Below are 144,179 nucleotides of genomic sequence, written 5' to 3' on the forward strand. Positions count from 1 at the left end.
TTGTTCTCCTTGGAATAGAACCAACCCCTCTCCAGTGTGTCCGGAGCTGTCAGCAGCTGGAGGGAAGAGGCAGCTGCCGGAGCAGGCGCACATCCCTGCACCGTGCCGTGGATGGGGCTGGACTGGATTGGATGGTGGTGGAGGGATGATGTTTGGTCCTATTTTTAGTCCTGCCTGCAGCAGGCTTGTGAGCGCACAGCCAGGGCTGTGGAACAATGCCACGGTGGACGCTCAAGCTCAGAGCAGGTAAAATCCCATGCTCAGCACCCAGGGCTACCCACGTAAACAGCAGCACCCCAGAACAAACAGACCTTTGGGGATCCTGCCCATGTCTTTGCAGGCAAGCACAAAGGGTGTGAGAGGTTTACAGAGGCTTAGGTTCCTGCCCTTCCCCAGCTTCTCCTCTTGCAAAGCAAGGCAGCAGCACACAAACCCTGCAGCCTCCACCCCTGCTCGCCCTTTGAGCTAACAGACATATCCCTTAAGCCCAGCCTCAGTGTGGCATCAAAGTGATGCAAAAACCAGAGATGGAATCACAGAGACATCACCAGGGCCTGACAACAGCCGGACATGAAACCAGCTGCTCTGCAGCCCTGCCTGGGACTAGGAGCCACAGCTCAGCAGCGTGCCCCAAGCACTGCAGCCAGCCCAGGACCAGCTCCTGCCGCAACACCTCTGTTTGTCCATGCAGGCAGAAACCCAGTACCCTGCTTAGCAGTTGCCATGTGGGTGCAGTTCTACCACAATCTGCCCCTACGGACCCTGGATGCCAGCTTCACCCCAAATCTGTGCTGTGTAGGGACCAAGGCGGCTCCGTCCCACCCCTGCTGGATCTGCAGGCAGCGGGAACCTTTGCCATGCACCACCTCCCTGCAAACCCAGAGGGGCTGGATGGTGCTTAGAGGACAGGAACGTGACCTCCCCTTGCCGTGACTTCCCTCACTGGGTGAAACAGTTCAATTTCAGTGCTTTCCTACTGCATAAAATAAAGACCTGACCACCAACACAACAGCAGAGGAAGTAGGAGGCAACTAGAGGAGCCCCTCAAGAGGACAGAGCAAAGCGAATCTTATGTCCAGTCCATGGAGAATGAAGGTAGCTTGGGGCACTTAGGGTTAATATTGCCCAACCCTGCAGCACTGGACCCTGCTAGGCAGGAAGCAGTTTAGGCAGAGCCTAGGTGAAGTCAACGGCTGCCATACACATGCTGCTCACAGAAGAGACCTCACATTGGATTTAGTTTGTGAGCCAAAGTCAGTGGCCAGGGATGCCTGAGGTCAATGCCTGGCCAGCACATATGTGTGCCAGGAGAGATGCTTTCTCGGTGCCATCTCCCCGTGCTGACACTACCAGCTCCACACAGTGCCCCAAAAAGACATGTGAAAGCCAAGGGTCAAGCTGCTAACGGGAAACTGCTCTCCTGAGGGATCTGCATGGATCTTCTCCCCTTCTCCCACAGCAAACCCCGGAAAGACCCAGGAGATGGTGTGGCATTGGCGAGGACGAGGGAGGGCCCCAGGGACCTGGGCAGTGAGCAGGGGCAGGCTTGGAGGTGGCCAGGGCGCTGCACAAGGGCAGCAACTGCAGTTACCTCTGTCCTCAGCCTCGTGGCACAGGGACTCCCACCATGCACACCTGGGGCACTGTGGAGGTCTCAGCACACCCTCTGCGAAGCTCAGACACTGATGCTGTGCAAAGCATCTGACGCACGTGAACGGTGCAAAACAGAAGCCCTGTTTTCTACAGGATTAAAAACCCTCTCCAGGCAACTGCCAACACCTGCTGATCACTTGGGAGCAGTGACAAACTGGGCAGCATTCCTTGCTGGAGCAAGCTGGGGGTGTATCACCCCTATGGGTGGCTTCTCTAGGCCAGAAATGCACTCTCCAAAGACCTTTACCACCATCAGAGCCCCCTGCATGGGAACTCCCATCAGCTGCAGTGCTGCAGGCCCATTATGGACAGCCGGACCCGGGAGAGGACATCACCCATGGCCTGAAGCCATGGAGAGGAGCTGGCCCACCATCGCTCCCAGGCAAACCAAATCCCAAATGGACCTTTCTAACAATCTCAAGCTGGGAAACGTTGTTCCCTCGTTTTACTGGATCACATTTTCTTTTGTGCTTCTCCATCTTCCAAACTTGTCTCCAGGGTCCCTGGTTTCAGGCCAGGTCTGTCCACGGCTTTCCAAGGCACACACACACACTGAGTGGTGAGCGTGAGCCAAGTGAAAACCAATTCAGCATGTTCTGTCTGGTTCATGTAACGCAAAGGGCCAAACAGTGACATGTCTGGGGCCACTGCATGGAGCTGCTGTCCCGCTCCCAGCATCCCTGTTGAGAGCAGCTCCAGTGGCATCCTATGGCACAGAGGTACCTTGGCCAGCTGGAGAAGGGTGAGTTACATGGGACTGATCTGAAAGCAGCAGCAGCGAGACATTGTGCAGCGCTCTGGTCCGTGGTGCTCTCCAAGAGTATCAAAGGAGATGCTTTTTCTTCAGTATTAGAAGTGGGGATGCTGATCCCACACCAGACAATTAGTGACTGCAGTGATATCACGGGTCGGCCATATAAACCCACACAGAGCAGGATGCACTGATTCACTCCCATGACATTACAAACCGGCCTCATGTACACCCTGGTCTATGTGGCAAGAAGAAGAAGTGGTAAGAAAGCTTCCTGCAGGGTGGTGGTGTCACCTGCCAGACTCTCATCTTCCCACTCTGCTGTGAGCTCCAAACATCCCAACTGCTTATTAAAGTCTGGGCTGATGCAAAGAGCAAGCTGCTGCTTCCTCCCTTGCCCCCTTTTAGACAGGACATTAAGAGCAGCCTGGAGTTTAGTTAATAAATACCACTGTGAAAATCCTCTCAAATAACCCCAAGGGTTAGGTAAGTATGCAATTACACTGCAGGGCATTGCTGGCTGAGGTCTCCCTTTCACATAGAAGCTCCCCAACATTTGAAGATGCTCCTAGAGAAGCATTTCTGAGACAGCAGAGAACCTTTTTGATGAGGCCCGGAAACAAGTAGGGCTGTGTCCAGCCCTTGTGCTACCAGGAATTGTAAGGTTACCATCCTCTGAGATCCACCCATGGCTAACAGGGTTGAATGTTGAACTGGGAAGGTCAGTCCTCCCAGAGCATCATACCCACATGAGCCACATCTGCAGAAGCAGGGCAAACAAAACTATTTTACCACCTAATCCCAATTATCTCTTGGCTCACCTTTTGTTCAGCCTTTCTCCTGTAGTAGGGAATTCTATGTATTCTTTGAATAGCTTTGGTCATTTCTTGCAATGCTGCTTTGCTGGGACCACAGCGATGTGAGCTCTTGGTAAATTATATGACATTTTAAATGTGTAAATAGCAAGAACCTTCAGGTAAACCAGGGATTAATTCAAGATTCCTCTGCCTCAATAGTACATATTTTGACTTAATGAGAGCAAAGGAATGGACTTTCATGAGTTAGCACTTCTACGCTGGGACACAAAGCCTGCATTTGACAGTGACCAGAGAAGAATATTTAAAGACATGAACCTGTCCGCCTGTTCCTCTCACTAATTCAATATGAATGGACTTAAAAAAATAAAAGAAACTGCAATGGCTTAGACCAGAACAGAGATGCACATTAACGGAAAGACCCAAAAGCTTAATTAAAATCAACTCATGAGATACAGTAGATTCTCAAGTGCTTGCAGTCTGGATATTTTTCATTAGGATATTTTGCAGCTTCAGCAGAAGCTGTGAGTTTGGCACGGGAGTTTATTGATAGTGTACTTGGGGCTAAGGATTGAGACAGAGCGAGTCCAGACCACACAACCACCGGCATGGCTGGGCAGCAGCCTGCACACTCCTTTACTGCTGCCAGAGTTCAGGCAGAAAGAACTGAAGGGTGAGTTCATCTCCCATCAAGTTTCACAGAGCTTTGGCATATCACTCCCTTCACTGCTTTGAAGATCCTCAGTGAAAAGGTGCTGTACTACAGCACCAAGGGCAAAAGAGGGATACTGCAGTATTAAACTAGATGTTTAAGCAGTAGGATAAGATTAAAACTAAAGGAAAACTCAGGAAAAGTGAAAATCCAGTGGGTTAGGTCACCCATTGATGGGGACATCTCAGAGTGAGGGTAAAACCAGAAGAACCCAGCCTGCCCCCGGGCAACCTCAAGAGGTGGAAACGGAACCAAGACGTGAAATACCCATGAATGGCCCAGTTTACCAGGTTTCCAGCATCAACCCCATAAAACAGACTGGAAAAGGCTACAGCTTTTGGAAAGAATAAAAACCAAACCACTAACCCCAAACCAATCTAAAATCTATTGGAGCTTCCTGCCCTCCCTGGCACAGTGGGATGTGTCACAGCCTTTGGGACATCAGCACCACCAGAATTTCCACAGGAGCCCCTGTAACAAAACCACTGCAGGCTGCCATGTCCTAGGATATTTATGCAAACCAGGAGGCATGGCAGGATTTCACAGCAGGAGAACAAATTCATTTTGTAAAAGGTATTTATATAGTTCAATAGGTGTGTGCAGTGCTTCAGAGGTATAAAACATGAGATCCCTGCCCTAAGGGGTTTATAATCTAATAACACATACTAGGTAAATTAAAACATACATCACGACTGCGATGAATGCCCACCCCATAGACGGGAGGGCATTTGAGCCATATGACAAGGCAGAACTCAATTTCCATTTGAGATTTGTAGGTTGCCTTTAAACAGCCGCCGCTCCCTAACCCCCAAGCAAGGGAGAGATTTATCAGCATTACATCTGGGGGGAGGGAATGCTCCAACCCAGGATCATTTATTAATTGTTATTTATTATCTGTTAAACAAGGGCAGCGTGTGCAGCAATAGCATTCCTTTCTCTGGATTAATTGTTGCTGTGTGATTCTTAGGTTTTATATTTTTAGCAGCCCTGTTCTAACCTAGCCCGCTGCAAGGGGGGGCAATGGAACAGGCACTCACACAATTAATGTAATGAGAGTAATTAATTTGAAAATAATACCCAGGGGCTGGGAGGGTTACGGCTTTCTTTTTAAAGAAATAAAAGTCGAACCTAAGCTCCCACATCCCTCAGGACCCGGTGCTACACTGACTGCACTCGTTATGTTCGCATTTGAATACTCACTTGAGCGCATTTCTCATGCTGTTATTTCACCACTTCCTCAGCCTTGCATAACAGATGCAGTCATTGCCACTAAAGAGCCAACAGTTACCCACAGAGGTAAGGAAGAATACCATAAAACAGGCAGGAGATGGGAATAAAGCTCTGCACATCAGGTCTTTCCTTGGGGTTTGCTCACTCTCCGCAAAGGAAAAATACATAGAATCAGAAGACCAAAGAGCCAAAACACCGATCAACGAGCCCCTGGTGTCCCCTTTCCCTTAACCAGCCAGGTACAGTGAGCTCACAGAATCCCAGCCTGGTTTGGGCTGGGAAGGACCTTAAGATCAACCAGTTCCAACCCTGCCCCGGGCAGGGACCCCTTCCACTGGAGCAGCTTGCTCCAAGCCCCTGTGTCCAACCTGGCCTTGAGCACTGCCAGGGATGGGGCAGCCACAGCTTCTCTGGGCACCCTGTGCCAGCGCCTCAGCACCCTCATTGTAAAAAGCTTCTTCCTTATATCCAACCTGAACTTCCCTGTTTTAGTTTAAACCCATCACCCCTTATCCTATGGCTACAGTCCCGGATGAAGAGTTCATCCCCGGCATCCTTGCAGGCCCCCTTCAGATATAATTCCCTCCTCGTCCTCCTGCACATGGCCCCACTGCACCCTGCAGCCACCCAGGACCTGGCCTAACTCACTCAGGGAAGTGTTTCATTTCATTTGATGTGCTCTTGCTCTGAGGTCAGGGAAACACACCCCAGAGGTAATTGTGGATGAGGCACTGACGATGCACAAGTAGTGATGGGGGGTTGACTTCCCCAGAACAGCACGGAGCTGGGCAAGAAGGGTGCATCCCCACTGCTAACACAGCTGCTGCTTGGGGGAAGGAGGTGTCTTGTGGTGCAAAACATGGAAAATCCCCACAACACACCTTCCCATCCCTTCCCGTGCCACGTGCTGGTCTCCTGTGCCTGTCCTGAAGCTGAGCCAGTCTTCTGTTTCTTGTGTGTCTGCAACAAGTAGCATCCAGACACGTGGGAGAAGCTGGAAAGCTGTCTGGGTAATGGAGACAAGGAATTGCAAGATGCAATAGCACCATCTCACCACATTCTTGGCTCTGAACTGCAGCCGGCAGCCTGTCAAATTAACCTTCAGCTGGCTGCTGGGAGTAGACAAAGCTATGGCACAAGAAACCTTATGAAAAGCTCTGCCTCGTGGGTTTGCATTGTCATAGGTTTGTGAAGGGCAATGCAGGGCTGAAACCTTTTACCTGGCATCACTGACAGGTCTTCAGGAGGGAACAGGGACAGCTCTGGTGCCTTCCTCTCTCTGAGGTTGCATTTCTCTGCCTACCACTGACAAGGACCAAAAGCAGGAAAGGACAAACCCAGCACCTGAGTCAAACAGCAACTCCCAATTCAAACTTCTCAGAGGTCACCTGAAACTGTTCACGTTTTTGATGAAACTTTACATTTGGCAAAGAGACAGTTCTTGATCCCAGCTGCAGCATAGCACAGTCTCATCCAAACCAAACCTGGCTGTGACAAACACTAGAACGTGCTATTTTGTGAGTGTGCACTGCGTGATGTCAAATCATAAAGCAAAAGTCTCTGAAGGATTTGCTGCATGTGAACACTTCCAACAGCACAGGAATCATAGAACCACAGAATGGTTTGGGTTGGAAGGGACCTTAAGATCATCCAGTTCCAACCCCCTGCCATAGGCAGGGACACCTCACACTAAACCAGGGCACCCAAGGCTCTGTCCAACCTGGCCTTGAACACTGCCAGGGATGGAGCGTTCACAACATCCCTGGGCAACCCATTCCAGTGCCTCACCACCCTCACAGTAAAGAACTTCCTCCTTAGATCCAATCTAAACTTCCCCTGTTTAAGGAAATAAATGTTCACTGAGTCTTCAGTGATTGCACTGGTCACACAGACTTGAGAGAACAGAGAAGGATTTCTATCTTCATTTGCAGCAGCGTGTAGAGGACAACCCAGTGTGTGTGTGTGTGTGTGTGTGTGTGTACCTGGTGGTGTCTTCAAGCAGCCTGAGTCTCCTTTGGTTTGATATCTTGCTGAAGGAGTAAAGAATTACACTAGCATGGAAGATGTTCCACAGTGGGATGGCAGGGAATTTTAGCTCTCTGCCCAGCTCCACCACAGGCATTTCCAAGGAGTTACTGAATCACATTGTTTCTGATTTTCCAATTAGTAGAATATTGGCATTTCTCTAAATGAGAGGGGAAGGGAATGAAGAAACCATGGTGGGAAGTACAAGTTTCCAGACAGAAGCAGAAGGAACACCACAGGAATTTATGAAAGTGGCAGCAAGTCTTAACTCCCACACAGCAACCTGCCCTTGGCACAATGCAGAATCGCGGCGGTTTGGTCAGCTTTGGATGCTTGCTGTTTGTAAACTGAATTCAACAGGGAGCTGTAAGGACTGCCACAGCCCATCTCCCACCGTTACATCAGGGAGCAGTGAAGAGAGACTGTCTACTGTTTAATAACACAGTGCTTCAAGAGCTCCCATCTGGGGGGTCCAGAAAACACCCTGTGCAACTCTCTGCCCTTCCCCACAGCAGTGGGATGGCCCATGGGCACCAGCGCCGCCCGGCCAGGACAACCCCTCACTCCACCCTTTGCAGGGCCAACAACGCAAAGGTGGACCAGATAAAGGATGCTGAGCCCTGCCACTGCATCGGGGTGGGGACGCATCACCTTTGGGTGGGGAGGTGAGATGGGGGCTATGGCAGCCTCCCCCTTTCTCTGCCACACAGGCAGCTCAATGCTGTGTTTTGTTCAGGATTTAACTTCTTTTTTTGCTGTTTTCCCTCCGGTGTTCGTTAGCAGAAGTGACATTTCTGCGGACGGGCAGGCGATGACGGCAGCTAATGGCTCCCGGGCCCTCTCTGCTGTTTCCTTAGCAACTGAGGGAAGGGAAAACAGAACCTGTCAGATGGAAAATGTCAATTATAGCGGATGCGGAGGGAAGAGATGCTGCGAGCAGAGGAGGCGTGCGGTGGCGGGGGGAGCGCGGTGGCCGAGGGCGCAGTAGTGGCTGGTAGGGGGGTGCCTGGCACTGCCATCCCAGCAAACGGCATCAGGATGACAAGATTCAGGTGCTGGATGGAGGCCTGCACTGTCCCATGGGTAATTTTGCCAGAGAAAGCCCAGCCTCATGGCCAAGCAGCTGCCTGACCCCTTGCCCAGGCAGCCCAGCCTGCCCTGCGGTACATGAAAGCAGCTGGAAAAATATAAATCAGATTAACTAATAAATAAATAAGAGGGAGGAATAAATAAAAGGCAGGAGGCGAGCTGTGCCTGCATTTCATCTATTGATCCTCACCCTGCTGGTGGACACAGGGCGGATCAATGCTGGTAGAGAAGTCCTCTGCTGAAACGGTGGGGAAGGAGCTGCTGACGCAGTGTTAATATTAATCAAAGAGAGTCAACCCCATGTACGCTGCCAGCGAGACAAAAGCAGGTGGTGCTGGCAGAGCTGCCCGCTCCTGCATGCCCTGGGTGGGGAAAGCGGCTGCAGGCAGGCAGTGGCTGTAAATGCACCCTGCTGCGGGGGGTCCAGCTGGCACTTAGCACAGGGATGCGACACCGGGATGCACCCACTGCCAGCCAAAAGATCCTCCTTGGAAAGAGGGTGAGGCTGAAATCAGGGATCCCCTCTGCAGGGAACACTGAGGTGGCACAAACTCAGCCCAGTCCCATGCCTGTGGCATCGCCAGTGGCATCTGAGCCATGAGCCACAGTGCGTCCATCTGCCTCAAGCACCTTCTTGCATGGTTTGGGTGCTTTTTCTTTATGCAACATCCCATCTCCACCTTGCTGACAACTCCAGAACACAACTGGTTTTAAAACTAAAAGGGAAAAACCCAAAGTAGCAGCGACAGCAAAGGGATGCCTGGCACTTCCAGCCAGCGATCTGCACACACAAAGCTCTTGCTGTAGCCGCAAGTGCACCCTAAGGACGCCCGGGGTTGTTGTTCAGTCACCTTGCGCTGACACTTACTTGCCCGTTCAAAGTCTTTTTAACACAGACAGTGCTAAATCAGCCTTTACTCTCTTCACTTCAGCACATCCAGGCCTCCTTGTCACGCTGTGACATGGGGGATTCGGACTTTCCTTGTCTTGACTGACATTTACGTCCTGCCGGGAGGGAGTGAGCTGGCTGCTTGTGCACCGTGAATGCTAAAGCAAGTGGAATAAAGGAGAGAACAACTACCTTGGGAAAGCGGTCACCTGCAGTTAGCTGAAAGAATGAGCTTTATTCCATTTTCTTCTATGCCTTTTTGTTGTTTAGTTGCATGGATCAGGAAGCCTGGGGCTCAGGAGTTCAGCTTTCTCTTTCCTGAGCAAACAAATGCCTTACTGGCCACTTAACCTGCTCCATTTGCAGGCTCTCCCTTTATCAGACAGTACTTGCCTGTCTCTGCACAGCCCTGCAATATCCACAGGTGAAAGGAAACACCAGGACTTGCTTCATTTTCCCTGCCCCTTCCCCTAAGTCATCTCTACAAAGGAGAAAAGCAACAGATGCGAGGAACGGACCAGAAGTGCCTCAAGCCAGCGCTTCAGTGAGTTTCATCCTAATGCTGAGACCTAAAACCCTGACTGGATCCTGTTTTACAGAGCTGTCCCTCGAGTCCTCCAGAGTCCCAGCTCCAAGCAAAGCCCATCATCTCCCTTTTCTGCCTTGTCTCCAGGACGCATCACTCAGGTCCACCTCCCCTGCGCTTCCCCTTCTCATGATCATGGGTTATTTTTACATTTCCTCTTATGTAAGGTCAGGCTCTGCTCTGGTTTCCACTTCTCTCTGAAGCCACAGGAAAAAAACCACCATGAATTCAAATAATGGACTTCCAGCTAATCATCTTCCCAAGTGTCATCCCAGGTCTTTGCCATGGCACCCTGACATGCAAAGCTCTAGCTTCCTGGGAGCCCTGGGGATTCCACCCCTGGGGAATAACCTGCATGGCACGAGCAGCAGAGCATGACAGCTCCAAACAACCGGCTTCAGCCAGCCTCTAGTTGCACTATTTCTGTGTACACCGACTTTCTGACCTTTTTCTGTGCCTTACCCAAAAGCATTCATCAACCCAACCTCGCTGGGGTGTTATAACCACAGCACTATCAAACCCCTCCATGAGGCAGAGTGCTGGTTGTGTTCGGTGAGCAGGGATCCCTGTGGATTTTCCCAGCATATCACCCATAGGTCCCAGTGTAGGATGCACAAGTAGGTGCCATCACTGTGCAGTTTAGATAGGACTGGAGCAGAGCACAGAGACCAGGCAAAGGGCATGTTTGCATCCCAGGGAGAAACAACGAGCAGAGCTCTGCTCTTCACCCTGAAAACCCATGCACTCAGCTCAACACACAATGACACTTCCAAAAGACTTTGTCTAAGAAGTAGGTGCTGTCAATAAATCTGAAAGCCGCAATGCTCATCCCAGCCAGCCAACAACTCTCTCCCCCTCATTCCACCTCCCTTCAGGACCTGAGATCAGCCAGCAGCTCAGCCCAGTATCAAACCCCATGTGCTGCCGGCCCTTGTTTTAGCTGCAGAATTTGGACCTGGCCATGGCAGGGCTGTAAATATCAATAGTTCTAACCCTGTTAGAGCCTAATAGGCTCAGAATATTCACTGAGGCAAGGGCCTGACCCCGCTCGTCAGCAGTCATGACATGGACCAGCTCTAGCATGTTCAGGGTATGCAAAAGGCTTAAATGCACATTTAATGGTTGTCAGGCAGCAATTCCTATTAATATAGACAGTCACATCCCAGGGCTATGGAAAAGAGCTGAAAAGCACGGAAGAAAAATGAATTTATATCAATGGACGTTTGCATGATCAAGAAATGAGCTAAAGCTGCTCAGCTCCTGAAAGAGACACTGCGAGAGTGGAACTTGGATAGTTATTTCAGAAGGTTCCCTCCCTGTGTGGCTTATATTCAGTTATTGACATTTGAGTTCATTCTCATTTATGCACTTTCTTTAGCTGTGTTTTGCCCAGGAAAAAGCAGCACATCTCAGGCAGATAATCTGTTGTTGCTTTGCATATCTGTTTTCCATCATTAATTTTTTATACCTTCTCCATCACAAGCAACTGAACTACCAGCACCCTAATACCTCAGTACAAATAACAACCTCCTCCCACAAAAGATTAACCCCTCACTGCGTCCAGAACTCCCTCTCCCACAAATCGAAACCCAAGAACCTGAAAATATTTACCAGCATTTAAAGACTTTGGTGGAAATCTCCTTCATTGCATTGCGCACAACGTAACTTTAAGGCAAAGCCAAAACTGACATGATCATTTTTCAGCACCAGACTGCTTTGTCCAGGGGTGACAGATCGTTCTCTTTCCTGTCGTAGGTTAGGAAAGATCTTTTCTGAAGCTTTGTAACACACCAGTTTGCCTTCCTTGCAGAATGTACAGTTTTACTAATCTCTAAACAGATAAACTATGTAAGTGAACGCAGTCAAACCCTTCACATGGACACAAGAAGTTATTTCATGTCACATTGAGTATCCTGTTCCCCCGCTATTCTTCACTTTCATGTTGTCATCCTCATCTGAACAACCTTTCCAGGAGTTGAAAAGGTCAGTGCCCTCACATTTGGGCCTTAGGATTAGAGGTGATGAGCTGTGTTGAAGGACATAATTGAGCCTGGGCAGCAAGAGAGATCTCAGCCTGCACAGGGTACCTGCAGCCCTGGCCCTTGGAAGGATCTAAAGGGTGTTTGTGTCAGGGATGATGCTGGGATTCTAGAAAGCTGCAGGCTGGCTCAAGAGGTAATTAATAAAGTCTAATTGGTCTCCAGGCCCTGGATAGCAGCTCTGTCTGCAGCCATCAGCCTCTTTGTCCTCCTGAGGATCCTGCTCACAGAGCAGCCCTGTGCATCGCCTGCGTTTGGGTGGCTTGCAGGCAGAGGAACATGCGGTTGCCCTGTTCATTGCAGCCAGTGCTGGAGACAAAAGGCTGCAAATCTGCCTGGCTGCCTGGTGGGGAGCCCTGCTGTAAGAGAAATGCAGTGCGGAGGAGGCAAAACAAGCTCAATCTGAGCAGGAGCATCAAATCCCTCCATTATCGTTGGGATATCCCAGCAGCGGGTGCTGGTGCTGGTGGCCCCAGTGCCTGCCCCAGCCAGCAGAAGGTACCATCTCTCTTCGCTCATCACTGAATGCACAGCAGTTTTGAAAATCAATGTTTAATAAACTTGGAATAAACTTGGCCAATTTCTATGTTAATTGCATATTTCCATTCCTAATGCAAAGTGGACATTTTACATTCCCCACACTAGTATTACCCTTTTCCCTGTATTCCCTCTGCATTAACAGCCCTTCCCCATATGGCGTGAGCAGGCAGGATCCCTGCCTGGAGCAGCATCTCCCATTTGGGGTCTGCAAGACCTCAGAAAGCAACCCAAAAAACAACTGCAAAGAGCAAGCAGGCATCAAAACCCAGGCGTGTGCTTTCTCATACTGGAGGGAGGCTCAGAAGCAAAGAGAATGAAGGAAACCACGGCACTAAACAAGTATTGTGGTTTAGCCGGATACTCATTTCAGCAGAGGAAAATCCTTGTAGCAGCTCAGCAGAAACTGACTGGCAGTGGGGTTTCTGGTGGATGGTCATTAGGTGAAGGAGAAGGGAAGCACCTACCCCCAAAATTCAGTCTGTAAAGTCTCTGAGTGCAAAGCAGCAGCTGTCTTCAACAGAAGATGACCATGGAAGAAGGTCCATAATTTCCTTTGACACCACCACCACAGCCAAATGTGGGAGAAAAGGAGTTTCCCATCTCCTTAAGCTGAAGCTACCTCATCATCCCCTTGCCCAAACCAGCCATGGGTTACAATGCAGAGAAGATCCTGAGATCCTTAACGCAGCCTGAGGAATACAACACCTGGAAAAGCCCATACATTGGGTAGATTTCCTTTAATTTCTTAATGATCCTTTCTCCCATGCCCAGCCCTCCCTCCTTTCTCATCACACTCTTCACTACACACTGTCTACTTAGCAAAATAAATGGCCACACTCTCAGCACAGAGGGATGTAATTTCTCCTTGGCTTGCTAATGGTCTCTCATTGCAATGCAGCAGCCACAGGGTTAAATACATTTTGGCAGCTCCAGAAGCTGTGTCCAAGCAAAAGAGAAGACAGGGTATAGGCAGAGCAGCGAGGATGCCTGCAACCTGGAAAGCTTTCGTGGCAATCATAGAATGGTTTGGGTTGGAAAGGACCTTAAAGATCATCCAGTTCCAACCCCCTGCCTCAAACTAGGCCTCACACTAGACCGTGTCAGCCAAGGCTCTGTCCAACCTGGTCTTGAGCACTGCCAGGGATGGAGCAGCCACAGCTTCTCTGGGCACCCTGTGCCAGTGCCTCAGCACCCTCACAGTAAAGAACTTCTTCCTTATATCCAACCTGATATTGAACCCATCATCCCTTGTCCCATCACTACAGTCCCTGATGAACAGTCCCTGTCCAGCATCCCTGTAGCCCCCTTCAGACACTGGAAGCTGCTCTGAGGTCTCCACGCAGCTTCTCCTCTCCAGGCTGAACAGCCCCAACTGTCTCAGCCTGTCTTTGTATGGGAAGTGCTCCAGCCCCTGATCATGCTCATGACCCTCCTCTGGACTTGCTCCAACATCTTCCAGCCTGGGCAAGGGAGGCTGCAAATGCTGAGCAAATGGGCAAAAGGAGAAGAAAAAAATCTGCGGAGAGTTTTCCTGGCGTATGCCTCTAATGATGACAAGAGGCCCTCCTCAGTTAAACACCAAGTCCCTGTCCTTTCCAAGGCTACCTATCCCTCTATGACCACATTTCCTTCTAAAGAGCAGTTGCTCATAACCCTTCATCTTCTTTTTATTTTTCTATGGCTGCAACCTGCCTCACATAGATTTTCTGGAAGCCAGGCTGTAGTCAAGCAAAGTAGAGTTTGCTGCCTTCATTTGTCTGTTTGAATAGTGGCTTTGGGAAGGGGTGTCTGACGGCAAAGATGTTGTCAGGAGGGCTGAGGGGTGTCCTGGTCCTCCCCGACCGCATCACTGCTCAGCTGGGTGGCCCTGGGGCCTCCTATATCAGCCTGCAGGTAAGGGTGAGAGCTGCTGCCCAGAACACGTGTGTACTAAGACTTAATGAAAGCTGAAAAGCACTTTAAACTCCTCAGTATAACACATTTTAACTAAAACCCACTATAACATCACGTTGGTTACAGCATGAAGGAGCCTTGGAAAGGGACACTGATGCACAACAGTAGCAGGATGGCCAAGAGAGGTCACTGGGACCACCTGCAACTTAGCCTGGCTTTACCACAAACCTAACCTCAGGTGAGACCTGAGCGCCTTGTACTGTTGGGGAAAACTACCCCCAAATGCAGAGCAACCCTTTCATTTCCTAACAGAGACTGCCCTAGCTCACCATGCATCCAGGCAAAAGGCTTTTCAAACAGCTCCATGGGGAAAAAAGAAGACTTGAAAGCAGCTGAAAATGTTTCCTTGTCCCTCCTGCAGTCTGCAAGGCCCCTTGTCCCTTGTTTTGATGACAAAGCCCTCTCTCTGGGGCCTCGGGGTGACTTTGCTCCTGCACAGAGCGGCTGGTGCACTGCCACCTCTCACTTCTGGTGTGATCTGTAGAGACAGCAACAACACAGGGCAAGGGATGCCATCCCATGCCATGCCTCAGTGTGCCTGAGGACTGAGCTCTCTGGTCTCCTTTGTCCCAGATCATGCCTGAGTCTCCTGGCAGTGCTATTATCCCAAGGTCCCTGATTATGGATGCTGCGTATCTGAGTTCTTCCCCTGTATCCTTAAGATAAACATGTCCTTCAGTGTAGTCACCTACTCCATCATCCACTCCTATCAAATGAGCCTTGCTAGCTCGTAAATTACTGTGCAAACCATTCCAAACAATAAAGGCAATTTTACTTACTGAACCATTAAATTTACATACTTAAATTAGACTCAACCAGACGTTGAGAGGGGACGTCTTGCGGCCAGACAAACAATGAATTTAGGGAAAGAGCTGCCGTGTACTTCCCCACCTCTCACATGAAATTAATGAGGTGCTTCAATTTAATCATCATTAAAATTACATCTTTGTTTAGTTACTTAGAGTTTGACTCACTGCACGGTGTGGAACATGGAGTAATGCTGCCAGCATCATCCCTTTCGTAGAGGGGAGGCAAGGAGGAGGTCCAGCTCCCCAAAATGCCCATTGCACCCTTATCCAAGCAGACTTGGTCTGCGTGTCACGATCCCAAACTGCTCTCCAGGGCTTGTTATTAAGGTAAAACAATGAGGGAAGAGAAACAGCAAGACAGAGTAAATTGAGAAACTAAGGTCTGGGATTACTCTAAGACAGGTTGGACACAGACAGACAGAAAGGCACATTACTTCTTTAGACAGTGCCAACAATTGGGAAGTTCTCAAAGCATTATCAGTCTCCAAGTTCAGTGCATGTGACATAGAAAAACAGTTTGAAACAAAAGCATACAGTTGAGATAGAGACAAAGAGCCAGGAGACATGCCTGATCTCATGTGCACGTGCAATTTGTTTTGCATTTGCTCCCACACGCACATAATTTATTCATCTCAAGATGCTCCTGTGCAGGAGGAGGCTGGTGCCAAGGGAGGGCAGTGCTTTCCCAGTTTCACCCATAGGGTCTATCACTCATGCCCATGCTCATGCCATGCACATCCTGTGAGAGCTCACAACCCAGTTGAGCAAGGGCTGCTACAGCAGCAAGCACTCAGTCTGGTCCCAGAAAGTTATCGATAAGCAATAGGGATGTCTGGAGACAACAGCAAAGCCTGCGAGGTCTGTGGGGACAGAAGGAGGGGACAGGCTGCTCATTGGGGAAGGTCCAGCACCGTGTGCTGGGGAACCTGCTGCCTCTCTGTGATACCGAAGTAATGTGATAAAGCAGAATAAAGAGATTATGGAGCCCTGTGGAAGTGGTGTAAAGGAAATCAGTTCTTACCATACTGGGAATAACATGTGCACGTAGGAAGAGATGGAAAGTTTCTGAATCAGAGAGCTCTGCAGGGAAGTAGGAGGGAGGGAGAGAGACTCCTGCCCAGAGACAAAGGTACCTGTGGTCCACCCAAGGTTTCTCAGTATGTCAAAGGCCTAGTGAGGTCTTCCTCAAAATCAGCAATGGGCTACCAAAGCAGAGACCTTTTTTGTAACTCTAAAATGATTTTCATCCTGACCGATTCTCTGCTCCCCCACTTCAGCCACGCTCAGTGATCTCAGTGGCCTCGCTCCTGTTAGATGCTGATGAGAACAAGCAAGATTAGACCTTAATGAGTTCCATTTGGAGACATAAACCACTGAGAATCTCTCTTCCCCCACGGATAACCACGGCTCTGTATGGATGGAGCACATCCACATGATTCCCATCAGAAATTCTTCTCTTCTCCTTGACTCATTTAATGCACTCCCACTCCGGCAGCAGAGGGAGACCAGCTCCCAGCAAGCCTACAGTGACACCATGGTAATGCTGACTCCTTTCTGAGACATGAGATACCTCCAAACCCACATTTACATGGCCAGTAATGCCATTTTCCAGCTGTCAGCAGCGCTACTGGGATGCTGTCCAGTGCACTGGGTGTGCACACCAACACCAGTGCACATCCACTGAGGCTGGCACAAGACTGGGAATGGGATGCTCACTGCTCTGACTTTACTGAAACCAGCCTAGCTCTTGAGTGGGTGCTTTAGTGCCAGCAATAAATGGGAGAATGGCAGAAACTGGGCTGCAAATAAACCCTATTTATTCAGTTGCTACCTGTGAGTTCTGTATTCCCTTTGATCTCTGCACAAGTCCTGCTCTGGCAGGTGCTATGTGTCACCACGCACATAGTGAGCAGTTAGACCTCAGCTCACATCCTGACCCCAAACCTATAGTTCAAACAGGACATAAGAGGGTTTGTTTGGCATCCCATTTGGGTTGCATCTTTCTTCAGACAGGAAGAAGAAAAATGAGTTATGTATAGCAGGAAACAGCACTCACACCTGAAAGCTCACAGCAAGAAAGAGGGAAAAAACCAAGCCCACAAAAGAGTAAACACCAAACTGCCAACTGCTTTTTACCTTCTGTAAATCAAAATACACTTTGGAAGTAATAACTCCCAAATTACAGCAGGCAAGATGAAACATTAACCCACGAAGAGTGGGGATGGCAGTAGCACAGACACACAGACTAGAGGCAAAGCCACAGTTTGTCTGCATTAAAAATGCAACATCAGCAGAGGTGTCTGAAAGAGTCATTTATCAATTCCTGGATTAGAGAGACATCTGAAAGTAAGTGCACCACTTATATACACAGAGGCACAAATTGTCTGCTGAGGAAGGAGAGCAGAGCTGCAGTTTTCGTGCCTCGGAAGTTCCTCTCTCTAGTCCTCTGGGTAAATGTCGGGCCAGAATGACATTAAGCATGGAAAATAGGAACCTTGCTCATGGTAACAGGGGGTACAATTCATGTGAGCAGCCGGGATGGAAACTAATCTAATGCTGCAATTTCAGAGAAACAATATAGAGCCACTCACATACATCATGATTAATGGCTGGATACCATAGTGTGAAAACCATTTAAAAAATGGCATTTTTGTCACTGACAATGTTACACATATAGTAAAGGTCATACATGATAAGAGCATTATCCATATTTCTTCTGCAAACATGCTTAACCTTGTAGAGCACAATTCCCTGGAAGACCGGTGATCCATCTCCGGCTGCAAACTGCGCTCTTCACAACCCGAGAAGGCAAATTTTACATTTCTATCACTCCCATCCACGCTCCCGCAGACTGTGGGCAGCCTGCACGCCTGCTGAGCCTGAAAGGGATGGAAATGTTTTACAGCAGCACCTACTCTGGGCTTTCCTCCCTCCACTGTGTCTCTGGCTGTCGCCTTGCGCTGGAGCCACGCTGGAAACCCACTTACTGCAGATCCCCTCTCTAAAGCCTCCCTGAGGAGCCCCTTTAGCACCCTCTGACCGCAGGCAGATCCCACCAGTGGCTCTGTTCACTCTCGCCTTTGCTACCTGGCAGTGTTTAGCAGCAGGAAGTTGGTAGCTGGTTGACCAGCTGCCATCTGCAGAGAAACCTCACCCCATTCAAGGATGGAGATGGGCACCTTGGAGATGTCCTGCTGGAAAGCTTAGATGAGTCCACAGCCAAGACATTTCCTTGTTTAAGAGCTGCATTTAAAACACACAAGTCCCTGCCGAAGGGTAGATTGGCTCAGCCCATGGAAGAGACCCCTCTGTGCACCAGCAGTGTCATTTCAGCTCAAACCTCAGTCCGACCTTTGCCACATGCCTTGCCATGACTTGTTATAGTTGCATCCACAACTCGCGTAGTCCTCCAGACTTGCTGAAACCCACAAACACCGATGCTATGAGCCAGACTATAAACCTACCTTGCAGCTCGGGAAGCTTGGCTGAAATGTGGAGAAGCAACAAAGGTCTGCAATCTGCAGCCCTCTGGAAACCCCACAGAAAGGGGGAACTTTCTGTGTATTTGCCATTTTCTGCTGACACAAAACACAAGAGGAATTTTTTCACTGTGCTGAAACAGATCTACCCACATTTACATGAGTATTCACTGGCCACACCATGCTCTGTGCATTTGCATCTCAGGGTCTTTTTGCTGCTAGTACTGAACTCTGCTGCTGCTCAGGTTTAGCTGCAATTCAGGGTTACACTCTGCACTAACAAGCCAAGCACAAGATCTTGTTATTGCTTATTATTATCTACAGCAAATAAAACCCCTGCATGAAACAAACATTTGTGTAGTGAGATCCAGTGTAAGGCTCATTGCATCAGGTTAGATTCCACTTTAAGCATCCCTGAACACCTCACCTTGAGCAGGGCTTGGGTACAAGGAAAGGGGCTGTGCTCACTGAAGGATGCTGTTCAGCAGGCCACAAACATGAAGAAAAAAAGCAACCACTAAAACAGGATAAGCAGCAATGCAGTTCACCACCTCTGCCTGATGAATCTCTGCTAACCAATAAGTATCCCTATGAAAAGTGCAGGGATGCCATCACACCTTGGCGAATGGGGTCAGTGGGAATCCAGAGGATGCAGACAGGGTCTCTCCCCCATCACCAGCTCCCAGCTCCACAGCAGATCTGACCTCCCTTGGAGAATAGGACATGATCTCACTCTGGAGGAATTTCATCTGTAGGAGACTCTGGAAAATGCTATGGGAGGAGATGGGAGCTCAGTGCCTTTCAACCACCTCCTGGAGCCGGGAGCTTCCCCCATTGGCTGTGAGACAGGGCCTGGAGCACTCCTGCAGCACAACCCTGGGTTCAGGGGGTAACCACCTCATTGGGAACAATTGCCATGCAGTGATTTCTGCATCACTTGGAAAAGGGTGACCCCAGATGTCCCCGAGGGTCCCACACATCCCCAGCCTGGTAGGGGTCAGCCCTGGTGTGAGGAGGTGGCGTTGGGCAGGGAGGATGGAGGGAATAGAGGGGACATTCCAGGCTGGCATTCACAGCTTGTCAGCTCAGCTTGTGCTTTCTTATGCGAACAGCACAGCCAAAGCTTCCCACTGCTCTCAGGCTGGGAAAGCTTTTCCCCAGAGTGGTTTGCAAAGACTGGCTGGACCAAATTATTCTTCTCATCATGAATGCCTCTCTCTGAGCCACCTTACCCATGCAGATACTCAAACGTTATTAATATGAATGAATGCATCTTGTCTCGGGGTGTCTCATGGTAGGAGCCATTTCAGAAACACCGGGAGGGTGGAGGGAAGGAGGAAACACAATTGAGCAGCCCTGGTTGCATCTGTCCTATTCCTCAGATGACAATTTCTCTCTCCCAGGAGCACCACAGACTAGAGGCACTCACAGACTATACATCATTCAGGCTTTTGCTTTGCAAAATTAGCTTTCTTAGCCAGGAAACAAAGGATTTGCTGTATTGGATCAGGCTGCTGCCATGTCTGCTGCTGTATCCAAGCTCTGGTACTTAAGAAACACGGCAGCTCTCCCCTGTGCTGTGCTGGCCAAGCCCCTGCCTGGGAGCTGCCTGCACAGTCAGAGATTGCTTCCAGATTGCCACCGAAATCCAGCTGATGCTCAGTAGCAGGTAGTTCAACTTCTCTGCTCATTTTGTCATCTTACATCCCACAAATTGCCGGTGTTATTTAGTCCTTTTAAAAACTCAGTCAGGATGTTTATCTCAATAAGAGCCTTCAGCATTGCCCTCCATAAAGCCAACTACACACCACATAAAAGGAGGGGTTCTTTTTATTGCTTCAAAATTTACTGCCCTGGCTGGTTTACTTTATGCCTGTTAATACAGTGAAAGCTTTTGGAAGGAGGGGATGGTGATGGGGGATTGGGCAGGAGGCAGCAGGAGACAAAGGTACAGGATGCGGTTAACACAAGGGCTTCATGCACCCAGCCTGATGGAAAGACCCTAACTTATAACACATTGAATGGCACAGGCAAGGAGAGGGATGTCTGAGAGAGTTCCGCAGAGGTTCATGGCACAGACCATACCACAGCTCTCCTGCAGTGGGTGATGGAGCTGTGGGTACCACTGGGCTGTACCACGGCCATGAAGGCTTCTAATTCTTCCCTTCTTATGCAAAGGGGGCATGAAGGGGGCTTTGTGGCCAGATAGACTCTGCTTTTCCCCATAGACCCAAGTAGAAGGGTTCATACCTAGGGAGAAATACTAAAGGTGACCCAGATCCCTGCGTCTGTAAACACAGGCTAAGCAGACAGGGTTGCAACCTGGGAGATGCCACTGTCTGCCATGCCAGCAACAGCCTCTTTCCTTTTGACCTTTAACTCCTCCTGGCCCAAACCAGAGCACACACAGGTCATGTTGCTGTTGGGTTGAACTTCTAGGCAAAGGCATGGAGAAGAGGTTTCTTTTGGGATGAATGCTGCATACTGCTGCCAGGATGAACAAACATGGGCTGTGCAGCAGCAGCAGCTTTGCTTCTTGTTGTGCAGAGAGTACTGCAGGGTACACATTTCCTCCCTCCTCCACTGACCTGATTCAGTGAGTCCCAGTCTCCAGTATTTTCAATAGGACAGGGAAACTGCCCCAGTCGGATGCAGAAGGGAAAACGTAGCATCTCAAACACAGAGAGATCCAATCTCTAAACCAAAAGCCATGGCCAAGCTCTGCACGACTGCTGCCTCTCTCTATCCAAAAGGCAGGGCAGCCACTGGGTACTTACGCAGAGCTCGTGTGCCCACTCAACACCTCATCATACATCTCCTTATGGACCAGCTCACAGGGAAACCTCCCTGAGCCCTTGGGCTGTGTCTGTGCTCGGTGTGAGCCTGTGTGGCTCTCAGGGCACATGGAGCACACGTAGTTCCCCTCAGCTACCTCCTCCCCGCAAGACCAGAGGTAACAGAGTGCTCTCTGCCATCTCCTGTGAGCCAAGAACCAGGAACTGCTGCAGAGATCATTATTCTTGCTAATTACCAAGCAACATCAAACAAGGCAAGCATTTTACTCCTCATCACCGAATTTTGTTATGCTAATTAGAGTTGTATAAGCTGTTGCTATTAAACCTGGAGAGTCAGAAAAACATTTGCATTAATACCCACAAAGCTGCATCAAAACCTAGTTATTAGTATTTCAATGAGGTTCAGGTTATGGGGAAGCTGCTGCCATTTCAGGGGCTGGTTTGTTGTTTTGAAATCCTGCTGTGAGTGAAAATATAACTAAGTGCAGGGTGAGGCCTCACGCAGACAGTACTTCTTGTACGTGGGGAATTAAAAAACTAAGGAGACTTTGATCAGGAGAAGATCTAAAGGGGAGGGGGAGAGGGGAGGCACAGCAGTGCAGGGATTTAGCTGCTCTGTGTATACTGCTGCACAGCCAAGGGCTCAGGGCCCATAAGTACCAACTGTGGATGCCAGGCTGGACTTTACTACTTGGATTCCTGCATCCCAACTGTTCCCAGACACTGCTTGATCTGCGTGTTACGGGTTTGACTCCAAAATGCAGCTGGGAACAGGAGCTGGCTCCTGCCTTTGCGTGACAATTGCTATCTCCCCTTCACCTTGTGCATCACAGAGAAAACCAGGGTGTTCACCAAAGGGATGGGGGGGCAGAATCTGTGGTTACCAAAACGCACACACCAAGCCACATGTCTAAACCTTCATGGGGAACCAACTCTGTAACAAGAATTGGCAATTCCTTCTTTTTAGTGCCAATCACAGCAGCCAAGTGTTTCATCTGAACCTCTCACAGCATTTCAGACAGGCAAATTATTCCCCCACATGCCTCTTTGATACAACAATTATCACCATTTGATGCATCAAATACACAAGAAATATTTAGGGGAGTCCAAACAGGCAGCTTGTGAGCAAGGGAAGGGCTACTTTAACCCCTTAGCTCCTAGGGCTTGAGTGAGTTATTTGCAAAGACACACATTATTATTTCCTTCATATGGAGGTGCTGGTATTGACCCCACATGAACTGGTATCACGGCAAACCCTGTACACACAGGGGGGCTGTGACAGGTCAGTACGCAACAGACGGAACCCATCAGGGAAAGAGCTGGGGTATAATTTGAGGTAGGAGTAAGCATCCTTACCCCAGGTTGTTAGCACTGCACTTGACCTGTGTGAGAGGGAAGCAGGCTGTCCTAGGCGGATCCTCAGAGCAGGCTCCATCAGGCAGCAGCCTCCCTGACCCCTTGGCTCAAGCCACAGAACTCCCTTTGCCTGGCATTTATTTCTCAGTGAGTAGCAGACCCTATTGGCAGCTGGGTGCAGCTTAAATAATACATCTTGAGCTCTCTCTATAACCCATGGTGTTATTCTATTGATGGGGCCACAAGTTATCTGGTTTTAGCAGACCATTTGTCACCAATTCCTGGAAAGGGGGAATAATTCCTTCTCTCACTGAATGTTTCTATCAAAGAAGAATAAAAAAAGGGAAAGAAAAGCAATTCTTCCATTTTCTCTTTGTGGTGGAAACATGCAGCTGAATTGGTTAGCTGTGTGAAGGAAGTGGTGTTTCAGTAATGATGGATCGTGGTGGCAGTGTTTCGTGCTCCATCACTGAGCTGATGAGGAGGACCCTGGATGCACAGCACACCTGGTACCATGCTGCCATTCAACACCTCCACTGTGCTGAGTGGCCACTTGTACCAATGCACTGACTCATGGGATGCGCTGGGTGAAGCACCCAGCTTGGGGGTACATCCCTCTCCCCCAGCACCAGACCCCATCCTCAGCATCAGCCTTTCTGAGTTTCGGGGGCTTTGTGCGCTCTGCCTCCTCCCCAGCCTCACTTCCCTCCGCATGCATCCGAGAAAATAAACCACAGCAACTTTGCCTCCCGAATCAGCCAGGTTGGAAAAGCACTTTGAGCCCATCAAGTCCAACCATTCCCCAGCACTGCCAAGGCCACCACTAACCCGTAGTGCTGAGGCCTCGTCTCCATGGTGTGTGAACATTTGCAGGGATGGTGCCTGCAGCCCTGCCCTCTGGGGCAGGAATTGTTCCTCAGCTCCACCTAAACCTGCCCTGGTGCAGCTTGAGGCCGGTTCCTCTTGTCCCATCACTTATTACTTGAGACCAGCCACACCAGAAGACGATGTTAACGCTCCCTCTACCTCAATATGAATCAGAATGAGAAGAGACAAACACAGGCTGGGTGCCACCATCCTACAGGCCCTATTCTAATGCTCTGCCCTCCCTAATCACAGGCAGATTAAGAAAGAAAAAATCCCCATCAGCCACACTACGGTTGGGAGAACTCTAAGAAGGATGAGGAAAATGAAGACACTATGAAATGCAATAGATGTCAACTTCTACTTATTTTTTAATTTCATCTCTTACAAGCTTTTTGGAAGCTAACATGATTAAGTTCTTCACACAATTTATTAGCATCGTGTTGGAAATCCAGCAGTATATTACACTGGCTGAGTAATCCAATTAGTAAAATGTATTTATTTAACCAGAATATTAGCTGCACACAATCCCAAATGAAGTAAAGTCCCTGATCCTGGGATTCCTCTCACTTCTTGGAATTCGTTTACCAGCGACAGAAAGGCTTACTCTAATGAAATAAATATCAGCCCTATGTTTCTGGAATGATACAAGAAAGCCAATCTTGCTGCTCAGCTAACTGCTTTTTGTCTCCTTTTTCTCCAGCAGATACCAACAGCATACAGGTTTCACAGTAGCATAAACGTTTTTCTTGCTCTCCCACTTTGCTCTCCACCCATCCTCAAGAACAGTCCCAAATCTCCCCAAGCCCAATTAGATTCCTACTCTTTACAGCCATCAGATCACTCCCAAAATTGGGAATTTGGAGGTTTTTTCATTCAGCAACCCACATGCAACAGTGAAAGAGCTTTGAAATAAAACCACTGTGGGAAGCAAAGGCTCCCGAGCCCTTTTTTCCCCTGCTAATGAATGAGCTGAGTGACAGCCCCTGAGCCTGGAGGTCTGATGCCCCTGCAGCAGCATCCCCACCATGCTCTGATGCTGGCCTGACTCAGTGCTGAGCAAAAGGGGCTGTACCAGGATGTATACAGCTTTTTAGAGCATTTTAGGCACCTTTTTCCTTTACATTTTCCCTTTCCTTTTTATTTCATTATTACCTTAGACCTAGCCAGCTCCTAACACAACACATGCTCACTTAGGGCTCCTGGCTCCCAGTTGACCCTCCAAGGCCATGGCAAGGAAAGGTGGAAAAGGAAAGGCAAGGAAAGGTGGTGGCAGGAGAGCCACTGCCTCTGCAGCCTGCCCCAGGGAACGCTTTGCTGTTGACCGATGGTGTTTTTCCAAAGCTGCTGCTCCAATTTATCTTCATTAATTGGCTTAATTAATTATTTTCCCCTGTGAGCAGCAGTGGGAGGCTCAGGCAGCAGCAGCAGCAAGGCGGTGCAATGCAGTGAGCCAAGTCCTTCGCTCTGCCCTGTCACTGCCAGGTGACCCCAGTGCTGTGGGCAGGTTTTGGCATCTCCCCCCGCTTTTGGATTTGGGCTGGAGGGGAGCTGCAGACACCCAAGTCTTCACCCGTTCAAATGAGGTGTGGGAATAAAAGACTTGCTAATAATGCAGCACTATAGGAACCAAAAATCTGGGATTCTGGAGAGTCTGTACATGTCATATGCCAGCAGGAAAAGGCACAGAGAGGGTGGGTTTGCTTTCTTTCCTCATAACCTGTTTTTCTCCCACCTCATGGTGCAGGTCCTCCCTCTCCCCACGTTGCTGCAGCAACACCTGTGAGGCGGCTCTGAAAGCTGCTATGGCAAAGGCAGAGAGAGAAGGAAGGGACTAACGGCTGGAATTAATAATAGACATCATTTGCAATGTGCATCCGAAAAATGAACGTCCTGAGGCAAAAGATCTAATTCTGTGTTTCCTTTCAGATCCTCCCCTGAACGCAGCCGGCGCTGGAGAAGGGAAGTGTCTGCGCCAGCGATGCGCTCGGGCTCGGTGCAGGAGCCTGTGTGCTGCTCGTTCACAGGCAGGGAATTTGAGAGAGATCCTCCTTTTAATGCAAACAGGAATTACCCATGTAATCTTGGGATTAACAGAGCCCAAGGAATTATTTACACTTCCTAAATGAGGGAAACTGTATCGGCGGGTAAGTCAGAGACAGGGAGACATGGTGGGGCAGAGTGACTGTACCTGCGGACACAGGAGCCCTGGCACTTGGAAATGGATTCAACGGAGGTTGCACAAAATATTTGGTGTCTCTGAACAAAAGCTGCTGCTGAGGTGTAAAGCAGACAGACTGATGCTGCCCTGGGCTTGTTTCCAGGGTGGCAGTCATGCGAACTTCAGACCCTAAACCTGTGCCTGCAGATCTTCCCTGCATCACAGGGTGCAGCTCCTCATTCTCCGCCAATGATTACAGCAGCAGTAGGAATAATTAAGACCAGTTTCTTGTATTTTATTGGATGTCTCTTGCAAAGACTCTCCCACAACAGCCCATGTCTCCTCGGCAACACCCAGTGTGACTGCAGGGTGTGGGACACGGTCCTGGTCCTCCCTGGTCACACAGAGCACCCCGTGGTTGACTCCACCATCACGCTTTGAAATCAGGCTCCAGTCACCCAGAGCATTCACTACACTGTGCTTTTCAGTCTTTACTCCTCAAAAGCTGCAATGACAGGCAGCAGAGCCTCAGAGCCCCATTTTCTCCCAAATGCTGTAGTACTCATAATAATCACAGTAACAACAACAACAATTACAATAACCCTCCATCCTTCACACACCAGAGGATGTCGAGTCAGACTCCATTTCCAAACTAAGACATCTCACATGCTATTCTCCCTCCCCTCCAGACTAATAGCTGACAATGTATGCCTTCCACATTAATGATAAGGGTTCAAGGAGAAAGAGACTGCTCTCCCATTTCGCTGACATTACACTCTCCTATGTACCCACCAACATACCCTAAGGCAACAGAACTAGTAATAGGTTCCTCTAACTGCCTCCTGCATCAAATTTGACATCGGGTGCTTTCTTCTTCTTTCCCATCGCTCACCTTATAACTCTGTCATCATCATTGATTTTGACTTAAGGAGAGAAAAAAAACCCCAGCCCTCTCCCCCTGCCTGTTCAGCATCAGGGTGGTGGAGCACAGCTGCTGCAGGGACTTGGAGCAGGGCAGGCCAAGGGGCTGATTCTATTTCGCTTGAGTCTCAGTGGTGGACGGATGGAGGCATAAAGCCGGGAGCATTTGCTGCACCCACACCCAGCAGACCGGATTTGCAGCCCTGGAACACCATCACGGGCGGAGGGATACTTCCCAGCTTGCAGGCAGCACCACTCAGGGGCTCAGTGGCTTTTTGTGCTGGGCTCATCTTGCCACTGAGATCAGGATTTGTCCATTATTTAGGCAGCATTCTTTTCTCCTCCTTCTGTCTTTCTTCCATAGAAACAACAACTGGAGTGATCTCTATCTACTTGTGGACTACACCGCTCTATATAGTGAAACCCCTTCTGTCACCTCCCTAAATTCTCTGCATCGGCACCTGCAGCAGAAGTGATGTCCAACCCCAGCAAACCACTGGTGTGGCAGTGAGAAGGGGTGAGTGGTGGCTTCCGGATGGAGGGGTGAAGGACCCTTCCTAGAGGCAATCCCAGGGATGGTGACAGTTATCATGAACTCATAGAATGGAAGAGAACCTAAAGCTCATCCAGTTCCACCCCCCTGCCACAGCAGGGGCACCTTCCACTAGACCAGGCTGCTCAAAGCCCTGTCCAACCTGGTCTTGCCCCCATTTTCCATGGGGTGACAGATGACGATTCCCCCTCAATTCAGTTATTGATTCAGATGATCAAGGTTCTCATTCTCTTCACTCTAAGAGGAATTTGGCTGGATTCCTGTGCCAGCACTGGTTGCTTCCTGGAATGGTACTGCCAGGAGACACCTTGGTCCAATTGCCAGCTCTCATCTTTTACAACTGCATCCTAAGGTCTGTCTTACAGGGGCTATGGCAGTGCTGGAAGGGGAAGTGATCCACCAAACCCCCCCAGCATGGGGCAAGTCCTTCCTACTGCAGCCCTGAGACACCCTGCCCGTGTGATGTGGGACAGCAGAGGCTCCTCTTGCCTGGTTTCTCAGCAGATAACACAGAAACGAATCCCCAGAGTGCGGCTGACCTGCAGCTGCTGTTTTCTTTGATCTATGTCAGAGCCTATTTACGTCCTCTGCTTAAAACAATCCAGTCTGTGGCAGCAGTAATGAAACTGTGTACCATCCAGCAGCTGTTTGGCTGCTACCTGAAATGAGTTTCACTCCAGTCCTTATCAAGCAGAAATCCTTTTAATCATCAAAACTGCCCCAGCCTTATTGGAGCTGTGATGGTGCAGTGATTCTAACAGGGGAAGGCACATTGCAAGCCAGGGACACGGCAAGAGTCCTGAACTGCTGGTGATTTTCTTCCAGGGTCACAGCCACTTTGGAGGCAGTGAAACCTGTAAATGAGGTCTTTGGGTGCAGAGACCAATCCACTGCAGACAAGGACACCAGCAAGTTTTAATGGGGTCCCAGATGGTCCCTGGTGTTTTCAACGCAGTTTCACTGGTGGCCCAAGCACTCTCATTAAAGTGAAAACACCAGCAGCCATTTAGACACGCTGATTTTGAAGCCCCTGCTCCTGATATTGGCAACAGAGCAAAGAAGGATCGGTTCAGGAAAAACCCAAAGAGATGGACTCCAAATCCATGTCTCAGCCCAACGAGTCTCCTAGTGAAGGACTTAACTAAGGAGGCAGTGAGTAGGGATGCTGCACAAGGAGCAGGGAATGTTTGCCCAAAGCTATTTTGAATTCATTAAAGAGGATGGAAAGAGCTGGGCTGCTCCACTGAGGGACCCAGCATGAGGCCGCATAACCTGCTTGTCCCACCAAGAACTAATGATCACAGCTCGCCTAGCGAGTCCCAGGCGCTCTCCACTCGCTGCTTGCAAACAAGCTGCAGACCAAAAGCAATTGGAAGGAATTATTTGGGAAATAATTGTAAATAATGAATGAATGGAGCGAACTGCAAGCTGCTTACAGATAACTCACCCACAGAAAAGAGCTGAAGCTGCCGAGTAGATGATTCACTATTGATTATTTCCCCAGATCTAGCTGTAACCTTCTAAAGCATTAATTAAGACAAGTCTTCATAGCTCAGCGTATTCTAATGTGTTCCAGGAGGAAGAGCTCTCAAGAACTCAGCACTGCCCTCCTGGAAGGAAAGAGATCTGGAGTTTCACACCCTGCTCCTGGCTCCTACCTGGATGGGGAGGAAGCTGAGAGTCACAGAGCAGAGCCGAGCACCAGCCCATAACCCAGTGACATCCCCAACAGCTGATGCAAATGTTTCAGCAGGCTCCAAGTCAAGGTTTGTGAGCTCCTGTGTATGGCAGGGGAAGACTGGATCCTACCTGGCTGTTGGCTGGATTTCAACCAGGACAGCTGCCTCTTGGGATAAACCCTTTAAAGACAGCCAAGGCAATCTGGCTAGCCCTGCGAAGGCTGCCCTTAAATGACCTGTTGTCAAGTCTGCCCTGGAAACAGCACGTAAATGGGTGCTCTAAAACATGTCTCAAAAGGACCCTGTCCGTGTAAGTACCCCTTGTGCCACCCAGCCCTTCAGAAAGGTCTGCGCTGCTCTCCAGGTCTTCGGCTCTGACAGCTCCAGCATCAGCTCCTGTACCCAACAGGATGCCCAGAAGCACAAAGCTCCTGGGGTTATAGTAGGGAAAAGCCACTTGGTATAATCTTTCAGTTATATCAAGTGACTACAGCTGCCACTACCACTAAATCTGCCAGGCAATGGCACATACATGTAAATACAAATACATCAGAAACTGCCTGGCACCAGTAGGCACATCCCACTGACAGGAGCACGGCTTCATTGTAACTGAACAAGCCTTCAGCTAATGAAACACAGGATTGAGCACAGGCATGAAAATCCAACGGAATGATCTAATCCAGGACAGCACAATTCCTGACTCAGACCCCAGAGGAACACAGCTCATGATGCTGAGGGAAAGGGACAAGTTGTTGCTCTCTATCTGGGCTCCTGCAGAGCTACTGATCCCCAGCCCATCACCCCAGGACTTCTGGCACAGCACTTGCGGGCAGACCCGTGCTTGCTCTCCCCACACCCTGAAGAAACAAGGATGTGATAACCTGGCACCCAGCTGAAGCTAAAATGCTCTTTCAACCAGCTGTTTAGCTCAGCATTGCCCAAAGCATGTTTGCATCATATATGGATGACTTGAAATATGGGCAGAGCAAGTTAGCATCTGCATTAAGCAAGCATACGATGATTTTTGCTCTCCTAACTTTGTCTCAGAAAGAAAGGCAATGAAGTTGGAACCAGCTGTGAAATGCAGGCAACCTATAACTAGTGCTTTTAGCCCATGTCCATGTTCATTGTGAACTACCATAGCTTCTCCCAAGAGCGGTCCCCAGTTCACATGCGTATGGTTTGCCAGCAGAGCCACCAGACCCCTTCTCACAGCTCAGCACTGTTTGGTGTGGTACTCACTTGGCATCACATCATGGTCAAGCCACAACCAGTTGCATGGCCCACACAGCCTTAATGTGTCCTAATTTACACACAGATTAAAAACAAGATTCCAGTAAAAGCCCCTTTCTCCCCCATCAGATGCAATCAGCCACAAGCTGTGTCTGACAGGGCTGAGCTTCAAAGGTAAAGTTCGACTTGACCACTAACCAAGAAAAGATAGCAGGAGAGGAATTAAAAATTCAAATAAAACTGAGCATAATCAGTTGAATTTCAGCAGTATATCTAGATTTTTAACAATTTCAATGCTTCTACAGACTGTTTGAGGCATGTAGTGAACATTATTTCATACCAGCTTTGCAAGAAAACCTTGTCAAGATTGCAAACATTTGAAATAACCATTTGAAGGGACACGTGGCGCAACAGCTGACTTCTCGTAACACAGGTGCTCAAGCTTAACCCTTCAAGATGACCACATGGAAGCAGATAACACTGCATGCTTCATAGCTGCATTCTTTTTTATACACACAAATGTGGGATTAACCAATTTTCCCTGCCCAGTATGTTCATTAAAAGCATATAAAAAGAGGAAGACAAGAAAATCTCAGTAGCTTACTTCAACAGTAACAGTACTTCCATCTCTCTGCTGCCGATCTAGTGACCAGCACTAGGGGTCACACACTGCCCTTGTCTCAGCACCACCTCATATGCAGGTGGGCAGCATGGTGCTGGTCACAAGTGGTCACTAGGATGTGACCCAAGTCATACAAGCTGCTCTGCTAGCCCTCAGCCAGCCCCATGCATGAGCCCTCATGCCAGCACGAGGGTAGGCCAAGGTGTCTGCTTTGAGCTTGGTTTTGACTGAGCAATGGACCATGTCAGCCCAGCCCATCTCCTCCCAGTCAGGTCCTGCACGGCGGCATAGCTCATCATCAAACATACGAACAAATATTCCTCAGGGAAGTTATCGAAGCGAAATCCCTACCTGCTCTTGACTCCTTCAAAGGCTGTTTTCTGGTAAGGGTTTATCTGATGGTTTATGCTTTGCTGAAAGACAGAAGAAAACAAAGAACAAATCCTGGTCAGACAGCAGTTTGGTTAGAAAGGATGGGATGCTCCTAAATGGGAGCAAAGAAGCATTTCATGTTTACTTTCATTACTGTCTACTGCATGTGATACACACTTAAAAGCTGGCATAATTCTCTCCACCTAATTTATTCTATTTTTCCATCCATCAAGCTAGTCTCTTTTCATTAGCTCTCTAGGACACAGGAACAGATGAAGTTAAAATGAGTAGGTCTCCTTCTTGGTGCTGTTCCTTTCCTCACCTCTCTCCACCTCAAAGTCAATCTAAATCCTCTGCAGAATTCAAGCAGATTTTCATTGCCATGGGTATAATGTGCTCCTTAAAAAAGATCGGAATTACAAACACTGAGTAAGGATGATCAAGATGATGAAAGACACAGAGCAGCTTTGCGAAAGTTATAGGAGGTGGAAAAAGCACACGTGTGTGCCACTTCACTCTGCCATGGACAAACCCTGTGTATTGTAGATGCTATTTTGCTTGACTGAATTTCCTTTAGTTTGAAAAATAAGTGCCTTTGCCCTAGGAGCAGAATGACCTGCATCCATCTCCTCTGTCACCATGAAGTTCCTATGTCTGAATAAGTTTGGTTGTTGAGCTTCTGCATTTCCTGGCCAAAGCTGGTTTGGCTGAGGAAGGGCAGAGATGTCAGGAGCCTGCTTGTGTGTCCTCTCAGCTAGAGACTTCTTGTGAGCTCCTGTGCAGTGCTGACACCCTTAGCAGAGTTCATGGTGATATAAAACAATGCTGCATCCAATTGTCTTTATTTAAACGAGTTTCTAAGGAACCTAGACAATAAACCTTGAAAAAGCTTCCCTGGGCTCCCACTATGCTTTATTTGACCCACTTCTAAAGCCCAGCAGATTTTATCCTATCATTTGGGAGTGATCTGTGGAAAAAAGGCACTGCACACATGTGGTGGAATCACTGTCCCTGCAAGTGTTCACGCACTGTGTAGACGAGGCCCTCAGTGCCATGGCCTTGGCAGTGCTGGGGGAACAGTTGGACTGGATGAGCTTAAAGGCCTTTTCCAGCCAAGTTGATTCTATTACTCTATGTCCCTCTCATGGGAGCAGTCCAGGAAAAGCCACTCCAGCTTCTGGCTGAGGACCCTTTTCAGCATCCCCTCAACATAGAATCATAGAATCATAGAATAGTCAGGGTTGGAAAGGACCTCAAGATCATCCAGTTCCAACCCCCCTGCCATGGACAGGGACACCTCTCACTAAACCATCCCACCCAAGGCTTCATCCAACCTGGCCTTGAACACTGCCAGGGACATGCTGAGAACCATCCCAGTAGTTAGTACAACTGACAGTGCTGCCAGTGGGGAATATCTAGGCCTAAATCCTTCTGTGAAACAAACACCTTGGCATGGGAGTGAGCTTTCTGCACCAGATGGACCCCCTGGTCTCTTGGTAAATCTGATTCTTAGGCTTTGCCACAAAGAGGCTTAAAATTAATTAGCAGATTTTGGTTTTTAAGTTCGATGTACAAGGAGTGTGTGAGAAAGGACATTCATTAGGAGCTTTCCAGTACTTATAGGCCAAGACAAGGATTTATAGTCTGCGAGCGAGTTCCTTTTATAAGAGGTAGTTTCAAACTGTTAATCGTCACAAGCAGGTGCCTTGAAGATGAAAACATTCCCTATTTACCCAGGAAGACAGTCAGGAAGGGGAAGGTTTTCTGATTCTCTAAAGCTGACTACTTTCACCAAAAAGCATCAGTCCCTTTCAGTCCCTGTTTCCAGAGAGCCGTCTGTCACCCAGCAGCACTGGGAGGTAGATAAGTGACAAGAGCTGATACATGGTGTACTACGGAAGAGAACCTTCCAACAAGCAGACCAGCACAGTCTTCAGCTACTGGGAGCTAACTCGTCTGCTGCTGACTGTAGACCACTGCCGATATTGTTCCGCAGCAGCACTCATTGTAACTGCCGTAAAAACTCGGCTAGATGGTAAGAAATCTGTCTAGTTAAACCACTCAAAAATATTCTTCAAACATCTGATCTTGTATTATAGAATCACTGAATGGTTTGGGTTGGAAAGGACCTTAAGATCATCAAGTTCCAACCCCCCTGCCATGCGCAGGGATGATTCACACTAGACCATGCCACCCAAGGCTCTGTCCAACCTGGCATTGAACACTGCCAGGGATGGAACATTCATTACTCCTTGGGCAAGATGCATCTGCAAGTTAAAGCTTTTCATCCACTCCAGAGGACAACAGGAGATCCCTCAGTGTTGGAAGTGAAGCACTAAGATACCATTGAATGGTATTTACCATCTGCAGCATTGTGTTATCTCCACAGGAGCTTACAGTGCCCATCAGCACTTGGAAGAGGAGATAACATTAAAAACCATGTACGAGCAGTATGGTGTGGTGCATGTCAGCACTTCTTGGTCCTCCTTTTCTGTAGGAGCTTACATGAGAATGGTGGTGCTGTCAGGCTGCTGTGTTGCAACAGCAACAATGTTCTGCTGCATTAGCAATACTAATTTGCTGGCTTCTTTAGTCTTTAGTAACTCCTACAAGTGTTAATTGATATATGTGCAAGCCTTTGGAGACCAAACCTTAACCAAATCAAAGAAGTTTTGCTTTGTCATAAATCTACTCTGCACATACACGACATGGAGAAAAATCCCTGATGTTGCTGGAACACATTCGAAACTCATCCTTGCCTTCGTTATGTACCTCTGCTTTCCCCCTTGGTATTTCGGGTGAAATTTCCTTTGGGAAGAGGCTGTTGTCTGTGTTTTGCTGATGTTATTTTGGATCAGCTCTGAGCAACAGCAAGCAGCTCTGTATTTAAAGCTTGCTCCCATCTAGCTGCTCTAGCAGGCCTAAAAATGGGAAATTTAAGGAGTCTTAGGCTAGTTTAGAATTATTTCAAGGACTCAAAGAACCAGAAACATAGAAAATGCTAAGCAAAAAGGACATTATTTATAAAAGGAAAAGACTGGGTTGGTAAACTGGACTGCAAACCTCCTCCTGCCATCCCAGGCTTGGTCTGAGATGACAGAGGAATTTAAATCTTATCCTTTCAATCATGAGAAAAGGAAACCATGTCTTTGCATGACTTGAGATGACCCAGATCTTTGGAAGGAGAAGTTCTCATGAAAAGAGCTGGGTTCTTAGGACAGAAATCATTCCCTAATCGCACTGCCAAGCCCCTAGGGAAAAAAATACGGCATGCCTAGAGCAACCTGCTTCATCAATATTACTCCACTGACCCAGTTCTTACTCTCAGTTTTCTATTCAATCCTAATAAAGGTGGATTTAATGTACAATAATGTGAGGATAGCAGAGGTGAGGGTATTTGCTGTAAGGAAAGCATAAGGAAGATAATATTACCAGGCTACACTACATACAGCTATAACTGTTCAAGTATTAAACCCATTTTTCACCATCAAGAGTGTTATCCAGCAGCAGGAGAAATACAACCAGGGGAAAATATCCTTAAAGTGAAGGAATTGATGGTCGAAGCCTGAAAGTTTGGTAAAAAGCTTTTCCACTTCATGTCCTACAAGCTGTCAGCACTCGGATGGAAAACCACAGATCAGTAATTGCAAAGGACAGCTCTTCTTCCTTCCACTGTCTCTGTCTGTAAGGCAGGAGGATGGCGAGTTCATTAATTATCTCCAGCATCAGTTTACTTGAAGATCTTTTCTTCCAGCAGCGCATCAAAGGAGGCTGATAGAAGCTTTGATTAGAGAGATAATGAAGGAAATCTCTAATAGATTATATCATTTCTTGCCCGTCTGCAGCCATTTGCAAACTGGCTGCTTTTACAGGGCTGGGATTCACGTCTGGAAAGTATCACAAGCATGTAAATCCACCTCAAATGCAAAAATCTATGGAAAAATTCAAGTAATTGCATGTTTACCATATTCCTGTCAAGGGTCTGGAAAAAAGATACCAGCTCATCTGACTTGCTATAGAGCAGAGATTTTCCACATGTCCTGTTTGGGCCTCTGATTCCTTGGAGATAATCCATATTTTGAATTCACATCAGACATGGACAGAGAAAATTTATTAGCTAATACAGAGCAGGGCGAGAGCAGAGGCAGGAGGAGAGCAAATGCTGGGGGGGGTGGTGGTGGTGGTGAGATAGACAGTTTGATGTCTACCATTGGGATCTGTCCTAGGAAGCCTTTTGCTAACGATGACCATTAGGAGGGGTCAGATGAGGGCCTTTTTCTGGTTTTCTTTGTTTCTGGTGGTTGGGTTTTTACCTGTCTAATCTGGCCTGCTTTAACCTGCGACACAACATCTCCCTCAGTGCTTGCTTCAGGCCAACAGGAGCCCTCAAAGGGCAGAGCTGGTTCCCACTGCAGAGGAGGAAACTTCAGTGCTGCAGAATCCCAGCTGTCCATCCTTGTCACCCCAGGGCCCCACTGTTCTCCTCTGCGTTTGAAGTCCCTTGGCGATTTTAATGCCATTTCCCTCCTACCCACACTGCCAAATCTAATTGTGTGGAGAAATGAAGTGTCAGGTTCTAACACACCAATGCACTGTGCTGATTCCTATCTCACACAGATAAACCCTGAGCCATTCCTAAGAAGTCCCAGTGGCACATTTAAGCAATCTATTTCTCTTAAGATGAGACTGAAGATTCTCCCCTGTTGGCGTTTGATGATTAATAAACTATTGGTGGCACCAGTTCTGCTGACCCTTGGATGCTCAGGAACTCCAGCATCTTAAGTGAGAGTCTGAGAAAGACACTGTGCTAATGAAGGAATTGCTAGGAATTGCTAGTCTTATAAGACAAACACCACCATCACCACGTTACACACCGGAGCCATCCTGATCTTTCACAGGCATCCCCATCACCCTGCTCTCATCCTAGCAAACAGGTAACAACAAGAGATGCTACAGCCCTTGCCCTGGGTCCCTCCTGCCTCCCCCATCCACCATGGATAAAAGTAAAGGCAGAGAGGGAGCAGAAAGTGTTTTATGGGGTTAAACGTCCCAGTCTGAAGTAAAGCAATTTCCTTCGGTCTCCTGCCATTTCCTCGTGGAGGCTTATCATCTCCAGCTGGGACAATATAAAGGCCCATTTAATCGAGATCCATTTAACACTGAATCACACTAACAAGATTACTTAGCCAGGGCTAATTCTGCATTTGCTGAAGTGCAGTATCCAGGGTGAGTAATCTTTGTGTGCTGGTGGCAGGTTCAGAGACAGGTTAGCCACTGGCTTAACATCACAGACAAAACATGGGAAGTATACGGCAGACCATGACAGTGAAATTGCAGCCCAGTTCACCTACTGGGCTATTTCCTTCCCCCTGCTCAGTGGTATTTGAGATTGGTGCAAGAGGGTTTCCTCATTACCCCATAGGATCCTAAAAGGGGAATTATTTTCTTTGTCCTCAAAAGCAGCTGAGCAGGCAATACAGCAAAATCCTCTTCAGTCATTATCTGTTAAGTGCATGGCATCCTTTTGTGAGTTAAATGACACAGTATTTCTTGCATGGGACTGAATTCAAAAGGTTTTGCCTTCCATCAGGAGATAACTCAAGATTTGAGTGCTAATTGAATACATTTATATGCACACAAGTGATAGGCATTCATACAATTTCTTAAAGTAGATTCTCACCATTCAGTCATTTAAAAATATAGCACTAAGGGCTCTATTATTTATGATTATTAAATCACAAATCTGAGTAGCAAAATACTTCACTCGGGGAAAGTGTGAAGAGGCTGTTTCAGAGGAAGAAAATCTCTTTTTGAGAACTCGCAGAACACCACATCATCGCAGGAGGATGCTGATAAATAATATTGTTTTACAGCTAAGGCTCTCAAAGTGACTTAGGTAAATGGATTAATCCTAATCACCCCTTCAGATGTTCCCAAATCCTCTCAGTAGTCAGAGCTCAGGTTGACATATTTGGGTGAAATCCTCACTTTTTAGTGTGCATTCATAGTGGTTTGGGTTGGAAGGGACCTTAAAGATAAACTAGTTCCAGCCTCCTGCCACTCACTGTGCCATCAATGTAGGGTTTGGGACATGCTTAGTTGTTCCCTTCGTTGCTTTGAAAAGATGGTTTTGTTGTCACTTCGGGAGGGATTCATCTCACCTGGTGTCAGAGTGACACAAGGCAAGTGTCTATATTTGAGTCAGTCTCTTAAATGCGTAAGTGGAGAGAAATTGGAGTGATTTCTCTGACCCATTTCAGGTAACCGCCAGGAGATGAGAGCAATTGCCCGCTGGAGGTGCCCATTTCTCTCCATTGATGGTAAATGAGGTCTGAGTGCTCAGTGCAGATGCTGAGACCCGGGTGCTGCCTCACAAGCCAGGTGAGATGGATCGTGTCAGCATAATTGCAGCCTTTCAAAGGCAGAGTCACCTTTTTCATTTGTTTCATTGGTTTTTAGCTGGGGAGTTTATTTCAGCCACTTGAGGAATTTCCCAAGTTTTCATTTCTGTCCAGTATCTTTTGGTCTTCCTCCCCATTTTGGCAGATCATCCTCCAGGTTTTACTTGGCAACCCAGCCCAGAATATCTTTTGATGCTCCAAGGGCTCACCTAGGTGGAAACCCAACCCAAGGGTGGTTCAAATCCCCCTCCATAGGCTGGCTACAAGCTCCTCTGGGGTGAGTAAACTCTCCATTTCTCCAAATAAAGAGCACAAGCTATGCCAGGCCAAAAGGTCTGGGCTAGAGATGACACAATGATCTATAGAGATCCCTTCCAACCCCAGTCATTTCATGACTCTGTGAAAAAGGGAAAGTTCTCCAGGGCAGCATCCTCACATCTGATCTGGAGATGCCCATGCTCAGGGTGCTAGCAGGGGCATGCTTTGCTCCTGGAGTGACACCCAGCCATTCAGCACTGCTGGGCTGGCAGCTCTGGGAAGCTTTAAGGCCAAAAACTCAAGACACCTCTGGAGCTGGGAGCCTTTAGGGTATGGCAGGAGCTGGGCAAATATCATCATTTATATTCAGATTTCTAAGCCTGTTGTATATAGCCCTGTCGTGGTTTAAACAAAAGTCATCCATAAATCACACAGTCACTCTCTCACTCCCCCCCTTCTTGCCCTCCCCCTACACCCAGAGAGACGGAGAGGAGAACTGAAAAGAATGCAACTCCTACGGGTTGAGATAAGAACAGTTTAGTAACTAAGGGATAACACAAATCACTACTGCTACCATCAATGATAATAATGATAAGGGAAATAACAAGAGGAAAGAATACAGCACCTCAGCACCAGCCGACCAATAACTCGCCCCACTCCCCCCAGCTGAGCACCGACCCATACCTCGTCCAACCCTGAAATCCCCCAGCCCTTCCGGGTCACTCCCAGTTACCTCCCTGGGCATGACGTGCTGTGCTATGGAATACCTCTTTGGTCAGTTTGGGTCAGGTGTCCTGTCTCTGCTTCCTCCCAGCCTCCCCTCCTCCCTGGCAGAGCATGAGGCTCAGAAAGTCCTTGGCCAGACCAAACATTTGAGCAGCAACTGAAAACATCGGCGTTATCAGCACTGTTCCAAGGCCAAAAGATCAAAACACAGCACTGCACTAGCTCCTAAGAAGGAGAAAAATAACTGCTGCTGCTGAACCCAGGGCAAGCCCGCATCCCATTCGCAAAAAGTGACTTAGACTTTCAGAAAACCAAACACTCGTTAGACACAGGCTTCAGGCCCAGGTATGCAAAAGCATAGAAGTGTGTAATGCTGCTTTGTGTGCCTGATGCACAGCAATTCCAGGATGAGATCGAATGCTTACATCAGAGCTGGAACCAAGTCCCGCACGACTCTGGCCAAGTGCTGAGGTCACTTGTGAAAATGGGATTTCTGCTGAGATTTGTAACTTCTTTTTGATTGCATTCCAGAGCTCAGAGCAGACATATGCACCCATCTTTCCTCCTATTCAACTCAGGCACCCAAACCATGCCCATGGTAGCTGCACACTGGGAAGGCAGTTTGTTGGTCACCTCTACATAGGGAATTTCATATATTTGAGGTCCATCACCCCGATGCCTAGAAAGTGGCCAAAAGACTTGGAAGCTTGTAAGAGAAACAGGCAGACCTGCACGAGAAACTTGACTGTGTAAGGCTTGTTTCCTTGAGAAACAAGGTGTTCAGTCAAAACATTGGAAAAGCTTTCCAGCTGCCCCCATCACTTCATCCTCAACATCTGAAAGTACAAGAATCTCTAAGTGAATAAAGGGGAATTAAAATCTGCTCCAAAAATATGTTCGAGTCGCACTGGAAATACAAGGGACTTCCTTTAGCAAGTGCTCAAGGGGGTCTCCAACTATACAAAACCAAAACGTAACCCACTCGTATTCCTCCAGATAGCAGCCAACCAGCCAAGGAGTCTGGCTGCACACAGACAGCACTATGCCTTGGACACTATGGGAGGAGCTGAGAGCCTTGGACTGAATTTCTGACACAGGCAATGAGAGCATCCCCTCAGGCAATCACCTTCTCCTTCCGTCCATCTGCTGTGCACAGGGAGCAGTTTGGCAAAAGGCTCTTTTGATTTATTGGACTATGAAGCCCAAAATCTCAGAGGCAGGAGCTAGATAACTCCCTGCTGCTGCAGTGGAGGCAGCTCAACTCTTTCTGCTCTGCTGGGACACCCAATGGAACTGCTATAAGGGGTGCAGAGTATGGTCTACCAGTGGTACAAACTACTCCTATGGTGCAAGTAAATGTGTCACACATGTGGCCATGCAGAGTCTCAGAGACAGAGCAACGCAACAGACATCACACCACACACTTATTGCACATGCAGCTGCGAGGACCTCATGCCCCTGGCTCCTCACTGCGGTGGCAGGCATCAGTGACACACAACCTCCATCCACACCAGCAGGGCAGCGCATTGCAATGAAAGAATTTCCAAGCATTTTTCAATGTTAATGGTGCCTATATATATATATATATATAGTAAAGGCACAGACTCACACATGGCAAGTGTAAGCCCAAAGCTTTCTTTTCTCAGTTACCTTTCCGGAACCTCTCAAAACCAATCTGCTGGCTGCAGATTTCTCCATTACTTGTCATCTTGTTTTGATATAATGCCATCATCTCTAATTGGTGGGGCACAAGGGCTTGAAAGACATTAAGCCCTGCCTGCACATGTGCTGAGCAGTTACCACAGCGTGATAACCATCCCTCCACGTCCCCCTGCCCGCACGCCCGCCGGCTGGGCAGCAGTGCCTGACCCTCCTTACAGCAGCCACCAAGGCAAAGCGGCTCGCTCCAAGCAACAGGACCAAGAGGACTCCATGGGAATCGTTATTAACTTGGCTTTAATTACAAACTAATTTCCTCCTGCATAGCCAGCAATTTCAAGCTCTGTGGAAACTATAAGGAAACAATAGCGTGCCTTTTCCCAGCATAAACAAACAGACAAAATTCAGAGCTTAAAGAGAGAGTAGTACAATTAAATACCCCAAATGCAACCATCTGAGAATTTTTCCTCCATCTAAGCAGAAAGCATTCCAACTAAATACATGATTTTTAAGGCCATCCAATTTTACCAAGTTCTAGGGAAAACCTGGTAGGTCTTTTTAATGGGAACTGCTTGCACCTAAAATATGCAGAGGCTACCACCTCTCCGTAATAAGCTGGTGCTGTGGGTTGCTCGCTGGCTTGAGTGGTGCTGAAGCTGTACTTAGCAGCTGACAGCTTGCAAGGAGAACTGGGGGAGTATGAAGGCTTGTTAGCAGCAAGGTTTTCCCAGCTGAGGCTCACGCACGCACTGATTGGCAATTCAGAGCACGGAGTTTATCCCGGTGGAGCCTCCATATGTTTCTTCCCCTGGAGGAGCGATGAATGTCAATTCACCCCTTGGGGTGCATCAGGCAAAAATCCTCCTGAGGGTGAAACGAGAGCTGACAGCCCCTGGCCACAGGTGCCTGCACCAACTTCCGCACTGGTCAATTTTGCTGAGAGGCAGGAAAAACGAAGCTCAGTTTGCTGCATCGCCATGCACAGCGCTGGTGTGGGGTTCCCCTCTCAAAATTAGCTGTATGGAAACGTAGATAAGGGTAATAGGCACTTACATACCATAACCCAAGAAGATCAATGTTTATGCTGGTAACTCATTAGCACACCTGGGACTTCCCCAGAGTACTTGGCAGTACCCTGAAAATTCAGACCGTGACAGTGAACCGATAGCTCTACCCTGATCTATTCTGTTCCTGTTCTGTTCTCCTAAACCCACTGTGATATATCTGTAATCCTCATGTCTATGCGTCTCCTATCACCCACTTTCAGAGCATTCTGCCAGCGGCTCTTGATGGGCTTTCCAGACCTTAATTAAGCTTCAAGACACCTCTGTGAAGTTGACTAATATAATTAAGTGAATCTTGCAGATGAATAAGATGAGGAGAGGTGAGATCAAACAGCAGAACGACGGAGGAACAGCTACCCAGTGGCAAAGGAGGTTGCAGGACCCGGAGACTCCATCCCTGATGCCTGACAAAAATCACTGCCTGTCCCATCCCATCTCTGTAGTTTATTATGCCAGGATTTTATTATGCCAGGATTTTCTCCTGGAAAGGGGATAATTTGGACTATTGTATTAACAAGAAAAAGCAGATTTTGTCATGAAGGCAACAAGGTAGAGCTGCTATCTCCAGCAATACCATACAGGGATGTTTCTTAGGAGTATCAAGAATAGCTGTGCATGTACATGCAATGACAGATTCTACCATTAATTAAGCTGATGGGAAGGCATAGTCCAGTGGCTGCTTTCAAACAAGGTTTTTGAAATTACAGTAATTGTAGAGATTATATTCAAATCATTCTTGCTTTTTCCGGGTGTCTCCTAACAACGTCTTCTGAGATTTCTTTAATTTCAAAGGAAACTGGAAGAATAGTTTAAAAGGAAAGCCTGAATCTTGCTAGGACCTGAAGTATGACTTGTCTCAAAAGTATAGAAGAGTTATTATGGACTTGAAGATAAACATGCATCTAAATTCTCAGTGACTGAGACTTTACTAGACCATTGCCCTCGGTCTTTTCCCTGGAAGTTGATGTTTAGAATGAAATATTAAGGTGCATTTCATTAGTATTAGGGTGCAAGAGGAATAAAATGGAACATTTCCTAGCTGGGAGTTGAGCTGGATCTGTGATATCCCTCCTTTCTAGTCCTTCAAAAGAGCCTTTCCCTGGAAGTTCAGCACATTCTCAGTGCTTAAAAAGCTCTTACAAAGGGCTTTTTACTTCTGTGCCTGTTTCCAAATGAGATGATGCTGTGATCTCCTAAGTACTGTGGCCACTCATTGCTTAGGAAGCTCAGCCTTCAGGGGCACAGGTTCCAACATCATCTTCCATTCAAAAATGCAGTGGTAGAAGCACTTGAGAAGAAATCGCTCCTGTAACACTTGTCAGTTAGCTTTCTACATGTGCTGGGCTATGCTTGCCTTTGTTCCCACCCTCCTAACATGAGCCTTAGGACTGTCAGGCAGCAGCAGAGAAGCCACGGATTTCTCCTCTTCCCACCTAGGATCTGGTGACTGCATCACCTAACACTCTTCCTAAGTCCGAAAGAGCGGACAAACCCCACACAACCAGGGGTAACTTTATGTGATTCCCCTTTAAAACCATTGTTTCCCAGGGCTGGGACACTATATAGCAAACTATGGAGTGATGGCAGCTCTTGGGACCCAAGCCATGCTGATTTCATTGTTTTGCCTCATCTGTTTCTTTATACTGTGTCCCAAGTGACTACCCCATAGGAATTCCGGCTTTTCATTTTTCTGCTGTACAAGATGTCAGCAGATAACAATCCATGCTTCATTGGTGCCATTCCATAATTGAAAGAGCCAGCAATATATCAGGCTTGGAGTCTGCAAACCTCATCAATAAGTACTCTATTACTTAGGCGTAATTTTCCATGCCCCCCAGATGAGACACCAGGCAGTTAGGGTTATATTGCTGAACCTACACTTCACTGCAAACTGTTTAAGATAATGTCTACTAAAATATAGTCTATTGTCGCAAACTAGTTTCTCAGACAACCAGCGTCTAGCAAAAATGTACTTAATATGCAAAGCTGTCTGTTTAGGTCTGTCTGTTTTCCTGTAAAGCTATCTCAGGAAAAAAGAGATTTGTAGTGCAAACTAGCAGCACAGGTTTCTTTCCAAGTCAACATACACAGACTTACACTTTTCTATAGGACCACATTTTTTCCTGTGTTACCAAAAGGATTTTTTTGCTTGACTTATTGTGCATTTTCAGCTTGTAACAGAGACCTTAACAGCTTCTGCAGCGTTACTGACTGTGTGAGGGCAGTGTGAAACTTGCTTGGCCTCTCTCTTTAGGTTTAATTTTCCTTCTTAAGCTTTATGTAGCATGGTAAGAATCCGCTTCCTGGTCCATTTCAACAAAATCTCATCAAGTCCAAAGAGTTGCCCCTTTAAATAAATACAAGGGGCTGGAGTTTTAATTACTTTCTGCAGAATCCCCTTATCTGTCAAAGCAGCAGCTTTGACAGGCACTGGCTACATGTTATCTGGAACCACAACTGAGATCTCTAACTCCTTCCATTTCTTTAGCCCTTGAAGCTTGTCTCATACCTATTACATATCATGGCCAGAAGCACTGCCAGAGTATGAGCTCTGATACCTGGATAGACAGCTCTTCCCCTCCATAGCTTATTGTCCCAGAGGATCCTTACCACTTCCCTTGTTGCTGGCACAAACAAATTGCTGATGATGACTGTCCATCTGCATACCAGGCATCTCCCAGATGTGCTGCTTGGTGCAAAAACCCCTATCTTCACTTTTGGTCTATAAGCTTTGAGGCTTTGCAAAGTTTTGCTATCTAGAGCAAACAAGTTTTACTCCTTGCACCATTAAAGCTCTGTTGCAGGCATCCGGTGACTTTGCAGGCCAGTTAATATTATTAAAAGAGCTAGTAATTGTTTAAGTTTTGCATGAAGGTAATTTTGAGACTTGAATGGAAATTGGTGTCCTTTAATACATTATCTCAACTGGATCAACCACCCACCAGTCTAGGAACCACCTCATAAAACCCAGAAGGAGCATATTCCACCCCAACACTTCCAAAATCTTTCTGCTCTACTGCAAGCATCAGTCACATAGGACTGTCCAACTACCACAGACTATCCAACTCACTGGAGGACCTCATTACAGATTTATTTGAATGCCTTCACATTTTTACCCTTGTAGCCCCCAGTGGAACATGATGCACTGCTGAGTGAGGACTATGTTTGGGTCTTCCACCTCCTGCACCATTCCCCAGTCCCCTTCATCCCTTACCTGCACAGCTGGTGTCCAGTCTGACCTTTCAGCCTCCAGAAATCACTGGAGATAGAAGCTGTAACCTAAAGCGCCTATATTTTTGATAAGCTATGTTCAAAGGCTCAAAGACCTCCATCCCTGACCATGCCGATACCTAAACTGACTGTGGTCCACACTCACTGCTTTTATGTACAGCAGAGTTGTGCCTGCCCCAGAGGCACCTCCTGCCTTTTTGCCATATTAATAGAATCATAGAATCATTTGTGTTGGAAAAGACCTTGAAGATCACTGAGTCCAACCGTTCTGCTTCTATTCACTTTTGTGTCAGAAATGAAGTAGCCAAACTTCACAGAGTACAAAAGCAGGCAGCAGGCCAGCCTCAAAGCCAAAGTAGACATAAACCCCCATTAAACCTCATGGTTCAACACATAAACAGAATGAAGGGAGGACCTCCCAGAGCCCTGTGCTTGAATCCAATAACCATCCATAACTACCCCTAAGGATAGTTTCTAAAGAGGGGAGAGCAATAAACAGCACTTCCCCTCTTCATTACACAACTCCAGCAATAACTATGATGAATGGCAACGAACAACTGGGTTTCATTGCTAGATTTCCAGGCTGTGGTGTCCAACAATAGAAGCATAATAAAGACAGATGGCAGTGGATTAACTCTTCTTGCAATGAGGCCAGTGCTGGCTGTTCAGCAGCGCTCATCTCAACTCAAAGGCAGGCAGCCCCATCCAGGGCAGGATGCAGGCAGCAGGGAAGTGCTCCTGGCTTCTGTACAGGACCAGAGTTAGGTACATGGGGATCAGGAATAATGCAAGCCAGAGGGTTTGATCAGAACAGAGAGTGCAGCTGAGCAATAGATGCTAACTCTGGTGGTGTGTTTTGCTTTTAAGCACAGCTGTTAACTAGGCAGAAAACTCAGAAGAAGCCCAAGTGGATTTTCCACAGAGTATTTCTGCTTTTTTGTCAACTGAAGGTATTCATTGTTTGGCTTCTTTATGATTTGGAAACCTCAAAATAAAAAATACCCCATGAAATTGTTGCTGCTTTCATACAAAAGAAATTGCTTTTTAAAAGTTGCCAGACTTCTCCCTCCAGTTTTGCTCATTTAGCATATATAACAAAGATTATTTTGCATCCTTGCATTAACGTAGTGCTAATAGGTGCATGTTGGATATCATTTTAACAGTACCTCTAGGTAGGCACCTAACCCAAAACCTAACCCTAACCCTAGAGGTTTGGGTGATTTCAAACAGCAGAGAAGAACTAGGGTTTAGGAGGGCTGAGGAGGCGGAGCTGGGTTTTGTCCAGCAGCTCTGGCAGCACTTTGCTGTGTGCCAATGTATGAAACTCACTCTAAGCTCCAGCATTAAACGGGTGCAGGCACTGCCCAAATTAGCAGGGGAGGGATCCTACCACAACTTATTGATGGAGTTTGTAAAGCATTTGGAGACCTTCAAATGGAAGGTGCTAAACAAAGTGAAAATTACCACTATTTCTGCTGAAGTGCAACTGCCAAGCGGCGCTGCTTCAGTCATTCACTGCACATTCAGGTCTGCCTTCTGTTTGTAAGTCCACTGTAACCAAGCTTAATTTCTGCAGATGTATTTGTTATTCAGAAGCATTCACTGGGTTGAATCATTCTCAGATGGAGTTTTTAGGAAACATGTTTGATTTGCCTATTCATTATCTGTTACTCCGGATGCATGATGGGCTACACAGAGCAGCATGTTGCTGTTTCCGCTCACTGCTTGAATGGCAGAAAGTTTATTAGATGGGAGAATAATGAATAACCAATAATGAATGCTCTTGTTTTTATGTGAAAACAGATGAGCATGTGAAAAGCAGTGTCCCTCCCCACTTTCTTGCCAACAGATCCCCATTCACAATAACATTCTCCAACAGAGAAAAGCAAGCAGACTCTTGATTCAGTCAAATGATCTGGCCATTCACAAAGTCGAGTTTTACTGACTTACCAGAAGTACCTACATGCCTGCCTGAAATACAGAGGAGGCTACTCCAGGGCTGACCTGTTGCCTTTACAAAGATGAGACAATGAAAAGATGAATATCCTTGTTTTTACAGTGTGTGTTAACCAGTCACATAATGCTTCGGGGTTTTTGGTCTCTCCTGGCATCAGCAATTTCTCTCTAAGGCGTAACTCCTGCTTTACAGGGGATTCCCTACAATACCTCATCTTGCCAAATCAGTTTGGTTTACAGGACTTCTGCAAGCCCACTTGCCACATCTCTGCTCTAGTGCAAACACCAAACACCCAACAGTGAGTCACACCGAGGTCCAACTGCATCAACCACCCCAAAACCAACCCCCAAAGCACTGTGGAAAGATGGAAAGCTCAAACGTACACAGCATCCTTCCCTCATTCCTGTTTTTGCTGACCGTGTGACTCCAGTTGCATGTAATTATTGCAGTATCTGGTGTTAATGATGTGTCCGGTTCACTCAGCCTGTTCATCAGTATTGCTGGTCATTTGCTGTTTCTTTGTTTCTTGCCTCCCCAAAGGTCACTACATCATCAGCAAAACCAAGCGCAATTCATCCATTATTTATCAAGCTGGGTTTACTGCTCACCTGTCCCTCATTTCAAGGCCATGCTCCATCCCACATCTCAAACCTACATGAACCTTCCAGCCCACACTTGTGGCTCGAAGCACTGACTGGCATAAAGCATTTATTAGACAGAAAACACTAATTATAAAACTGAAGCTTGTCACGATGCAGACAACGATTTGGTACCACTTTAAACGTCTTGCGTTTCTCAGTCTCAGGCTCCTGGTCCCACTCCTGCTTTGCCTGCTACTGACTGAAAAAGCATTTGTAAGTAAATCTATGCAATGGAAGACCTGCCTTTTGCTATTTAGGCTGTGTTGTGGCCTGCTTTAATGCTCCATCAGTACAGGCTACCTACATCTGTTATTTCCTTAGCCTAGCTGGTTGCTGAGTGCTCATCAAGCTTCCTGCATGCAGCCTGACTGCATTATTGACATCTTCCTCTGGAGCAGTATCGTGGAACAGCATCCCTGCGGGAAACACAGAGATATTGTGAAGTGCCCTGTGCAAAATCAAGGATGTTCATCACACCCCTGCCTGGGACCACCAGCACCTTCCCTGCACCAGTCTTGTCCCTTTGAGAGGTATCTGCAGCCTCACAGGCTCTCCATTGGGGTACAGGTGATGCATAATGTTATCAAAGCTCCATCTGCCTCTGGGGAGTCTTTGAAATCTCAGCCTGTGAGAAGAGCAATAACCTTCAGAAAAACCCACCAACCACATGGGACTTATTACAAAAGGGAAATTCTAACCTACAAATAAAGGCAATAAAGTGGCAGACCTCTGCATCCCGATCACATCTAACACAGCCTCAGAACAAGCAGAGATGTCCTGATTAGCTGCCGAAGGGGTAAAGGCGATGTCAGCAATCCCCATCGAGGATGAGAAGGATGTTGTGCTGGGGAAAAGCCATTGAGCATCCCGAGGTCACCCTGGGGCAGCACAGCTTCTCCTCTAACCTACCCCTGGGCTTTGGCTGATGGTATTTATCATATCTATTGCTCAGACTGAAAGCCAAGCCAGAAAAGTGACTCTGAACTGTGCTGCACCAGGAGGGGAGCGGGGAGGAGAGCAATGCCATAACCACTCTGCGCCCCGCTATTTGTCCTGGTTATCAGACTGGAAAAGATCACCAATTACCCTCTTCCCTACCACCACTGCTCCTGCCAACAAAAGATGAAAAGCACATTTATTTCTCTTAAGTGAGATCTTTTTGTGACACATAAGGACCCTTGTATACATGACAATTACTTGTAAAAAATATCTCTCTGTCTACAGCACATCTGTAAATGGATTTAAGCCCATATAAAGGATGTAAAAATGGCTATAACCACCCCAGCGCAGCTCCCTGGAAGCTCTCAGTGGTGGGGTTTTTTTCCACATATATAAAAGCCAACACAGAACAAAAAAGGCCTGTCAGCAGAGAAAGGCAGGTTCGCCTTTCCTCACCTAACTGGGGAAACTTAATTTTATTTATTTTTATCGACAATCTCAACAGCGGTTTCTCAGTCATAAAAGTAAAAAGCACAAGCTCAGCTAGTCAGCCCATCATTTCTATTTAGCTTTTTATTTGTGCGAGGAACTCTTTGGAGATGCAATAGCTTGTTTGCAGAGACACCCTAGTGGCAACGTGACATTACTCAAACCACCAAATGAGGCTTGTGCAGATGACACAGCCTTCTCCTATGGCACCTCCAGCAGTGCACGGATCTCACTGTGCTCCCTGGGGCTCCTCTGCTCCCCCATCACCTCAGCATCCCCCGTTACCCAGACTCCTGGCTTTGGTATTTAGGGACGATGAGCAAAGCTTCGTTTAAACCCAAATGCTGTCCTTGTCTAGTGGGTAATTATTGACCACTGCATCTTCTTATTATTATATTTACTATTCATTTTTGACAGATGCTCCCTGGGGTTCTGCCTCACTAACATTCAACACAAACAGCACTATAAGGCACTGTGAGATGTATCCGTACCTGAATTACAGCCACAGCATTCACCCTTCCCTGGCCCAGGGGTTTCTAAGGGCCAGGTGTACACAAGCAGCCAGGAGCCAAAGGATACATGGAGGAAAGGCTGGAAATCACTGGGATTTGCCAGCTAAGAAGTCTGGCTCCCAGATCCACTGCGTGGCTCTGGCTTCAGGCACCCGTCCCTCTGCCTGTGTCTGTGGGCACTGGGGTTCCTTCTCAGGCTATACACAAAGGTCATCCCTGTCTCACATCACACAGATCAAATCCTTTGTGTTAGAGGTAGCCCATTACCATCTATGACTTAAAGACTGGGAAATGGAGGCTTGCAGGGATACACTGCTTTTGGGCAAGGCTCTCGGTAACTTCCCCGAGCGAGTCCGTTTGGCCACAGCAGATAATGAAATCAGTGTTGTGCTACCTTAGCATCTGTGCTTTCACATGGAAGCGAGAAAGACTCCGCTCCTATTTGCACTCTTACCCTAACAACAGCGCAGGGTGTCAGGTGTCTGTGAGCTAAAGGCTTCCCTGCCTGTGCCATGATATTAAAAGCATATGCAATGAGACTGCACCTTCTGTTCGCACTCTGTCAGTAATCCCGTGCAGGCAGGTTTGCTGTTAACCTTCCTAATGGAAAGTCTGTTCAATGGCTTGCTGGCTTTGCCTCAGTTCAGGATTATCTGCAAAGATTCAGACTGTTGATTTGTGGGCATCTTCTAAAGTGAGAGCTGCAGAGGCTCAAAAGAAATGATGCAGCCTGGAGCTGGCAATGCAAGGGGATTTTTGCCCAAACCCAGGCCAAATCCTACAATTCCTATAGAAGTAACAACTTGCTTTAGCTGCTTTGGGGAGAGGGGAAAAAAGAACTTTTCTCAGCTTAATTACAAATCTACTTCTTTCTCTTTCCTCTTTCGCCACCCCTGCCCCTCACCCCCTGATAAAATGAGGGTAAAAAGCCCTGCAAATGGCAATATCCAATATTCATTAGTGGTTTGTGAGAGAGACAGAGAGACACAACTCATTACTGGGTTCTTCACCTTTACCCTTGACAATGGTTATTTACATAATAACCTGACCCTTAGGTTACTCTTCATTAACAAACACATGTGAAAACATAGAAGCAGCTGGCTACAACTCATAAATATATATTGTTAACCTTGGCTTAGAAGACTTACTTTCACTTACTAAAGGAAAAAAAGAAGAAGACACTATTTTGCATAGCTATTATGTTATAACCTCAGTAAATGGCACAATGAGCCAGGGGTTTGGCGCAGAGCTGGGCATGTGGATTTGCAAACTAGCTCGTTGCGTGTTGTCCCTGCCTGGAGCATCTCCCTCTGCCCTGTGGGGGACTGTCCCACTTGGGAGATGAGGCAGAGATCAGTCAATGCAAGGGGGGAGTCAATCCAGCTCTTGTATTCCCCAAATCAGCTGAGGACATCACCTGAGCTAGACCGCGGTGGGATAGTGTGCAAAGCTAAGACGAAGGAGGAAAGCACCTCCCCAGAGAAGCAGCTTTCTCAGCTAAGGTGAATGATGTCATTTAACCCTCTGAGCACAAGTTTCAGGCTCTATGTGGAAATATTCCTGTGCAAGGTCCCACAGACCAGGACTTGGAGTATCTAAACCAGCTTCTGAGACTTTGGTTTTATCATACAGCTCTGGGAATGAAAACCCATCCCTTGGGCTGACATAGATGAAACATGTTTTAGGCCAGGTGACAGCCTCAAGCAGAAGAAAAGGTGCCCTGGAGCTTTCTGGAAGATGGGAAGGTTTTTGCTCAGATCAACTGTGGTATCTCAGTTTCATCTTTCTCAAAGCACTGTTTAGCATCAGTTCCGGTTACACATTTCCTACAGCCCCATACCATATTCTCAAAACACAGGCCCCGTGTCTTTGGTTCAGCCAGAGACTGATGGTTTTCCAGTATATACTTCAGTAACGACACATCAGAGGGTCACCACCAGAAGGACAAAGTGTCACCAACACCATTTGCAGGAAGAGCTTAAATTTTGGGTGCGGCTTCATACGTGTCTAACCAGAGGGGGTCACACAGATAACTTAGAATCATGGAATCATAGAATAGTTAGGGTTGGAAAGGACCTTAAGATCATCCAGTTCCAACCCCCCTGCCATGGGCAGGGGCACCTCACACTAACCCATGGCACCCAAGGCTTCGTCCAACCCGGCCTTGAAAACTTGCTCCTCTTCTAAATGCCCCCTCCTGCAAGCAGGTAGGTGATGGCAGGAATCAAACACTGATGTTTGGGCTCTACCAGTAAGGCATAAATCAAACATTTTCATTAAGCTGGGGGGTTTTGTGTGGTTTAAATAGCAGATGTTGCTCCAAGAGCCACATCCTCCTCAACCCGCATATGGAAATGGTACAGCAGATTTGTAGGACCATGGATGCTGAGAGAGGGCAGCTGGGATCCCACCACTGCAGCTCTGCAGATGCAGCATGGGCTTCCTGGGCCACAGCGTGACCACCCTGTATTCCATCTCCTCTCCCGGGATATTTACTCTCTCCAAACCTTCCCTGTCACAGCCTAGATGTTGGAAAGAAGCATTTTGGTGGTTGTGAGCAGAGAGAATGGCAGCCACGGGGTTTGCCTCAAATTTGGCATTTGGGAAACAAAGGAATTGCTTAATAAGAACTTCAATGAGGATAAGATGCGATTGAAACAAAATTCTATCTAATGTTTCCAGAGAACAAATGTTAATTGTGTTTATGTATCAAAACCTGAAATTAACAACTCAATGTTCGCAAACTCTTGCAAGAAACCCAAATCCCAGTGTTCCAGGCAGCCTGTATCACCCGGCACACATCGCTTAGAAGCCTTTTTACCTATTCACTCACTATTTCCAAACCAATTACTAGCTTATAGTTTGCAAAGCAGGCTGACACTTGGGGGTTCGGGCAGGGACTTCCTTCAGTCCCTCTACCAATCCAACTATGTTTTAATTTAGTGAAGAGGGAAAGCATATAATTTTTTAGCTCCAGGGAAGCTGGAGGCAATCACAAATATCCCTAGAGCTGAGTCAAATTCTTCAGTTTTAAGCAGCAGCCCATTCTATTGCAATAATTGGACTTTAGTGTCCCTTTCGTTTAAAGAAACAACAGCTGATCTGGAAAGCTGATGGCTTGGACACAGGGTGTTTCACCTCTGGGACCTGAGACACAGACCTAACTATAATTGGATGAACCCAGAATAGCAAGTGCCTCACTTAGACGGAAATAATAAATAATAATACCACCACCACCACCATCCCCATACCAGAGATCCCCCCACAGTTGCATCTTTGTTATCATTCAGCATCTGGATGATGCTACACCAAGAAATGCAGCTTCAGGTTGATGAAGAAAAGGTGGGTGAAGGTTGGAGCTTTTAGGTGGGGCAAGAGTTGCTGTGACCACCACAGGATACATAAATCTATGCAATACCTCTGTACCCCTTCAGAACAAAAAGGAAAACATCTCTAAACAGAAGGATTGGCCAAGAAAGATGTCCTTTGCGAATAAATGAGCAGATGGGAACTACTGTCCTGTGATGAGGTTGAGAATACTTATTAGAGATGAAGTCCAAGAAATGAAGCTTCTTACAAAATCAGAGTAATAACTGAGCAGTGACGCTGAGCAGGATGCACCACAAACGTCCCCACCAAGCAACACCGGGACAGGCCCCACAGCATCATGGTGCTGCACCTCCTGCAGAAGCAGCTTTAATTGCTCCACAGGCAGCAATTAGAGAGGCCTCATCCCACCCCTGCCAGTGCATCACCAGGGACCTGCCAGAGACATGAAGCCACATGGCTGGGGTCCCGCAGGGAGCATGCGGCAGCTCGGGGGGGGTGAAGGCAGCTCTCCCTAGCGTGCACCAACAAACCAGGCTTCACCCTGCGCTGAGCAAATGTCAGCCCCGTGTTAGATACCAGTGGCACTTCTAAATCCAAGTCGGAAAATGCCACCATGTATTTTTAATCCAACCGCCTCGTCACTGCATGATAAAATGAAAGGATTGCCGAGTTTGACTGGCATTTGTAAGTAGCATGTGAAAGGGGCTAATAGAGGCAGAAAATTAGCTACATTTATCATCTTAACTACATTCATATTACACTCACGATCCAATTGTTTAAAAATGGGGCTTTTAGAGCAGGTCCTTTTGAAAGTTTAAGCATTCCAAACAACAGCCGTTTATTCTCGGAGCAAACACTACCTTAAAAAAGATTTATTCTGTAGCTCTGGTGAATTGTGAAGGGAATGGGCTTTGCTGCGTGGTTTTGGTGAGTACAGTCAACATCAAAACTGGTCAAAACCCAGGATTTGTGTTTTACACCGAGGGCTGATGTTTGGAGGAAAAAAAAAGTGGAATCAGAATCCATTCAAGGTTTAAAAAAAATCCTCCCAAATATTCCCTCTGGAAAAACAATTTAGCAAAAAATCTAAAATGTTCCAATTTTGAGGTGAGATTTTTAAAAATATATTTCATCATTCTACTACAATTTTACACCATTGCTTAGCATTTAAGTAGTGGCAGCAAGCAGTATGTCTTAATGACATATCGCAACGTCAGACATAAAATCCTGTAGTCCTTTTAAATGGCTCACTTCACACTACCAGCCCTGATGGAGACCTATTACCTAATTCATAGTGATTCCCAGCTATGATCTAATGACAACTCCTAAGTGAAAGAAAACAACACGGAAATTCAGGAAGAATGAAAGCCTACACCAAACTCACCATAATACAGCCGAGAAACCTGTCCTGGAGATGCAAATATTTCAAGTAGTACTAAATACCGGTATCCCATAAATGACTAAACAAGCCCATCAATGAAATACGGAGTTTTAGGCCATTCTGTGATAACACAGGGGTTGTTCAGTGCACTAACCTGATACCAACATATAAAGAAATATTCAGTGGCTCTGTGCGAAGTTAACACATGTCATGGTTTAAGCCCACCCGGTAACTCAGAACCACACAGCCACTCGCTCACTCCTCCCCTTCTTTCCCGGCTCCCAGAGGGATGGGGAGAAGAATGGAAAGAGTGTAAACCCAATGGGTTGAGATAAGAACAGTAACTAAGGTATAACACAAACCACTGCTGCTACCACCAATGGTAATAATGATACGGGAAATAACAAGGGAAGAGAATACAACCGCTCACCACCCACCGATAGATACCCAGCCCTACCCGAGCAGTGATCTAGCCCTTCCAGGTAACTGCCGCCAGTTTCTATACTGGCACGATGTGCCATGGTGTGGAATACCCCTTTGGCTAGTCTGGGTCTGGTGTCCTGTGACTGCTTTCTCCTGGCTTCCCCTCCTCCCTGGCAGAGCATGAGACTGAAAAGTCCTTGATCAGGGTAATCATTACTAAGCAACAACTCAAAACATCGGTGTGTTATCAGCGCTGTTCTCGGGCTGAAGTAAAAACCACAGCACTGCACCAGCTACTCCGAAGGAAAAAAGTGACTGCTACATCTGAACCTAGGACAGCAAAGAATTCAGGTTGGACGGGGCTTGGAGCAAGCTGCTCTAGTGGAAGGTGTCCCTGCCCATCGCAGGGGTTGGAACTGGATGAGCTTTAAGGTCCCTTCCAACCCAAACCACTCTGGGATTCTATGGATCACAAAATGTCACTATTCTCCAATATAATGTTTTGTTTCATACTCTTTGCACACTATTTTCACTCTAAAAGTGATGTTTCTGAACAAACCCCATGTTTTAGCTCTAATTCTTGACTATGACACAGCAATGCAAACTTGAAAATAAAGGAAACAACACTTTCCCTGTGGCTTATTGGTGGGATTTGTGCAAAGCTCCTCCAGCCTGTGTCAGGCTCTTCAAGCCTGAATCCCTCTCCAGCCCAGCCATAGCATGAACTTATGTAAAACTTCTCACAATGGGAAGCTTCCCCTCAAAACTTCCCCTTCTGGAGTCCTTCTGCTGTTCCTCCACCATCAGTCCCTGGGGCAGTTAGTTTCTATCCTTTCTTTTGGTCCCAGGATGACCTGAGAATTTATTCTGCTCTTGAGATTCTTCCTCCGTACATCAGTAGCAGGAGATGGCAATGGAAACCAAAGTTTCCCTGTCTGCTCTGCTAATGTGAACTCTGGGGAGATGGGTTTGATGTTGTGGTCCTGCAAATACGCAGTTTCAATCAGTTCACAGTCAGTTACACCCTGACACTGACCAGGATGCTCAAGAACACATCACAGGCTCTTCTGCAGAGCTTGGGGTTTCACCAATGTAAGGACACCAGGGTGTCTGGAAACAAAATCTTCCAGCAGTTACATCATGGCTGAGACAGTCACCCACCCACTCCTCCCCTGTGATGCTGTGATGCCCACCTCCCCTGTGATGCTCTGAGCCACCCACCCTTTCTGCAACCAGACTCCCTTTCCTCACAGAGTTGAGGAGCAGAGGAATACTCTAAAGGTGACAAGATAGCTTGGAGAAGGGTAAATCCTAAGAAAGACTCAGGAAACAAACCACTGCGCTCAAGACCAAGCTCTACAGACATCGTGACATCTCCGGGTGCCTGGTCGGGCAGTGATGGGCCTTCCTCCTGGAGACAATGGCACAAAGTCACTTCATTTTCCTCCTCACTGCAGGTGGAAAACAGAATCTCAGAGGCAGATTGTTGCCTCTCTTTGCAGACTGACCACCTCAATCTCTGCAGAAGGCCCTGACGCTGCTGCGGGTCACCCAACTGCGGTGGGGAAGCCTCCCCTTTGCCCTCTCCCTCCATCCCTTTCCCAAACACACAGGTTTTGCAGGTTTTCATTCATGCTTTGAGGAACTGACCTGGTTTCTAATTGAGCCCACAGTGATAGTGAAAACGTGCAATTAGCCCTGAGTCATCCTTTGCTTTCATTTCCCACTGCAAGCTGCCAGGCCTCCAGCGATAGAGATGTCGCTTGCGAGGCAAAGCTTTTCAGACCGGCTTGCTGGGAGGAGTCACTGACCCACTCAATAATTACTCATGCTAACAGCTTAACTAACATGCAAATTCCTCTGCTGACTGACAGGTAAACAGTGATGTGGCCTGCCTTGCTTTGGGGGGAGCAGAGGGGGTGGAGTGACACGGATGTAAAAGCTTATGTCAAATAGCAGATCTAACGTGGCTTCAAAGAGAGACATGATTCATTAGCCTTACTGCACACCCAGGATAACCAAGTTGTGGTTGCTGTGTTAATTGAGGAGGCAGGAGCTAGGGGTGACTTGCTGGTGCAACACTTCCCGGGCCACCCTCGCTCCTGCCACAAGGACATTTGGCACCTTGGCCGGTACCCGGCAGTGGGGTTCTCTGCCTTGGGAGGAAAGGGACCTCTGCCATCTTCTGCTGTGCCAAATACAAGCAGTCAGCTCGAAGGAGCTGGAGGCTGCTCCAGGGGCTCCTGCATCCTCCTGATGCTTCCAGCATCCTCCACCCTTCCTGCAGCCGGGCTGAAAGCAGCTTTTAGCGCATCTCCTGGGCCAACAGCAGCCTGTGCTCTGCTGTTCAAACAAGCCACCTGGCAGCAGCAAGGAAAGGAGGCTGGGGCAGGTTTGGAGCAAAACCCCTCCAACTCTTGTCGTGTCAATCCTTGCAGCTGCGCTTACCCCTCCCTATGCCCATCACCTTTCCCCTCCCTCTTCCTTCTGACAAACTGGATGCTGTGGCCAGCCCTGCACTCATGAAAGGAGCCCAGCTCTGGTTTAGACGAAGAGGCTGAGGCAGGCACAGGGGCTTATGGAGGAGGAGGAGGAAGGGAGGAAATTACAAACCTGAATTTAGGCCATGCTTTGTAGTGATCTGAAGCAGCCGCTATGACCGACAGCTCTCTCACAGAGTTTCTACCCTGAGGTTTGTCGCTGCTGGTTCATGTCCAAGAACCTTAAGAAATCCTACAAATCATCCTGTACCATGATGCAAAGAGACCCCTGAACGCTGGCAGTGTTGGAAAGGAGCCATGACAGGGGACAGCACTCCAATTGGCATCCTTAAAACATGGGTAAGCCTGAGAGCAGGACAGGACCTCACACACCAACACCGACAGTTCTGCTGGAGAGAAAACAAGGGCTTTGCTCAAGGCTGCAGAGCTCAGTGCCTGTTTCCCAGCCCAGGGATCTCGCTGACAAGCTCTACACCTTGTTAAAATGAGTTAAAGGAGGAGAAAACATCCAAGAACAGGAGAGCACTGAAGCAATCCCACACTTCACCCGCTGCCTGCAGCGGAAAGAGGCATCCATGCAGCACCCACCGGGATGCAGCCAGGCAGGAAGCAGAACCCCCCCCCCCGTTACAGAGTTACTCTCCATAGAGGCTGGTGGGCTCAGGGGCTGCACAGCACTGCCATGAACACAAACTCCTTCCCTACATCCCTCTCCCTGTCTATTTACTTCTTTTTAAGTGGCTGTCAAAACCGTCTGTCATATGGAACAACTAAAGGAGGATGGGGAGAGGAGGCCGAGCTGCCCTGCTGGAGGCTCCTTGCCACAAGAACCATCTCCGTTTCCCTGTTATTTATTTATTTACCCCGGTGCAAACGCTGTGCACAGAGCCTGCTCACAGCTCCAAAAAGCACCTCTATTATTCTCAGGCCATTTGGTAGTGGTTGCCATGGAGATCAAAAGCAAAATGGCATGCAAATCAACACGAGCCCGTGCTCAATAACAGCAGCAAAAGGGCAGCCGGGTAAGACGAGGCGGGGAGAAAACCCCACTTGAAATGCTTCAACCTGCACTGCTGGCTCTGATTAGATCTAGAAGGCAAGAAAACTACCCTAATGGGTTACACCAGAAGACTCGAAAATACAACTCAATTGTGTGGCCTGTGTGATGGTTTCAATGCAAAGCCCCCTCCACACACACATACCCATGTATATACACACATCAAAGTGGAGCAAATACTTTATGGTCATACATTTATGCAATGATTTCCCTCCACAACCCTGTTTCTCTCTTTGCAGCCTCTCCGTATACTGCTGCTGGGTGCAAAGCATCTATCAACAATCCGCAGAAGCACCATATTGTAACCAAACCTCTTCCCAACTCTCTTTTCCCCCCCTCAGCTCCAGTGATGGGTGACATGCTGCTATCTCAGCCTTGCTCCCAGCAGCTGTCAGTGCAAGTTCACTTCTGCCAATCTCAGTTCAATTTCCCACTGCAGGACCTTCAAAAACAAGCCCCAAGCAGCCCAAACACACCCAGATGTTAAAATCTAGCACCGACCACCTGGTTTAATCACAACTTCCACCCTTAGGTGTTGTGAGCAATAAGAAAAGTGTAAGGGCGTGAATGCAAGCGTTCAGAAATGAGATTTTTGAGTGCTCTGGGCTTCTGCATTCTGATACAGGCAAGCGGGACCCCAGGCCTCCTGCAGCACAGAGGGAGGATGCTTGCTTAACCAGCAGCTCTTCAGCATTTTGTTTTCTCTTCATTATTACAAGCAAACTTGGACCTTCCCACAAATCAACCCTGCTTTGAAGACAGAATTACTCATTTTCACAGGCCTGCCCACAGCATTACAACTGAACTACTTAGTGCTTCAGAAACATGAATGAATTTATTGTATGCCGCAACAAGCAGTACTAATACCTTAGCCCTTATTTTTACAGAAAGGGAACAAAGACCTCATCAGGCGGGTGGGATGAGGATACTTGGTTTTTTTCCAGGTAGGACAAGGGGAAATGGCTTGAACCTGCCCGAGGGGAGACTGAGATGAGCTCTTAGGCAGAAGCTCTTCCCTGGGAGGGTGCTGAGGCGCTGGCACAGGGTGCCCAGAGAAGCTGTGGCTGCCCCATCCCTGGCAGTGCTCAAGGCCAGGTTGGACACAGGGGCTTGGAGCAAGCTGCTCCAGTGGAAGGGGTCCCTGCCCATGGCTGGGGTTGGAACTGGATGAGCTTTAAGGTCCTTTCCAACCCAAACCATTCTAGGACTCCAGCATTAGACAACAGTGCATGGCTCAAGGGCCATATCCTGCCAGCTTCATCCCCAAATCACAACCCAGCAGCCAGACCAAAAGAAGGCACATTCCAAGTGCCCATCAGTGAAAAGTTTGGCTGAGGGACTTGAGGCAAGTCACCTGAATTGTGATTTTCCCAGGATTTCAAACTTAGACAAGCAAAAGCCAATGCTCTTCCACAAAAGCCAGCTCCTGCCAAACCTGGGGATCTTTTCCAAAACATTTTGGGTATGTTTATGCACAGGGACCTCAAAAACTTCTGGATGTGACCGAGCTCCAGAGAAGCAGCTTGCAAAGCAAGGGCCTGATTCCTCCTACTCAGCTGCAGTTTGCTGGCAGAAAATGCGATGAAGGAGAAGGAAGGATTATGGACGAATTAGTCCCTAGAACAGAAGCTGAAAGTAAAACGAGAGGAGAGAATGTGACCTCAGCTCAAGTTCAAATTTCCACCTACCAAGGGCCATGGGTGCTTCTTGTCCGAACAGCACACAGACACCCATTGCTTGCAAGCTGCCTGAACTTTCCAAAGCACCATATATTCCTGCTTTGTTTTCAGGAAGCCCTTTATCAAACCCAGATGCTGGCAATAGCCACCACTCCTCTTAGACCAGTGCTATAAGCACACCCGGGACTCCCAGCTTGCTGCGCTGAAGCTGCAGCATGGTGGGATCTCCACCAAGTCCTTATTCCAAATCTATTTCAAGGCCCTCAAATGGAAAGTGCTGCAGAAACACTGAATTACAGCCACCAAAGACACCACAGAGCTGAGCACTGTGCAGGGAGGAATGGACCAAGAAGCTTTGAAAACAGGTTTGAAGAGAGCTAGAAAGAGCAAGTGAGCATTTCCCTGTGCAGTGAGGAATCTTGTAGTATCCAGGTGGGATAGCAGTGGGAAGAGCTGGCACTGCATCTTGCCGGGTGCAATCCTGGCAGCTTTTAACACATGCCAGGGAGAGCTGCTCCTCTGGGCTGTGGAAACTGTCCTGGGATGAGTAAAAGATGGAAAAGTTGCTGCCTTGAAGGCTTTTCGTCTTCTTTTTTATTAAATATTGTTTTTACTTAAAGCCAGACTCACTACCAGCAGGGTTCAGACTCAGGCTGCTGCAAACTCTCCCTCTATCCTGCTTTTGAGACATTCATTTTCAGGCTGCTCAGGCTCTTAAGACCTGGCATGCTTTTGTTTCAAGTGGCAAGTCTGGCTGACAGCACCTGAACTGAGCAACTCAGAACTCTGTGCTTCTAATGCAAAAATCACATTCCTCCTCCTTACACACGAGCCAGCTAACTTCTTGCAGTGTTGAAACCAAACTATTTCTGGGCCAAAGCTTTTAACCTTAGTCACGCTTTCCTTTGCTTTGCAGCATCCCAGTACCACGGAGCTCTGCTGCATCCCAGGCCCATGTGCAGCAGTGTTTGCCTCCTTGTACCACCCATCGCATGATCCTTTCCACCTCCTCAAGGGCATTTTTAAAGCAGGCTCAGCCTCTGCTTGCCACTGCCTTGGCATTACTGAAGGAGTTAATTGGGAATGATCTCCTTTGGCTCCCCAGCATCCCGCTTGCTGAAACACGGCAGCAGCGTGTGGAACACACACCTTCCTAATTACGTTTATTCACAGGAATCAAAAGGAGAGGGAAGCAGTTGAGTAAAGGTCACATTAATAATAGAGGCTGAAAGTCAGTCTGTGGATATATATTTTTCATTAAAGACACGTCTGACTGAAAGGGACAGTTCGGTTTTGGATTGACAGGGTTTGTCTGGGAAGCCATCAATACAGTCACAGAGATTTAGCTGTTTTGTTGGTCAGAGCTTGCTGTCTGCTGGAAGTGTGCTTCCTTACCAAGAAACTGCAGTGCCATTCCATGCACTAACACGGTCAATTTACCAGAGAAGAGGCATTTCTGTCTCTACCAGAGCTGTAAAATTCACACCAACCTCTAGTTCTGCATGCAGTGGGGTCTCCTATGGTGTCCCATTTCCCATGTACTGCCCAGGCTGATGTAACTCCGAAAGAGCCTTTGTGGATAAAGCCACCACTTTGCTGGATCAACACCACCAAAATAATCACCTGAAGACTACCTCTCAAGTTGCCAGATCCATGCCCAGACACTGGCACCTTCATCTCTGTTGTCATGACTGGGACCAACCAGCCCTCACCATGGTGTGCACAGAGCATCGAGTGAACTGAGGGGACCTGGGCTAGAACAGGTCACTGCATCTCCATTTTTCTAAGCACAAAATGGCAATATGCTGAGATTTAAGAACCCATTTATTGGATTTGGATGGCTGATAATGCCAACAGGAATGTGGTGGCCAGCTCCTGCTTTACCTCTTCCAAATCCCATGCTGCATGCTGAATTTTCCCCCACACCGCAAGCACACAGCTCCCTCAATTCCTTGTCCATATATTCTTATTTCTCTCAAAGCACCTTTTCTTCAAGGCCACCATGCAGCACTCTGCAAGACCTCTTCAAAGCCGGGTGGTCCTGGACTGATGGGAAGGTGTGCCGCCATCACAAGAGGTGCCAATAAGCTTCTGGGAGCTGCTTAACCCGAAGGCTACTGCAGGCAGCCATCTCCATCACACAGGCTGAACAATACATTTCCCAATTAAGGTAACACACTCAAATCCCTCCTATCCACCAGAAAGGGCAGAGCAAATCCAGGTAAAAGAGAGTGGAGTCTTACAAGTCTCCTACGTGTCACACAGCAGAACGAAGGACAAAAATGAGAAACACCAGTGAAATCCACTATTAATTACCATGAGGTTTTGGGGGCCTCATTTATACCTTGGCCTGCAGCTCTGCAAGGGGGGCAAGAGCAGGAATACACCCAGGCATGGGCGCATTATATGGCTCTCTGCAATGTGCTTTTGGGAGCTGAGCTGCTCTGCAAGTATTTTGCATGAGGCACAGCTAAAATTCCCCATTGGATGCACTGGGAGCTGCTGAGGGCTGGGTGTACACAGAGCTGAGCTCCCCAGCTCAGTGCATAGCGGGCTGTGGTAGCTGTGGAGAGATGTGGGTAGGGAGTCAGCCTTTAGGGATAAAAGCTGTTTCCGAAGCTCCCAAAAAGGGAGGTAGTAGAGAGGAACTGGCTGCCTAGAGTGAAATATTAGAGTGGAGGAGCAGCTGAAGCCCCTCAACCCTTTGGTTTATGCAGCTACATTACTGAGTCTAAAAATCCCCCAAATCCAATAAGGCAAAACCAACCAATCAACCAACCCAAGCCAAACAAAAAGAAAAAAACCCTGTTCTTCTGCACCGTCTCTGTTACCGGCTGTGCTGGGTTTAAGTCACAGCTCCTGACCCACACAGAAACCACTGAGGCAGGTCTAAGAGCTGCTTTGCTGCTCGTGAGCATCCTCCATAGCCAGGGCTGGGAGAGGGGCTGGCTGGGGTCCCCCTGACACCCAGTTTTGCCATAGGGTGGCAAACGAGAGAGCATCCTCCTGGAGCTATGAGGGGAGAAACCACTGATGGACAGTGGCTGTCTGGGGACACCCAATGTCCTACATGGACAGGGACCTCCCTAAGATAGACAAGCAAGAGCAAGCAAACATGACCCACCTGCAAAGAAAGGCTGAATGAGCCAGGTTTAGATTTGCTGAGAGGGGGTGGCATAATCCAGGCTGCTGTAATGAAGCTACTGGGCAATCATTTTCCATGTCCTTAGGTACATCACAAAGCCATCAGCTTAATTTGTGGGAAGGACTTAAAGGCATAAATATATATACACAGAACAGATTTTCACCTATATATCAAACACATATATACACTTGGTATAGTTTCACCTGTATATACTAACTGTATAATTAATAAATATAAAATACTTCAATATCCCTGTATGAATAATAAATATATTTAATAAATGTATAATTTATGCATCTTCACAGGCGCAGACAAGCACATATAAAGGAACCCCCTTTCTGTCTGGGTAAGTCCCTGAACCAGCTGTGTGGGGAGCTGTGGGACATGGTGCTTTGAAGGTTATGAAGAGCAGATTGGACAAGAGCAGGTCAGTCCTCAGAGGGCTGAGGAGCATCTCTGGAGGACAAGGCTCCTGCAGACTGCAGAGCTCTGCCTCTCTGCCAGGGGCAGGGAAGAGCTGTGTGTGGTGGACAGGGCAAGCACCCCTCTCAGGTATAATGGGTAAAGAAACAGTGACCCAAGGAGAGCTCAGAGACCACAGCACTGGCAAAAAGTCCTCCATCGACTGTGACCAAGCAGCACTGGAGATATCTCCCTTCCCCAGGTTGGCTTCTCTGCAGGGTGAGGAGGAAAATGAGCCACGCTACATCCCTCCACAGCTGGACCAAATCCACTGTGGGACAGGGAAGTGGCCTGGTGACAGATGCATGAGCTGGGAAGGGAGACCAGCAGTCACCAAACCCCAAGCAGAGGGTGCTTCATGGGGAAGAGCAGGACCAGGTATGGGTTGGGAGTGGAGGAAAAGGCTGCCCTTGTCCATGGTGACCCCTCAGCTCCGGGAAGGGCAGAGAGAAACAGGAGGCAGCAGCTATCTTCTTTAGGGAGTCATCCCCAGCATGAAGCTGCTCTGCTGTCCTTCCTGAGCCATGGGCAAAGCACCTAATAAAGACTGCCAGTGACTGATGGTTCGTTTCACGTGAAATAGGGAACAAGATCCAGTAAGTAATGGAGGCAAAACACTTCCACATAGGGAAATGGGGGAAATTTCAGTAAGATACCACCAGACTATTGGAAAACTGAAACAAAATTAATTAGGGGGATGGTTGAAGCATGGACTCATATATAACAGCAGAAGGTCTCATATTTATCTAGAGATGTGACCGATTTGCTGCATGAAGCAGGGACATCTGTCAACTCTATGAGCTGCAATTAGCTGCTACTCTGCTACCCAAAAGAGGTCACCGAAAACTGCAGGTTCTCCCTTCTTAATAGAAAAACTCCTGGGCTCTGCATTTCCATTAAGAGCAATTGCAAGTTTGGTCTTCAACATGATTGAATGATCTGGTGGAGTGATGGCCTCTGTGGGTCCTGTACTTTGTCTTGTGGAATACCAATTACAGTCAGTTTAGAAACATGACACAGCCCCAGCAGCTCAAGGATGCAGGGGCTCTGTCTACCCCCAAGGGCTCCGTGTTGGGCACTGTGTGTGCAGGGCTGGCACTGGGGCTTTTTACATTATCTTTCATTACTTCATCTTCTAACTTACAGCATCACTTCAGAGAGTGGGCATCAGCGGAGGCTTTGTGCACAGCTCTAGCCCATCACCTGTGCATGCCACAGGTCCCTGACCTCAGGGGGCATCCCCCATAACTCAGGGGCTGCTGGCACCATTTGGGCTCTGCAACCGAAAGAGCATCTGGGGCTGTATTTGCTGATCGTGTGCGGAGGGCCCTTTTCTTCAACAGCACAGCTTCTGTGCCACAATCTGAGAGCCAGCCTCTAAAATAATTCACCAAAGGAGTTTCACTTCTGCTCATGAGCAACCTGCAAACTGCAGCTGCCTCACACTGAGCTCAGTTTTCCCCCTCATGATTCCTGCAAGCACTGCGCAGCCTGGCACTGCTTTACAAACTGTTCTGTTGCACCACTCCGAATGCACGCAGGTGCCCTGTGATGTTTTCCTGTGTGACACTGGGAAGCTGGGTTCTTGTGCTGGTATTTGTGATCAGACTCTCTCCCTCACTCCCCACAGAACTTTCCAGAGGAGCCGAGGACATTCGCTGCTTTCCTGCATAGAGCTGGTAGGAAGAATTGGCAGCAAAACCCGAAGGTGCCGAATGGCAGGCAAAGGGAACAGTTTCCTGCTTTGAACCACTAATTGTGGAAGAGGATGAAGTCATGGTCAGGCCACAGAGGGAGGGGAAGGAGGTGGGAGGTAGATAAACAGGGTTCTCAGCTCCTGCGCTGCATCAGGTGGTGTGAACAGATGTGCTGGGGCTGCTGCAGAGCCCGTCCTCCCCCTTCCCACTGCCATCCATCCAGCCCGCGTCTGCGCCGCCTTCTAAAAGCGGCTCGCAACAAACCTTCACTGCACACATCAGTAATATCAAATTAATTCAATTGAATTAATAACAGTAATTAATTCATGCATATTAGCATAACACCATGCATCATAGATGGAGGCTAATAAATGCAATACTGATTTTCTTAATTGACTACTTCAGCTGCAATGTGTCTTAGTCAAAGGGAAGCTGTGGGGTCTTCCCCTCTCTTCCAAAAGCAGCCAAAGGAAAAAGGAAAAGCACCCAACAAACCACCTAAGAGACCCAAAGGTGTTTCTGATTCAGACTGTATTTCTGCAACAACAAGAAGCATGGGCTTTGCCCTTTCAATTCCCTGCAACCCAGCTAGGTCACAGCCTCTGGCCTGGGAATATTTAAAGGTCCCCCTGTAAGGATCTCTAGCAGAGACACTGCCCCAAAAGCAGGGAAGGGAGCAACAGTGGCCAACGACCACTGTAATAATCATATATCTGGATATTATTTTCCTTCCTCACACATGGTTATTAAGAGACGATGCAGGTCTTAAAGCTAGAACCTTTTGCTCTTGAAAAATTATATGTGACACTTTACATACGGATTAGATAATTAATGTATGTCCTGATTTCTTCCACCGTAACATAAAAAGGGTGAGAGCAGCACTATAATTCCAGATAATTAAAGAGTGATGGAGTTACAGCAGCTTCCAGTTCAGTCGGAGCACTGCCCGCTGTCATCCGCACCACAAGAGCCCTCTCTGTTCTTCACATCTCACTGCTGCCTGTGCTCCCCTCCCCAGGGGCCAGCCGGTGCTGCAGCCATGGCACTCACTGTCCCTGGCCACCACCACCAAATCCTGCTCCATCCCACTTCTATCATCTGAAGATGCTGAGAGGAGGCAGGACCAGGACCCTGCACTCGGAAAAGCCAAACTGCAAACCACACTCCAAGAAACAACCAAGCCAGTTTTGCTTCAGCAGATGAGCCCATCCCAGTGGGGTCTGGGCTGCTCCGCACAGCCAGGCACACGTGGCTTGGACTGAAGGCAGCGAGCTGTGACAGGCACACCGAGCCACCTCCTCATAGCTCAAAACCCTCAGAGGTACCCAGCAAACAGCTCAACAACTTCATCTCCTACCACACCTACTCCCAAAGGGCCTGAGGGCATCAGGAATGACAAGTGCAAACCTGAGCTGGCTCCACAAGCTGGCAGAGCAGGAGGATTGGTATCCTGCTGGGATGGCGTGCAAGCTCCCAAAAGAGGATGAGCAGGCAGGGCTGCAGGGCAACCGTGCTGCACTTGCAGAGCAGCTTGCAAGGGCCCTGGTGTGGCAGTGGGCAAGAGTCACCGTGTCCTATGGCACACCTGGGCTAGGAGTGGTTCTGCAGCAAGGGGTGGACAGAGGCTTTAGAGATGCAGTAGAGCAAGAGAGATCCTTATCAGCACCAATACGTGTCTCATACTTGCACCGAGCCAGATTTGCATCGAGCCCAACCTCATTTTTTCCAGCGAGGTATGCAAGATGTGCTCATTTATTGTAAAGAAAATGCATGTCAGTGCATGGGCACGGAGTTATCTTTCGAAATCCCTGCAGGACCTCCCTGCCTGCTGTGATCAAACATTAAAATCTAGAGCTGTCACTAAGCAAAACAAACACAAACTGTCTGTGCTTTCATCTGCACAGCATCCTGCAATGTGCCCCACTGCAGTGCTCCCGCTGCCCCAAGGGCTCCCCTGCCTGCACCCGCTGGGCCCTGGGCCCCTTGCCAGGCAGCGGAGACAGCAGCAGCACCCAAGGCACACTGCAGGGTGTCATTCAGAGTGCTCCTAACAACCTAACAAGGCGCTGCTTGGTTTGAGCTCTTAGCAGGAAGGCGCTTGCCTGGTTTAAGTTGGTGCAGCCATTGATGGGTCTCTGCCCTGGGTGGGTGCAGTCCCCATCGCCTGCTTGCCCCCGGAAAGTGAGCACATACAAGCAACGAAGGGAGGAAGAGGGGCAGCGCCAGCGAGTGGTGTGGGTCGCAGGGCAGCGCACCCCTTCACTTGTCACATCTGCATGTGTCAAACCTCCCTCTTCCTGCGCAGCTGAGCTCTGTTCCCAGAATAAAGCAGAACAAAAACCACGAGAATAAAAGCCCCAAACAACTCCACTGCAAGTGCGGAGCTCTCGGGCTCGTCTCATTTACTGTGGCTTGAGCACGAACATGCTAAGGAGAGGAAAACACAGGCTGCAGGTGAGTAATTTCCTCTTTCGGGCTCCTCGCTCCATCTCCCCGTGCTGCCTGCTGCAGCCTTTGTTTATCAGCGCGGCTGCTCTTCCATCACATCCCTCAGTGTCTCTCAAGTGCTCGCAGTTCTGCTCCCCAGCACCCTGACAATTTGGTATTTAAAACACTACTAAGAATAATCAAGCCATCTTATTGTTTCTCCTCCTGCAGGATCTCCTAAGGCTGTGAAGGTCTCAAATGTCTGACCGCAAGCTTGATAAATGCTTGCCTTCAGCTATGCACTTTCTTGTACCACCTTTGAAATATGTATGCACATGTTATGCAGTGTGGATGCATATCAATGCCAGATCTACCTTTGCATATTAAATCATCGCCACATCTTCTCTGGCAGTAAAATATGCAGAGCATATGCTAAAGACAGCATCTTCCCTGCCTTACCGGAGCACCCCCCCGTGCACTCTCCTCTAGCATGGGCTGCTCATCCCAGGTATTTCAGCCCCTCTCCTTTGTTCTGCTCCTAGCAGATGTGTTTTTTATCCTCCCCCCCTTGTTGTTTTCACATTTTAAAGGTCTTCATGTTACTGCCTGCTTACAAATACATTGCAGCCAAAGCTGTACCCTAACTTCCCCGCTCCCCCATCACAGGGAAGACAGATAAGAGAGACTATGGGAAAGGTACCTGGAATGAGAAGACAGCAGGAGCATGTGATTGCCTCCCCTATATTCATTCTCTCATTACACAAACCTGCAGAGGCAATCAGGGATTTCAGACCAACCTGATGCCCTGCCATTAATGCTGCCCCATGTTGTATTTTTACACCTGAGCAGTCAAACCTGGCTGACATAAGATTTCAGTCACAAAAAAGGGAATGAGATATTTCTGATGGAGAATGGGAATATTCGCTTTGATGATCACTGGGATGAAAGCCAGAAATAAGAATAACCTGGTTTGGGGCATAAAACAGCTATGAGGTGCTGGGATTAGGAAAAACCCTCTTAGTGTCAGGATATGCTCCTTAGAACGAGCTTCGGTCCTGCTCTTGGCAGCCATGGGTTTGTGCTACAGAGACCCCGGAGTCTCTCCCAGTATGGGCCTTCCCATTCTGCTGGTTTAATAGCAGGAATGTTAAAATGTACAACCTGGGCACTCGAATTCACAGCAAAACCTGTGCCCACCTCCCATGGGGAGTAACAGAGGTGGTTTTACCCAAATAACCCCTTAGGCATCTAAATACTCATACACAGGGATGTTGGATCTGCAAGCAGGAAATGAGCACACGCCATGGAAGCAAATGGAGCTTGAGATGGCTGCTCTGATGTTACAGGTGTAGTAAAACAAATTAATACTGTTATTAATAAAACCAATACTATCGCAGCCACCCAAATCCATGAACCCTCCAATCCACATCTTGCCAGTCCCTAGGGACAGACAGCAAGCTGTCATAGAATCTCGGAGTGGTTTGGGTTGAAAGGACCTTAAAGCTCATCCAGTCCCAACCCCCTGCCACGGGCAGGGACACCTTCCACTAGAGCAGCTTGCTCCTGGCCCCATCCAACCTGACCCTGAAAACTGACAGGGATGGGGCATGTCTCTACACCAAAGCTCTCCCCTGTCATGGAGCAGTGGCAGAGAGGGACAGTGACTGTGCTGTGCCGTACACATCCCCGCAAAGGCTCCTTCCCTCTCTCAGCAAACTAGGCAAAGGTTTCACATTCTCTTGTCACATTGGCAGCTCTGGTTAATTATCACCCCTCCTGCTCTCTCAGCTCATTCTCCGCTACCTGTAGGCTTCCATGATTCTCAGGCACTTCTCTCCCAGGCTACGTTGCTCTCTCCTCCTCCCCCCACCTTTCACTCACCCTAATTTTGCAGGTTTCAGAAAAGAAGTGAGGAAAGCTGTCAGCGTTCAGGGGCGCTCTAATAGAGCAAGAGAACAGCACAAGCCCTTTTGTTTCTCCATGAAATGTCAAAAGGAGCAGAATTAAGGAGGAGCATTTTCTCCTCAGCTCCAGCTGCTCTGCTATTGACCCACTCACCTTTCTCTGCTCTCCAAAGCCCGAGGGCCCCCAGACCACACCTGCAGGGACACCCCAAACCTACTCCAATCACTCCAGTAAGGAAGGGAGAAGCGCAGGAGTCGTGCTTGCTGCTCCCACTTCTCATCCCCATCACGCAGCACGACACTGGGGTGATGAACTGTGTCAGCCTCCAAACCAGCTGCTGGATCAAACCTCACCCTCTACTGTTCTCCTTCAATAAAAAGCAGTCTGTGATGTATAGACTAAGAGGGGATGTGTGGTGCAAGAGCCTCTCCGTCCTGGATGTCACCATTGTGGTTGTCCAGGAGCAGAAGGACCAGGCTGGATGAAACACCAGGCTCATTTCTACCCACAGCCACCACCTTTTTCAATTACCTCCTGCCCCAGGTCAGAAAAAGCTTTCGCCTGGCAAGAACATGCTTGGTTTTGGCCTGTGGCAGATTAACAAATCCTTCAGCATAGATCAACAGCAGGGAGAACACTTTAACTCTCCAGAGAGCAACGACCTGTTAAAGTCTTGCAAAAGCTCAAGTAAAGCCCAGAAGGGCTCAAGCCTTAATTCCCAGTTCTCCAATGGCACCATGTGTCCTACAGAAACCACAACAAGAAGTAAAATCTCTCCGACATCCTCCTGGCACATCGTTCTTCAGCTGCCAGGGCAGGGCAGCACATCCCCAGTGCTGCTCACCAAGCCAGAGGCATACATGGTACCAAGACCTTGCGAGGTTGCTGAGCCGTGTCTCCACAGTGGAAGATGGTGTTCCTGAGCCGTGCGGTCATTCCTGTGCTCTTGGCAGATGATGGTGATGGCAAGATGAACCAAGGCAAGGGAAAACGCAAGTAGGCACATTTTAAAACCAAGGTGTGACAAACCTTTGGTTTGCTGGTGCTGCACCACAAGCAGCTGATGAGGGTATACAGGCATGCTTGAGTGCAGCAACAGCGTACTGATGGCTAACTTTTGGCCCCAATCAGGACAGGGCAACTATCGGCTAAACCCATGTTGCTGTCAAAGAGCTTCAGAAAACCAAGTCCAGGGACAAGCAGAGATGAGAATCAGACACTTCACAGCATTGTTCCTACAAATGTTAGGAGATGGGCCAACTGCATACATCTGCCTCTCTTTACATGGGAATAAATTAACAATAATAACAGAAGAAATCACAAGCAGTTGAAAATGGGAAGTTATGCAGTGTGACCAGTGATCTTCCTCTCCCACGACACCATGAGGACGGTCTGCATGCAAAGGTCTGTCCCTCAGCACAGCTTGGCCACTGGTTTCATTTGCCCAGGTCATCATCCACACAGCCAGGATCAACCTGAAGATGCATCCTGCAAACCCATGGTGGGCTCCATTCCTCTCCTGCCTGTTGCTGTAGCTCTCCATAGCCGGGTCCATCAGGCCTCCATTCCTCAGCCACCCTACAAGGGCTGTGCATCTGGTCTTTGCCTGTTTCTTGGGGAAGGGGATTTTTCATTAGCGCTTGTGCTCCTCACCATCTTTCAGGATGAATCATTGCTGTCTTAAGCACACAGCAAAGATTTATGCAGTAATAGATATGGGGAATAGCTGTGGCTCTGGGGTCTCAGAACAATAATACATAATTCAGAAATTAATACAGGGTAGCAAAGACAATGGGATTTGAAATGAACATTATCGGCCACAGCAAAAGGAAAACTCCATAGGCTCATCATGTGCAGATGCTTCCACTATCCACACACCCAATTATAACTTTAGCTCTTACAAAGGGAACTGACTTAAACCATTAAATCTTTATTATTTTTTTTTCCCGTGGTGGGAGGGGGAGTGGGAGTGCAGATTCCTTAAAGATAGAGAGTTTAAATTAAGCTTTAAAACTGTGACTGAGCAAGATTTAATACTGACAATTAGCCTGGACAAACAGTTAATCGTCCTGCAGGCATAATTTATATATTCTCTGTGCAACAGGGAGAGAATGTCAGCACATTGCACTGCAAATTAGTGCAATAAAAGAATCTCATAACCTCTAACAGCTCGGCTGTCTGACAAAGAGAGATCATTCCTCTGCTCCCCATGCTGTTGCCTAGCCACACTCCCATCACCCCGGGCTGCTGCTTTTGCCTGCTAGACTTTATTGCCTGCTGCTTGGACCTTCCTGCCAGCCACGCTACCACTGGAGAGTTTTGCCAGATCCCCTGGGATGAGCCAGCTTGGAGGCTTGGTGAAGAAAAGGTGACAAACCAAACAAGCATCCCTATAGGACCCGGTGAGAATTCAGGTCCTGCATTAGCAAAGCAATGAAACACAAACCTAAGGGTAAGGATGGGGCTGAATGGCAGCTTGGGGCTTGGCTGAGCAGAGCCTGACTGAACTGGGCTCAAAAGCCATGTTCAAACATCAGCTTTCCAAGCTGCGCATTAGCAAGCTCATACGTGAAGCAGGGTGGTGGTAAGGAGCTTGTGGTCTGCCAGGTCAGGTATTTCAGATGAAACACACAACTGAGGTCAATGAACAGCACAAACATTTTTCTGATGTGTATTTGAAAAACATCTCCAGTGCTCATATATCTAAAGCCAAATTCTGCAATGGGCAATAAGAATTCCCCATAATGATCTATCTGGATATTTTTAATGGGTGGACTGGAACACTTTTTAGCAGACCATGGCTACATCTCATTCTTTATATTCCCCTGCATTCTATGATATGATTTAATGATAAAGTTAGATATACACTCAATTTTCCCTGTAAGTCCAATGGGTATTGCTAAAAACCCTTGTGTCATATCACGACAGAAAGACAGTAGGAAGTTATAACAAAGAAGGAAAGCAAAACCCCCACCCTTTAACAATATAGCCTATATCAACGTTATTATTTCAAGAGTATTATTTCAGTGGAGGTTTTCATAATGACTTACTGACCTAAACTATTAAAAGCCAGTCCCGTGTCTACAGTGGAACAGATGAAGTACTCCAGAAATAGCTACAATTCAGTGACACATATATTATACACTGTGCAAATTTGTTGAGGAACTTTTATAAGAGGACTATAGAAAATTAAATTAATTATTAATCAAAATCAGCAATATCTTTCTCTTCATCTCCTACTAATACCATACAGGTGGCTTCCACTGCTCTTTTATACTGAATTCTTTTCCCTGCTACAATGCTTTGCCTTTCTGTGCTAAAGGCACCTGGGAAGCTGCTGTATGCAAAGAATTTGTTTTAAGAAAGGCAAAATGTCAGATCCCTCAAAATTAGGTACTAACCAGTGGGAGACACTGGGATATTGGGGAAAAAAATCATCTTATTCAAGTTTATCCTTATTTCCTGTGAAATTAAATTTGCATTTCTTTTGGGGTAGAAGAAAAGGGATAGTGGGGAATTAAAGTCCAGAGAAAGCTAGTACAGGGATGAAATATAGAACTCCACCGGGACTTCCAGCTCTTAGGCACAGCAGGAAACTCAATACAGATTTACTTAAAATAGGTTAACAAGGCAGTTTGCCATCATCTTCTTTTAGCACTAGAGGACTCTGCTTTCGAAGGACACGATTAAAGGGAAGAAGGAAGAATCAGGACTCAGCGCGTTTCCAGCACCAGCATTCCCTTTCGTGGCACTCAGAGGAAAAAATGTCCTTCTGCTTCATTTCAGGTATAAGACAAATGGAGGTAAGGGACTAAGTGGGGCAAACTGGTCCAGGCCTGTGCTCCACACTTGCTGAAGATCTGGTCAAATATCTGCCTGCCTCTTAAAGACCTGAGAATGCTTACCCAGGATTGCAGAGAAATGCCATGCAAACACAGACCACAGCCTTCGTTACTGGCTTTAAACCCCATCCAGTTTCCTATTTCTCTGTTCCCTCTGAATATATCCATCAACGCCACGCAGCTAAAAAACCAGCATGACCAACTAAACACCAGTGTCCTCCCTGAGAAAGCTTTCGGAGATGCAAATAGCCCAGCCTGATCGTCTGGCATCAGGATGCATTAGAAGTAAGAAGGTACAAACTCGCTGGATTTATCCTCTGTGAAGATTTACACTCTAGGACATGCCATTCTGCACCAGACAATGTGTTTGCATAAAATGCTGAAAACAAAACAGGTTTCCAGTGCTATTTCTCTAAAGAGAGCAATAGCTCACTCCAAAACACACATGCACACAAACCTAAGTGCACACATGTAACACGTGTCAGCTCAGCTGTGTGTCTGCATGAAAAACATGCTGGAACACATTTTTTCATCTGGAATTTAAACTAAGCTTAGGTGGAGTTAAAAATTAAACCCGCAAACCACTTCTTGAGCAGTTATATCTATTTTTTAGTGTCATTAAATGCAATCGAAAATGCTGGTATTGCTGTAAGCGCAACTCAAGACACTTACATCAAATCTCTGTGCCAAGAACGTTTTGATACCAATGTGGAAAAAAAGGCATTTTGTTTGATTTTGTTCAAACCTTTGACCTGCCAGCAAATGAAAATACCAAATGTTCTTCAGAAACGTATTCTAAGGCTTTGTAAGGTCACTCATTTCCTCCTCCAGCTCAGCCACCAGCTCTGGGATCATGGTCTTCTCCATTGGAAGGGTGGGCTTAATCCTAGAGCTGTTCTGCAAGGACAGGCAGAGCCCAGCATGGCAGCCTTGCTGCAGCACTGCCTTTCCCTTGCCCATGCCAGGGCAAGTGGTGAAGTGACCATCCCTGAACGTATTTAAAAGACGTGTAGATCATATCGAAGGCCAAGTAAACCCAGCTCCTACCAGGATGGATGCTAATTAAGTCCAGAAGCACAGCCTGGATGTGCAAAGTGGCTTGCGCAGAGGAAGTGTCTTTCACACCTAGTCACTGTGCAGTATAAATTTGTTCCAACAAAATTACCCCTTAATCATCCATTTTGTTGAACAAGGTTTCAAATTAGTCATCCCCAAAATAGAAGTCAGTGAATGGTCTTTATCTACTTAATGAAGGTGGTAATCACTTTATACCAACTGGTACAGTCTATAGCCCACATCCACACTTCATAGTACTGAAAGGATCCTTCTCACAGTTCAGACTGTGTTGGTTTAATGAGCTCCAGAAAAGGCAAATCTGGGCTGGTTTAAAAACCTTTGCTTTCCTTATTGTTGGTCACAACTCTCTACAAGTGTAAAATTAAGATCTGTCGCACACATGCCATCCTTGGTACCTGCTGCTGGTTTAATGTGGAGGGAGGATTTCACATGACAGGAGAAGATGCTCTTCAGTGGTTGCAAACTGCAACACCGAAGAGCACACAGACCTCAGAAGAAGGCTGAGCTGACCTTCATGTTCCTCCAGCACTAACTTCTTCATTAGTAAATGATATATATATATAACCAAATATATATATATATATATAAAGGTTTTTATTTGGCTGTGACACAGCATTCGGACCCATTTTAGGGCAGTTTTATTTTGCTCACAAGATCTTTCAGGGGCTATAAAGGGATGAGAATACACACAGATTAACGACATGGGATTTGCAAGGAGGTGTAAGACAGGAGGGGGATGTAGGTCACATTTTTAGGCTTACTAACATTAAAGGCACCCTTTAAGGAGTTAGTGCTAATGAGCCAGCAAATTATTGTGACGGAGTCAAAACCAACCCTCTGGTTCTGCAGATCCGGAGAACCAATCTGGAGGTGCCCAAGTGGAAAATGATGTGGTTTGTGGAGGTCAGTATTGCAGGTCAGTGTTTGTGAGGGCTGCCTGCAACTGCTGGGGCTGCCCACAAATATATCACTGCTGAAGCCACTCACAGCAAGCGGATGTGACCTTTGCGAGGATTAAGGAGCAGCTGGAATGGCAAGGAAATAAGCTGGGAACAGCATTGAAGTTTGTACGCTCTGTCACCACAGCAGGGTCCTTTCAGGAACGTTAACCTGCCCAGGTTCAAGGTGGAGTGGACACTGTCCACCCTGAAAGGTTTCTACCCCTACAGGTAAACCAGCAAATATACAGGAAGAGGGGAAAAAATGAGATCTCATGTGAAGGGACCTTTTCTCACTGAGCATCTCTAACGGGAGAGCTGGGAACGGAGCTTCTCGCTTAAATAAAGACACGGGAGGCAGTGTTGCTTTGCAAGCTCCAGTCTGATTTGCTTCTCACTAGAGCACATACAGCTCAGTGTTTTTACTCATTAGTGGCTTATACACCTTTGAAAATCCATCTATTGCACTGGCTGTCTCAGTATTTAGTCTCTTGCATTATCCAGTTTGAGTTTTCTGCCTGTTTCCCGTGTTGTTAATTCTCTTCTCTATGTTACCATCTCCCCAGTTTAAGAAGTGCCTCTGAATCTCACAAAACCCGCCAGCAGGGTGGCTGGCAGAAGACAGACAACCCTTAACAGCAAGGCAACTCCATGGATGGCACAGGGAGGGAAACAACTTCATCTAAGCCGCAGGATCAATGCCTGCAAATGACCTTCTGCAATGGAGACAGAGACAGGAACAGTTCTCTTGGGAACACCACGAGGTCCCCAGCACATGCATCAGAGGTACCGTAGAAAAAGAGGAGCAAGGAGAAACTCCTTGCCCAAGCACAGGGGACCTCTGAACGTTTGCAGTATTTTTCATAACAAGAGGGGGGGAAGTTACAATGGAAACTGAGATACAATTAATTACCTGTTAACTGAAAATGAAAGACCTTCTGCTCCCAATATCTATGCCAGTTTAATTATAGGTGTCTGGAGCCGGAGAGACTGCGTGTTCACATGTGTGGTAGGAGGTGGTAATAGGCAGCTCGCTCCCCCCACTGTAATCCTGCCTCCAACCTCTCACTGTACCTGCTTCTGATATGTGCAATAAGCACGAAGAAGGGCTTTGGATTACAAAGAGAGACCTCCCCCTCACCTCGTAATTACCAAATTAACACATTCTAATGGGTGAAGTACTCCAGTAGCAGACTATGATTAATGCACAAGTCCAATTAGCTGCAGATTCTTTCCCTCTAATTTTAGCCCACTTAAATAGCATGAGACAATCTGTAATGTCTCTGGGGTGAACCTCCCCTCCGCGCACACTCCCTCCTCTGCCATTTAATGACATCTCTGGTGCTTAATGCGAGAGGCAGCTCAACTCTGCCACTCTGCTGGAAACCGTGCTCTGGCGCAGCAGTGGCATCTCCGAGGAGCAGCCAGGGGAAAGCTGGCTCCATGAAAGACAGAAAGAATACCTCATTTCCAAAACATCAGCTGATGGTAGCTTCCCTGCTGCCGCACCAGGTGGGGAGGCGTGGACAGCTATAGAAAGACCACGCTGAAGCTCAATGTCTCCAAACCTTACACCCACGAGCAGCCTCGTTGGCAGCACCCTGGGTGCTGCTGAAAATGACTACTCAGTCACAAGGGTTCCCAAGCTGTCCGCTGGTTAAACACAAGTCCATTACTCTAACAGCGCCACAGATACACCAATTTTGTTAAGACATCCATTTCTTTAAAGAAAATACTTGGTGTCTTTTCCCTTGACAGAAAAGCAGGACAAATTCCTCAGAAATACCCTTTGCTGAACCCTGTTTTCAGTGTAAGATGGGTTTCCAACTGGCCCCACAGCGATTTCACTGGTTTAATAGTGAACAAGCTCAGGGATGGAGGAAGAGGAGAAGGCAAATCAACAAGAAGCTCACCCGAGGAGGGGTACAGCTTCCATCATCTCTTGCCCTTTGGTGTCCCCTTGGATAACCCAGCACTGAAGTGACATCTCATCCTGCAATAGCAATAAGGCTCTCAGTGCTGGTGCTGGGACAAGAGGTGGGTTTTACAGGCCCTACCCAGGCTGGCTCAGCTGTACAGACCAGCAAAGCTGTTAGAGCAATGTTTCATGAAGCCTGAGCTGAGTACGCCTCCCACAAGCACCCTGACCTTTTCCTGTCCTGTCGTTACTCATGGTAACTAATAAGAGTGAAACTGTCGCTATTCAGGCCATGCTGTGAAACCCCCTCCTCCTGATGTTAAAGATACCTTGGATCCCACTGCTGTGAGGACAAAACATAAAATGCCTCTTAGCACTTGATTTCCCAGCATAACCCAGCCTCTCCCAGTGGAAAGCACATTGTCATGGGCTGCAGGCGCACCATTAATCCATCACTCAACACTGGAGTGAGCACCAGCTCACACAAGGCAGAACCTCACGGGGCTTAGGGATGAACTGACTGCTTCTCCTAAGCCATCATCTGACAAAGCAGATCTCTGATGCCCAGGGAAGACCAGTACCTGTGTAATGAGCAGCAGCACAAAGTTTCAGAGCTGTCTGCAATATCCTCCCAGCTTCTCACGTTCAAGGAACTTCACTCTCCCAGCATATATATACCTGCGCTTCATGCCCACTGTTAGCGGAAGGAGCACAGTGCTTCTGCAGAAGGAAAACACAAACACAGGACCTCAGTTCCCTCAACTGCACTGCTGATGCCTCCTCCACTTAACCTGGGGTAAAACTATTGCCACCATGACCAGATGCATCAGTGTCTCCTGTATCAACCTTTTCAGTTTTATGCATTACCAAACCTCACTGAAGCAGCAGCAGCAGGAGCAGGTTCTTTATGGAGCTGCTCCCATTGTCCTTTTTTGACACGGCTTGCTTTTTGTAAGACATAGAAATCAAGTAAAGCTTTCAAAGCGTATGATGTTGTGTACAAAATATTAATGCTGCTTATCCCTAAATTGATATTTCTTTGAAGACTTCTAATAAAGCCCAATTCCTCCAGAGCCTTAACCATGACAAACGTCAATAAATGTTATGAGTCCCCGAGGCTGAATTTTAAAGGAGCATTAAAGATTAAAGAATGCACAGGTCAATTACGGAAACAAGCAAATGACTTTAGGAGTAATTACATATAATTTTGCCTTGTTTATTTTGCATTAGTTATAAGTGTCCATAGTCCTGTGTACAACACCCCCCCCTGCCCAGGGTTTCTTACAGTTTGGGCTGAAAAATTCCTTCATCTCATTTGATTTTAAGTACAGTTGCTGGGCCAAAAAGTGCCTTCAAAAATGGCCTTCTGGTGCCATGTATGTATACACTCACACACTCTGGTATCTCATCTATCCGGCATGCATGTGCCTGCCTGTCCAAAGCCCTCTGGACTCGTTTCCCTACATCCCTATTGGCATGACCCATTTAGCTACAGTACAACAAACTGCTCTCCATTTTAGTATCTGCATAAATGGCTAAAGCTGCCCAGTGGCAGTTTAAAGGCTGTATTGTTCAGTCATGAAGCACTGGTACCTCCAGGTAAAACCTGGATGATGAGATGGAGCCAAGAGCCTGAGCCGCTCTCCCATCCCTGAGAGGCTCATCCCCTCCATCACCTCCTGTCTGTATGCACTCACATTGCATTGTGCTGTTTTAACATTAGCCTAAGTTTTGATGCACTGAGACCTCATGGCTCATGAGGAAAAACCTTCATCTGCCCACACTAGAAGTTGCCCTCACATCCATTAATTCTTGCTCAGGTGCTAACTGTTGACTAAACCATGGCTAACCCAGAGCCGGTGGCACGCAGGACCGGCCCCTTGGAGGCACTGGGATGCTGGAGGGAGAAGGTGCTGTGGGAAGGGGCCCAGCAGGAGATCAGAAGTGCTTGCACAGGGTTTTCACCCACTTTCATTTCTTTTGTGTTCTCAGATGGCACTAGATTAGCAGACTATTTACATAGCCCTTATGAAGTACATTTGATGTTCAGAGCAGACTCAGCATCTCTCATGTGGCTGTTCTGCATCTAATGTCATTTTATAGTGTGCCTGTTCATAACAAGGGTAATAAAATAAATTTGGGAGGGGGGAAAAGAGGTTGAGGAGCACATTATGCAGGAATCTGGACCTCTCTGCAGCCAGCAGGAAAAGGAAGCTCAGTAATGGACATGTCATAATCTTTCTGTGCAGTTAATACACGTCCGATGTTGCACTGATGTTTTATTGCACTCCACACGTTCAGCAGAAGCCCATTTCTTTTAAGTGATTTTGATAAGCTGATTGATGCAGTCCCTGTTTTTCTCATATGTGTGTGTTTGTAAGAACCCGTCTGCCTGATGCCATGGGCTTCTATCTAATAAAGGACCTCTAATGTACTTATTTTCCTCAACCATGACTTTCCTCCACTTTCCCCTGCAATTCACTACTTTAGAGAAATTTAATCTGCTGCTGAAATTCACTGTATTATTAATGGAGAGTCAGTGCTCAGCCTCGCTGTAATTAAACTATGCACCAAGGAAAAAAACATCTCAACCCACCCAGAGCTCAAATAGCATCAAGGGTTTCACTGCAACTATTTGGAGCCAAGAAATGCAAAGCCAGGCAGAAGAGCTTTCCCGGTTACTGAGCTGCTTGCTGGTTTGCGCAGCTGAGATGGCATGCAGATTTCTAATCACAGCTTCCAGGAGATTAAAGAGAACTCCCTCATTGGAGGTGGCATACATGCAGATTCTGGGCTGATGGAGGGACAGGCTCCCTCTTTTGATTAATGAAACACCTCAGCCTTTGGCACATAACAAGTTTTGGAAAATGCTGCCCCAGGAGGCTGCAGGGGCCAGATGAACAAACATAAATGGGCAAATTCACACTGCAGGAATTTACTAGTGGCTTGGATGATCCTGGTGTAGGAATCTCTTAAGCCATTGGCAGAGCAGGCAAGGACATCCTGCTTTGCTGGGACCAGGGCCTTCAGACACAAGGCATGTACAGATGCCTCCAGAGACCTCTGGAATCATTTTTCCAGGCTTGCTCTTAGCCTGAGGCCAGGAATAATGCTCACTGCCTCTGTCCAGAGAGGCTGGGGCTCAAGATTTCAACCCACCGCAACAGCAAGGCACAAAACACGTCTTCAGCAGGCAAAGACAAACTGTCCCTTAGATTCCACCCTAACACAGAAGGCTCAGGGGAGACCTTATAACAGTATTCCAACACCTAAAGGGGCCTAGAAGAAATCTGGAGAGGAGCTTTCTACAGGGGCATGTAGTGACAGGATAGGGGGGATCTGCCAGAGGGGAGACTGAGCTGAGCTCTTAGGCAGAAGCTCTTCCCTGTGAGGGTGCTGAGGCGCTGGCACAGGGTGCCCAGAGAAGCTGTGGCTGCCCCATCCCTGGCAGCGCTCAAGGCCAGGTTGGACAGAGCCTTGGGCGATATGGTCCAGTGGAAGGTGCCCCTGGCCAATGGCAGGGGATTGAGATGGGATGAGATTCTTCCGTCACAAACCAGCCTGTGATTCTATGAGTTCACTGGTATCTCCATTCTCATGCAGCACAGGGCAATACTAGGGTAAAGTGATGCTAAACATGAGACCAGGGAACCTGAGAGTAGCTCATCTAAGCTCATTCAGATCTCAGCAAATTAAAGAACTGCTTTAATAAAGCTCTCTGACCTCTGGTCTGGTGCCTCGGGGCTGTCCACACAGAGAGAAGCTAATCTGTGCCAGGGTGGGTTTGTGTTGGGTGTGTAGTGCCAGGTCAGGAATCACAGCCACAGGGAGCAGAAGAGGGCTCACTTGTGACCCTGACACACTGGTAGCTGCTGGGATGAAAAAGGCAGGATATGACATATTGTCTTTGGGACTGTGATGGGATTCAGAAGCTACAGAAGATCACCAGGCCTTATTTGAAGCCCTCTCACTTTACTTTAAAGCAGTCAGAGAAAACAAGGCCACCCCCCCCTCTTTTTGGGGGGTTGTCTCCTTTCATTTGTCAAAACTTCATAGCAGGATTAAGCTATAAAGAGAATATTTGGCTCCAGACAAGCAGAGGCAAGAGAAGCAGGGACAGCATTTCCTGGGAAGAATGGGAGCAGCGTGGAATGCAGAAGGAAGACAATGCAATGTTATCTCTGCTCTTTTCACTGGGACTCTGCTGGGCTTCCCTCTTTGACTCCTGCATAACACACCTGAGAAAACACCAGCTGGGAGCCAAGAGCATGGATTTGCAATGAATCTGCTGGTGGGAAGGGCTGACCAGGGGTGAACAAAAGAAAGGAGAAAAAGAAAAGCCAGTAATTGCTTTTATGCAAGCGCTCCAAAGTGCTGACAAATGCGCCAGTGCTGCAAACCTGCAAACCACTTGAAGTTCCCAGGAAGAAAAGTTCCTCTCCTGCCTCAATTTTATACAACTTTCAAAGCAATGTACATGCAACGTGAACTGAAAGTCGGAAGGGTGAAAATAAAGAGGTTTGACTAAAAGTAGTCTCAACTTACCAGCAAAACAGGCACTGACACATTACTTTCAGGAGCACATATACACTCATGAATACTCAGAGCACCCCAAAACGAAGTTAAAGATGGGACACAAAGCTCAAGCATGCTTAGCAAGGACAACTTCCACTGCTTCTATTGCACTTCTCTGTTAAGTTTGCAAAATACATTTTTTACGATTGCAATTTTACAATTACAGTGGGTTTCTTAAGGGAGAATAAGAAGCATGTACCTAGCAGAAGGGTCACCCCTACTTAGGCTCAGGGCTCTGCTGTGTGAAGTGGAGTTTTTCAGACAATGGACACGACAGCACTTTGCCTTTTGCTTCTTACTTTAACAGGTAGAGCAAAGACTTCCCCTTGCTCCAAGTCTCCTGAAAGGCAGCTGAACCCTTCTGCCCAAGACAAACAGAACCCACCTGATAAGAGCTAAAGTAGAACCTGTATTGACTACAGCTCAAGATTTTATACTCAAAATAGGGAGCTCTTGCACAACCTTAGTGACAGTTTGTTCGTACCAGCCCTGCCCAAAGCACCCTGCTGAATTCAGGGGCACACACCAAGGACAAGATACTTGTCAGGTATTTGTTTCAGCAGCAAACTCACCAAAGTGATCTCCTTGAAAACATGGATCTAGGTAATGACAGTGGACACGCAGAGAGGAGCAACACAAGAAAGAACCCAAAACCTGAAAGAGTCTCTGCATTCCTTCCAGAAACATATTCAATTCCCCATCAGGAAGTAGGAACAAGCTGAAAGGGGAAATATACACATACACATATATATAAATCCTCATTTTCTCACCCAGGGTTAAAAAGAGAAGGAAATACCATGACTGAAAGCATCTGCTTGACTTGTGGTGCAGCTTCCTATTGGTATTTATTCGCCAGGCTCCAGTCCCTCCGTTTCTTGCACTCATTGGGAAGATTTTGTGCAGTGTATTTGTGAAGGATGATTGACTACAGGGAGTCTTTGTTGTACTATCTGCTGTAATTATTTTAATTCAAACACATTCCCTTATAGGACTGACATCATAAACGCTGTTTTCTATAACAAATAGCTGTCAGGGCTGTCAAGCAGATCTGCTTACTGTTTTATATCATTACGATATTTAATTTCAACTCTGCATTGTCAAATGTTCTCAAGCTTTCCTTTCCCTAGGAGCAGATCAGACACACGCCTTCAGTTTCAAACAGGGGTAAGGTCAGGAAAAAAGATGGAGGGAATTTGCGGTAAGATGCCCATGTCCTAGCGGGAACTCATGGCCAGTGCATTACTGCCCATATGGGTGTTATTAACTGCCAAGCTGGTTGGGGTTTATGACATGCTTACACTCAAACCTTCTTAGTAATAAGATCACAAAGAAGCCTCTCTATTATCAGGCTTTAAACAGGACCAAGGGCTGCTAGAAAGAGGCAGCACTTAATTCCCAGCTTCTTCCTGTATTTCTCATGTATCTGACTTGCAGCCTTCCTCTTTAACTGAAAAGCTGTGGTTCCAAACTAAACAGCTCAGAATCCTCAAAGGAGAAAGCCTGTGGTATGGTCTGGAGCCATCACCATGCAACCCAGCATGGTTTGCTTAGGGAAAGGCAGGGTTCAGTGTCTGTTGCTCTGCCCTGACCTACAGAGTTCCCTGGCCCGTGCCTGCTCTGCCCAAGCCACCTCTGCGTTTGTTCATGTGGCTCAAGGAATTCTCTGCTCACTGCTGACAGCTCAACCTGATGGGAAGCGCTACCGAGAGCCTCAAATACAGCATTTTTATTGTGTTTGATAAACTTACATTGAAACTCAAATAATTCTGGGAAAAAAACCCCAAACTGAAACCCAAACAACAAAAAAGAAACCCCACAAAGCAGGGAGTTTGGACCAAAGCTGTGTTTCAGGAGAGTTTGGAACTGGGTACCCTCTCCCACACACAGCACGTGACAAGTGTCCCTGATCCCTCTTGGTTATTTGAAATGGAAACCACATGGAGTGTTTTACTCTTCCCATCTACAGGTGGTCAGGGAATGCCAAATGGAAGTGCAATGAGTTCAAAGCTAATCCAACCTCCCTGTCGCTGCAGAGGAACACACTAAAGCCATTATCTGTGACTGCTGCGTGACACCTGAAACTGGTGTTAGATCTGGCACATGCTGCCAAGTTGTTTTCACAGGTTCCTGGAAAACACACGTGATAGAAGGTTTCCACAAGCCACCTTGGTATCTCATTGCCCTTTATGCGTGCAGGTCCACACAAAGGCAGTCACAAATGCCCATCCATCTGCTGCAATCTTTTCAGAGCAAGAGAAGAATAAAGCAGCAGTTTCTGGTGTGCAGGACCAGCCCAGAGGGAAGTGAGATGCCTGAAGGGAGACTGTTTCAGAGGGGCTGAGCACAGCCCACCCTGCCCACAGCTGGCTGCAGAGACAGCAGAGACCTCAGCACCCTCCCATACGCTCTCAGCCCCGCTGGGAAAGGTCTGTACATGTCCAGAGTGCTCCTAGTTCTCCAAGGCAGAAGCCACCTTCATATTAAACATTCCTACCACGCCTGGTCCAATGCAATCTTAATTCCAGGCTATTGACAGAAATCACAGTTAATGAGAAGCGAGAGGCAGGCTCTGCGCAGCCGCTCTTTCCATGTCAGAATACGGCTTCCCTACACAAACACAGTGATAAACACAATCCAAACCCCTGGCTCCCTCTGAAGGAATAAGCACAGCAAACCTTCCACTCAGCTACTGAGACGTGGGCCTGCAGCCTTGTAGGAGCCCTCCCAGGCTCTGCTGCTGGGAGCTTATCATGCCATTAGAAATAACACACAGGTTTGGGAGTCCAAGCCAATGGTGTACACGGAGCTGCTCTCCTTTCCTCACCTGCCTGTGTCCTCCTCCCTGCCATGTGTACGTATATAACACCATCGCCTTGCTTTCCAGCACAAAAGTGCTAGAACCCATCAATAAATTTTACTGACTTTGCAGTGACCTTCGCGAGGACTCAGAAGAATCACGTCTCTTACCAAAGATGCAGCTGTAAATATTGCAGCTGTGCAGTAAACACAGTGCCGACAGCAGCAACTCACTCATGTCCTGGGGAGTGCCCTCTGAGCATGCCGGCTGTGCCGAGATGGGGATTTATCTGCTGCTTCAAGAAGAACCTGGCCTCAAGGGCAGAGCAGCTCCCAGGAAGCTGTCTTATCTGCAGCGGTGTCATGTCACCAGCATCAGCGGTTGCCTCATTACAGAGCAATTCCCCAGCTCCGTGAGGAAAGCAGGGAACAGGAGCCAGGCTGGCATGGAAGCAGAGGTGTTAACTGCTCCTTCAGTGAGGCCTTGAGCCAGCAAAGCAGTAAAGCGTGTTGGAGTTTGACAACATGAGGTGTCCTCTACGGAGCTTATGGCACCTGGGGTTTGCACTTTTTCAGTTTCTGGGGTTATGGTTTGGGAGCAGGGCACCGAGATGATCATTTATTCATATTTTCCCCAGCCATACAGTTCTCTTAGATACCCAGGAGTATTCATACCCAACCCCATTTCTCACTGCTGTAGGAAAGCACAAGCTGACCAGCTCCCCAAGCTCTTGCTGCTGGTGCTTGTCCTCCAGGTGAAGGTGTCCAAGTCCCATTTAGCCCCTAGAATCACAGCAGCTATAGCCACCCACCTGAAACAAACTGCCATTCATAGAGACCATCTTGTCTTACAAGGGATTTCCATTGAGGAAACAAAGAAACCTCTTCTCTGCTAGTCCAAAGGCTGCTGAAAAGGAGGAAGAGGAGGAGGGCATTGGGCATGTTACCAACCAACTTCCCCTGCAAGGCTGAGGAATGGCTCAAACGCGACATAACCCAGCTCTTGCACCTTATTCAGGGTTTAAATCTGTCCTGTAAACCAGTCAGTTCTGTCCAATTTTGAATACTTTACACACCCAAGGACACACTCTTTTAAGGCAATACCACTTCTCTGGATCCCTAAAGGGCAAATGATTCAGCAGGGACCACCATCACCTGGACCACCATCCCAAAGAGCCCCTTAATCTGTTGTTCCTCCTCACCATGTGCCCTTCTAGCCTCTGCCACACACCCTCCTGCACACGACCCAGGCTTAGCATGCTTGCATCAACCTGGACACGTTGTTATTCCGTAATATTTCTTAAGGCAAAACCACATCTACAAGACAATCCCCAAGGATAAATGCCTTTGTTTTCCAGCACACGCTGCCAGGAGACACACACGTGAAATGCCTGCTGCTGTAATTGCACCAGGAACAAGCCAGCCTCCAAGGGTTTAGCTGATAGCCTCCATGCCGGCTTCATCACTCCTGCTGCTGGCAAAGGCTGGGACTACTGGGAAACCTGCCTGAGGGATACAGGAGTAAGATGAGCTGCCAGCCTGGCTCGTGTCTCTTGTATCTGTCCTCAGATGTCCTTCCTTATCCTGCTGGCTGCATCTGGTCCCTAAATCTTCAGCTTTCTCCCCAAGTCAAAGAGCCCAGTTTGCCCTGGCACGGCCTGCTGCCTTGGATCAATCTTTTATCTGTCCTGTGGAAAGATCCCACATCTCCCTCCTGCTAAGTACAATCTCACTCCAGCTTCCCAAGTAGCTTCAGAGGCCAGGGACAGCCCAAACTGTTGTGTTGTGACACGAGGCAGCAGCCTGGTTTGAGTCATTTTTCCATGCAGAGAACCCCACTAACATGCGCACAAAGGCACAGTGCTCATGCAGAGCCAGGCTGCTCAGTTTGTAAAGGGTTAGTTTTGTCTGGCAAAGGCTCCCAACCACCCTCCTCCCCTCCCGATTTATTTCTGCAATTGTAATTAAGGCCCTGACAAAGTGGTTTAGCTGCCTGAGTCTTTTGTTCAATTTATTGATTAGCTATTTCTCAGAAGTTCATTACCATCCAGAGGCTGGGAATTGGGAATTGGGTCTATGTGGTTTTTCAAGGCTTCATCTCTGCTTCAGATGATTAAATGCAGCCACAACACATCCATCCTGCATTGAACAGCTCTGCCCAAGGTCAAACATTCATGCAAAACAGGAGTGCATGTCTAAATATCATCTGCATGAATTTCCACAAGAGGATGTTTTTAAAGCCTTCCCAGCAAGCAGGGGGAAAAAAAATGTATTTATGGAGGTAAGGCAGGTCATATCTTAATGGTCTCAATACAATATCCTTTAATTATAAACTAATATATATATATAAATACCACAAGACCAACTGTCTCAAAGTGGGAACAGGGGAGGTGTGAAACTGCAATTGGTACCAATTGGCAGCTTCTACTCTGGAGCAGGGTGGACAATCCTGCAAGACAGACATGGAAGAAATACTGGATCCATCTTATACTGGGGGAAACAAAGGACTCCAGGACACAATTCTGCTCGTCAGCAGTCTTCGTTAGCTTCAGTATCTATCACAAGGACAACATGCTGTCCCCCACCTTACCCCCCTTCTCTTTTCAAGCAGCACAACCTGCTGTATTTTCTTGAGAGATTTTCTAGGCAAATGAGAAGCAGGAGGTTTCATCCAGATTTCCATAGAGCACCTGGCATTAGCTTAGCTTGGGGAGACAGGATTTAGAAGCTGTAAAACATAGGTGAAGGTCTCAAAAGAAGCTGAAGGGCACAACAGTGCGAGGAAGGAAGTTTTTGAGGGAGATACCAAATAAGTTGTCTTTGTCAATGGTTTTTGGAGTTATTGATCACAGCCTATGAAAACCAAACACACACCAGGGAAAGATGAAGTTGAGCACCAGGGTAGGTGACAGAGCAGCAGGGAGCTGGAAACGGCACAGGTCAAGCAAGGAGAGCTCAGGACCAGGATCAGAGCTGGCTGTGTGCCCAGGTGACCAAGACCACCAGTAGAACAACAAGAATTCCTGCTGCTAGCTGGGAATTTCACCACTTAGAAAACAACAACGATCCCTGGAAGCATCAGGCATAGCATTTCGAGCAAGTGTAAGGACTTCTGGCAGCTTTCAACACTTAGGTCCAAAAAAGTCTCATCAAACTTCACCTAGAAGAGGCACAGGGTACAGATGCCATCTGCAGGCTACAGAGGCCACAAGGGCCATCCTACAAAGGGAGATTAAACCAATTTGAAGTTATGCAGCCTATTAAAATGAAAGCTGAGGACAAGAAACTGCTAATAAATGTACTGAGGGTGTGTAGACCTTTGGGTGAGGAAGAAGAGCCATTCAAGATACAATGCTGCATCCTTTCAGATGAGCATGAAGATAAATACAGCTCCAGTGCAGAAAGGACCTGAAATAATTAGGCAAATGGCCTCTTCACAGTTCTCCTGTGGGAAAACCCAGCAGCCTCTGCCATTTGGAAATACTAATGAGTTTTTTTCTTCTGAAACATGAAGAAGTTAGAGCTTAGCATACATCTGGGACAAAGGTTTAAACCATTCTGGGTGTGCAGTGCCATGCAGCCCTTCAACCCCTGGCATGGGCTGCTTTTCCTTCATATTAACAAGGAAGGGTCCATTAATGTTCCATTAATACCTGCGTTCCACAGACAAGCTCTGCAATGTGGTGAGAGGCACTGAAAAACCCAACTCCACACCAAGCAATGTGTTATCGCAGCCATGTCCATACAAACCAATAGCACTTGGCCTCCTGAAATCAATGTTATTCAATCATTTACACTGAGAGAAGGAGAAATAGTAAAACACTTTAAAAAAGTCATAGGAATTGCCAGAGAAACAACTTCTCATCTCAGCACACTGTTTTTTCATATTGTGCTTTCCCTTTTCTAAGCTTGTCCTGCTGCAAGAAGCCTTTAAAAGAACTCATTTTCAGCTCAAGAACCGGAGATGAGGAGTTCACTCATTTCAGTTTCTTTTCAATAAAGATGCGTGTTTCTTTTCCCATAATTGAATTGTTTTGCAAATAAATATCATTTCTATCCGGGCAAAACCATTTCCTGCTCCTCTTTTGAGTCAGCACCTCTGTGTGGAGTACCACAATTACTTCCACAGCAACATACTTGTGATCTCAATAGTGCCGGCTGGGTGCCAGCTGGATCACCAGGAAACCAAGCAGACTTTCATGCAGGGATAAGGTGCTGGTTGTTGCTAACAAGTAAGAAGGAAAAAGGGGAGGAGATGCTTTTCCCCCCCACCTCGTGCATCCTCCTTTCTGAAGATTTTGTTTCAGGTTTTCTCCCCTTGCCTTGGGGGTCCCTTTTAAAGGGATGGAATTGATACAGTCACTGAAAATAATGGAATTTATAGCCGAGACTCAACACTATAAATTTAGCTATTACGTTCCTGATGGGAAAATGAAGAACAAAATGAATTGAGACAGAATATTTGTCTTAATAATTGTCTCTTTTCGATGCTGTATGTGTTTAATACATCTGTGTGCAATATGTGTGAGTATGTACGTACATATACATGTAACTATATTTAGCAGAGAGGTTTTTTGTTTGATATTTGGTTTGGGTCTTTTTCCTTTTTCCTTCTTAAATGACCCCTTCAGCACACGTTAAGAAGCCATCTGTAACAGAGCAACAAGGTGAATTTCCCACACTGGAGCCATTTGCTGGGGGAAGACCCAAACTTTGCATAATCCAGACACGACAACAACCAATTGCTCCGCGCTGCAAAAAGTACATGGCTCCTCCTTTGCGCTTTTGGCTGTTTCACAGATTTATTTCCTTTTTAGCCAGGAAAGTAAGAGCTGAGCCAGCACTTCTCTGCTCAAAGCCATTACTCTGAGACTCTGATGAGCTTTCCCACTGAAACCTTCCCTTTTCTCCACTCCTCCCGTCCCAGCCCTGCTCAACTTCTGCTGTTTTGGGTTGGGCTGGTCCCAACGTCAGCTCCATCCTGCTGCGAACTCACCACCACCAAGGAAAAAAGTGCATGTCCAGGCTGTGATCATTTGTCATTTAGATAGAGTCTATGATATGAACCATGGCAAACACTGTAATGACTAATTTCAAACATTTATTACAACACTTGAGAGACTTGAAAGCTCTCCCTGCTCTTGATTTTAATAAATGCAGTCTTGAAGCAGCCGCTTATCAAAGTGACACAAATTGTGTGGTAAATAGATTATGGCACAGCTGAAATACTGGAAAATGAGATCAGAAATGCTACTATCTCCCATTTAAGGATTTGTAAGATGCTCTGATCAAACCGATTCCAGAAAAGTGGCACAGGGAGAGGTGGTGGAAGTGGGAAGAAGCCAAAACGCCAGGGGATGAGCGCAGGGCAAACGGCTGCTTATCATCAAGCTATTTGCGTATGCACAATTTCTTGCACATTAACGAGTTTTATCCACCAAAGGGCTAGGGCAAAGATACCAACAGTCCTTGAAGTCAGCATTTTAGTGCCAACCTGAGATATACGACCAGCTTCATCTGGAAAGGAATTATCACCAGCAACAAGACTTCCCCATGCTGTTCCCTGCTCTTCAAGCTCAACGTCTTTGTGGAATAAATATAACTCTTATCAAAACTTAACAACAGTACTGAAAAGGGAAATATTATGTCTTTCTGCATGTAGGTTTCCATATGCAGATAAACTAAAAGCCGATTTAGAATTTGTTTTCACAAAGTTCTAAGAATTGAGACAAGAGCTTTGTTTCTGGTATATGCTTTGACCAAGAAAATAGTTAGAAATCTGGAGGAGAGCAGTCTTCTTTTTAAAAGCATTCCCAAATGGCACAGGGAAGTGTAACAAGTCACATTTTCCAGCCAGACACACAGGGACTCTGTAGACCAACTGGTAAAGGAACTTAAACAAAAGAGAAAGAAAATTAGCCTGGAAATGTAAGAACCTTTTCACCAAAAGAGGATTCATGTTTAGAATTAGCTACTGCCAATTGTTTTCAAGGTACAGAGAGAAAATAAGAAGTATCAGGTATCTGCTTTTAAGGGATTTCTCATCCAAGCACCGTGGGTCAGATTACCTCTGTATTTATAGCTCTTTTCTCCTGAGTAGACCAAATGCGCATGGGAAGGAAATGCACCCAGTTTCAGCCAAATGGGAAGTACCAGAATTTGGGGGATCAGTTGAGCTCAAAATGAACATCACTGTTATCTTTGAGGTCACCCACAACAGCCCAGCATTGCACTGTCACTCTTACGGCAGGATACTCACCTCAACTCAAAGCTCCTTTAAGCTACATTTGTACGCTCCCTGGGGTCACTGCGCACCGAACTGGGAGCAAGAGCTGTCTGTGGAGACACTTGTGGTCACAGCAGGTGCCTGGGCTCCAAATTTAGGTCTCTAACTTGGATTAAATTTAAATTTGACAGAGAAAATACCCCCCACTGGGCTAATTTTGGAGGATCTTTGCCTAAATCCCCTGGGCAATGTTTCTTTGCCTCTTTATAGTCCATTCTTTTGAAAAGATGCTGCTTAAGAATAAGGCTGCAAGTTTTGAATATGCAAAGCAGGAATATTCCCCATCAGATATTCTTTTGCTTTATTCATATGATTGAAACTCTTGCTATGGCTCTTGCAAATCCAAGGCAATGTGTTTACAGTCTCATCAACTGAAAAGAATCGGATTCCCATGTCGCGGTTGAGGGGATTTTCTGGGGTTTCTATCTAGCACAGCAACTCTGGCAGCAGAAGGCTACTTTAATAAGTGCCTATATTGAAGTTTCATATTGGAACACACAATTAAAAACAGAAGAGGGAAAAATATACGTTTTCAATCTCCCTTCAGGAGAAACTCCAGAAATCTGGGCAGCAGGGGAAAAGAGATCCCCCCCAACAGCCCAAAGTTCTCTCCTGTATTTCTTTTGCCCTTGGTGCTGGGGAACTTTCATCCCCACGCCTGAAAGACCTTCCTGGTTACAGACACCAAGGTATAGGAGAGGCTGGCAGAGCAGCTGGGAGCTCTGCAGCAGCAGCAGCACTGCATCCTCACTGCTGTCACTGCATCTTTACTGCAGCCTCAATCATTGAGAGTGAAGCAGAAAGGGGAGAGGGACAACATCTTGCTCTCCAGACCCTGTAGACCAGTATTACAGACATTTTCCTGGGGAAAAAAAGTTAATACACAAAGCAGCCACGTAGAGAACACAGATGCCTCATCCACAGCATTTTCCTTCCTCCTGCAGTACCAGCATGAGCAGTAAAAGCATTAGAGGCTTGGCAGGAACCAACTTGTACAGGGCACAAATCATCAGCTTTCCCCAGTACTGTGAGCAGTTGTCTTACAAAATGTAGGCAGTTGGTGGCATCCAGCACAGCTGAAGTATGTGTGGCACAGGACTGGGCAGCTGAGCCCGTTTAACATGTCTCACCTTCTGGCAATGCCTCTCTTTCCCAATATCTGGGGACAATAAGCTCTGGACTCAATTGCACTGAAGATGTGCCAGAAGGATGCAGACATTGTTAAACTGGAAATGCACATGCCTTACCTACAGGAGACAGTTTAAAATGTGGCTAGGAAGGCTTGACCTGGGACAACCTGACTTTATGCAATTCCTTTGGCCAACAGACCTACTCGTCTCATTCCCAACCAATGTCCCCAAGCAAGACAACACACATTCAGTGGGATGGGAAAAATATGAGCTCAGGAACTAAACAGGGACCAACCATAATCATCCTGTAAGGATGCTGCGTTTGACTTCCAGTTGCCTTACAGAAGAGCAGTGGGAGCCCTCCTGCCAGCACAGCACTGGGAGTTCTCATTATTCCCAGCCAAGAACCACTCTGGGCTCTTCAGCCCCAATATGTACAATAGGGGTTCCATGGGCTCATACAGGATTTTCATGCTCAGCTGGGGAATTTAGGCATCCCAGTAGTAACATCCCCCCCCCAGACACAGACACTACTTCGGGAGCTTTTGTCTCTTTCTGCTTTATAGCCTGCAAACAGATCAGGCTGTTTTTTGACACAAACCTAGAGCCATTGTTATGTGATAGACGAGCTACTCTCGGAACGAGTGTAACTCATCCTGAAACATAGTTCCAGTGACTTTCATCTATAAATCCCAAGCAACCTTTAGGTGGCAGGTAACTGTCACCCCTTCAGTGCAGGGGACTGCAGCAGAGATGCTCCTGTCACTGTCTGTCAGGAAGCGCAGAGCTGAAGCTCAGCTCTCTGAGCTCTCAATGCAACCAGCTTGCATTTGCTTTTCCCTTTCTCTGTTCCCAAGCCATAAAGAGAGGCAGCGTTTTGGACAGGTATTTAAAGCTCTTGCTGGGTTTGTTTTTTCCATTTAAAGAGTCATGGGCCACAATTCACCCACCTCTAATTTAAATGAGGAGCCTGTTTTCTGCCCACTACCCATTGCCTCCATGCTCAGCCGCAGCCCAATGCTGCCCATGATAGGATGGGCTTCTGAGAGCAGGCAGCAATCCTGGCAGAAGGAACGGCATTGGGATAAGGAGAAAGATGCTCACACTGAGATGTAGCCATGGCAACGTGCTTTAGCAGAGCAGGAGGCATATCTGCCAAGGCTCAGAGATTTGCCATTTGATCGCATGGATTTCCATGCTCTGGATGCGATCACATCACACAAAATCCAGGTCAGGCTTGATGCCTTGAATAATTCTTTACCCTCAGGGGCACAGAACTGATGTAGGAAGCTGCGTCTCATGGAGGATATGGTAGGATTAAACAGATTATCTTTTTGGCCAAAAATAAAGGTGAGCTGTACAAATGAAGACACCCAGTTCTGCTTTTATTGCATGGGAGGAGGTGGGGAAGCAGCAGAACCTCAGAGCTGCATTCCCTGAGGAGGAGATAAAGCAAAAGTCTCTAGGGTACTATCCTGCCAACTAAAATTCCCATCCTGACTGCCTTTTCCCCCTGTCACTGTTATCCAAAGATAGGAGCAACCATATTTCCAAACTCACAACAGTCACAGCCTCAGTTTCCAACTTTGCACCAAGGGCTGCCACTGAACAACCCACCAGCAGCCACAGAGGTGACAGCCCCGGCAGCCCACTGCTCACCCTGCAGCAATCCCCATCCTCCAGCTCTGGGGAGTCAGCATCCTCACCCTGCTCATGGAGTCCCTCCTGCAAAAACAGGGGCCGGCAGAAATGCAGAGCTACAAGGTGCCACAAAGACAGCCTGCACCAGCATGTGTCGGGATAGCCAAGAGAGCATGAAGCTCTAAGAGGCAAAGGCAAGGCTAAAGAGAGAAACCACAAACTCTTCAGGGCTTCAGGAGATTCATGGTAAAGCCTAGGATGAAAATATTCTCTTGGGTTCTGCCACTGAACCAGACCTACAAACCGGCAAAGGCTGTATTTGCTTTGATACGTGTCGGTGCAGATCATGAAAGCCAGGTCTGAAGCCCAGAAGGAGCAGGCAGCTTGCGAGCAAACAGCTCAGAGCAAGCAAAGGATGTGCCAAGCGTTTTGATTCGAGCAAGTCTGCAGGAACTGCTGTGAACTCCTCACACCTCTTGGGTCGGCAGAGAGAGAAGAGGGGAAAGGAAGAGGGAGAGCACTGCAGGGCACTGCTCGGCCTTTTTTGCTGTGATGTGGTCTCCATTGCCTGATCCTGGATGGGACAGTGAGAGCAGAAGCCACAGCTCCAGAGTGACTTTACACTGGCTGTGATTGTGCGTGCACTCGACAGTCTGTAGTGGGAGGGCAGGGTCTAAAGAAAAATACCATACTCAGGTGGAAATAGGAATCTCAGCTGAGTCGGAAAGAAAACAACAGCAAAAAACAAACCCAAAGGCTTATTTCACATTCTGCAGACATTTTCCTCTATTCCTTCCATGCTAGCTAATCTGAAACCCCTAAAAATCCATATATTCTTTACTTGGCACCTTCTAAAGAGTGACCCCTTTTCCTCAGTAGATCCAGGGCTTAAACCTTTTGAAAACAAGTTCTGAGACCTTGAAAGAAAAAGCCAGCAAGGCAGAGATCATCCTTTATTAGAGCAGGAACAGGGAGGGAGGAAGGATTTATCCCAGTGATATGAGTCTTCTGGAGAAGTTTAATTCACTCTCACATCAGGTCCTTTCCTCCTGCCCTCCCCGCCCCAGCTCCCTCTGAACCAGCCTTCCCATTCCTTGCTTTTCACCTCTGCAGGTTTGAGCAGGAGATAAACATGCCCTAATTATTTTCCTCTTGCACAGCTGAGCCCTGCAGCCCTTCATTTCCTTACCTGAATGCTCTCGCTTCGAGTGGGTTATATATGACAAAGCCTTTCGAGTATATTTGCTGTGCGGCAGAACTCAGGTGTCACACAAGCATTTCAAACCCCTCTTTTCCCCAGCACAGACTAATAAGGGACATGAATTACTCACACTTCTTACAATCCAGAGGGCCAAAATACCAAGGGAGTGAAGAAACAGGGCCAGAGATCCTCCTGCCTTCTAGACAAGTGCCATGGATACATCTCTGGTTGATAGAGATTAAAACTTGCCTTCAGTTTTGTGCTCAGTTTTGCAGAGAGTGATGAAGAGCCCGGATGCATTGCAACCGCCTTAAATCTACCATAACATCCTCCATTTCAGCAGGCACGTTGCTGGCAGCTTCTGTGAAGGGCAGGGAGCAGTAGGAACAGCCAGGGCCCCAGGAGAGGCTGGCTTCTGCTCCCAGCCAGGGCAAATCAGCACCGAGCTGGGCAGCGCAGGGGAAGCCGATGCTTTTGGTGCACTCACTACATCATTCTCAGCACACTTTAACAAGCGATTAGACCTGAAGTCTCCCATCTTGAGTGCTGTCTCATTGTACCAAGCACATACCGCCAGCACAAATCTCCACCAGGCAGACACCATCCGTGCTCTCACATACAGATACAAAGCGCAGCGTGTAAGATGGGAAGAGGCACTGAAAGTCAGCAGACCTCCAAACCTTGCTTTATGCAGCTAAAGCATAGTAGGAAAAATCATCGCCTAGAATATCCACTACAGGTTTTTGAACCACTTCTGTACTGGTACAGAGCACAGAAAGATGGTACATAATGGTCAACAAAAAAGCAGCCCACTTTCAAAACCTTCAGACTCCCAGGAACCTACAATAGCCGGTAACTCCAAGGTCTTGCCCACTTACACCACATAGGAACATGCAAAACTTCCATAGAGGCTCCCCAAGTCCTCCCTTACATTGCAGACTCATGCTTCAAGGTAACTTCTTCACGAGGTCAAGAAAGACAACCCCAAAAAGCACAGAGGCTGCAAAGGTCCTGTGCTAATGATGCTAATAACAGTGATTCCACACCAGGGATGCTACCAACAGATGAACGCTGTGACACAGACCAAGTGACAGAGGCCACTGTGACTTTTGGCTCAGCTGTAGCCCCTGATCTGGGCCCACATGAGCAGGGCACTGTGCTGGCAGGAGGGGTGATGCAACTCCCCTCTGTTGGAAGGAGCTGGTCAGAAGAGACTGTGGAAGTCCATTGGCAGCTCGTCCTAGAACCCAGCCAGGGACTGAACTTCTCCCTGCGCTGTAATGCAGCAGTGTGGAAACCGGCCACCCACCAATCCTGCTTCCCGAGCTCCCTTTCCACGTCCAGTTGCTCCCAAGTCCGTGCAGATGCTGCCACGTGGCTTGCAAGATCAAAAAGGCTGGGGGCTTCGAGCCAGCCCCCTCTCTGCTTTGAACTTCTAATTATTTCACTAATTCTGAGCCTAGCGCTAAGATGCTCTGAGCACACCTAAAACCTTCCCCACAAAAATTAAGCTGCTACATGTCTCCCAGGATCTAATCCCCAGTGAGAAATACTCCAGCCTTTCCCAGTAAGCAAGAGCAGAGCTCGTCTAGTCATTTGCAATTAAGTTCCTGAGCTAATGAAGCTGCTTTAGACAAAAAGAAAAACCCTAGGACCTCAGGTCAGTCTCATTAAGCAGTGTTGTACCTTGCAGCCCCAGTGTATCTTGTGGCAAACAGCTGTGCACAATTCCAGCTCTGACAGCAGAAAAGGTGTGATTATTTATTTATTACATGAAAGCTTCGGGAGTACAAGATGCCTGTGCTGCGAGGGAGCTGAAAGTACAGAGAAAAGAAATGACATTCAGCTGGAACCTGCAATTAGGAGAGGGGATGTTGACCATATAAAATGCAGGTTTGTAATGAATACTTCTGCATTTGCTTTTCTTTGAGATTAAAAGTACACAATTCAATCAAGGGCAAGTGGGAGCTCGCCCTCAAGGAAAGCCGGTTTGGAAGACAAATGCAATTATGCCGCTGCCATTTGCATTGCTGCAAAGTGACCAGGGAAACTTCAGGGAAAAAAACCTCTTAGAGGAAAATTGATTTGGAAACAATTTTGCTTCTGATTTGAGTCTCGCCCCTTGTTAAGGGAAGGGATCTTCGCTGCTAGCTGCGGGCTCACATAAACAGGATCTTGCCAGCTAACATCTGCTGCTGACGCACGTTACCTACCTTAGATCAGCAAAGATCATCTTCCCTCTGCTTTCCTTTCAATGGAATAATGTTTATGCAGCAAGAGCCAGATCTGATCTTCAAGGGCAAAGTTTTAATTAAGTGTTGAGCCAGAGAGAAAACCCTCATTTTAGGAACTGTTTCACAGCACTCTCTGATTTCCTTACATTCTCCCACCCCTCTGCCCACATTTCCACACTGCATTAGCCTCCAGCCCTTCAGGATGCTGCCTGCTTGCACAGACATGACGAGATCCCTAACTTCCCAAGCATCCATCAAGCTATTGGTATGTGTCATCGGTGCCTGAAACACTGATTTCCTGAGCTTGGTGCTCTTTACTCAGCAAGCAAGGAATGACAAGGTGTTAAGCAACAGAAGTTGTGTTAAAGCCTATCTGTCTTTGTTAGCCAATTAGATCATGTTCAGAATGTGCAGAAGACACCAAGGTTAGAGGGTCCCTGCCAGCACTGCTCGGGCACAGCTCAACTTGATCCGTTATTAAAACTCTGCCTGTTAGCTGGTGAGGAGAGACACATCCAAAGGGACCTGGTGCTGCTGAGAAACCCATCGAGTCATCTCCACGGCTGAAGGGAGTGTTTGCACAGAGTGTCCCCGACAAAAAACACCCCAAAACGCACAAGAAAACCTCTCCTCGAAATCAGTAACCCCCAGCAAAACCCCGGATCCTACTACAGGTTATTCTATGGTTATGGACACTGGTGGGTTCAGAGCGACAGCTTTGCTTGAGTAAACTCCAGGTCCACAGCAGGAGGCTTAGTTCAAGAGGCCTTCCCTGCAGCATGTGCAGCACCCAGCTCGAGTAAATGTCCCCAAAACAGCTGTGTTGGGGTGCACACAACCACCCAGTAACAACAAACCCAGGGTGCACACGATGCACATGAGACTCATTTAACGGACTGATGCTAATGACAAACCACTGAGCTGCACTGGGACACTGGGGAAAAGCCCCATATCACTGATCACCATAACTTTCAACCCCGAGCTATCCTACAGCGTGAGAGCTCAGCAATACCCCTAAAATTACCAGTCAGTGAGGATGCACAAAGGGACTTGAGTAGGAGGGAGGGGACGAATTGCAGGGAGAAGACAGACTCCCAAAACCAGCACGTGGGGGCTGAGGGCTGGAGGAAAAAATAGAATTTAGAGAGAAGAGATGCAGCCAAGTGTGGGAAAGAGCAGGGAAGAGAGTAGGGGGGTTGGGGGGTGAAGAGAAGAAAGATCTCAAGAGCATCCACTTAAGCTTTGAATTGCCTGGCTTTGTCTCTGCTTCACACAATGGAAATGTACAGTAGCAACAGACAGATGCTGAGAGCTGGTTTGCTTCTCATCTGCAATTCCAAATACCCTGTCAGGAACAAATATTTGAAAAGACATCTATCCAACCATTAACGTATCTAGTGGGCAATTTTTTTTTTCCTTTTTTTTTTTTTTTTTTAAGAAAAATAATTCTGCATTCATCACAAAGATGATCATGCAGAGAGATGCCAGCAGACCCACATAGGGCTAAGCAAAGTTTCATGTCTTTCTCTTTGGGGCTGAAGTCAGCTTGCTCTGGAGCTGAGAAGGTGCAGCTGGTTAAGTATTTGCAGTACAGGGAAGGGGGGGGGGGGGATAGACAGCTGTATTTTTAACTGATCATGTGCTTGCTTCTGTTTCATAAGATTTATTCCCTCATTAATCACTGCCCTCCCTTCATTCATGTTAAATATAAAAATGATTAGGAAAGATCCTCATCATGGTTAAAAAAATAATTAGCTGCTACATCATGTTGCACACATTCAGACAGAAAGGAGTGATTAAATTAGGAATATTAAAACCCCATTAATCTGTGCTCAACTTAAGCTCTGCTTGTTCATCTCACAGTGGCACTTATTATTTCTGACACTGAAAGATATTTGAATTACTAGCTGAAACAAGGTCACTATCAGAAAGATGTCAGGTCAGCAATTAGTCAAAGGTGGGAGAAGCTACCAGAACTGAGCTGTGCTCAACATGCCACAAACGTGTCAAGAAGTCTTCCTTTCCCAGCGTCACTCAGATGAGCAGGTCAGCACCAGAACCCCGATGGCACACGGGTACGGATCAGCCCTGCTATTGCCTACCTGCTTGTACCAGGGCTGCCAAATCCTCCGTGCGGCATCTTAACTCCTAAGGTTGTCCCAGATCCCTGTGCCCCTTCCTTTAGGGGAAAGGTAGGGGCAAGGTGTACTATTTGAAACCCACATCTAGAGCTGTGCATCTTCCCTGGGCTGGCTGGGGCCCCAAGCAGGCAAACACTGACCTCCACCATGGTGGCAGCTGTTGGGGCAGCCCAGCAGCAGCTGCCTTCAGCACGAGGTCTGGCAGGGCACAGGCTGTCATGGGAAGGACACAGTCAATGCAAGGAGAACAGAGCTTTACATCTAAGCCAATAGCATTGATTTCAATGTAATTAACTAGCTTGCTCCCCACTTGCACTAATGCCTGTGGGCAGAAGCACTTATTGTTCACATAACAAAGCACTCCGAGATGTTTTCTCCCTTTCAAGAAACTAATAACCTCACTCCTGTTTTGCCTCACGAAGCAAAAGCAGCAAGCCCAGCATGAGAGAGATGGTGACAGATGCAACAGGAAGACCCAGAAAAATTATTTCCTCCTGGGGAATGTGTGCAAGCACACAAGCATTTGATGGCACAAGAGAAGATGGCCACAGATCTGTGTGTTTCAGTTAAAGAGTGGTTTAGTGGCAGGCGACTGCACAAGGTTGGCATTCACTGCGCTGTTTGCCTGTCTTTGTTGCTGAGTCAAGAGCATCACATGAGTAAGATCCCACATGGGCAGTTGGCACTGGCCCCAAGGTGAAAGTCTCCAGTGCTTCCAGTTGCTCAAACAGCAAAGAACGCATCCGCTCAGTGCCTAGGACAGGGCAGTCCATGTTTCCCACAGAACTGTGATAGCAGTAACTGCAAATTTACCTTCACATTCAAGAATGAAAGAGCAATGCTTTATCTTTAATGGAACCGCTGAGTTGTTTTGAGAGCCCCACCAATGCTGTGTGGGAACCTTCAGACTACAACAGGAGGTCTTTGCCATTGCTGCAGGCTCCGTTTGCCATTTCTGGCATGCCGAGCACAACCCTTTGAGAGTTGTTGCTCCTGGGAGCCGCGTGTTACCTGCCACCATGCACAGATAAGGGAAGATGCAAGCACAGGAGGACAAAAAGGGAGCTGACAAGTCAGTCACGTCTTGCAGATGAGTTCCTGGGCTGCTTTTCCAGTCACAGGTGGACGCGGGTGCTTGGTGCTTGATACCTTTGATTTATTTGCCCTCATTAAGAGAGGAAAAAAAGGAGAAAGCACACAAACAGAAATTTTCACCCGCAGCTCTCCCAAAGTCTTTCCTAAGCACACCGTTCCAGTATACAAACTGTTTACTTCATTCAGCGCTGACAAAACCACCTCTGAGTCTCTTTAACAAGGAAGCAGGCAATAAACCAGCTAACAAGCCTGCACTTTAATTGACAACACAGAAAGGAGGGAAGGATGCTGCAGCTTCTTGCAACTGCAGGAAGGACTTTAGGGAAGCAGAATATAATTAATCAAGTCGGGATTTCACTAAGACCCTCTGGTCTTACGGAAAATGCCATAAGGCATTTAATGACCACAGGTGAGGAGAAGCTCGGGCTTACATCTCATTTGAAACTGAGCGTGAAGATTAGAAAGTGATCCAACACCACCCCCAAGCCCCACACAAACTCATAGACTCATGGAAGGGACCATGTATCATCTAGTACAGCTTGCCTTTGGAGGACCCCACATCACTCTTTCCATGAGCTGTGGGACCTCTTTTTACATGGGACAAACAAAACCACACCTTGTAACCACCGCAGTTACTACTCAGGGGAAAACCTAGCTGAATACGGATCTCCTCAGCATGTCACTGCTACTTCCTTTCAGAAAAAAGCCACTGGGATGGGAGGATAAAAAGGAGAAGTCAAAGCAATGAAAATGTCTTTGCTAAAATATTTATTTACCATCGGTACTTCAGGATTTGGTTTATTTAAGCAACAGCCACAACACACCAGCAAGACATCCTGACTTTCCCCACGATGGGTAGGATTTTCAGCTAGACACAATAGCAGCTTATTGTTACCCCTGAAGGCAAGCAGAGGTTTGCCATTGAGTTCCCCAAGAAAAGAATTGAGCCAGCAAAGTGCTTTCAAAATCCTCCCTACTAATAACAGTGTAGACACCACAGGGCGGCAGGGTGTTTAACAGGCAAGATCTGCTCTATCTTTTACTTAATGTGAAATTACTTTGAGGCTCACCTATATGAAAAAGAAATCACATGTGGCTATTACAGACCCACGGCAATCCTTAATCATTGACATCAGGGAGCTTTATTTAAGAAGTAAGGAAAACCAGGAGCAAAACCTGGCAACTCCCACTAAAATGCAGTGACTGGGGGCCCAGCCGAAGCAGAGATCTGCTTGGTGACTGAACGCACTGTGCCAGTGGGTCCCTGCCCTTCATCCAGTGCAGGCCAGGTTGGATGGGGCTTGGAGCAAGCTGCTCTAGTGGAAGGTGGCCCTGCCCATCGCAGGGGTTGGAACTGGATGAGCTTTAAGGTCGCTTACAATACAAACCAGTCTGGGATTCTATGTTTAAAAACATTATTTTCATCCTAAATGATGTTTGGAGGTGAGGGAGCAAGACAGAGTGAATCCATGTGGCTTTAGATGTTCAGTCATCTGGACCCCTTTATTTGGTAATTTGCTGTGTGGATATCATTGCTCCTGTTGCATGATTAGTTAAATGAAAAATCAACCAAACAAAAAAAAAACCCCACAAATATAACTGGGAAGACTAAGAACACCTTCAAATAATGGGAATTATTTTGGCCACCAAGAAGCAAGCAAGCAAGCACTCCCCTGTCCCAAGTACTGTGGAATTAAGACACTCATAAATCCTTGCCCAGCAAGCCCTGGAGAAATAAGAGAGGCTTTAAATATAATCTAGCCTACCACTTCATGTAGCAAAGGGAGCAGCAGAACGGAGGGTAAGCAGAGATCAGCAGAGGAAAGGACAAACATAATTGCTGGAGTCAAACAGAGAAAATTGCAGGTAAATACCAGCAAGATGTAATTCCAAAAGCTTCCCAAAAGCCCACGATGGCTCAGTGGTTAACACCCAGCTCTGCCACATGCAGAGAAGGAAGGGGGCTGCGGACACATAGGTCAAGCAGAGCTGTAAAAGGCATCGCCAAATGCACTATAGCTTGTTCATCAGAGCCGTGCCACTGAGACTCCACTGCTGGATAAGCTTTTATACAGCTTTGACACTTAAAAACGGTGTTAGGAAATGCAGAGCTTGCCAGCTCTTTAGGACTTCAGCCAGCACAATGAATGGCATCTGTAGTAACTCTTCCAACTTGCTGGCACAACATTTTGCCACACATTCACATGTGCGTCCCATGGCAGAGACACACAGGCAGAGAGACCTGGAGAAGAGGCTCAAAATGATGGGTCTGGCAGGGAGGAAGCTGGGCAGAGCTGGACCCATAAACAGAAATATAATTAAAAAGATAATAAATCCACCAACAACTGCAGCAGTGTAACTGATCCTTTTGCTTCCCAGTCCAGCTCTGTACCAACACTTGCGGTTCCCATTGCCCCTGGACAGCATTTGCTGTCTCAGCAGCTCAGAGAGGGTATTTGAGGGCAGGGAAGGGCAATCCAAGAGCAGGCTCATTGCAAGAACTTCATGTTGCCAGGGAAACAGCTTACTTGGTAATGGAAGCATCATTCTGGAGTTATTTTTTCTCCTCATTGGTTCTGTATCCCCATAACATCAGCCAACTTTATCAAGCCCCAGACAGCAGAATACCAGCCACAGGATATAAAGCAACATGCAGTAAACCAGCAGAGCCCCTCACAGAGCAAGCAAGAAGGCAAGGGTGAGCACCAGTGCCAGAGGCACCAGGCAGAGGAGCAAGGTTTTCTCTTTAATACATGGAGAAATGCCCAACATTGCTGTTAATGAATCCTCATTTAGCAATAAATAAAACCAGTCTGTCTCTTTAATGACCAAGACACCAAATCCCAAATCCAGATGCCTATAACCAAAAAAGTCCTATGCCCTCTTCTCTTGCCAATTCATCATCCCCTTCAGGACCCCTCCCAGCACTTCCCCCTTCCTGTTGCCCCATGCTAACAAAGACATTGGCATGTTCACACTGCTCTAAACACCCTTCTCATGATTTATCATGATGCTATTAGCTGCCATGGTTGCAAAGACCACATTTAGATTGGAGGGCGAGATTTGCAGCACCAGAGTGAGGGAGCCAACAGCACCCACCACCTTGGGCAGGGTTTAATCAGACACCCAGGGTGCTGTGCAGTGCAGAGGGGAGCCCTCACACATCAGCAACTGAGTGCGGCTGCAACCTGGGGTAACATACGAGAGAGATCAACAGCATTTATGTTCCATTCGTTGAAGATAACACAAAACCTAAGGAACATGGCACTAAGCTTTGATAAAGGACAACCCAGCACAAGAAATGCTCTGCTGAGTGTTACCTGGGGTGGGAACTGCACATTGCTACCTGAGCATGTGAAGACAAGCAGCACCTTCATCTTAGTGAGTGGGGCTTGCTTGTCTTACTCTGCTGTCAGGACCTAAACCAATACAACTTGAGCATTTCTCCCTGCTCCCACTCTGATCCCTGTAGTTTCCCATCCACTGGGCTGTAAGGAGCTCCTCACAGGGAGGACATCCCACAGAACAGAAACCTTGGTGATCTGAGTGCTCCGCACCTCCTTAGGCATGTGTGTGATCAAGCAGTGACCCTCAGAAAAAAAAAGTAAACCTGAGAAGACAAGAGAAGAGGTAAAATTCACTGCTGCTTCCCAGCATCTTCCTTGGTGGAGAACATTTCCCGACTCACATGATGCACACCAAGAAAAAAGCTAATCCCACAGGAGATGCCTTCAAAAGAAAACTGCAGACATCACCTGTGCTGTCAGCCCCCACTCCCAGCACCAGGACTGACTGGGGAGACCACTGCACTCAGATACTTCAAGTTTCAATGATTCTGAAGTTGTCAGTCTGGGGCTTGTTGAAACTGGAGTTATTTCCACGTGGGCCAAGATTTGGGGGATTTCCAGAGCTCTTCAGATGAGACTTCTCTAAACAGAGACGGAAAGTTGTACAGTCTCATTTTGTCTTGCCTCCTACACAGGCAGGTAAATGAGCAATGGCTATAGTGGTACTCATCAGAGAACGGTTTGGGTTGGAAGGGACCTTCAAGCTCATCCAGTTCCAGCCCCTGCCACAGGCAGGGACACCTTCCACTGGAGCAGCTTGCTCAAGTCACAGACTGTGAGCCCTCATCTCCCCCTCTGAGCCCACTTGCAGCACCCTGCAGAGAGGGAAGTGGATGCGACCTGACACAGCAGAAAGGTTACTGCTCCCCAAAGGCTCACAGAGCCGGATGTCTGCAAGCAGTGGTACAGGACTGCGTTATCCACCAGCTCCCAGCTGCTTCCAGGTCCCTGAACGGCACTGGTTTCCTTGGAGGGAGGAGATGGAGACAGGCAGGGATGGAGGAGAAGGTTTTGAGCTTTCTTGCTACCATTAAGTTACATAAAATAGTTTCTCATGGCCAATTTAAATGTGGCCAGCCCCCTGGGGAAGTGGCTCAAGCCACACCAGAGGGGTTATTACAGCCGTTCCTCCAGTTTTGGGGTAGCTTGGGAGCTTGCCATTACCGAAGTAACAGCGCTTTGGTGTTCCCATCCCTGCAGGCACACCACAGTAGCTTGCTGCAGGGCTCCCTGGCAAGGAGCTGCTTTGCAGAGGTGACCACATCCTGGTGGTGCGGAGCCTGGGCACCAGCAGCATCACTCATAGCTATAACAACAGGAAGGGAAGAGGCATACACGTCCCCAGCACCACAGGACGGGGCAAGGAGAGGATGGAGATGCAGAGCTGCAAAACCTCTCTGAGGAAATGCCACTGTTTGGGTCCTTTCAACCCCAGTACAAGGCCAGTAGCACCAACAGGCTCAGACCATGCCTTCATACAAAATTTGCACTGCTGACAAGGCTCAAGTCCTCCACCCGGGCTCCTACAAGCATCCCAGCAAAGCCCAAACAGAGCAAATCCGCCCTGCCACGACAGCAAAGTAATTTCTCCTCCCTGATGTGTTTTATTACCCAACAGAAGGAAACCCATACTTTTGGAAATTGAATTACATGTTCTTGAATATCAAGAGGAAAAAGTTATCCCCTTCGCTGAGCTGCATTAATAACATCCCTGCTTTACAGCTCGCAGGGAAGGAACAAGCTAAATCTCCTCATGGTGACTTTCAGATCTCGAGTTGAGATCCAGAGCACTGAGCCGCTTCTCACAGTGACAGCGAGCTGCTTGATGAGGCTACGCCATACAGAAGGCTCCAAGGCACTTCAAAAACACTGTTAGAGGTGAGACAGGAACTGGAGAACATCTTTTGTACCAGTGGCATCGGGACACTTATATCCGAGGGCTCTGGCCACAGGTTCAGCTTCTAAAGAAACAAGTAAGCAAGCAGGAAAGAAAACCCCAAACTTATCTTCCCAATGCAACCTGGAGGTTTCACCAAGGGGATAAGGTCTTTGTCTTCACTTGTTGTTGCAAGAACTTTTACCAACCAAATGGGGAGCGTCAAAAGGTTGTTTCTTGCAACAAGGACCAAAACCGCTTCCAAACACATTTATAGTGGAATGAAGTATCCTAATCCAGATCATCCTGCAGAACCTCAGCTTGATTTCAAAGATCTCATGCCTCTGCTGTCTGGCAGAGGAGGCAACGCACTATGGTTTATCACACACATTGGGCCTTCAGAGTTCTTCATCTTCCCCCCTCCTCCAAGGCCTGTATTTCTTAAATCATGACTTTTATTAAACCCCAGCATGGTGCAGATCACAGCCATAATTCTTTCCCCCCCACCTTCCCACCACAAATCCATTCAAAGTGAGTGACATTTGCAAAAGTGTATTTTCACAGCCCTCAGTAATCCCTTCAGAATATTAAGACTGCATTACTTTGTCTTTGGTTACATTAACTTCAATTTTCCTTATGAGTAAGTATTTGGCTAAAAATTAATATAGTGAAGTTGAAAAGAATCTTATGATAGGAAAAAGACTAATTTCATCTCTGGCTGCTCAGATACCAGAGTACACTGGGGTTAATGTAATTAACTTACAATTTTAGCCTAGGTTGTGTACATACACTGAATCTCCCTGCTGGAAACAAGATTAGATTTTATTACACTATATATCCTGGTTATCTTCACCATGCCTCCAATATTACTTCCCTCAATGACTTCAAGGCTCTCTGCTGCAATGAAAATGCAGAACCATCTGGTATTGAGCCCATGCAGTTTATTTAAGGATTTAATTAAATGCTCTAAATGGAGAGCTTCTTTGAATTAACATTTTAAATGTGACTTATTGCAGGTTTAATATTGTCTTAATGCCAACCTGGGAAACTCCATAGCCAAGTTGTTGACGTTTAAATTGAATTCATTTGGGTGGCTCCAGGGGGACTCATTAATTAATCTAAACAACTAATGGGGATTGGTTCTGACTTTTGATGAAGATTATTTACAGAGACAATTTGCAGTGAATAAAGAGTCACAGTAGGCAAATGTTTAATTGAATTTAAAAAAAAAAAAAAGGACATCTCATTGTGTTCAATATCAAGGATGCATCTCGCGAGTCGGCTTTGAAATACCAAGAAAGGGACAATTGCTTGAAGCTTCCTAGCTGCACACTAGTAACAAAGAGAATGGGTAATTACATTTGCCTCTGTAATTTGCAGCTCAAGAGGACAACAGGTCTGGTGGGTTTACAGAACACACAGAAATACTCCAACAGGAAACAGTCTGCCTTACGAAGACCAAGTTGCCCCACTCACTTTGACTCATAGACCAGAAAATGGCATTTCCCAAACCGATCATCAGCTGGAAAAAACAGAGGCACCTCCTCTCACGTTCGCAAAAACCTGAAACAACTGCAATGAGCTCAGCAGAGCTGCTTTAATTTACAACAGCTTAACCTGTAGCGTCCAATCTTCTTTTATTCTTTGATTGTATCAACTTTGGAATCAGTTATTTGCACCTCCGAGCACACCGCAAGCCCTGGAAGCACTAACATCTACTTTTGTGGTTAGTTTTCAGTAAAGCCACAGTAGCAAAACAATACCTGCTTCTCTGTGCATCTGCACTCCTTACAGCAAATCACCCTTTAGCATTTTTCCACAGTTATTATCATTATCCCATCTCATCTTGAAGTTTCCAGTTACACCAGAGTTTGCCATCAAAGCAAGTGCACTAAACACTGCGCACACTTGTATTCCTAAGGAAACACAGCTCCTGCCCTGCAACCCCATCTCCTGAGGGCACAAGCACCTCTAAATACCTGTGAATTCAAGCATGAACTCTCAAAAAGCAGTTGTGTGTTTACCACAAAGCACTGGAGAGCAGACCAAGGAGCGAGACAGGGATAGATTAAGGGGTAAAGATGCCAGCAGCATGTTGGGACTCTCCTGCCTGTTGCACCCTCTCCTATGTGACTTCTGCTTTTGCTTGTTATGGATTGCGCTTAACCTAAAAGCCAAACTGATTTCAGATTTAAAAGCACAGCATTGCAGGGCAGGAGAGGTGAAGGACAGTGGAAAAAAAATGGGGATACTGAGAAGAAAAAATAATATCAAATGGCACAGGTGCTACACTTCTATAGCACAGCCATTAACCCTGCAGAGAAGTTAGATGGAGAAATCATCAGAATCTTAAACACTACATAATTGAGAAGCACATCAGCTACCAAAGATGCGACCAGAGCAGCACACTCTGACTTCTCTTCACAGCAATGTGGTTGCCTCTCCCTCAAAGGGGCACTGGTTACCACGGAGACTCACGTCCCCTGGTCTGCTTTAATCCACACATGAAGTACCTCAGTATGGTCAGGTCTCAGGGAGACTCATTCACACAGGACAGGCCGTATCTCACAGTGGTCACCTAAAAGCCTTTAGCAGGCAGTGACCGTCAAATGCTCCTGATTTTATCACCCACAAACATCCAGTGTTTTGGGCTCCACTGTGCTGTGTCCAGCTCTAACAACCCAACTCCACATCAGTAAGCATACTGCCTTTCTCCACCACTGGGATATGACAGGAGTCCTGCCCCAAGCTAGCATTGCCCAGCTGGTTAAACCACCTCTGAGGACCATTATAGGGGGGTGCAAATAAGTCAAAACATTCATGAACATGCTTCACCTCATGGCAAAGGCAAGGCCATTGCCATCCCCACATAAGCCCAACCAGAGCCCAAGGCTGAGCCCACATTCTCCTCTGATCTCCCCATCTCAGATTTGCATTTTATTTCCAATAATATCATAACCTGCCTTATCTGAATTGAAGAGGCTCCAAACTTCTTTTCTTTCCAAGGCTGGACACATCCTGCATGCTAATTTAGGAGGCAATTGAGGGGGTGGGTACATTAAGAAAATGCACATAGCCATTAAGCCAGAGAGACTAAAGCATTTTGCCTCGATCAGCACTGCTGGATACTGTCTAGAGCATCGCCAGCTGCTCTCAGATACCTATAGTGGAGCTCTTTAATGCAAACACCTCCAGTAACAGCTTTTGTGGATCTGACAGACAGAGTGGCTAAAAATTAGGCATTCAGTGGGTATCCAGTGGAGAGACATTGTACAGCACATCTGAAGAGGGGAGTCACACTCGGAATGGAGATTCTGAATTGTCTGAAGGGGAAGGGCTGCTCAGGCAGGTGGGATGGATCCTGATTCCAGCCATGCTGGAAGTATCTCTCATATCGCCCCTCCCCATCTTCCCAGCGATTCCTAGCTCCCATGAATGTAGATCCACAGACAGAAGACCGTCACATCCCAACAGAAACAACCAAGACATTCACTGCAGAAGGGAGGATGGAGGGAATACGGTATTTTCCCCATCAACTCAAAACTTCCTACAAATCCCTTTCTGCCCACACCCCCCCTTTTTTCCCCCCCTAAGTGCCAGCTCCCTCAGGACTCTGTCAAGGTGATGCAGCTGTTTAATGTATTTTATTTTCCCCAGGATTGCTTGCTCTTGGTGTGAAAAGTGTCAGTTATTTTGGGAAACCTGAAATCAAGTGGGCAAGCGAAGGAATTATTCATGAGGACACCATGAGGAGGAAGGTTACCTCCTTCACCCTGATGGGAGGCCGAGAGCTCAGCCAGCAGTTCAGGCTCAAAATGAAGAGGCAAAAGTCTCTGCCCCCTTGAACCTGGATAAGGCATTAGGAGCTGAAATTATAGGGAGAGGCACAGCTGGCCCATCACTGGTAACATCTGAGGTTCCTTCCAGCCGTGTGCATCTAAGCCTTAGTAAAAATCAAGCACACTTTACAATACCCATTACGTTTGAGCATCCAGAAGGGCATAAAGCAGGTGCCTACTTAAGTCTGCAGGGCTGTGCCCCACATTAAATGCCTGCCCTCCCTCCCAGAGCAGGCACCTTCCAATTTCACCCTTGAGAACTGAGTTTTCCCTCATGCTGAGGACACAGAGAAGGGTGGCTTAGAGCAATTCTTGTCTTTTAAAGCTTCTCTTAGATATAATGCTATTTTCTCTACTTGGAGCAACCAACTTGGTCGGCACCTTCCTGTGAAAATGGCACACATTACAGATAACCATCTCAATGAAAGATGCTAAGTTTGATACACATGGGAGAGATGCAAGAGTCAGTTGCCAGCACCTGTAATGAATGCTTGGAGCAATTCAGAAGTATTTTAGCCACTCCAGCTAATGAGTTTGCTTTATTTGGAGCTCGGCTCAGATGCCTCTATGCAAACACAAGTAGTATGGGGAACAAACAAGAGGAATTGGAGATGTGTACGTCTACGGGGATATGATATTACTGGCATCACAAAAACATGGTGGGATGGCTCCTATCACTGGAGCGCTGAAATGGAAGGTAACGGGCTTTTTAGGAAAGACAGGCCAGGCAGATGAGGAGTGGAAGTAGCCATTTGTGTCAGTGATAGGCTGGAGTGTATGGAACCATGGCAGTGAGGTTGAAACTAGATTTTAAGGTCTCTTCCAACCCTAGCTATTGTATGATTAAACAACTCCTCTTTCCAAGGCCTTTAAGAAAGTAGCCCTTTAGCATCACAGACTCACGTCATAGAATCATAGAATCAGCTCTTTCCATATACAAAAGCTGCACTAATAACCATTAAACTGTCATTTCTGGCTTGCAGCACTGACAAACCAGAGGGTTTGGCTCAGTCTATGATAGCAAGGTCAATGAATGGCAGACAAGTCATCTACCCAGTGGAGCCTGCTGGCTGGTGAGGGGTCACTGGAGTGAATGAAACATTATCTGAGCAAAAATGGTCTGGGTTTTTGTGATGTTTTTGTTTTCCCTGAAATGCTGGAGCAGTCCTTCAGTAATTATTCCTGATGTTCTCTGTGTTTTCTTTTGAAACACCTTGCTGCTGCAGGGAGTACCAGATGCTCTGGGTAAGCTGCTATTGCCTGGGCACAGATTTCAGATGTTTGGTGTTTTCTGCTTCATCTGTCATCAAATCAAAATATCCTACCCAGCTCCCATGGTCTCCTGTAGGCTTTGGTACCCAGAAAAGTCTGCTAAGGGATAACCACACTGTTCCTGCCCAGGGCAGGAATCGACCAGCTAGAGGGAGACCTGACAGATTTGGGCTATTTGGGTTACTGCAAAATATATATCGAAGTAATACACTTACATATTTCATATGTATAAATACATCAAGGATGTATGCACACACACCGATACACACAGACTTCTGAAGCAGTTCCATCTCCCCCCCAGCAATGCTATGAAAAGCCCATAGTACACAAAAGCCTGTTTTACCTGAAGGCTGGTCAAACACAAATGCATGTGTAGAAACAAACTTGGACAGGACAGCTAAAGGGCCTTCTAGGGAAGCAGAGCTGCTTAAAACCAGCAAGCTAAAATTGGAAGCGAGGTGATCAAAACTGACACATGAAGATGCATTTTTTCTTATGCTCTTTTACACTCCTCTGTTATAAGTAAGGCTGCTCTGAGAAAAAAAAAGCCACAACAGTTGCTATGTTGAAATCTTGGATGGCAAAGCCGTCACCTTTGTCACTGTTTGGATTAAAATGCATCTTTCAGCATCCCACATGCACGCGGGATATAAACAGTAAAGCCAGAACATTCAAACAAATATTTGCAAAGGGGTTTTGTTTGTTTTTAAATACTTGTCCTACTCGGGGAGAATCCGCAGACCACAGAGTGTCCTAAACAACCACTTCTTTGCTCCAAAAAAGCAGCAGGATCATGTGAATAACCAGAGGAGAACCAGGGAGATGCAGAAGAACTCCAGATGTTCAGGTAAGGTTTACGCTCTCAGATACAACCATCAAACCAAGATGCCTTCATCTATTTTCATACCTTGCACCAAACAGCTACCCAAAGAGCCTGCATCAGAGTATGATCCTGAACCTGAGTTTCAAGCAAAACTGAGCCTGGGTTTCACATCTGCATCAAAGCCATCATCCCAGTCTGCCTACCTCTGTCGCAGCTAATCTCAGCATTGATACAGACTCCTTTTTGCCAACCAGGGGCCACGTCTTCGTTTTGTAAAGCAGAAGACATCAATGCCATCAGTGTTAAGTAGCATGATTTAGTTTTGAATTAACAGAGAAAAAAGACTGACCTTCTGTCCATCACCAAGATCCTGACCGTCTTTGGTATTAAATTCACAGGCAGAAGCTTCCATGTCCTGGGGGGAAAAAACCAAAATGAAATGAATTTGTGTTATTCTCCGATTTCATGCCCGTGTTTGTTCCAACAGTATTTACACTGCGCAGAAAGACAGCTTCAACTTAGTGCTCAGCGTTTCTCATCGCTCAAGTGCAGGAAGGCCCAGAAATGAAGAAATAGAAGTTTCCAGTTTCTCAACGCTGATATGGCAATACAGAAAAGGCAGCGAGCCCATCCCTGGGGGACAGAGTGGCTGGGAACACACAGGAAAAGCCTTAGAAGGAGAAGACTGGAAAAACGGGAGGTAATGGGAAGAGTAACAGCTTCTCTAACTAGTGGGACAGTTCCCCTAAAAGCTTTCCAAACCTGACATTTCATCAAAACCTAAGCAAGCTTTTAACAGATAAGGATGCTCTGCACTTCTGCAGCTCCTCCTTCACCCTAGCCATTGCCCCTCTTGGTGCTGATATCTATTTTATAGAGATGCAAACACAGACAGAAAAAGCTCATCCAGCGCCAACCCCTGCCACGGGCAGGGACCCCTTCCACTGGAGCAGCTTGCTCCAAGCCCCTGTGTCCAACCTGGCCTTGAGCACTGCCAGGGATGGGGCAGCCACAGCTTCTCTGGGCACCCTGTGCCAGCGCCTCAGCACCCTCACAGGGAAGAGCTTCTGCCCAAGAGCTCAGCTCAGTCTAAAAATCCATAAAGCTTTGAGGCAAAACCAAAGGTGACAGCAGGAAGGCTCCAGAAAATGCATGGGGAATCGAGTCTGCTACAGCGAAAGTATCTCTGTGAGTTGCTCTCCTGGTGAAAAGCCAGTGCGGTGCTAAAGCACACAGTTTTACACTGTTACCTAGAGCATGAAATAACGTCCCTGTTGAGGGCTGCAGGCTCATAAAGCATAACGGAGATTCAGGAATGGGATTTCCAAGGGTACCCGAATGCTGAACTCCTAAATTATCGAGTCACTTTAGAAAAATCCCACTTCATAGAAGTAAATCCATAAGATACCACTATCTGCATCAGTCCTTGTGGACACTGTGGTGACAGAATAAACACCCTAACAAAACATCAGCTGATAAACTAGTGTGTGATTGCTGATGCCTGAGGATAATGTCAGGAGGGTGGCCAGGCTTCCCCCACTTCATTCTTTGTTTTGCCTTTGAAAATACCAACAAGCTGCTCTGGAGTCAGCTTAGCTCAAATTTGTGTAATGCTTATGTTTGTTGGACATATTGCTTGGACAGAGGAAGGAAAGCTACTAAAAGAACAAAAGGCAGACTTTCAAGAAGCCCAAATCTGTCAAAAAACCTTGTTTCTACAGCGTGCAGTCATTTTCCTTCACCATGCATGTGGATGGGTGTCTATGTTTGTGAGGATTTCCCCTTGATCTCCTGGTAAATAAAGTTTAATACAAGGGGAGATATATATATATATATTCAGAATATCTAACAGTGAGAGAATTACTACATGCCAAGGGAGACACCTTGCATACCAGATTAACACACACAAGCAACTAAAACTCTGGACTAGATGCCAGGGTGGAAGAGATGGGTCTGGCTCAGCTCCGCCTTGGCCAAAAGCTGGAAGACCAGCCCATAAATCTGTTCCATGTGCACAACTGGTAAAATCAGGTCTGTACTTGCATTGTTTAGTAACTAAATGATCACCCACTCCTTTTTCAGCCTTCTGAACTACCCAGGGCAGCAGATTAAGGGAAAGGGAACAAGCAAAGTGGAAACCCATCAGCATTTGTTTCTAGAGAAGACAACTGAAAAATGGGCATTCAGCATCAGAAAGCTGCAGCTCTGAGACACAAAGCCTACCAAGACAAATGGCCATTACCCAACACAATGTTCTACTACTTTCTTAGCAACAGGCATCACTTGGATTAATTCTCTGAAAGAAAACAGACTGTCTCAACAGCAGCCTGATGGTCTGAGTAATTCACTTTACAATTACTCACTAAGCTACCTTGATTTAATTATTCAAGGAGAATCTCACTGCCACACATAACTACTTAATTAAAAACACAACTTTAGAGCAATAAGAGAGTCACATTATATTGCATTTGAAATAGATTTCTTGCTGAAAACATGCGCAGTTCGTTTTAACCAGCTTAATGTGCCAATATATTTAGAGTCCCCAGGATTTTAAGAATGGCTCGAGCAACAGTGATCATGCAGGGGCTGCAAACACTCATGAGCTTGTTCTCAGAGCAATTCCAGTAAAATCAAATTAAGAAAAGCATCACTGCAACAGAACAAGCCTGAAGCATAAGCAAACTTTGCACTCGGGGAAGTCAGAAGCTGGGAGATAAGAACAAGCTCTTACCATACTCACAGTCCTGCTTCACCTTCCCTGAGCACTGTCGTATCTGTCTGCTCACCTGCCTCCTGCCCAGGTGAAGGTGCAAAACCCTAAGGTCCCCAGGTGAAGGTGCAAAACCTTAATGACCTTTTCATTCCCACCCAGGACCCACCAGCAGAGGAGGATTCACTCTGGTCCTAGGTGGGACAAACTCAGATGAGTTCACCCCCTCACTCCCTGCTGTGACCAGCCTTTGCTCTCTGGTATTGCCCTGTTACAGCCCAAGACCACGAAATTTGTGCTCATTCTGTAAAAGCACCCTTGGCCCTGACATCTCCTCAGTATGACCTTCAGCTCAAAGCACTGCAGAAGCACAAACACCAAGTGCCCAGACTGTCAGTTGCCATGCCCGAACCTCAGCATTGGAAGTGCAGGGATACCTCCCAGCAGGATCTCCAGCTTCTGCCCCAGGGTGCCTATGCCCATGCCCCCTATGTCGGCATGGTGGAAGCAGCTCACATCCTCCAGGTTGGAGATCTCTGGTTGAGGGCAACTACCTGAAAGCAATTCCCATTTTTCAACAATCTTATCATTTGATTGGGATTCAACGATGGGTATCATTTGATCCTTGCAAGAGTCAAGAGCAGTCTTGGATAACTTGGGGTTTTTTTAACCTGTGACAAAAAAGCTTGTGAATTAGTTGGCTTGATTGCTACTGATAGAGATGCAGACAGCCTTTGGGGAAGAGAGCTGGGGTGAGATGGACTGGGCACAAGGAGGAATAACTGCAGACACCAGCATGACCCATGCAGCGCTTCCCAAAGAGCACTGGATAGATTTAGACTGTGCCAAGTGCTGTAGGAAACCTCCCAAATTACTAGCATGCCGTTTCCTATTTAGTTATTTAAAACACCTCTCCTTCCTCTGAACTAGGAGGTACTGGCTCCTTTGGTTTTAACACATTTTCGGTACAATTGAAACTATATCTGTATTTATATATGAAAAAAATTAAATGACTGCCTTCTTGAATATTATCTTCCTGGATTATTGTGTGCCCTCTCTCCCCTTCTCTTCCCGGAGAGACCAACCATCACATGAAAATGCTTTTCATCATCTGCAAAATTTGATGCCCAAAATAGCCCCACGGTTGCCCTAGCAACTAGCATTTATTCCCCCTCCCCCCAGCATCCCCCCCTTTGCATATTGCTGCATATTTCTATCATCTCTTTCCAGGCACAGTTCATAAACACGGCTGCATAATAAAGAATGTTATCACCAATGACTTACAGCCCAGCTGCTGCAAATAAGATATGAAGTGGCAAGGAAATACAATTTCATGCAGCTAGGACAACAGATTGATTGGGTGCCCTTCAAATTTGATGCCACTTCTTTAAGTCTGTCCAAATTAAAAAAAAAAAAAAGTTAGTTTCCCCACCTCCCCATCTTTCCATGGTAGCAACAGACAATAAAAGTGGGAGATAATTCACTAGGACACTCATTATGTTTGCAGCAACCTTGCCCTGAGAGATTGACAATTTAAAGAGATGTGCTGCTTTTCCCTGCCACCTCTTCTACTTTTTCCCCAGCCGCCCTTCTTCATCAAAAGTCTTATTCCTCCGCTTTGGTTGCCTGTTTAATTTAATTATCTTTCCTTTCAAATTATTAGTTCTGTTCAGATTATTAGGCAGAAGGTTGCTACAGATAGACACAAGCAACGCCCTTAAATTCCTTATTACCATCTCCAAAATTTTATCCTTATTCTTCTTTAGTTTTGGTAGAACAATACAAAAAGCCTCTCTCCCGTAGCATTTCTATCAAAGAGCACCCCAGCAAGGACAAAAAGAGGTGTGCTTTTGAATTCTTCTTCTCCCCATCATTTCTGATGGGTTGACTTTCAAGGGTATGGAGACCTGCTTCAGAGGCTGACCTGAATGTGCGGAGATCACCTTGTGGTCTTGTGGTTCCAAAGTGCAATACATCTGGATGGACTGTGTTGATGCACAGAGTGCTCCGGCTTGCAGGAGATAGAACATCTCTGGGTGCAGGCAGAGACACCCCTGCACATCACTGCAGTCCAGGGTTTCTCTCCCATACCCACCTCTCTTTTCTGGCCCCTGCCTCCTCCCTCCGTTCCTAACAGTGGTTTAGTGTATTGTTCTTCTATACCATATGTATTGCCCAGGGCAACTTTGCGGTGCCTTTTTGAGACACTGTTCCTTCCTCCTTCTCAGGCACAAACTGCCTCCCCTGTGGCATCCCACATGGGCTATTCCTTCACGTGGACAGGATGCATGGAGCAGTGCTGGCAAGAATGGGGGTCACTCTGTAACAGGGATCACAGCAGTGACCTCAGACACTGCAGCTCCCAAGGGAAGAACAGGGCACAGGATGTGCAATGGGTAAACAAAGACCTTACTGCTTGGAAATTTGCAGTGGAGGAAAGTCTGGTTTATTCCCATCTAACAAAGAAGAGACCCATCATACATGTTGGGCAGTCTCTTGCTCTAAATCATCTCTAGGATTAGCTGACATTAGTCACTCACAATCATCCAGATCAGCCACAGAGGGAGGAAATCACAGAACCATAGAAAGTTTGAAAAAAGCCTTAAAGCTCATCCAGTTCCAACCCCTGCCATGGGCAGGGACACCTTTCACTGGAGCAGATTGCTCCAAGCCCCTGTGTCCAACCTGACCTTGAACGCTGCCACGGATGAAGAATTCACAGCTTCTTTAGGCAACCTGTTCCAATGTTTCATCACCCTCACGGTAAAGAACTTCTTCCTTATATCTAACCTGAATCTCCCTTGCTTAAGTTTTAACTCATTACCTCTTGTCCTATCTCTACAATCCCTGACAAAGAATCCCTTTCCAGCATCCTTGTAGCCCCCTTCAAACACTGGAAGCTGCTCTGAGGTCTCCACGCAGCTTCTCTTCTCCAGGCTGAACAGCCCCAATGTTCTCACCCTGTTTTCATACAGGAGGTGCTCCAGCCCCTGATCATTCTCGTGGCCTCCTCTGGACTTGCTCCCACAGCTCCATGTCCTTCTCATGCTGAGGACACCAGCACCACACACAGTGCTGCAAGTGGGGTCTCACTTGGGAGAGAGCAGAGCAGAGGGGCAGGATCACCTCCCTCAACCTGCTGCTCACACCACTTTTGATGCTGCCCAGGCAAGGGGTGGTTTCTGAGCTTGGAGCACACATTGCTGGGTCATGTTCACACACCTTCCCCTAGAGCAGGTCAGGCCATCAAACAGATGCCTCTGCACCTTTCAAGACAGAATCTCCCTCTACTATTGTCATGATTTAAACCCAACCACAAACCTCGTTTCCTCACTCCCCCCCTTCTTGCCTTCCCCCTGCTCCTGGAGGGACGGAGAGGAGAATCGAAAAGAATGCAACTCCCACGGGTTGAGATAAGAACAGTTTAGTAACTAAGGTATCACACAAATCACTGCTGCTACCACCAATAATAATAATGATAAAGGAAATAACAAGAGGAAAGAATACAACACCTCAACACCAGCCGACCGATAACTCGCCCCACTCCCCCCAGCCGAGCACCGACCAATACCTCGTCCAACCCTGCAGTCCCTAACCCTTCTGGGTCCCTCCCTTGTTACATCCTGGCCATGCCGTGCTGTGCTATGGAATAGCTCTTTGGTCAGTTTGGGTCAGGTGTCCTGTCTCTGCTTCCTCCCAGCCTCCCCTCCTCCCTGGCAGAGCATGAGGCTCACAAAGTCCTTGGCCAGACCAAACATTTGAGCAGCAACTGAAAACATCGGCGTTATCAGCTCTCTTCCCAGGCCAAAAAATGAAAACACAGCACTGCACTAGCTACTAAGAAGGAAAAAAATGACTGCCACTGCTGAACCCAGGACAACTATCACCACCACTTTCTCTTGACTGCACTGGCATTTGTCCTCTTTATTGGTGTTGCAGTTGGTTGTGGTGGGTGTCGCTTGGTCAGCCCCCACACAGCTGTGAAGTGGTTCTGGGTGGGGATATCAGGCTTTGTAGGAAGCCCCATGCTTTTATTTGTCCTCTCCATCCTCTGTTGTTTCTTGTGACAAGTTCCTCCATGGCTCTTTTCATTCAGGAATGAGACTCCTGGGCACTGTTTTGCCCTCGCTCCAGTGCTAGAAACAGCCTTCTCCATAGACACCCACCTCAGCATATCACTCCTAGCAGAAGCTGTTCTTGTAGTGATCAACAGCAGCAACAGTTTGCAAGTAAGTCCTGAACTAACTCACCCACATCTGGAGGCAACACAAAGGTTGTCATCTCCTCAGCATCTGTAGTGAGCATTTCTCACAGCTAGACACGGCACTGCCTGGAGCCTGAAAACATGGGGATGGGCTGCTTCTTGACCTGCAACATCCCGTTGCCTCTCAGTTCCTTCTTTCTCATCAATACATTGCAATAATGAGCCTAAACCAAGGTTTCAACTACAAACAGCTCTGATCTGTGCAATGAACTGGATCTGAATTCTGGCAGTTTGCCCTCATTGGTTCTAGGATGTTGTGATGTTTAAATGCGCAGGACATTTGCCAGCTCTTCAGATGGAAAACATGAAAGCAGTTCAGAATAGGATTATTACTATTATTAAAATGAGAGATGAGGTTTTAAACCCAAAACTGCAGATCAGGAAAGTTAAAACCATTTTCCATTTTGAAATACATTCAGTGATGGAAAACTGAAGTCAGCATTAAAGCAGCATTCAAGGGTCACACAGAAGAGTGTGTTTAGAACATGCATTAGTAGGATGTACCACAGCAAAGTTAGTGGATTCTTGTTTCTTTTTTTTTCTTTCTTTTAATTTTTTGGTAGCACTTGTTGTGAGAAAGAAGCAGGGATGAAGGGAAGCGGAAAATATGTGAGAAGGAAAGGCTTTTAGAAACTAATTTCTACCACCTCCTTTGAGGCATGAGCAGTTCTTTAATCTAAGAAGGGTCATTTCTGTGTCACTTTTCTGCCCTAAGTGGAGGCCAAGTTCAAGAGGATTGTGTTCCTTTTAATTTCCTTTGGATACAAGTACTCGGATACAGAATGCCATTTATCTTTCTTGACTCACGTAAATAAATTTAAAAAGCCCACCTTGGTGCATCCTATAAATACCCCATAATACCCAGGATCCGGCATCACTTCTTTTTTTTTAGCACCTAAAACCTTAAACCCTACTGACACCATAAAACATCGGCGTTCCCCGTCCCATGATTGTTTTCCATAATCTAGGAGAACATTAAAGAGAGAAAAATTGTGCTGAAAAATGACATCTTATCTATTTTCTTCCTTCCTACCAGCACTCCATGTTTTTGTCATCGCAGGTCAGACACCTGCTCCCCACATTATAATCCGTGGAAGTGATAAATGCTCGTAGGCGGTTATTACCAGTGGCCGTATTCACTTGGCGTCAATCTGCAAACCAGCAGATTCACTCAGTTGCCATTCCTTGTCCTGCCAATAAGGGCTAAAAGGGGGTGGGGGGAAGAGACAAAATAAAGGAACTGACAATTTTTTTCTCCCTCCTCCTTGTCCCTGGAGGGGAAAACTGCTGCCAGGCCCAGCTGCTGCATAAACCCCAGGGCTGGAGAGGGGATCCTGCATCTACGAGTTCTTTTGCAAGCTCTTATGAGGCTGGGGGAATAAGCAGGATAATTTACATGAGCTGGGATCTCCTGGCTTTGACCATGACCTCCTCATAGCTATGGATATATTTAACATGGCAAGACAGATGGGCAGGGAGCCAAATTACAACAGAACGTGGCAAAGCCCAGTTTAATCATTGTTGCACCAGCAATGGGCAGTCCCTGATTGATTGACCTCTCCTGCTGCTGGGTGTATCACATCCTCATTTAGGCAGACCTTGGGCCACTCCGGAGAGGTTGAACAGGTCAAGGAAGAAGAGTCATGCTTGCCTTTTCCCTGCCCTGCCATAGCCGCCTTATGGCCATATCCTGCTTCCAAAGAAGTGGTTGCAACCAAAAATTGCTCTCTAAGGAGAACCAAATTTTAGATCAAATTTAAGGCAATGCAAGTACAAAAAACAGCTCATGGGAAAGTACAGAGGATGCTTCATAAGATACAGGTTTTTCCTCTCAGAGGTAACACTCCCACCTTTGTAACACAGCCATGGTGCAAAATATTCTGCATCTCACATTACAAATGGCTAAATCTGCCCACTTTCTGAAGGTCTGGTTATACTGCAAGTGCATGGATACCACAAAAAATGTGCATCACAGGCCTTGTCCAAAGCATCTGATTCTGCCATCTGGTTGAAGGAGATATTATCACTCACTGGACAAGTAATATTTGTTATCTTGCTACAACGTGAAGTCTTGTTGAAACAGACTCCTCACACAACAGCTTTAGGTAGGTGGGGAGAACATACAGACTTGCACTGGTGTCAAGAAATGGCACCTTTAAGCTGAGGCACACTTTCTGGAGAGCTTGAAGAAGCCCTGGGTTAATGACACCAAGCACAGTGGGGCAGAGAAATAGAAGTTTACCACGTTAAAAATTAAATGCTTTAATTCTCAATAGAAATAGCTGGAAACAAAAGCATGTCCAGATGGGAGATATGAGGAAGGGCAGAAATCCACTATGGAGATGAGGCTTCAACACTGCAAGATACAGAGCCCTGGAGCACTGATCCCCACCACTGCTCATGTTCATCTCTGCTCTCCAAACTGGAGATGAACACTGGCATCTCTGCATGGTTTTGCTTTGGTAAGTAGGCAAGCAGAGAGCAGTATAGCATCTCTGAGTAATGCAGTGAGTGGAGCCTCCCTTGGACCAAAAGACCTTCAACACATCCTTTTTGCATTTGAACCAGTGAAGCTCAATCAGAAGCTCTAAACCCATCACTTGCTGGTTCCCCAAGTCACTCCATCACTTCATGGGTGCACACATTCCAGGAACCAGCTTTCAAGTCAACAGTTAAGCTGTGGCTCTGCCGTGCAATTACTTATAAATATTTATGCACATGCATGCCCTTTGTTCTGCTTCTGTGTGACATAGAGGGGAATTTGGGCTCTGTTCTCTCTCCCTCACCTGGATTTGCTCTGCCCTTTCTGATGGATACAAGGGATTTGATTGAATTAACTTAATTGGCAAAGGTATTTTTTCAGACAGCTGTGACAGAAATGACTTTGTGCATTAGTCAGAAGGTTAAGTAGCTCATGGCAGCTCCCAACACCTTTTTCATTGCCAGACACCTCTGTACCACCTCTGAATTGTGTTTCTAAGCAGGTTTAGAGGACAGATCTGCTGGGTTTGTTGTACATCACATTTGGGTGCATGATCACAAATGCCTACGTCTCTGGCTACTTGCCGCACTTGCAGGCATTTGACATATCAAGTGCTTTGGAAAATGTATCTATATGGCATTTTTCCTGAAAACAGGACAACTGTGTGTCTGGAAAACAGCCCTGCCATGGAAGCTGGTGTTTACACCTTGTCTTTATTTCCCATGCTATGGTTGAACTCGGCCTGTCTTGCAGACCTCTAAGCCTTGCAGGAAAGCTGTGTATGCCCATACCCTGCTCTGGTGATGCTCTGCAGTGCTGATGCCCTCACGCCATCACCTCACCCCTTGAAACCTGAGTTCCTCCCATGTAACGTGGTATTAGTGGGACCACATTCACCCAGGCATCCTTCCACAGAAAACAGAGCAAGAAACATCTCCAGATGGACATCCAGGTCTCCACACAGGATGACCTGTCCTTGGGCAGAACTTCCGCTCTCTGCCCTCTGGCTGTCCTGTAGCTGAGCTGCTGAGGCTCGTAACTCCAGTGCCTCAGCTTAGAGTCCAAAATGGGCTAGTTGTCAGCAGTCCTTCCCCTTCTCCCTTGAACTCCCTTGAAATGCCTGTTACTCGTTGCATTTTGCACAAAACACAGAATTTTACAGCTTGGAAACCCATTCTATGTATGTTATTTTCCTGCAACTAAAAGAAAAGCCTCTTCTTAGAGGTATGTCAGTATCAGAGGAAAGCAGAAGGGGAACCTGATGGCCAGGGATGCTTTGGGACAGGCCAGGACATGACACAGAGAGATATTTTTCACTCTTATTCTCATGGGCTGTGACACTTGAAATGGAGCCAGGCCTTGCAGTAAGACATCACTGTATATACACAAAAGCCATTGCAATACCAGTGGGAAACAGGCTGCTACCTCATGTCACTGACAGCAGCAGTAGCTTCACTACAGAGGCTGATGGACACTTGGAGCACATGGGTAAGGCAAGCAACCTTTGGGATGTACCTGCTGCCTGTACCACAGCTCAGGATTCAAGTGTCTCCTCTGCTCACAGCCTCTGGGGCTTGCAGCCTTCACTGTTCTCTCTCCAGTTGCTGGCAGCAGACACAACCAACAGCAGGCTGATGTAGAACCAGTATCTGGGCAGGCTCATGTCCCATGCAAACCTGACAAATTCAATGAAGGAAGCCCTACAGATATGCAGTGACTTTGCTGGTACAAAGAGAGATGGTGGCATTAATCCTGGTGTCACCTGGGAAGCAGTTCCCTCCCAGCCATCACCTTCACTAGACACGGCCAGCACTCAGACAATACCAAATTGCCCTCTCAGGCATGGAGCAGGTCACTTCTAGATGCCTAGCAAGGCAAGGTATGGGAGAAGCTCATATTGACCACCCTGAGCATCCTCTGAACAGGCAGTGGTCCACTGCTGGCAGGACAGCCCTTCCGCAGCACCACAGGCACTTGAAAAACACAATTAAAGCTTATTCTTTGCATAAACAGGCATAGAGAGAACGGGAAATTTTCATAACCGTTTTGATTTCCACTAACTGAAGCTCGTGTAAATCTCTGGTTTTTTATGAATCTCACTTACATTTCGTGCCTGACTTGTGCATAAAACTTGCCCAGATTTACAAAAGCTAACTCCATAAGTCATCCCCTTCCCAATCGGGCCCTAAATCTTGATGACCTTTTAGAAACCAATGACTGCTTTCCTGTTGTTATCCATAATTGGAAAAGCACTGGAGATAAGAAAATTTATAGCAACGAGTGATCTACCTGCAAGAGACAATAAAGAACGTTGGGCGGTGAAAGAATGGGGCAGCAAAATCCCACACACGGAGATGCACAGGCACCCAGGCACACAGAGGCAGACACACACAGCTCGAGCTGATCTTGCCCTGTCTTTATTAAATCTCTTTCAACTCTCCCCTCCTTAAGCCCTTGACTTCCTTGCCCGTGCAGCCTCTACTCTGCAGGACAGATGCACCCCTGTCAAGCATCTTCTCTGATTTCAGTCTTCTTGGAATTGACTTGCAAATCTTTTGGTTTAATGTGAATGAAGCAATACAGGAGCCCACCTTCACTCCCAAAGTGAATAATCCCCTCCATTCCTGTAGGAAAGCAAACCAGGATTGCAATGTATATGCTGCTATAGGCATAACACATAAGGAGGTGGGCAGGGTGGACCTTAGTGCTCGTCACACAGTACACACGTACATCGCTTTGGGGTTAATCACAAAGACATATTAATCACCTCACCGTCATTCACAGTGATCTCTGCCAGTGGGGTCATCCCACACGATAGTACCACTGACCTGCTCCTGGACATCAGCAGACCAATTCTTGGGCTGAAACTTACTTTGTTTTAAAACAAAGGCAGCTGCCACATCCGTTCTCTTGGACTGAACCAACAGCTTGGGATGCAGCACTCCTATTTGTAGGAAATGGGAGTTGCTTGTAAGGCAGAGGTCCTGATCTTGGTTGTACCCAAGAAGTCCAGGGCATGCCAAGACTCAAGCAGGGAAACAGTTCCTGTCAGATCTACTTTCAAGTCAAGAGTAACCCAGATGACATTTTTGTCTGTAGGAACCAAAGAGATGCTGAAAGGAAAAGGAGCATTTCCTAGTCCAAGGGTAAGAAAATGTGCACCAGCAGTATTAATAAGGCTGAGCATGGAGGTGACATCTAAGGTTTGCAAAGCAGAGAGATGAAAATCTACATGCAAATAATTTGTCCAACCTTGCACTAAAAGGTTGCTTTCAACCTTCCTGCAAGAGCAGGAGGCTCCTATATGAAGCAGCCAAGACTCAGGGTCACTGCAGGGCACAAAAGTAGGGACTCCTTACTGTGATGTAGCACGCATGCAAGTAGCCTTTAAGAAGTTACCTAGCTCTTTCGAGTCTCCATGCCTTCTACTGAAAATAGCAATGAAGGGCCAATGCTCAGTTCCTGTTGCGAGAGCATTGTCAGGTGGAGGAGATTCGCTAACGCGGGGAAAATGTGGCTTTCAAACTCACTGCTATTGCTCGAGACACACAGATGTAAGCAACCTGATTGCTTTTTACACACTTCTGAAGCCAGCCCTGACTTAAAATGGATGCCAGCCACGGGTCTGCACCTCAGCTCAGCTTTCTTATCTGCAGTCAGGAAGGTTACGCAGATCTCTAATAATTAACTCCCAAGAGAGAAGTTAGAGTAAAACCAGTAAGAGCAAGCGGCTCAGAACCAGAAAAAAAACCACGGATGACATTCCTGGCAGGGGCTGGGCTGAGGAAAAGCAAACAGAAAGGGGCAGTTGTCATTGGGGAAACCCTGGCGGCTCTCCCCTACCAGCACTCAGCCCTTGCAGATAAAGATCTCTACAGCTTCAGCGAAGGTCTCTGGGTTTCTGTGCAGTGGAAAAAGCTGCCCCAGGTGAACCCAACCTGCAGCTTTTGAGCTGCCTCCTGGCAAACTCTGCCCAAGGGATTTTTGGGGAAATGAGGTGGTGGCATCTCAGCTCAGGGCTGAGCACCCCGCCTTGTCGGGGTCTCCTCCAGCTCTGCTGAGCTCGGTCCGCGCTGAGGCCATCTCCCTCAGACAGCTGCATTTTCGGATCATTCATTATGACTTGATTAGTTCATCCCACAGTCACCCTGATCATATTCTTCCTATGTACTAACATCTCAATGAATGAGCAGTCAAGTAGAAAATGAACGCATTAGTGCCCGATCGTATTACTAAGCTCTTGTATATGCTAACGAAGGCAGCAGGGCTTAATTCAGCCAAATAACAAACAGGTAGTTGCAGAGTTAAACAGCACAAATGTCCAAACAAGAGTAAAACATCAAGAAAAACCCCACTTAATACCTTTCGGATTTAGCATTCAAATTAGCTTTGGACATGAGTGTTTGTTTGAAGAGAATTTATTTGCCTGGTTATAGATGCATTTTCCTGCTAGTATTTTCACAAGTAGACCACTCTGAACTAGCCACTTGCATCCCTGCCAGGGGAGGACTGATTACGAGCCACCTAGTTAATTAAAACAAAACCTTGCTTTCAGACCTGCTTTTTAGCAGAAACTAAGCTCAGAAAATTATTTTTTGTAACTCCATTGGAACTGCTATTTGCAATTCAATCTGCAAGATGAGGTTCTCTGCGGGGAACAGAGAAATGCAACTGGGGTGGGTTGTTTTTCCAATCACACACGCTATGAGATAATTTCCTATGGCCATCCACAAGCAACTACAATTGTATCCATGATAAAAGAAAAGCTCAGAGGAAGCACCCTAATCTCAAAAGAAAGGGGTACATTTTCTAAGCAGGTTGCCCAGTCAGGAACTTTGCTCTCGTTACGTTGACTTGCTGCATGATAGAGAAAATAGCAGCTCCCTGGATCACAATGTATTCATCAGAACTTTATGAGCAACAGATGAAAGAGTCTGGAAAATTTCCACATAGACCAAGCCTCAGGTTTGACTCCCTTGTTTACAATGGACCAGTACTTCTGCAGACACATAAAGCTGTGTCGTCTGAGCATACCCACTAGTACTGAATCCAGTGGGAACTAAGCACACAGAGCTCCTCCTCTCCTCAGCTTCACAAGGATATTTCTTCAGTGAGCTTTTCGTAAGGATTGCCACACAAGCTCAGGTTGTGCAGGCAACCAACATCCTCACAGGTCCGTGTCATACCTGGTATCAACCAGTTACCATTAAAATAGAACAGGGACAGTATTAAAAATAAATAGCTCTTCCCTCTTAGCAAGAAAATCAGCTACAACACCAAAGACATCATGATAGCTGTTAGTGCAAGCCCTGGGCAGTGTCCCCCTCCATAAAAACATGGGCACTGACTCTTCTAGAGTCCATCAGGGTGGCAATTCAGAAGAATAAATTCCTGTGTCCAACACAACTTGAACACAGCAACGTGACTCAGCTCTGAGCTTGCATTTCTTCACCAGCCCTGCTGGTTTATTGGCTTACACCCTGGATTTTACCTCTCTTGACATTTCCTACAAGAAAAAACATTGTGCAGCAGCGCTGCAGAGAGGTTCTGGGCAGGGCCAGCTGCCCCATTAGAATGCTTTCGGATCATTGCGCTGCAGAGGCCCCAGATGCTCACAAGACCAACTTGCCTGTGATGCTGGATGGCTGAGCTGTGGTACCAAGAGCCACAGCTGGGCCATCAGCTGGCCCTGCAGAACCAACCCTCGTGCATCCACATCTCCATATGCTCCTTGCACAAAAAAGCAAGCATGAGACACACATACAAGACATTCCTCTGTATTGACCCAATGTCAAATCCCTTTTGAGAGCAAAAACCTCTAGAGGGGGCTTTGGCTGCTTCTTTGCCTCAGATATGGGCAGCTCTCCCAGAGGATGGCTGTGGGAGATTCTAATTTCCCATTCTGCTAAGCCTCTAATGGACTGGACTTGTCTTGAGTGTGTGAAGATAATCAGACCCTATGGCCAAAGACTGGTCCTTTGACAAACAGTGGGACACGGCGGAGCAGAGAGCTCAGATCTACTAATCAGAGTCTAAATTGGAGCCCGCAGGAGGTGCCTATAACAACCTGAGCGGAGAAGACTGACTCATCCCCTTGTTTTCCCCAAGCACAGACTGTATCTGTTTGGCAATAGACCAAGGAAAATGACAGTATAAACTGCCAGATCCCAGCAAATCTCTTCTTTTGCTGCCTCTGTTTTTCACTTCCAAGAGACAGAGTTGGCTTTGTTGCTATCCCATAGAGCAAGCCTCATTCTCAGGTCTCAATGTGGCTCCCTCATCTTCTTAATAAGCCAAGTGAGACAGGAACTGGTCTTTATGCATAGTAAAATCTCTCTCCAAGGGTCAATCAGTTCTCTGCAACCATTTGGGGTCTCCTCAATCAGTAGAAAGACAAATGAGCTTTGCAACATGCTGCTGTTGAGTGCAGTTAAGGCTCACGAGGGCTTTGCTGTAACATCCCCCCAACACCATGTACGAGTCCTTGAAGGGAAGGGTTAGCACTTGGAGTACTTTGCAAGTGAGAGAGTCCTAACAAAGGCAAGAGAGACAAAAGAATGCCAAAAAATGCTGTACTCATCGGCCTGTCTGTATTCATGGAAGAGATGTACAGGTTTAAAAAATATATATAGTAATAGCCTGACTTAAGTGCAGATGAAAGCTGCTGGGCTCCAACTCCTACGAGAGCTCTGCAGGAGCAGCAAGAGCAGCCATGGTGCAGATTCCCCTGAGGATCTCCAGAACTAAAACTGGAAGAATTGCCCCAGGAAAGGACCCCAGAGCTGCTGCCTCCTCCATGCCTGGGGCAGAACTAATCCTGGAAACAGGGTGTTAGCACAGGCCAGCAGAAGAGCCAGAAACCTGCCCTCATTCCCTGCAGCATCTGTTAGTGCTGATGTAAGGCCAGCAGAAATCTTGGGTTCGCAGTTTGAGCATGTTTTCACTAAGAACCACAGTGAGACCATTGACTCTTTTTATACAGCCAACCAAAGAGCCATTTAGGGATAATGACCAAACATGGTTTCATCTTGAAAACCTTTAATAGACTCCTCTATATTATTGAGGTTTTAATGGAGCTACTAGAAAAACAGAAAAAGCAGCACACAAATATTTCTGTTTTCTGTGTTCAGATTAAAACACTACTTTGAATTTTTCCTAAATATTTTCTACACTTCCCCTTCTTCCCCACCCACTCAGAAGTGTTTACATTTGCTATCTCAGCTTTTCCATCAAATCTTTTCTCTTTTCCTTCGTTTTCCCCCTTCTTTCCAGAGCCTTAGAAGAAAAAAAAACACAAGGAAAATGAAAACCTTGTGCTGAACCTGTTAACCATTCTCCCAGGAGTGACTGCTCCCCACAGCTCTGCTCTCTTGCTTTTTCACTTACAAGGGTAAAGAGCTTGAGGAAGCAGCATGCGTGAGCCCCAGACAGAGAGCAGGGCATAGTTCATGAGCCATGTGATGAGCAAGTGATGGCATTTGATGGGACATGATTGGAAGAATCATCTGGTCTTTCCAAAGTAAGAATTAGAAGCTGGGCATTTATAACTAGGTGTGGATTAGACAACCAGTTCGTTTGCTTTCCATTGAGAGATGCCATTCTCCCTTTCAGGCTGAGGAGGACAAGAAGACAGGGAATCTCCAGGCCTCCATGAACATTAATGGAACCAAGGGAAGGAGATGATGGAGCTCAAGTGCTCCTCAGCATAAGCAGACAAGACAGCAGCAATGATTTAGCCACCTTAGAAATATTTTACTTGCAGAGAGACAAACAATTGTGCCTACCTGGTAACTCTATAGTCCCAAGACTTGTCTTGTACAAACAGGATAAGCCTTTCCATGGAAATTATCTTCTTGTCATTAGATAGGCGTCCCTGAGCCAGAGAAACAAACTCCCTCGAGAACAGTGATAAGACCTCTCCAACTGCTGGGAACAGCGAGGTTATCAAATATTCATGGTAATCAAAAAAGAAGGCGATTATATGCAACCCCAATGGGTTAGTATAAATATCAGGCAACATGGGCACAAGTTCTCATGATTATGAGCTCCTGGACTAATAACGCTGATCAGATACAAATGGAGGCATCAGCAGCAAGTGAAACTAGAACCTCTGTTCCCAAACATGCCTACCAGTTGAGTGAATTTGATGTACACACTGGAAGAAGCAAGTTTCAAAGCAAAGCTGCTTTACACAGAGAAACAAATCTGACAAACGCGTTTGACAAACACATGGTTTACTCAACATGTGCAACTGAGTAAATCTCTAGTTTCACTCTATGCCTCCAATGGAATGGAGATTCTATGAGGTTTTACTCTTGAAAGTCTAACTCTTAAGATTGGGAGGCAAGCCGCCTTGGAGGAAACACTTATAACAATTAGGAATTTGGTTTTATATGACACAAAGTAGTAATGAGATGGCCTGTTTATAACATAAAGAAAGCCTTGTCTTGCTTCACTAGGGAGCTAGGGCTACAAGCATGATACCTTGTAAAATCTGCATGCATTGTTCAAGCAGTTCAGAAAAGAAGATAGGTCTGGACAAAGTCATCAGACTGAAAGACCTGCAGACAGATGTTTTGTATTAACAGACAAAAAGAAGAACAAAAACGATCACTATGGCCTGAGAAACAAAGACTCCCCAATACTAGTTGGTTTAGAGGTGCTTGTAGAGGTGCCGTATAAAGCACCTCTACAAGTGTCCACACAGGCATCCAGCCCTGAAGGTGTTATTAGGAGCAACAGGTTTCACTATAGATCTCTCTATCCCACTTCCTAAGATTTCTAGACCCTCCATGTTCACTTCAGCCCAGAAGAAGTCCTCCTGACCCATGATATGGATTCAAAAAATGCGCCTGCCTTGTCTTTACATTGCAGGGTTAATTCCCAGAAAAACCACTAATACATGTACTCATCTTCTAGGTAGGTGCTCCTAATCTTGCCACCACAACTCAAGACCATGTAAAACTCCATGTAAAATACACAGCCAGCTTGCTCTCCATCACTGAACCAGCCTCCACTGAAGCCCTTTCATGACAAGGCCTCAGGTCCATTGAAGGCACCACAAAGGCCCCATGAGAATGGCCATGACAAGAGAACAGTGGGAAACCCAAAACCTCATGGACATTTATGCCATGTTTGTGGCAGTGGGGGAACACTGCTGCTGCTGTTATCTGTGCCGGACTGGAATCTGAGACAGCCCAGGTGCCTTCAAACTCCTGGCCCCATAGCGTTTCCAACACCCACAGCTGAGCAAACCGTTCCATTGTCCAGGCAGAAAACATGGAGAAACCTGACCAAGATCCAGGCAGGACCATGCCGCTCACGCAGGAGCCATTTTCCAGTATCCCATCACTGCAGCATCTGCCTGAACTGACTGACAGTCTGAAGCACAGTGCTTTGTGCTCCTCCCTGCACAAGGGCATTCCAGGACAGCCTGCAAAAACACAGGGTGGGAGCTGGGAGGAAGGAGCCAAGAGTTTGGGGTGGGGGGGAGGAGGAAGCAGGTTGTGGTGGGGTTTTTGTGGCTTGGTTTTTTGTGTTGAGGAGCTGCAGTGTCATCTTGTTTTATTCGTGACATGGCAGGCTGCTGGCAGGATGACTTGGTTGCCAGGGAAACTGCTGGGAAGGTGCACAGGGCTGCTGCCCACATCCAGGCTCCAGGAATGCCTGCCATCAGCAAGGCAGCGCTCCCACAGCAAGGCTGCCGCCAGCCTCCCCATGCCAGGGGATGGTGGACAGGGGCAGAACCAGCAGAAAGCCAAGCGTCTGCTCCCACACCACTCAGCTTAGGGGCTAATCCAGGGCTCTGAGCCACAGAGAGCCCTGTGCAAGGGCTGTGATGTACAGACAGCCCTCGCCCAGCAAGGAGGGGTTAGCATGGTGCCTAATGGAGGCTCTTAGTTTTGTTATTTTTTATTTTTAAATCACTGCCATTAGGAGGATTGTTATGGTTGGCAATTTGCAATAATCAATTTGAAATCACAGTTTGATTAGTTAATGCACTTTCTGCTGCTCTCTCCTCCTAATTTGATTGGGAGGAGAGAAGGGGATTTTCTGGTCTGTGACTGTATTACAGCTCTCACTGTACGTGTGTGCAGCAAACACATCCCTGCTCCTCACCTGGCCCTGTGGGGCCATGCAGGGCTGCAGCAGCACCATGGGCCCTGTGCTGTGCTTGAGCCAGGTACAGCCTGGGTATCCCCTGCCCTCCCCGGGCAGCCCAAAGGCAGTTGTTCCCCCCTGCATATCCCAAGGGGCCAGCCGGCTCTTTCTGCCTCTCTAGGGCTGCATGGAGATTTGTGGTCAAGTGGGCTTTGGAGCATGAAGAGAAGCTGAGCATCGGCTTCAGAAGTACCTGTAATACACAACAACTTCTGGATAAACTCTGGGCAGGCACTGATCTTCACGCTTGTGTGTAATATACGACTATCCTGAAGGTTCTCACTTCAGTGCCTACATGTTATTCCCAGCAGCCATCAACAGCAGATAGAGCAACAAAGCTGGAAGAGTGCTTACAGGAAAGAAGGGAAGGAAATGTTATTCTCTCTCTCTTTTGTGATATATTCAGGTTCTAAATATCTCCATATTAATCTATGAAACGCCCAACCTGCTAAAGCAATGCAGGAATCACTGATCAGCTCTGCTAGAAGAGTGAACATTCAGTCCAGGTAGGCTGTTAGTGCAGGCACTGGTGTGCCTGTGCTAACGTGTACATCCTTTCCAGGGTGTCCCATGGCCTTGCTGGTATTCCACACCAAGTTATGTCTTAGGTTGGCGCCATGCCTGAGGTGCAATTTGGAAGAGCTATGGCACACAAGGACCTGGGCAGTCACAATCTTCCACCTTCAGGAAGAGCTGCAATAGCCTCTGAAAAGGCCTTTCCACCTTAAAAATGACACTATCCTGACACCACATATCCTTTCCCACCCACTCCGGAAACCAAATCACCTCTGAAAAGAGAGTCTTTCCTGTTTTAGAAGAAAGGAATGAAGAGCAAACCAACCTCCTTCAGACTTGCATGTCCCAGATTGGACAGGAGGACCCCAGGAGCTGCAAGGGAAAGTGCCAGTGATGTTAATGTGTAAGACCTGAGCTGCTGCTGTGGCTGGCAGGGTTATAAACCCCAGATCACGCTCACAGAGTGGTCAGCAGAGAATCAGGGGGCAGCATTTCCATCCATTACCCTTTACATACCACCACTCAGGCACTGGCAGAGCCGGGAGGATCCCAAATCTGTCCTCTCCACAGCAAACACTGTACCTTCCAAGAAGTCAGCTGGGGCCACCCTGCTCTGTGCTATTTTCTCTCCCTGTCACTCACGCTGTCTCTTGTAGCTTTTCATTTCTGCTCCTTCCTTTCCCTTCCTGCTCACACTATTCCCGTACTAGGCAGCTTCCTCCACCCACCTCTCCCCATCCCCAAATCTCTGCGTTTAACACTCTGTTCTCATCTCGTTGGTTATTCTCAGCACCGTGTATCAAAGATACATCAGGCAGAAAGGCTGTGACACTCTCCTCTGCTGCCCTAAGTGAGCGAGCTTATGTATGTTGCATAAAAGGGGGGGAGGAAAAAACCCCCAGCAAATCCATCTTTTAGAAGACTTTATACATCCCACCTGCTTGCGGAGCATCCGTGGGAGAAATCTGGATTGTTGCAATTGACATTACCTGGTGTGGTAATTAGGAGCTGTATTTACAGCCTTGCTACCATTTTAATGCTGTTTTGCATCTGTTGTACTTTCACTTAGAGAGTAAATGTAGTGGGGAACATCTGTTTTCTGCTGCCAGCTCATGCGACGGTCCCCGGCCAGCGATTTCCCCTCTGTTACACTGGGCTGTAGTTATTTCAATTATCATTGCAGGAACATCTCCCTGCAGCAACAGGTTCCAGCCCTGGCCCAGCTTTTTGAGCAGGTTTGAGGTGACCTCTCTCACAGGTTAGTTTTATGCAACCCCTTTCACACCAAGGCTCTGTGCTTGCATTCTCTCCAAACCCCAGCTGTTGGTCCATCACTGTATGGGCTTGGTTGCCTCACAAATAGGGATGAAAATAGAGCAGAGACATTTAATTCCTTCCTCACCTCTGTCTTTAACATCAGTGGTGCACCCTGGGATGCCTGGAGCCCCATGTTAGAGGGTCATGACTGGGGGAGCAATAAGGTCTCAGTTGACTTTAAGTTTGTACAGGATTAGCTACTGCAACTAATTAGCTATACTGCAAAGTATAACATAATATGATGGGGCCTGATGAGACTCTTTCCAGGTTACTGATAGAGTCAGCTGATGTTATTGTGAGACCTTTCATAGTTGTCTATCAGTGGTCCTGGGAACCTGGAGAGGTCCCAGTCAACTGGAAGCTAGGAAATGTTATTCCAGTTTTCAAGGACAAGAAAGACAGCCACGGTAATTACAGGCCTGTCAATGTTGTTTCGGTGCCTGGTGAAATTATGGAGAAGATTATTCTAGGGGATACTGAAAAACACTTGAAAGACAATGCTGTTATTGGACAAAGCTAACATCTGTTCATGAAGGGATAGTCATGCTTTATACTACCTTAATATCCTTTCATAACAAAATCAGCCACTTAATGGACAAAGGGAAAGTAGTGGCTGTGGGGTTTTTGTGGATTTCAGCAAGGTTTTTGATACTGTGTCTCACAGTAAGATTCTGGACAAGATATCCAGCATACAGTTCGACATGTACACAGCACAACTGGATGAAGGTCAGGTTCAAAGAGCTGCAGTAAATAGTATAACATCTGGCTGGTGGCCAGTCAATAGTGTTCTTCTCCAAAGCTCAGTTTTTGAGTCCAAGCTCTTCAGTGCTTTTATCAATGACCTGAACACAGGAGTTGAACACACGCTAAGTGAGCTTGACAACAATAATAAATTAGGAAGAACAACTGCTCCCCTCAAGGGTAGAGAGGCCCTTACAGAGAGGCCTTGACACATTAGAGCTCTGGGTAATCACCAGTTGTGTGGAATTTAACAAGTGCCAGATTCTGCACGTGGGACTGCGTAACCTGGATGTACATATAGATTGAAAGACAAGAGGCTGGCGTGCAGCCCTGCAGAAAGGGACTAGTGGGGTTTGGTTGATGGGAAGCTCAATACGAGTCAACAGTGTGCCTTGGCAGCAAAAATGGCCAACCATAGCCTGGGGTGCATTAAGCACAGTACAACTAGCCAGCCAAAGACTTGATTGTCCCATTATACTCAGCCTTGGTGTGGCTTCACCTGCTGTGTGCAGTTTTGGGCTCTACAAGATAAGAAGGATATGCAATTATTAGAATATGCCCAAAGGAAGGACACAAAGATGGCAAAAGGACTAGAGGACGTGATTTATGAGGAGCAGCTGAGGATACTTGGTTTGTTCAGCCTGGAGAAGAGCAGACTGAGGGGTGACCTTGCTACTGTCTGCAACTTCATCATGGGGGAGAGTAGAACTGAAGATGCTGATCTTTACCTCTGGTGATACAATGAAAGGGAAGGGTTTAAAGCTTTGACAGGGGAAGTTCATATTGGCTATGATGAAAAAGCTCTTCACTGAGAGGGTGGTTAAACTCTGAAGCAAGACTCCTAGGAAGTGGTCATGGGCCAAGCCTGGCAGTGTTCAAGCAGAACTTGAACAGTGCTCTTAGATACATGGTTTAACTTTTGGGTTGACCTGTGTGGGTCCCTTCAAGCTCCGGGTACTCTACAATGCTCTTCTTCCACCTAGCTTAGAGGTGCATTGGCGATCCTTCAATAGTATGTGACTTCCCCCAAATGAAGCAGCAGCAGCTGCTGTTATTGCCTTGCACTGAATGAGGGCTTTCGAAATAGAGCTCACCACTGAACTGGTTATCCCTGGACACACATCTCTCTCTCTCTAGGTTACTTCCTTTGTTAATCGGATTCCCCATCCCGACTCGACATCCGAGCCAACATTCCCAACATCTCAGGCACATCCAGTATGTGCCACAAGAGGGCTCCCACTGCCGCAGCAGGGAGGACCCCAGCAGCTGCCTCCTCCTTCCCCGGGTCCTGGCAAATCCTCTGAAGACGGGAGGTTTAGCTGAAAACTCACGGTTTTGGAGTGTCGGACCCAAACATGTCTGTGTTTTCAATCTAAACCCATGATGTCATTTTACTGTCTCATTCCAAATTCCCCCCAGCCCCAAGTATATCACCTGAAGAATATGTAAAAAGGGGACCTTTCATTCACAGAGCTGCAATAGCTTTCACAAGGAAACAGGCTATTGTCAAAACTATTTTACAAGAAGAGAACTGCAGCATAGAGAGGGGCAATGGCTAACTCCCTTTTGACCAAGTTCATACGATGGGTTTCCAGCAGACTCAGAAGTGAAACCGAGGTCTCCCATCTTTACCCAGTGCTCAGAGCTCCACAGTCAATGCCTTCTGAGGAGCTGAGCTGGAGGGTTACACTGTGCCCTTTATCTTTTCATCCTCTCTTCTGCAGTTCCCAGAAGAGCATCCTTCAGCCTAGCCCAGCAACTTGCCTGGATAGGAAAAATGACATGAACGCAGCCAGAAAGCATTTAAATCACTGCACTGATAGAGCTATGGACGTAGTACTCCTTGTTCTGGTTTCAGCTATTTCAGGTAGTACTGAATCAAGCTAAACTGGCACAAGAGCATCTGCTTGCCCCAGGTAGAGCTGTGTAGTCATACGAGGACTGATGTTCTCTGAGCAGAACTCAGACAGCAAGCTGGTGAGACAGAGTGGGAGAGCTGGGTGGTAGCTGTGGCTGCGAGAGTAGAGGAGGTGGCAGCCTGAGGTTGTAGTCCCAGCAGGGAGATGATATCACAGATCAGAAAGGTTATCACAGACCTTAAATGCCAAGCTCATCCTCCAGACAACAGCCTGGCTCAAAATTGCCTTTGTTAATCCTGTAACACCACGCATTGAGGGAGGAAATCTGGCTGCAAAAGGCTCTGCTCTGTGGCATCAAAGCAGACATGGAGAGACTTTTCTGCAGCTTAGGACTCGTTTTCTACATAGCCCAGGTAGTCTGCAGCCAAACCCTTTCCTGATTCACTACCCTGGTCAATCTTTCCTACTCAAACTGGGCCGCTCCAGGCTGGTGCTGCCTTCCCATTTCTGCGCATCAGTGCTGAGCACAACAGCTTTTCTCTCTAGACAATACTATGCCACAACTAACTGTCAGTAAACAGCAGCAGCTTGAAGATGCACCAGGAAAACCATTCTGCTCTGCGATATGTTTAAGGGGGAGAGCTAGGGTTGTGCAGGGCTTTTTCACCATAAAGCCAACAGAAGGCTCTTAGTTTATTTAGGTCAATTAACTTCAGCTTTCAAATTAAGTTCTCATCTCATTTTACAGGCAAGCTGTAAGCAAAGCATAAAAAAAAAGGTCAGCTGAGGAGAGCGCAGCTCAGGATTTTCAGACTGTTAAGTAATTTAAACCCAAAAGGTAGAAACGATATTGAGATCAGAGTGCGCAGAGCACCTAGCCACCCCTGCTGCTTCATGCACTTGTTTCCCCTTTGCTCTGTGCACCAAATCTCCAAGGCAGAAGAAGGTAGGAAAAAAAAAAAGGAGCTGATATAAAAAGCTGCACAGAGGAAGCCATTTGTGGTACACAACAACACGTTTGTTGGTCTCACACACCCGGGAGTGATGCTCCATATTCTTGAGTGCCATCTACTGGCATTTTTATCTCTTTGCTATATATTAAAGCCAACCCCAGTGTTAAAAGAGCAGTCAGGTTGCAGTCAAGCACTTGAAAAATGCCAGAATCCAGCCTGCACAGATAACCAAAGCTCAGTCCCCTTGTATAGATGCATTGCAACACACATTGTAATAATATGATCGTGGACCACTTTTTTTTTTTGCAGGAAAAAGCTCCCTTTCATACACCAGATGGATGGTGCTCTCTTAATGAGCAGCTATTCAATATTTTTCTTTATCCTCATCATTCAATATGTAGCCCTGTGTCCGGGGTATGGCATACGATTGAAGTCTTGGTCTAAATAATGAGCTATTAATTTTCTCTTGGGCTTTCACAGCATTTATTATCATAGTATTCAAGTGGTTTGCAAACATTAATTTGCCTTAGAGCAGCCCTGCGAGGAAAGGTGGGATTCTTCTTGTAGAGATGAGGAACTGAGGCACAGCCAAATTGAAACCAGGAGGGTACCGAGTGGTTGGGAGCTCGATTTGAGATGCAAAAAAAGACCCATTTCTTAGAGCTTTGCAAATCAAAGCTTTCAGCATTTAGGACCCTGCTCTGACAGCCTTCACATTCAGCTATGAGCCCACAGCTTTTCCAGTCCCATCTGCCGCAGCAGCTGGGAGCCCAGCAGCAGTGGGGTTCATTTGAGATGAAGTTTGCATCTTATCTAGTGAGTCTGCTGCAGGCATGCTTCAGTAGATACAAAGGGACACAGGCCCCCAAAAGCCCCTTCTCAGGGATGGTCGTCTCCCACCATGGATTGCAAGGATCACCTAAACAACCATTTCAATCTGGGGCAATCAAAATTGCATACTTACTACGGGTCATCCCAAAGACCATCTCTTCCTCATAATACAACCCACCACAAAACACCTCCTCACGCACCTCCGGCAAGCTGAAGGCTTATAGAAGAAGGCAAAAAATCATGGCAAAAACATGCCGAAGGAGGAGAGAGCAAGAGTCTTGCCACTAATGAATAGTAGTTGCCGTTGATTTAGAAGAGCCCATAAACCCAGTGCTATAGAAGACAGCAAAAGCCTCATCTGTATTGCCTCATCTGTATTGCCTGCCTAAGTAGTACAGAGGACAATGTGCTCTCTCATGTCTAAATCCATCAGGCAGCACAACCCAGCCCACAAGAGCAGCTACACCAACCCCAGCCCAAGAGGGCAGTGCCAGGACATGCGCCAGTGTGGTTTGTTTCTCACAGCAGCTCTCCCTGAAGTTTCAGAAGAGGCAGAAAAGACCCAAACCACAACCAGCAAGTCAGGGATGAGGACAGGGGGAAGGATAAATCCCTTCTTGACAACTGTTGCTTCCCCCACAGCTCTGATGTCAGGCTGTAGACTCCACAGCCACTGAGGAAAGGATGAGCTCACAGCCAGTGACTGCCCATAAGCATGGAGCTCGGAGTGAGCTGCTTCACACCACCACAGCCTTTTTTAGCAGAGGCAGGGCTTCCATTCCCTGCTCTGGGGCTGGGCATCATGTCAGCCCAGTGCTCTGCACATCCAGCCCGTCACTCTGCCCTGACAAGGGGGTTTTCCAGCTCCCCATTGCTATTTTCATTCTGCTCTGCACACCCAGCAGAATTACAAGACCGTCTGGGGAACAGAAATTATGGTTTTGTGTTGTATTGAGAGAAGGAAGCAGTACTCGTTTGCACCGTTACAATACGGTATTTCCTTATTACTCTCCATCCTTTTCCATCCCTTACTCCTCCTAATACCTTATTTGCATTTTTGATCAGACCTGTACAGCGAGGAGATGCCTTCAGGGAGTTGGTTATAAAAGTGCCCAGGTCTTTTTCCTGGGCTGAATCAATTAATTTACACCTCTGGGAATAAAACGATTTTTTTTCCTACTATGTGTACAATTACTCCCAGTTTTCATTGCTAAGAGAGGGGAAAAACAAGGCTTTGAAATGCAAAGTCACATGTGCAAATCATCATCTCCGGCAGCGAAAGCTTCATCCGCATGCTGTGACCCCAGGTGGGGCAGTATCTTACCTATGCAAGAAGGACCACTGCCTCTTCTGCACTGAGCTGTCCACACCAAGACATCAAGGCTCATCCTCGCCCCGCGTCCCTGGTGATCAGCGGTGGCCCTGCCAGAGGAGATGCATGGGATAGTTCAGTAGGAGACCAAATTACCCTGTGCATTCCCAAACCACAGCAGCATCCACAAATCCGGTCATGGGGCTCACGCTCCCCTCGCAAGGCTCTCTTCCTGAGCCCCCTTCAGCCCCACTGCCCAGCCCATTTCTGAAGTCTGCAAGGCTCTTCACCACAAACCCCCAACAAACCCAGCATGGGGATGTTCTGGGGGTTTTCCATCTAATTTACTAAGGTTCTTCAGCCCAACTTCCTCCTATGTCTGTCCCTCACTGGCAGCAGGGAATACGTCTCACATAACACTGGAAATATTGTCTCTCAGTACGAAAAGAGAGGAGAAAATGCGTAGTGTGGTCTATACCTTCTTCTAGGTGGCAACCAGTGCTAGATCTACGCCTGATAAGCTCCTTGTAGCTGCCTCAAGTAAAATGCTTTTCCAGGCCTGGCCAGCAATCAGATCTTGCCTTGCACAAGAGCTGAACCACCTCCTTTTCCTACAGCCCATGTTCACAGAAGGCAACAGTGCTTTAGAAATGCCCAAATTAGTTAAGAGTATTACCCATCAGGCTTGATAATCTTCAAATGTGAATGCTGCTGATTAACCACACACACTGACCCTTACCCTCCCCTTGACATTTCAATTCCTCTCATTCCCTTATCCTTTGCTCTGTCATTTCTCTCTCACACCACTTTCTCCATTAACATAAAACTCACCAAATTGGATTCAGGCAACACCCACCAGTTTGGCTGAGTTTATTTCTTGTTGTTACTGACACGCTGGCACTCACTTGCTTTGGCCAGTGACCAATGGACCTGAAGAAAGCACATCCTGCAAAAGACTCAACCAGGGATCTTGGATAACTGCCTAATAAACTTTGGGGCTTCCTAATGAAGCCAAACCTGAGCAAATATCCAGAACCTTCCCCTCCTGCTTCAAGGTTCAAAGCAGCTTTTCAGGATTCCTGGGATTGACTTACTGAGGTGAAAGATCTTTTCCGTACCAACAAGCCAGGGGGACTGTCCTGCCCAGAGGCTGCAAAGGTGCTGGGAGGGAAGAGCCACCCAGCAGCACCCACTGCTGCAGGCTGCAGCACAAAGCACCTCAGTTTCCCTCTCTCGTTTTATATGAACAATCACAGCCACCCGTTACGGGGCAGCAGCATCTCCAGGTGCAGAGCATCCTTCTCCACACCAGGCTCCAATCTCAAGCGAAACAAGTTAGAAACCAAGTTCTCTTCCTCGGACAAACTCCCTGCCCATGTTTAGGTTGAACCCTGTAGAAAACAGTTAATTAATCTCTCTTGCTGCGGCCTAATTCGCTTTTCAACATGTGGCTGTCACTTCCCTGTCATCACAGCTGATTTACAATGGGGTTTAATTAAATCCTCCGTACATTATTCAGCATTCTCTGAAGACAACACCAAAGCAGCCAAGGGTATTTAAAATGTCACCTGCTGAGACGTATCATCTCCTCCTAAATAAATATGACAGTGATCAAACTTTGGCTAATTACAGTGACTTCGTTATTTGTTTGTATGTTTTAATATTTAATTGCTTTCGTGTTCATCCAATTACAAAGCAACAGCAAATAGAAATTAACTTTTTATCAGCGTGTTCCCAGCCCAGCTAATCAGCACTTCAAAGGCCAGACACAATAGGAGGCCATCCAACCTGAGAGAGCTTTACAATATATTCTCTGCTGAATGGACCGTTCTATTAAATTAAGGGAGAATTGTGTTTGTCAGGGTATTCCCAGCTCCCACCCAGATTCCCTTTATGTGGCTGTTTATGGGCCTTGTTGTAGCATCCTTGCAGCAGGATAGTAAATTGTTTGTACAGCTCCTGCCCTCATTCCAGCAGCGCTGCTGTCTGCTCTGCAACTGCCCCAGGTAACAGCAGCCTGCTCTGTGTCAGAGAAAGAAAACCTGCGAAAAGCTTCCCTTTGGCAGCTCATGCCCCCTTGGTTAGTGGAGGGGAGCACACAGAACACACACACACATCTTGCTCGCTGGCACAGGGCAGCAAAGGCAGCATCACGTGAAGCATCCCATTCAAAGTAGCCTAAACTGGCGCAGAAGTCCAATCTAACAGATTGAGATTTTCAGTGCTGGCAGCACCAGCGCAGTTGCAGCAGACGCTGGAGTGCTCACAAGCCATGGCTTTACAAGAACTTCATTTTAATCCTTGTTCACATGTGCCTGTTGCCGTTAGGCTCAGCTTTCCAACGGAAGCGGTTGCATGGACTCCTGTCCGTGAGATCTGCACCCATTTTAGTAACTACCAGAGGAAAACAGTGAGAAAAGCCTCTGAATACATAACTGATAGAAACAGGATTATTCCTGCCAGCGCAACGATCTTGCCAGTGAGCAGCAAACTATTTGTGTTGTCACAAATCTGCTGTAGAAAACAAAAGGTTAAGTGTAGCTGCTTTGCCTCCTAGCAGGAGTGAAAGCTTGCTGCAGACAAAGTGATTTAGGGTCAAAGAAAACAGCTAAATAGCACATTTGCCAAACATCAGAGGACAAATACCACCAGACAAGCACATGCATAAATGACCCACATTAAAGAGAATTGATCTGCATTGTGTTTGTCCTGCATTTTCATTGCGTTGCCCCGTTATTATTACTACAAAAAAGCCAAGCCTTTTAGTTGCCACAGGGAAAGTCTGGACAAGAGAGCAAGAATTGTGCTGCAAGTGAATGTGATTTTAGGAAGCAGTCTGCAGAATAATGGTAATAAAGCACAATCTCCTTGGTTTTAAGTATTCAAGCAAAAACAATCTATGCATATATAAACTCAGGCAGTAGAGATTTCCCTTGGAAGCATACACAAATACTAATGTTACAGCCCAACCTTACCATGTTGTGCTTTGGAATTCATAAGAAGTCTCTCTTTCTATGTGTGCACAAAGAGAATAAAGAAAAACACTTCCAGAACTGGAGATTAAACAAATTTGAAGGGGGTTTTGCCACATGTGCCACTGTTCCTCAAACAGGTTGTACTCAACCATCAAAGCACGAAATGAAAATCTCAAAGAGCCAAGTAGAACCGCAGGTCCTTCATACTGATGCTAGGAGAAGTCACAGTGACCATCACACCAGTATTTTACCTGTCTACCCAAATCTATTACAGCAAGGCCATGCAAGAAATAGGAAAGATAACACTGAAGACTGATTTCTGCAAACTACACTGCAACAGCAAGAGCGCATCTTTGTCCCTGGAGCATCATGAGATCCGGTACCCAGAGAGACACCATCTCTCTGAACCGGCTGCTGCGACACAACATCATACACAGATTCTCAATATGAGAAAAAATTTATTCTAAGGGGAAAAAAAGGTACTTTCATCATATGGACTTTTTTCTTAAAAAAAAAAACACAAAAACAACCTCTGTTTTTTCCCCACTGAGAAAAAACTTTATGTTTAATTTTAGGCTTGTCTCATAAAATATTAACCAAAGAAATACTTTTGAAATACTTTGATTTTATTGAAATTATGTTTGAAAAACTTCGATTTTATTGAAATTAAATATTTAATTTGACCCAATTTTTTTTTTTCAGATTTTTTTTTTCTTTCTAACTTTGAGACTGGTTTCATTTGAGTTTTTCGTGCAAACAGGAGATCTGATTTCTGCTCAGCTTTAGTAAGGACTCATTCACCACAGTGATTTACTACAGGTCTTGTTTTCTTAATGTTTCTCCTCCAGAGTTACACAGTCCGTTAAAAAGATACAGAAATACCTGTCTGGCACCAAGAACGAAGCTGAAATTACTTTGATGGGGCTTTGCAAGAGTCGAGTGATCAGTGTAAGAAAATTAACTTCCAGTTAGAAAGATGTGGGTGGAATCACAGAAATACCACAATTTTTTTCCCCCAAAGCAAGAGGACAGAAGGAATTGGTCAAAGGGCTTAAAAACACTGAATTCCAGACAAACTCCTGAGATAGACTTTTCCGTAAGGAAACTAAAAAGCAGAAAATATCCCCATTTTCCTGGCCAGTGCCAACAACACCCAAAGCGCTGCTCCTGTCCTACAGGAGTGATGGGGACAGCGGATTCTAAGTACTGCAGCGGCCTTGCTGATACCCGTGTGGGGTTTTACATTGGAAGAAAATACATCAGTTCGTTCCCAGCAAAATCCTGGTTTAAATCATTTCAATATCCTTTGACCTAAGGAAAAAAAAACAGTTGGAGAAAGTCACGATTGTATCACCTTCCGACAAGCAGCTTCATTTTCCTCCCCCAGCTTGGAGAGAATTTGTATCCTCAAGCTTAAGCTAATTGCATTTGTCCAGCTCCAGCTGAAACACAAAACCGCAGGCTCAGCGACCAAAACCTAATCAAAGGTTTCGGCTGGCACAGTCTGTTCACTTTGTAACTTGCTGGAATTATGATTTACCACCGTCATCTGGGCCAAGAATGGTACTGATATTATTATTAGTACTGTACCTAAATCTTGAATGTTTTCCAGGGTGGCAAAGATATCTCCCCCTCACTTTTACTGCTTATTTTTGGCGTTTTCCAGCTCTGTGATATGTTGGCTGACTGAGTCCAGGGCATACATCCAGACTTCAACTCAAGAAATAGCTCCATGCTGGGGACAGCATGGAAAAAACATCAGGCTCCCCCCAGCTTCCAATTTCTCTGGTCCCAGGTTCTTATTACAGAGCTGTTAAGTTTTAAATTGGGTAGTTCACATACAAGCCCCAGATCCCAGAGTCAGAAAGTTACAGGAGAATCCGAGCTTTCATTCGCTATGAATCAGGTTTCTAACCTTCATGGCTGCAAAGGAATATTTCAAAAAGCAATGGTGAAGGCTGCAAACTTGGGAGGGGGGCAAAAAGACTTACGATGGTGAAAAAATAATCCAATGGGAAACTCCACAAATAAATGCCAGTTGTATGTTTTGGTCAGCATTGTTTAGTATGGGTGTTCCTGAGAGGTTATGTCAAGATGCTTGAGGTGGGCACCAGGGTTTGATAACTGTTGGCCAGACAGAACAGCCTGATGCGGAATGGCATTGGACAAGATGAGAACGGGGCTGTGGAGCAAAGCTGCCCAACAGTGTCCATCTATCTCACAAGAAGTAGAAATGTGTATCCTAACCTTTGAGTCGCTGCTCCTTTGTTTCTGTCCCCCTTTTAATCCCATTCAGGTTGCTTAGTCAAGTCAACAGAGTAAGGTGTGAAAACTTGCTTCATCCAGTGGCAAAATCATAGGAGAGATATTCAGGTTCTTTCAGCATTCCATGTGCGCATCTTTCTGCTATGTGCCCCCTTTGGCTGCCCAGGAATTGCTGCCCCAGCCTTGTTCTTCATTTATTGCTTGCTTCAGAAAAGGGAGCCTCTGCTTCCTTCCACTTCTTGGCAGACTCAGAGCTGCCCAACTCCAATGCTTTCATAGCCAGATCCATCATGTCTTCTAGGACAAGCCAAGCTTCTGGATGAAGACAACAAAGGTATTGATACCACGTTGCCTGCAAGACACCTCACAAGGGCCTGGGAGATGGTAAGCAACCTCAGCAGCTCAGAGGAGATCCAAGAACATTGGGCACCACCAGGCAGTCACCAGCACCCTCCAGCATCAGGCTCTAATGGTGCCCTGTGCCACACCAAAGCTTTTTCAGAAGCAAATGCTCCCAGAAAACCACCGGCCGACACAGAGGAAGGAACAGATTGACTTCCAACACGCACAGAATACATCCAGAAACCAACGGGAGCGGTTTGCACACAGGCATTTGCAATTCTGATTCTCTAATAGGAAATAGCTCCCAACTGGGGGAGGGGTAGACAGGAAATATTACAGCAATGCTATTTTGCTACACTAATTACCAATAACAGCACATAGTAGGCTACCAACCACAGTCAATTCATTTT

General features: G+C 47.0%; 2 long non-coding RNA genes across 2 annotated transcripts; both read right to left on the bottom strand.

Annotated features, from left to right (window-relative positions):
- Nucleotides 1-17,920: 17,920 nt before the first annotated feature.
- Nucleotides 17,921-113,835, bottom strand: LOC136021589 (uncharacterized). The gene is made up of 5 exons (XR_010615837.1): nucleotides 113,773-113,835; nucleotides 111,391-111,456; nucleotides 31,106-31,167; nucleotides 18,556-18,666; nucleotides 17,921-17,970 (listed from the first exon to the last, which is right to left on the bottom strand). It is a non-coding gene; the product is annotated as an uncharacterized LOC136021589 (long non-coding RNA).
- A 16,523-nt stretch (nucleotides 113,836-130,358) lies between these two features.
- LOC136021588 (uncharacterized) lies at nucleotides 130,359-139,370 on the bottom strand. Its single transcript, XR_010615836.1, has 5 exons — nucleotides 139,282-139,370; nucleotides 139,019-139,133; nucleotides 138,200-138,297; nucleotides 131,500-131,546; nucleotides 130,359-130,851 (listed from the first exon to the last, which is right to left on the bottom strand). It is a non-coding gene; the product is annotated as an uncharacterized LOC136021588 (long non-coding RNA).
- Between the last annotated feature and the right edge of the window lie 4,809 nt (nucleotides 139,371-144,179).

This window comes from Lathamus discolor, chromosome 13 (genome assembly GCF_037157495.1).
Source record: "Lathamus discolor isolate bLatDis1 chromosome 13, bLatDis1.hap1, whole genome shotgun sequence".
NCBI classification, from domain to species: Eukaryota; Metazoa; Chordata; class Aves; order Psittaciformes; family Psittacidae; genus Lathamus; species Lathamus discolor.